The sequence below is a fragment of the Cottoperca gobio genome, chromosome 8 (genome assembly GCF_900634415.1).
Source record: "Cottoperca gobio chromosome 8, fCotGob3.1, whole genome shotgun sequence".
NCBI classification, from domain to species: domain Eukaryota; kingdom Metazoa; phylum Chordata; class Actinopteri; order Perciformes; family Bovichtidae; genus Cottoperca; species Cottoperca gobio.
In genome coordinates this window covers 6,039,843-6,167,372 of record NC_041362.1, presented here as the reverse complement: position 1 = coordinate 6,167,372, position 127,530 = coordinate 6,039,843, and the positions used below count along the sequence as shown (strand labels likewise).

At 41.3% G+C, this 127,530-nt stretch overlaps 7 protein-coding genes across 9 annotated transcripts; 2 read left to right on the top strand and 5 right to left on the bottom strand.

Annotated features, from left to right (window-relative positions):
- Window positions 1–13,217: 13,217 nt before the first annotated feature.
- On the bottom strand, window positions 13,218–18,841 carry LOC115012838 (nucleobindin-2-like). Its single transcript, XM_029438668.1, has 13 exons — window positions 18,720–18,841; window positions 17,294–17,417; window positions 17,099–17,206; window positions 16,865–16,997; window positions 16,198–16,301; window positions 15,717–15,902; window positions 15,515–15,605; window positions 15,376–15,434; window positions 15,072–15,164; window positions 14,888–14,977; window positions 14,010–14,180; window positions 13,712–13,829; window positions 13,218–13,610 (listed from the first exon to the last, which is right to left on the bottom strand). Exons 1-13 carry the CDS (start codon window positions 18,737–18,739, stop codon window positions 13,525–13,527), a joined length of 1,383 nt encoding a protein of 460 aa, XP_029294528.1. The 5' UTR covers window positions 18,740–18,841; the 3' UTR covers window positions 13,218–13,524.
- Window positions 18,842–19,560: 719 nt separating this feature from the next.
- On the bottom strand, window positions 19,561–23,088 carry ccndx (cyclin Dx). Its single transcript, XM_029436981.1, has 5 exons — window positions 23,056–23,088; window positions 21,361–21,639; window positions 21,043–21,258; window positions 19,933–20,262; window positions 19,561–19,710 (listed from the first exon to the last, which is right to left on the bottom strand). The coding sequence occupies exons 1-5, from the start codon at window positions 23,086–23,088 to the stop codon at window positions 19,561–19,563; spliced, it is 1,008 nt and encodes a 335-aa protein (XP_029292841.1).
- A 2,032-nt stretch (window positions 23,089–25,120) lies between these two features.
- Window positions 25,121–32,772, bottom strand: tbc1d17 (TBC1 domain family, member 17). 2 transcript variants are annotated; one of them, XM_029438723.1, is made up of 18 exons: window positions 32,653–32,772; window positions 31,660–31,755; window positions 31,503–31,580; window positions 31,319–31,430; window positions 31,049–31,232; window positions 30,763–30,871; window positions 30,467–30,637; window positions 30,213–30,338; window positions 29,991–30,094; window positions 29,582–29,676; window positions 29,357–29,473; window positions 28,799–28,899; window positions 28,542–28,641; window positions 28,142–28,239; window positions 26,963–27,079; window positions 26,753–26,839; window positions 25,746–25,915; window positions 25,121–25,348 (listed from the first exon to the last, which is right to left on the bottom strand). In XM_029438723.1, the coding sequence occupies exons 1-17, from the start codon at window positions 32,677–32,679 to the stop codon at window positions 25,754–25,756; spliced, it is 1,884 nt and encodes a 627-aa protein (XP_029294583.1). In that variant the 5' UTR covers window positions 32,680–32,772; the 3' UTR covers window positions 25,121–25,348; window positions 25,746–25,753. The 2 variants fall into 2 exon arrangements, with proteins under 2 accessions (XP_029294583.1, XP_029294582.1); XM_029438722.1 differs by having other exon boundaries at window positions 25,121–25,915.
- A 4,820-nt stretch (window positions 32,773–37,592) lies between these two features.
- On the top strand, window positions 37,593–43,754 carry akt1s1 (AKT1 substrate 1 (proline-rich)). The gene is made up of 6 exons (XM_029438374.1): window positions 37,593–37,730; window positions 38,274–39,053; window positions 39,538–39,808; window positions 39,891–39,974; window positions 40,067–40,239; window positions 41,255–43,754. The coding sequence occupies exons 2-6, from the start codon at window positions 38,661–38,663 to the stop codon at window positions 41,390–41,392; spliced, it is 1,059 nt and encodes a 352-aa protein (XP_029294234.1). The 5' UTR covers window positions 37,593–37,730; window positions 38,274–38,660; the 3' UTR covers window positions 41,393–43,754.
- A 185-nt stretch (window positions 43,755–43,939) lies between these two features.
- On the bottom strand, window positions 43,940–55,948 carry LOC115012634 (tripartite motif-containing protein 16). The gene is made up of 5 exons (XM_029438333.1): window positions 55,859–55,948; window positions 50,455–50,478; window positions 50,226–50,288; window positions 45,587–45,726; window positions 43,940–44,652 (listed from the first exon to the last, which is right to left on the bottom strand). The coding sequence occupies exons 1-5, from the start codon at window positions 55,878–55,880 to the stop codon at window positions 44,239–44,241; spliced, it is 663 nt and encodes a 220-aa protein (XP_029294193.1). The 5' UTR covers window positions 55,881–55,948; the 3' UTR covers window positions 43,940–44,238.
- Window positions 55,949–61,786: 5,838 nt separating this feature from the next.
- On the bottom strand, window positions 61,787–66,235 carry emc10 (ER membrane protein complex subunit 10). Of its 2 annotated transcripts, XM_029436755.1 has the most exons (8): window positions 66,076–66,235; window positions 65,874–65,940; window positions 65,420–65,532; window positions 65,047–65,160; window positions 64,012–64,196; window positions 63,595–63,688; window positions 62,585–62,682; window positions 61,787–62,093 (listed from the first exon to the last, which is right to left on the bottom strand). In XM_029436755.1, the coding sequence occupies exons 1-7, from the start codon at window positions 66,166–66,168 to the stop codon at window positions 62,596–62,598; spliced, it is 753 nt and encodes a 250-aa protein (XP_029292615.1). In that variant the 5' UTR covers window positions 66,169–66,235; the 3' UTR covers window positions 61,787–62,093; window positions 62,585–62,595. The 2 variants fall into 2 exon arrangements, with proteins under 2 accessions (XP_029292615.1, XP_029292614.1); XM_029436754.1 differs by lacking the exon at window positions 62,585–62,682.
- An 18,783-nt stretch (window positions 66,236–85,018) lies between these two features.
- mybpc2a (myosin binding protein Ca) lies at window positions 85,019–116,239 on the top strand. The gene is made up of 28 exons (XM_029437256.1): window positions 85,019–85,052; window positions 85,244–85,252; window positions 93,445–93,528; window positions 93,676–93,824; window positions 94,248–94,365; window positions 94,601–94,649; window positions 97,709–97,765; window positions 97,839–98,014; window positions 98,180–98,312; window positions 100,721–100,845; window positions 102,876–102,981; window positions 103,398–103,567; window positions 104,543–104,708; window positions 105,271–105,377; window positions 105,464–105,493; window positions 106,102–106,241; window positions 106,556–106,715; window positions 107,320–107,424; window positions 107,581–107,769; window positions 107,909–108,043; window positions 108,795–108,962; window positions 109,322–109,410; window positions 109,895–110,090; window positions 111,125–111,264; window positions 112,325–112,484; window positions 113,933–114,069; window positions 115,375–115,561; window positions 115,882–116,239. The coding sequence occupies exons 2-28, from the start codon at window positions 85,246–85,248 to the stop codon at window positions 115,914–115,916; spliced, it is 3,318 nt and encodes a 1,105-aa protein (XP_029293116.1). The 5' UTR covers window positions 85,019–85,052; window positions 85,244–85,245; the 3' UTR covers window positions 115,917–116,239.
- The last annotated feature ends 11,291 nt before the right edge of the window (window positions 116,240–127,530 follow it).

Sequence of the window (127,530 nt, the reverse complement as noted above, 5' to 3'; positions counted from 1 at the left end):
TGACGGTTCTTCTCCTCGCTCTGCAAGTAAAACAGGATGAGAGGCAGTGGAGGTGAAACTCCGAGCACGACATTGCAGAGTTTAGCAGACATGATTAAAACCACCGGGAGGGGAAGAAGAAACTTTGATAGCACGCTCTGTGTGCCAACATGAAACATAGCCAAGCTGCCAATCAACAGCAGAAACATGGGCACACACGGGGATGAAAGAGACTTTCCCCACCTGTCTGTACAGAGAGTCTTTGCTGCCAACTCATTCTCCAGTTTATCTTTTGTGTCGTGGAGAGACGTCGCCTCCCTCTGGGCGCTCAGGTACCTGCAAACCAGAACAAAGCGGCAGACAGACGGAGCAGTGAGCGGAGCGCGTTTTGGAGGAAGGCAAAAGAAAGTTCACGGAGAGACAACACAAACCTGCGTTCTAATGTGGTGATTCTCTCCTCCATGTCTTCCCTTTGACAGAGTGCCTGGGAGAATTATAGTGAAGAAAAGTATGTTAAGATTCTGATGCAGAAACAGAAAGCAAAGAAGACGAGAGAGAGGAAGTGGGATAGGGCAAATGTCAAGTTTAAATCATCAAAGGGAATTCACTGGGCATGAACGGCTCGTACCTGAAGAATGATAATGACTAGTTAATAGTTGTTGACAGCTTTCAGAAGCTCCCACTTATGCGGTTGCACAAGTCAGAGACAGGGGGGGAGGGCAGGGGGGAGATAAAAGAGCAGCGAGCGAGGAGAAGCAGTTAGAGGTGAAGAAGGCTCGACTGCCCCTCCTCCCGAAAAATGCCCCACACACCTTCAATCAGCTACCGGCACATCAGCCGATTACCGATGGCACTGTCACCATGGCTACAGTGTAGAGGCTCTGGTGCGTACAATAACAGGCGCTGCTGCCAAGTAGGCAAATGGCTTTGTTACCATAGCAAACTGTTACATATTTCTGTGACTGAACAAAATAGACTCTTTGTGCCAATGCGACAGACACACATGGTGGCGGTTTATTGTCTGTCAACAGCTCGGCGAGTCTCACCTCTTTCACATCCCTCTGTAGTTTCTGGTTGGCCTCCTCCGATCGAGCCAGCTCCCTCCTGGCGGACGTCAGCTGCTCCTCGATCTCTCCAACCTGACGGGAAGTGAGAGTGTGGGGATACAAGGCTGAGTGAGCACACATCATTTTCTGTCCGTTAGCATCTCCTGGCTTGTGTTTTGTTTTGGTGAAAGCATTAGACCATAAGAGCGTCTCCGAATCGAGTACCTGTCTGCACATGAGAGCCAGTCTCTCTTTCAGCTGTCCCAGTTCCGACCTCTGTCGCTCTATCTCGCCCTCTCGCTGCCGGTCGACGTCTGCGTCTTCCAAGATGGACGAAGGTCCGTTTGGAAGCCGCTGAATAAGAAAATTCACGTAATGATGTAGTGGTGTCAATACATCGCAAACATTGATCTCTTGTTATGGGTTACACTTCATGTGGTTACAGTTTTGGACCTGTTGGCATGACTGAAGACTCTCAGTCTTGTTACTTTTCAACGACTCTTATAGACGGTTGAGAAGTTCATCTTTCAGTTTGTATTTTCAGGTTCGACCGTCCCTCTGAGAGCACTATAGGTCCATCAGGGATGTCATCAGTAACAGTAGGCTATAGGTGATTCATGCTGAAACATTACATCTAACAGATCTCTGCTTTAATTAACTGGATTCATCATATTTACTGGAGGAAGTGATTTCTTGGTGTGAACCACAAGCTTCTTTATGAGGCGTCTACTTTTCTGAAATTGTTTAAGAAAGGCGTCCCATTACCTCTTTGCCGTTTTCTAGTCCTTGCTGCCGTCGCTTGATTTGTTCCCTTAAAGACAAAACCTTAAACAACACGGAGGAGAATCGTCACTCATCACTAATTCACTGAAACCTGTGAAACAGAAACAGAAACATGGACTCACCTCTTGAGACGAGGTCTGCAGCTCTTCCTCCAGGGACGCCACTCGCTCCAAAGCCACCCGTAGTCTTTCCCTCACCTTCTCATCCAGAGCTTTGTGGTGCTCGAACAGAGATTTGAGAGCTTTTAGGACCTCTACCTCGCTGGAGACCCCGGCTGGGGACTGGGCCTGCCTCTTCACCACGGTCATCCTCAGGCTTCGCTCGTGACGGGACACCAGGCACTCCAGATGTTCCAGCAGCAGCTGGAAACACATGTGGTTCACATACAATAAAACCTCAGTGCACTTCTTATCTGCTATAAACAGTCTCAGATGATTAGAGTTCATATTCCACTGTGAATTCTTTCAGAAGAATCAGACCAGAACTTTAATCAACCAAATAAATAAAGAAGATAATGTTAGTTAATGATGTTAACTAACAATAATGTTTAACAGACGTATAAGTGCACTGACTCGTGTGTTGTTCCTCTCCGCCTTCAGCTCTGCTATCTCCTCCTCTCTCTCCAACAGCTGTTCCCGGCAGAGGTTCAGCTCTTTGGTCAGCACTGCAAACTCCTGCAGGGTCACAAGAGGGAGCTGTTATTGACTGGATGCTGCTGAGGTCATGATCACAAACACTCATCAAACTGTATCCGCGCTGTACTTTCACACAATTCCCCAAACCTGCCCTGTCTGCTTTCGATTGGGGACTTCCTTAATTTCCCAGAATGCCTCCGGAGAGCGGGGGAAAACTTGGTTCAGCTGGCTGGTTTTACAGGTGGAGGGATTAGTAACAAGCTAGCAGGGGAGGGAAGGTTCCCAAGCCTTAAGTCTTCTTTTGTTTTGTTTTTACTTTTTAATTATGAGCATTTTCACATTATAAGGACAGTAAGCAAATAAGAAAATACAAAAGCAAACAAATATGAAGTCATGGGATGATCACTTGGGATTTAGAATATTGCACACGGTACACACAATTATTATGAAAGATCTGTCTCATAGGAGAAATAAATGCACCATTTCTTCAAGCGTTTTTCTCCAAATTCTTTTTGGAAGATCTGCTCTAGTGCCTTGAGATTGCTTTTAGCTTTGAAAGGCGCTTCATAAATACAATCTTTTATTATTATTATTATTATTATGTAAGTGTTCAACAACACTGACAAAGAGAAGGGCAGGGAGACTGTTGCACTTGATGCTCGCAAGATCTTTAGGAGGTTAGTATCATCTTTACTCAGCCGTCAGGGATAAGTCTAAGACAGAGGGATGTAAATGTTGAACTAATACTAACAGCCGGGTTTTTTTTGAGGTGATTGTTTCCAGAAAGTGAAGTCTTATGTCTTATGGCTGCGCTGCATTAAATCTGCACTGTCAGTAAAACATTTTTATTTCCTCCGTTGCTTCCTTAATTGATTTCTTCCCTGTTTGATTGATACGTGTTGAGTCAGAAGGTCAGTAAAAAGGCTGTTACCAAACTACATGGCACCATCTCTGCATGAGGTAGGCCATTTCTCTGAAAGGATACTAAGCACACCAGTAAACACACACAAAGACTGCAGAATGTAACTTTTGCTGCCAGTATTTTCCGCTAACCCACACAGCGCAATTACCTACAGTGATTGTATTACATTAAACAAACATGCACAGACATGCAGCTACGTTTCAACTGAAAGAGGAAATCTCTCCACACAGCAGCTACAGTACAATCTTTGCCATATCCACCAGTGTTCACACTTAACGGCCAAAGGGAGTCTTAAACTAGGCCTCGATATAAAATCTAACAACCAGGTTTATTGCACGTGCTGCACCTGAAATTGGTTTAATTGCGCAATAACCAGGACTGGCTGTGCGTTTGCCCGTCATTAAACAAACGCCTGGAGGTTAAACGAGCATGAGAGGAGCTGGAATGACGCCAGCACTAATGTCTTATATTTCCAATTGACAGCAGTCCAGTAAAATTGTTGTGATTTTGTGTAATTTAATCCAATTATGTATAATGTGACGTTAGCTACATGATCGTTATGATAAAGATCTATTGCTTTTAGTCAAATTAAATGGTGTCTATGGCAACAAATCAACAAAGAGAGGATGAGTGACATCATGGAGTACAAGTCTAACTTTGAGCAGAGATGATGTCTTTGTTTCTGTAACCGCAGCCCTCCACTGAACACGAGATCAGATGCACACATACTGTCGCACGATCGCTCGCCCATGCACTGATTGTCCTCTCTGCTCGTGTGTGATGGTGGCGTGATACACACATGACACAGTACACGACCGTCCTCCGCCACGTGTGTGCCCAATCATGTGTGTTTAAAGAAAATAAAAATAAATAACTGCTTATGCAAACGAGTCATTAAAGGGCACTGATGCACGGCGGTGCTGCTGTTATCTTTGCTCTGTGTTCAGTTTACCCACACAGGCGCTTAAACAGGCGCCTAAACCTCACACCCTCTCGCAGCCAAAATGCATTTTCAAAAGTACGGCATGTACAGTCTGTAACAAGCTTCTACACTCATGTGCTCACTGGGCTGACATAGGGGAGGATGGAGAAATACGTGAAAGGAAGAAGCTTATTTGAAAAATGGAAGTAGGGAGGATCAAGGAGGAAATTGCTGTGTACAGATGGCATGTTCTGGGCCCGGAGGATATCATAATTCTGGGATTAATTCATGTAAAAGATGGAGTGAGATGGACCTCCGGTACCAGACACTTTCTAGATTCCTCTCTCTTTCGGGCGGCGGCATTTTGGTCGATGCAAATCATTCTGTGCTGGCATTCACCTTTTTTCTACTCTCCCCCGTCTCCCCCCTTCATCCATTTCAATCTCCCCCTGTCATGATACACCACATCTAAAACAGACTCTAGAAGCCACCTTATTAGTATGCAGCAATATGCAAATAGCCTTGATTTGTTAGTCTCTGTGTGTTTCATATCACCAGGTTTTTCTCTCTCTGTGTGCCATGCTGTCGCTCTCTCCATCCCTTTCTCCTATTTTTCTCTTTTGGCAACGTCTAACACACACAGACGAACCTGGTGAACTCATCTACTGTAGAATGTATCACAGCGCTCCATGTGTTCCTCTGTCAGTGTGTGTGTTTCTGCAGATGTGTGCACCGTATTGATCTCCTCTCGGTGAGGTAATGTGGCTCTTTAATGTCCAGTCAGTCTCCGTTAGAATGTGCAGCGCTGCTACGTCTGTTATTTCATTTTTGATTTTTCAGGCGTAACGACAGAGAAAAATAGGCACTAACAATGAGGGAGGCATTATCGCCGCCCGAGGCATCCAACAATGAGTCCTGCCTGAAAATAGAGATGGGGCCCTTGTATGTTGAGTGGAATTATAAAATGATTAGTTCTCGGGCGCTGGGATGTGGGATAATATGATAATTGGCTCCTGTGCTACAGGGGCAAATGCAACATTTTTCCATCAGCTCCAGGTTTTAGATGGTGCCAGTTTTACCTTTCCATTACATTCCAATCACAGAACTAGGCGTCCAAAAAGTGTAATCATCTTTGAAAAACCAAGAAGGTTGTTTAACAACTGTTACCGCTGCTCTAAAAATATTTTGAAGAACCCTCAGACTCTTCTAAGAATCGAGAAGAAAAAATATTCTGACATCTGCACGATAAAAAAAAGAAGATTCTTAGCTCGTATCTCGAGTTGCGACTGTATTTCCTTATTCAAACAACGAGGGTAGCTTGACACTACACATCTCCTTGCTCAATTTATATATATTATAAATATATTATAAATTATAAATAAATATATTATATATATATATATATATTATATATATATATATATATAATATATATATATATACTATATATATATATATTATATATATATTAATATTTATATATATAGTTATTTATATTTATATTTATTTTATATTTATATTTATATAATATATAAATATTTATATATATTTATATTTATATATATATATTTATATATATATATTTATATATATACATATTTATATATATATATATATATATATATCTATATATATATATATATATATATATAACTGGGGATACGTTTTAGGAAAGCTTTTGTCAATATACATTACTTGCAACTCCAAAGACAACATACCAACAGCTACAAGCAGCAGTCCCTGAAGTAGCTCCTCCAGCATCATTAAATAAATCATTTGACTACAGTAAAGTACAGTTTTGAGGTATTTGTACATGAGTATTCCATTTTGGGAGACATTGCTTGTAGTTACTTAAATTCAACATGTAAAACGTTTAAATAATCTCTGTCATATCTCAGCCTTATTTTAGCTTCAAATTTGGAGCATCATCGAAAGCGTTTTAATGCGAGAAAAGAAAAGTGATGTTGATGTTGGAGATATGATGGTTTCCATCTGTGTTGCTGTACTTTAAAGTCCCCAGCAGAACAATAAAGGAGTCAGACTCAGCGCCACCTGGACCGGCTGCAACATTAAAACCCTGCTAACAGGTTAACACATCAATAATTCAACACTGTGAAAGGAACCATTTTCACTACGAGTACTTTGGATACAGAACAAGATTCTACTGATGATACTTGTTTACTTTTACTGAAGTCAGATTGAGAATACAATAGATCTATAGTTCTCTAATTTTCTTTCCATTTTGGATTTGATGCTTTTTTATACAGTAAGAAATTGATTCTAGTACTTCAGCACTAACACTGCTGCTCACAAGGATCAATCTGGAAGTGAATCTTGTGATCTGGTCTTCTTATGTTGCAGATGACAAAAAATATATATTTTGTGGGACTAGTGTGATTGTATACTTGTAAATATGATCGCTGTATATGTAGATGTGTGCAAATGAAGTACTGTAAGTAAGAGATTTCAGATAACATGCTTAGCTTCATTAGACGTGATCGTGATGCCCAGCCTGAGCCACAGTTAAGACTTTATGCACGTCCTAAAGTAGTATCTAGTGTCTGAACTTAAGCTAGCAGTTCACCTTAACTACACATCCAGGTGTCAGTCAACATATTAAACCACAAAACAAACAGAAAGTTATTACCAATACTTCCATCTCAACCTTCACCCAGACTATTAAAGCTAACAGCAAATATCTTATGGTCTTTTTCCTGCTCTAATAAAAGCATAAAATACAATCTTTCTATCAAAACAGCTTCTTAACAATACAAACGTCTCATCTCCCATATTTTAAGGAACGATAATGCTTCAGTCATGTGTGCAGTGCAACGTATCCCTGCATTATAGTGCACTCCTGAAGCCACACTTTAAGGAATACTTCACCCCCAAAAGGACCATTTGTACATGCTGCGTTTAACAACAGCACCCCTATTTAAAAAACATCCATTTGTTAAGCGCGGCCCCCCCCATTTATTTCTATTTATCAAGACTCCATTTTTGTATTCTTCGTTCACCGCAGAGGTCTGCGAGAAAGTTTTCTTCACAAATTCAAGGTAACGGAAGGTGAGTGATGTACAAATGGTCCTTTTGGGGGTGAAGTATTCCTTTAAGTATAATAATAATTCCCTCTCACAGACATAGAGGCTGGATTATAAGCAGTTGAGCTGACATTACAGTGTTAAAATATTAAAACAGCATTATGTGACATCAAAACTTCAGGTGTTTCAGGTGTTTCAGCAGCTCCTGACCCCCTCAGTCCTCGTACCTGTGGCAGGGCGATGGACAGTTGCCTCTGGAGTGACTCCTTCTCATGGCCCAAGTCTCGCAGACGTAGGTGTGCCGTCCCCAGACAGTCCTGGGTCTCCCTCAGGCTATCAATCAGCCTCTCCCTCTCCGTCAGCATGTTCACCATCAGGGACTCCAGGTTGCCCGTGCTGCCCCCCTCATCGCTGCCGCCACCGCCACTACCACTGCTGCCACTGCCGCGGGAATCCCTGCTGCCGTAGCCCCCTATGCCTCCCACCCCTCCAGTCCCTCCTCCGCTCCCCGCCGGGGAAGACGAGCCTCCTCCGCCACTGCGCCCGTCCTCCGAGATGGTGGGCATCACCTCGCACATCATCTTTAGGCCTGGGTGTGAGAGGCGTTATCTGAGAGGCTGTCTAGGACACTTGAGCGTAGCGTCTGGCGAACCACTGACTCGTCATCAAACGGCCAACAGTTACTCAGTTGGTTATAGAGTCTTTCCTGTCACGATGATTGGGTAGCAGGCAGGAGACACGTGCAGGGGGGGAGCTCTGTGAATGTGTCAGTGAGAGAAAAGTGTGGAGAAGAGGATGTGTGATAAGTTTTGGTGGATTGAGGGAAACAGTGAAGGGTCTGCTGGGGGTGGAGGGCTGGAGTGGGGGTGCAGGGGTAAGAGGGAGAAGTGCAGGTTTGGTGGATGACCTCTGACCCCCGGCCCAGGCTTCACTGAGATGTGAGACGAACCTGGAAAGAGAAAGAAAAAGAAAGAGAGAGGACGTATTTTTAGGCAAATGTGTGAATAATGGGAGTTAAATCTGACGGAACAAAATGATGGAGGGAAACAAGATTTTATATATATATATATATATATATATATATGTGATCTCTCATATCATCATACATGTGATCCATCCCTACACACACACACACACACACACACACACACACACACACACACACACACACACACACCTTTCTCAGGTGTTTCTTCAAACCTCATAGAAAGAATAACCATTGCTATTGCAGCAGAGCTCTCTCTTCCACTGACTGGCATCGCGATACTCAACGTCTGGAGTAATTCATCCATCAGTGCATGTCTCGGCTTTATGTATCCGAGTGTCCACATAGTCATAATGGGGAAAATGAATGCGGATGATGTACGGAAATGAGTCATGAATGGTAGCTTTACCTCAGCAGCCTACACAACGCTGTCAAGCAAATACAGAACAATTATCAGGCCTGTAGGTAGCAGAAAGATGCGGCGCTGTTTCATACACTCATGTGGAAAAAAAAGGGTGTCATCATGAATTGTAATTACGGGCTGTATCCAGGAGGAAATAGGCTTCTTTCTACGGCTCCGGAAACCCATCTGTAAAACCTTCTGGGTGAATCAGTAGGCTTATTATCCTCAGTGTGTCAGGGCGGGAAATTAATTGCTGTTTTGACAAATTAAATGGCTTAAATAGGGGGAAAACAGCCTATTTTTATGCATGTAGGGCTGTGCAGGATAGCCCCACACCGCTATAACATCATGGTAGGAGGTGCCAATCAAGCTGCAAATAATGAAGGCCTAATTAACACATTCAATCAGAAGATATCATGCAATTGGATTATTTTTAGTGATATGATTAACCTAAATGTCGGAAAACGGTGCGCCGCTTTGGCTTTATTCCGACTGCAAGGCGTCTATTTCCTATCAACACCCCACTGCCCCCCCCCCCCCTCCCCACACCACCCTGCCTCCCCCCACCCATAAAAACAGCTGGACGGTCTAACGCACGGCTAGATCTGTGTACAGAGCATTACAGCGGATTTCAGCCTCCACCAAACGATGTGTGTGTCTTACCCTCTCCATGACCGACAGAGAAAGGAAGTGAAGGCGCATCGTTGCCCGGTTCACTCCATCAGAGCACCTGAGAGACGGAGGCTGCAGCTTATCCCCGTTACAGCCCGGTTACCAGCCTGCCCCATCCCCTCCCTCTCTCTGCTGTGGGAGCGACGGAGCTCCTCAGCTCCTGCGTCAAGCTACACTTAGGAAACACAGGCAACATCCGGTCTAGATTTTCAGAATAAAATGTGCAAGTATGCAAACAGCTGGTCTGACCAAAATACCACAAATGTCAATGTGGCATGTATTAAGAAGACATGACGAAGCCAAGCATGTTTGAAAATGACCCAATTAACCTATATACTGTATTACACAACCCACCTATAGGCCTATATCGATTCAACATACGCATTAACATTTTAATTTCATTACATATATTTAAAATAGTATTATTATTTTTGCACTAGCTTGTTAACACAGAAAACAGAATTTAAAAAAAATCTCTAATAAATATCAGATTAGATATTTCTTATCATATTAAAGCTGTTTGAGAGTTTGCTTTGTTTATGAAATGCCAACAGGACAGCTAACAGGAACAGTTGTAATGACACGCTGGTATATCAGGTCTGTATTGAGTCCTTGTGGGCATATTAATTTAGTTGAAAATGAGTAATGTAATGTAAAATATAATAGTAATGAGACACTTCCTTAAATTACCTTAAACAAGTTGAAACCTTATTCTGAAGAGGAATAAAAGGGCTTCCGGTATCTTTCCTGATGTTTCTGTGTAACTTGACGACCTCCTATCGTTTATCTTCCCTCATCTCTCCTCCTCGGTGAAGATGCTGGGTCTTAAAGAAACAAGCTCACACCGGCGAGCCCCACTTTAACTCCTCACATCATAATTCTCACTTCTAACTGCACTTTGTAATAGTTGTATACCTTTAGACATAAAACCAAGGGTCATTATGAGAGTAAGAATTACTTCCTTATTTTGTTCTCACTGTGTGGTCCATGAAACTTCCCCAAATAATTAAACAATTGTACCCTCTGGCGGTTCAATAAGGGAAATGCAATGTACTGCCACCATAAGGTTTGAGGCCAAATGAATGTAATTTATAGATTTTAAACAACCATCATGCATCCACTATTTTTGTGTGAAACTGAACAGTATGAGGAACTTTTTAAATGTCAGCAATAAACTTAAAAATGACCAGAACTTTGACTTACTCTGAACTGTTATTTGGAGATCTATGAGGTATTCTTTATGCAAATAAAATGTTGACAATTGTCTTCCTTATGATTAAATCACCCGCTATTTGTGACAGTAAAAATGTACCAGTAACTATCACAAGTCATGAAAAGCTTGGACTGTCAGCCAATCAGATCGTAGGGGAGGCGGGTCTTAAGGTAGAGCTGGAGGGAGGGGGGAGGAGGAGGTGACGTAATGTTCTCTTCAGAGAGGGTGATGAACATCAGAGCCAGCAGTGATATTCAAAGTGCATCCAAATATAAATATTTTGGGGAGAAAAACACAAGAAACAAAGATGAAAGTCTGGGATGATAAACAGCAGATCAGATATTAATACTCATAAACTGTTTTTTGGCAGTAGGTTAATAAAGTTTGCATTTTAAAAATGTGAATATTATTGAAGAAAGCAACTTGATACGTGAATCTCTTTATGAATCCGATCCTTTATAGTTGAGAGAAAAAAAGTTAATTAATACAATGAAAACACAATAACTGAAGACATTAAGAGCATTAAAGTCTGACACTGTAGAGCTCGTCACTCATGTCATTGACAGTGTTGCTACTATAATATTGTAATGTCAGAATAAAAACATAACGAGACACAAACTCGTGGTGATTTTGCAACAGCACCTGAATGTGGACTATTACTGAAACAGCTAAACGAGGACGCAGCATTCACAGAATGACACAGTTCCTCAGTTCCTCTTTGAGAAGTTGCACAAGTCACAGACTACAGACAATGATGAAGCACTAACTCTTACCCTTTATCTTTAATAGTTCAAGTATTAACATCCCTATCATGGAATAATAGTTCAGTAAACTGAAGTGTTGCAGTAAAATCTGAAATATTCCTATTAGTGAAGTTTATTTCTTTCCACTGCATTAAGTTATTGTTTAGTGCAAGGACTTAATGGTGAACAGGGAAAACTAAAGTATAAAGCTGGATACTTTAAACTCCAACAGTGCATCAAATTGTGTGTTCATCTGCAAAATAACCAGTAATTTAAAGAATATGAACACGGGAGAAGAGGTGTAATAATTCATTCACGTATAGTCTAGTAGTAAATGTCTCATAACCCGGAAGGTCTCCAGTAAAGTATCAATATTTCTGATCAAAACTCCCCTGAGTGCACGATACTCACAAGATCACACTGCATCACGCCCTCCAGCCGCCACGTCTTCACAGAGCCGCTGACACTGTGTTGACAGCTTCAGTGCCACCTCTGGTCACAAACAGCTGGATGAAATGTCGGAGCCCCTGTTGTGGACGATGCCCTCTGCAGACACAACACAAACCTGTTAAAGTTCCCACAGGGAGCTGAACCTCAAAGAAATCACATTTTAAAGGAAGCCGGTTGAGCTCGACAGATGTAATAAAGACAATCCAGCCACACGAATAAATAGAAAGTATAGCTTTTATTTAAGTATAAGTTTAAATATATTCTTCAACTCCAACTGCATTACAGACAAACTCATTTTGTATCTTGGTTATGTGTCAACTTCAGCTATAAAACACTATTTTGGTATCTTCCTGTTTTATTGTACTGCTGACAGATACTTTCTTTATCCCCGGCATGACATGTTCATGGGACAGCAGCAGAACACGATTAAACTGATTGGAGAATGTGCACTTTGTTCATTGGGAATATGCCCATTAATACAACACGTAACTGGAAACAGTATTTTATATATATTAAATACAAAAGACTGTATTTGCTTCTATATCCACAAGATAGATTTGTCTAAACTCTGGAGATTGCATCATAATAAACACTTGATGATCCAGGAAGCTTCCTGAAGACGTCTTTGGCCGACATGACGGCGGTGATTGACAGCAGGCAGCTGCTTGGACACCAGGAGAGGAGGGGCCCTGCGGGGTCACGAGAGGTCAGCGGGTTAGAGGAATGCAGAGAGGAATGCACGGCCATCTCCTCAGCAGCACAACCAGTATCAGCGCCATGACAACAGGCCCAGTGTCTGCAGAGACACGGAGACCCGGAGGAGGCTGGAGCACAACAACACATCAGGGTGACACACAGACGTCCACCTTCCACCGTCTGGATTGATCATTGAACATATATTACAATATTATAAACTATTATTCTGTACTTTGTATGATATTTTATATATTATGCAATCAAAGGAATGTCAAACAGATATCTCAATTTTCTAATTTAATAAAGACAAGACATCATATGTACAGTATATCAGATACAATATCTCACAAACTGCTGACTCAGCGGCGACTCGGCCTGTTCGATAAGCCGACATGTTACAACTGACCCACAACATTTAGATTCTTCTCCTGTCTTTTAATTCATAGTAAGCATCCAATTCTCCAACAAGACAAATAAATAGGAGCGTAAGAATTGGCTCTTTATTTCATATTTAACATTTAAAAGATGCAGTTAATGAGAAACTTGAGTTTAACGTCGCAGCTTTCTGACTGACCTGCATGGAGGAAGATGCCGTTCTCCAGGAATACAATGTCTCTGGCATTTCTGTGGTACGAGGTAGCAGGGGGAGGAAGTTGTGTGTATACAGTTGTAGTAGCCCCCCCCCCCCCCCCCCCCCCTCAAAATAATTTGATTTCGAGAAGCTCGGTTTAGAGTTGTTTTAAATTAAGACTTTATTTGAAGATGTTTATGAGTTTACACTGAGGACCCAGCTTTAATGAAAACTTCACTGAAACTGAAGATTTCTTAAAATACATACATCGTTGTTTGGAGATCTTTAAATCTAATGTAGACCACAGAGATGAACACACAGTACAATATGTCTCACGTTTTACATACAATTCACGTATTTCAGTTGGTGGAACCCATCTGGATATCTGTGTCAGAGCAAATCGGAGTGTGTGTGTGTGTGCGTGTGCGTGTGCGTGTGTGTGTTAAGGCCGTCAGAGCGTGCATTAAGTGTGTATAGGCAGGTTCTGTGGAGGCTCTGCAGGCAGATTATTCGGGGCCTCGCCTTGGAGTTCAACTGGGACTTTTAACTCTGTGAGAGAGAAAGAGAGAAAATAAATATACTCAACGAAAACAATTACAACAGAAATCCATACCAACAATAACACACACATCAAATCACAGATCGTTTACCTTTATCTTCCACTTTTTGTGCCTCTGGTTGAAACTGTAGCTCTCCATTAGCACCCGCAGGAGGCTGCCCGTCTGCTGCCTGCTGATCCTTCTGTCTCTGGGACATCTCTAATACTGCCTGAAATTGAAACATTGCAACTGAATTATCATGTGTACATGCTTCGATGTTATTACAGGCAGAAAGCTGGTTGTTGTTGAGTTAATGTAATTCAAGTTTGACCCCGATATGCTTATGATCCACTCTTTTAATCCAGTTTGAGATGATATAAAGCCGTGACTGGCATGGCGGGACGGTCACCTGCTGGTACTCTCTCCTCTGGGCTTCCAGGGCTTTGCCTCGCTCCTTCAGCAGCTCCTGCTGCTGACGCAGATTCTCTGCTTTCCTCTTCAGCTCCTCCTCTTTGTCCCTGAGTTCAACCTCAAATCGCTGGAGCTCTTCTTCTGTGTACAGAGGGTTGGTTTCCAACGTCTACAGAGACAGCAGGGGAACCAACAAGGACATATTATGGATTTGTAAAGGCTAAACTTTCTTCATTCTCGTGCATGTGACCTCATCAGTTGGTCCTGCTTCTTTCTCCATCTTTACTTTCTGCTTTCTACCACACCCTTCAATGTGACCTGTATGAAGAGGAAGTTGCGCAAAATCTGATAAATGTCTTCACGTGTCGGTTTGGGCTGAAGACTACAAGCTTGAAATGTAAAATAATCTGGGTGTGTGCCATCAGAAAGAAGTGAGACCTCTGTAGCTGCACATCTTTGCGGCAGGCTCGAGACTACATGAGCCGTTATTAGCATGACACACTCAAATCTCTGACTAAACGGGAGCGTTGTATTGTGGGAATTGTAGGCGCCATGTTTTGAAAAGAAAGAGGAAGAGGAATGTGTGCTACGTTAATTTTGATCCTTTTTTTTTTCTAAACTGTCCTGAGTCGACTGTTATAGCCGTGCAGTGCTAAATTGCTCTTTTAACTAAATGCAACATTACACTAGATCACTTCTATTCACAGCAGCCACTTCTGGGAACAGCTCCAAGTCTGCGAGTTGATGAGGGGAAGAATAGCATTACCCATTTAACTTCACCACCCACATTTCCCCAGCTTGTCCTGAGATTTGCGCCACAGACCCTCTGATCGCCCGCCCACTTCCCCGACCTTCAGGCCACCCCGGGCTCTTTACCTCCCACTCTCTGGGATTACTGAACTCCTTCTTCTCGGTGGATTTGAGGAACTCCTCCAGGCTGACGAGGCGATCTTGATTTGCGTCCACCTTTTAACACAGAAGCGTAAGCTGCATCAGTCGAAGTCAAAGCAGCGGCGTATGATGAAAACAAGAGAGATAAAAGTAAACAATTACGACTCACATTCTTCATGACATGCTCCCTCATCCTCAGCCTTTCTTCCTCCATCTCCATCATATCATCTTCCTCATTCTTTGCGTCGTAGACCTTCTCCAGCTGGAGGAGGCAAATGAACAGATGTTACAGGACTGCTGTGAATACCACGGCTGTCAGATTCAGAGCTTTCTGCAGGATCACAGACGAAACAGCTGCATTTTCACATCGATGATCATCCATTTTTGATGTCGTGTCAAAAGGGATTTTCATTGTGAAACCAAACAAGTAAAAGCTTGATTTTAAAGCCATGGTGTGCTGTAGTGTTCCTTACCTCTTTAGTGAAGAGAGCCTCCAATTCCTGCTCATCTAAAACACCGTCTTCATTTGTATCTGAACAGAGCAGAGAAGAAATGTAATGCTTTTCATATCAGAATAAAAGGACAGGGGTCTGAAGAAGAGGGCTCACTCACCATGCAGTTTAAAAAATGTTTTGGGGTTGAACTCTTTAGGGTCCAGTCCGTCCGTCTCCTCCCAAACTTCCCGCAGCTGAGCAACACTACCCTGAGTGTGGGGGGGGGGGGGGGAGCAACAGAAAGAGAAATGCATGTAAGAGAGCTTCATTCACTTTCGCTTGTTTTCACACAAAATCAAAATGTGTCCATGTGTGTGTACCGGCGCATTGACTTTAGGGTGCTGGTGGTGTTTGTCCTTTAGCTCCTGCATTCTCTTCTCCTCTCTCTCCCTCTTTTCCTGGTCCAGGCCCTTCAGGTACTCCCGCCTCTCGTGCTCCTTCAGCATCTCGTAGCGTTTGAACTCCTCGTGTCTCTCGGCGTCGTAGTTCTCCAGGTCCTTGGTGGCCTAGACAAATAGCCAGACGGAGGATGTTATGTTGAAGTCAAAAAGTGGGGTCAGATATAATACAAACATTCTCGGAGTCTGGAACAATCAGTATCAGGTCTGCCATCTTGTTTTGACCTGTAATTGTAGCACCCTCGAGTCTGATCAGTGCACTTTGATTCTGCTGGACTGTGAGGGGATTCATCACTTCCCCACATTCCATTCAAATCTGGTCAGCACATATAAACCAGTCACTGATTTTTCAGCCTCGGGGGCAACAAACATCACATTTCTTATTATCTCTGGAGGATCTCACCGTCGAGATTAGCAGCTCGAGGTCTTTGGCCTCGAAGGTGTTTTGATTGTGAGGATCCAGATGTTCAAACTGCTTCAGCAGGGAGGCGTGGTCCATCTGCAGGCCTTCACAGCAGAGCAGACACATCAGTTAGCAAACACATGCTGGACTCTTGACACACGTGTTCCATTATGTCCTGTACACAGCGAACACATCTTTGTACCTCCTCTCTCAATACACACCGTACTAATCTGAATTCATGTGTATGTTTTACGAGTAATGGCAAACATTTGACAAGAACATTATTTTGTACATATGCTGCTTCCATCTGCTCTGCTTGGGAAATGTGTGATCAGCATCCATGCACATGAACTGATAATAACAAATAATGCACATTTGTTTGTTTTATATGATAATTGATAACAGTGAATTATCTGTTCATATCTGTTAATGAAAATGTGAATAGCTTATAGGGAACATTTGGATGTTTTCATGTATTTGAGTTGTTTATATCCTCATTTGCATACTTAAATTAAAATGAGCATTTGTGCAGTTGTAGCTATTTCTAACTGCAACTCTATCAATGAAGATTATGGATATTCATCTCTGCTTACAACCCATCTACACAGGTATATATAAGTATACAAACGCTCTCTCTCCATCACTACAGGAAAATGACTCAACTTACTCTGTGTATTGGTGCTGTCCAGTTTGGCCTTGAGCAGCATCCTGAGGCGAGAAACCTCCTGGCGCTTCAGCTCATCCAGACGAGTCCTCACATGGTGACTCACCAGGTCCAGCTCTTTACTGAGACGACCATTCTGAAGGACAACACAGGACATCCAATGGATTAAATTAAGACCTGTAAAAAGGTAAATAGGGAAGCTTTAAGAGTGAGAATGTGAAAGAAATGGACGCTGACCTTAATGTCCTCCGTGTTCGCTGTTTGCAGTTTCTCTCTGAAGTGAGGGTCTGTCTCCAAAACCTCAATCACCTCTCTGAGATACCTGTCGTAGTAAAGGCCAGTGTCCTGAAAGAGTATGTCGTACAGGACAGGTTATTCACGAGAAACTGATTCTCAAATACAGAACATGACTGAGACCACTGAGACCGTTACCGCGTTCTCCTCCGCCACTTCCTCTTTAGCTTCCTGGTTCTCTACATTGCGATCAATAGGCACTGACCAGACCCCAGCAGAGATGGATAGAAGCAGCAGCCAGCCAGGTTTTAAGTTCATCCTCCTTCAAAATAAACCACAATGAATGTTACTATATTGTCAAGGTCCAGGTCAAATTAATTTATAGAGCGCTTTAAAAAACAACAACAAGTTTGTGCCAAAGTGCTTTACAACACTCAAAAATGAGAAAACGATTATCACAAGACATAAGTACTTAAAAACATGCATAAACACACACACACACACACACACACACACACACACACACACACACACACACATTAATGCACAGAAGAATTCTAATTATGTCAAGAATCATATGGTACAATCTTAACAAAGACAGTAATAAGAGACATAGGTGTGTGAGAAATAGCCAAGATTAATGTCTTGTTGAATTAATAAATCAGGTTATTCATATCCATTATAATATTAGTTTTCTGGTCATTGCCTGTTGTCTGCACAGTCTTTTGTAACTGAATAGTTCAGTATTGTACCAAATTTGGTTTATTGTTGCTTGAACACTGCTGCATTTTAACTCAGACTTTCATTTCAGAAGGTGCAGACAGTGTTAATCCCAATATGTTCCTATTTGTCACCAACTACAAGTACAAAGCTCACCAGGGAAGGTAGTAACACCGACCGTTACATATAACAATGTCATTGAGAATTTATCATTTCATTTTAGTGTAATTGGTTGGTGATTGGTATGAACAATGCATGCCGAATTCAGAAGGAGAATTCATAGAATTGAAAAATGTCTGAAGGTTTTATTTCTTTAATATGTGTGCCTTTGCCGATAAGAGGAAACAATAATATCCGATTTCTTAAGTAGAGTTTGGCGTAACGATCCATTTTGAGCAGGAAAACCTATTTTGGAGCTGAATTAACTGCATACATTTAGTTTAAGATGCCAGAACTGTTACTCAATGGAATACATGACACAATACAAATGTGATATTAGTATGATATCGTATTCGTATATTGTTTGGTAGCTAGTTAGCTAACTAGCTTAGATCAGGACAACACGGATGCGGATGAGGGGACGTCTTAACACAAAAACGTAGTCTTTCTATAGTTGTAATTACCTGTGAGATTAAACCTATAGCATGAGTGAATTAATGTTTGGTTTGTCAACATTTTAAACATTATTTGTTGTTTAAAATTTAAATGTTACAAGTGATATAACAGGTTCTGGTTATCCATCACCGTGAGTTAGCCGTGAGCTATTAAATCGGGTCTTCTAACTGCGTTGTCCTTCTTAAATGTCACGGTTTTCTATGACTTCTTCCTTAAAACTCCGCCAATATTAAAACCACAATTTAAAAATGTTATAAAACATAACGTCTTTAAATAGCTCGTCTCTTACCGCACGTATGTTTTTAACATCTGATCCGATGCTCAAAGCACGATCTGTATTCGCGTCGGATAAAATTGACGTCATGTGTCTGAAAGGCTTGTCCAAGACGCTGCCTTCAGGTACTGTCGGAAATACTTTACAGACACGTCTATGTCGTTGTTAATGTATTTTATTTGGCAAATTAAGCCTAATATTATCTTTTAAATAGGTCAGAAACCCTAGATTTTAAAATAGAAATCAGCCACCAACACATTTGCTCTTGTCACTGTCTTTTAAGGGGGTAATTATGCCCCACCAAAAGTAGATGACTTGCATCACAAACTTACAACTGGGAAGTAATACCATATGAATAGTAAGTGAAGGCAGCATTATCACAAATATAAATAACAAAATAACACACGGATGCAAAATATGTACACACGTTTTAAACGTTTAATTGCTTTAAAAAATAGATTTGTTGTATATTTAATTCAGTACACAACCAAAAAGTCATGGCAAGTTGAAATAAATTAACATTGAAAGAGCCAACAATTGCACGTGATAATAAATAAAATGTATAAATATTAAAATATCATCAAAATAACATATAAGCCTACAATTTTAAAAAATGTAATAGAAATAGATAATAAAATATGGCACATGAAAAACACATAGTTGCAAAATGTTCACAAATAAATTAAATTAAAAAATTAAATAAATTAACAGTCACTCAATAAAATTATTTAAAATATCAAAACAAGTCAGAGCATTTCGAGGTTAAGATCAATGTCTATCAGTTTAACTGATAGACTTTGATGAATGGTTTTTGATTGATTCACACTTTCTATACAAAAGTTGATCTAGTGTTTGTTTAGAAATCAATCTCTCTCATGTCAGTAGGTGTCCCGGGTCTTTCGTTCTCCACCTCTTCATCTTTCTCCATGGGTCCCTGCTGTAGCGCGCTCCTTAGTCGCTGTCGGAGGGCATATTCGATCATGTCACTGTAGCACTGCAGCACTGCCTTGGATGCAAGACATAGAGAGAATTATTTATTTTTTTGTCATAGATGCAACCTGTATTTGGCATGACTTTAATACGAAACAGATGTCTCCAAACACAATTATTCTGAGTCAGTTTGCTTAAAAAATGTATTCTTGCAACTCTCATCCCTGCAAAAAAAAAACGAAATGAGATCCAATCAGATAAATTGGCTTATGTGCCGCCTGACTGAAGGTGTACTCACCAGGTCAGCCTGGCAGAGCTCCGCCAGGACGTAACTCATTACAGCCAGTTGAGCGGGACCCTTGTTGCCCAGACCCCGCAGAGCACAGTTCAGTGATGCCGCAGCAACAAGTGACGGCGGTGCTCCCAGAAAGCGGGAGTCACACGCACACATGGCGGCTAGCGTGTCGCTGTGCCGCCGCAGGGTGGAGAGCAGCAGCCCCTCCTCAGAGTCACCGCTGTCTCCATCTTTCCTGTCCTCCACAGAGGCAAGGAAATGTGGGAGAAAGTCCTGCGGAGTCACTGCTGCTGTGTCCCATCGGAGGGTGGCGAGGATGACACGCTCCATCTCCTGATGGAGGGAAGATAGGTGCATTTAGAAAAAGATTGTGTAATGATAAAACTTGGAGTAATATTGTTATAGGCCTAATAAGTACAATACATTTTGAATTGTTCAGGTTCCAGCTTCTCAAATGAGAAGATTTGCTGCCCTTTCTTCATCATATATCCCAGTAAACAGCAATCCTTTGGGTTTTGGACTTTTTGTCAAACTAAACAGGACACCTTGGGAGATTTATTGATGATGAAACTAGTTATTAGTCACAGACAAAGTCGTTTGATAGAGTCATCCATATGCATATTTTTGGTAACTTGTGAGGCATCTTTAATATTTTAATCTAATTTACTTTTTTTTAGTGACAGAAAACCGTTAATTACAAAAAAAAGTTAGTTGTAGCCCTATTTGACGATACATTAAAGATTTAAGTGGGTTGTGATCCAGTTGATGGATATGCTAAGGCTCACAATCATAAACTGAGAAAAAAGGTTTCCCTTTGAGATCTTATCTCTGTCCGTCTAAGTTTGATACAGTACGGCTGTTACAACTATTAGAATAACAACACCATAAAAAGGTGTAAAACTTGGTATTGTACATTAGAAATAATACAATTAAAAGTGGGATTAAAGATGGTGATGACATTAGAAAGTACCCCAACAACTCTTGATGGTAGTAACTAAAAAGAGAGGGACAGAGCAATATTTTTTAAGAATTAGCTCCTACACAGCCCTGACTGTGAGGTCTTAATCAACCACCTTTCTAAACATGTGTGTGTCTGCTGTGTGGCGGACTCACTCGCAGGTTTGAAGGCTGAAAGCTGTATTCAGCTGCAGCACAGAGAGTATCAGCGGTGACGTTGTCACACTCTGAGAGTTTGGAGGCGATGAGGATGCAGCCAGCAGCCAGGCAGTATGGTGAGACAGGCAGAGACAAAGAGGCAGACAGGAACCTATCCATCAGAGAGACAGACAGGGGGAACACTGCCTCATCACAGCCACACTCACAGCACACCTGTAGAGAAGAAAAAAGATGTGAGGCATCAGTTTCACAGCTGCCATGCTGACATAACTCATCCAGCATGAGGAGAAACTGGAGCATGAGAGAGTTTAATACCTCCAGGGCCCATTTGGCGAGCTCCTCTCTGCGCTCTGGCTCCCGCTGGATGAGGGTGATGTAGAGCATGGAGGGCATGTACCTCTCCTCCACATGAAGCAGCCTCTGGATCACACGATGCCCCGACACAGTGGGGTCCCAGGCGGCTCGCAGCTGAGACGAGCCCAGGTTGTGGCCGCCCTGGGCTTGTGCCTCAGTCTGGCTCTGGTCCTGACTCTGGTTGTCCTCTACCTCCTCACACCACAGAGACACAGACATGCCTCTGTCCATCTGCACTGCCTGCTGGGTAAAATATGTACTTGTTTACGTCCAAATGGGAACGAAGGCAGCTGCTATAGTGTCCCGCTGTCACCAGAGGAAGCTGGGTGCTCTGCAGGTAAACAAGCTGGGAAATGTTTTCCTTGTTGAAGTGGTTTTGGCTTCCTGTGGTGCTCCTCTGAATATCACTTCTCAACTATCGTTTGACTTTTATATCCAACAGGGAGAGAGAGAGGGAGTGGCACAGAGGGGAGGAAAAAGAGCGTAGAAAAAGGGCGTGAAGCCGCGTGAGTGACATACAATAATAAGAAGACAACAATATGGTCTGTGCAACAATCGCTTCAACAGGTGGGGAAAGCGAGAACGAATGAGAGCAGGGGAGAGAGGGAGGCAGGGGGGGAGGAAAGAGGAGCAGGCAAGTGAGGGAGTGGCCCGCAGGGACAGAGCAACAGCTTGTCTTCGATAGTGAAAGAGAGAAGGGAGGATAAGAAAAGGCTACGAGGGTGAGAGACAGAGAGGGGAGAGAAAAGGTCATATCCAGACTCTGACAATGGGAATGGATGACAAAAGGAGGAGAGTGTTTGTTTACAACGTAAGCACGAGAGGAAATGTGTCAAAGTCCTAATGGATGTTAAATCCTGCTGCTGTTAGATGAAGATCCTCAAGTACTGATATGTATTAAATTCCCCATTTATTCAAATCACTTCATATTTTTTCTATAAGAGATATTCACCCTTACTTTGATAATTACAATTACAATACTTATATAATTAGTATGGTCTCAGTTGGGATTTTTTAAAACAGTAATAATAAATATAAACTTTTGACATTTGAGGAATACTATGTACAATGTTGACTTTTTACTTGATTCTTTTACCTCTTTAGAGCAAATTATTATTAATTATTATTATAAGGTAAATAGGGCTGAAATAATTATTAATTTAATCAATTATTCAATCAACATAACATTATATTTCCTTTGTCATATATGAGTGTAAATTTACCATCTTTGGGTTTAAAATTCTGCAAGTAAAAGTAACGTTTTTGAAATATAAATGTGTTCATCAAAGTTTTGGCTTTGCCTCTTCTCCCCCTCGTTTCCCGGAGGTTTCTCATTGTCAAAGCAACCTGTGCCCCGCTGCCCCCCCCTCCCCTCCCGGCGCCTGGGGCAATCTGCTGCTCGTGTTTAAAGAGCAGCGAAGCCACCGGGGAGGGCTGGGCGAGGTATGTGCAACAGACAGTGGAGCCGGGCAGGTCAATGAGCCGTATTGTCTCCCTTTACAAATCAGTGTCAGACAACAGCCCCTGGCCTTCTGCCTGCTGCTGGCTCCCCTCTCTCTCTCTCACACACACACACTTTACACATTCATGGGGTAGACACACTTTTCACACACTCTCCGGGGACTCCTCTGACGGTCACAATGGGGTCGCACTCACCAGTGGAGAATACAGATTGTATTTGACAGTCATTACAGGTGGCTGTTCACACATTAAGGCTTCAATGGCAGCTCGTGTTTCAAATAGGAGTTAAATGGACGGCCACACTGACACCAGGACTTGATTTCAGCTGAGCATCAATAATTCATCCTATTCAAAGTAGTTTTCACGAACTATGAGGTGCATATACGCAGAGCAGAATGTTATTGCAACTTATTTGTGACAAAGATAAATACATTTTATTGGACATGGTATTTGAGCGGAACATGGTAAGAATTATACTAAAGTTAATAAAAGATTATCATGAATTTAATTACGTTACTTTGCTTTAAGCAGACTCATAGGACATCAGACATCTAGTGGTAGAGAAAGTATTCAGAATATAGCAATACTGAATTACAAGCAGAAGTCCTGCATTGAAAATGTCACTTTAGTAAAAGTATGCAAGTATTATTAGAAAAATAAATCAAAAGTAAAAGTTTTCATAATGCAGAAAAATGTCCCTCATGTCAGTACTATACTTATTACTTATTACATTATTGGATTATTATTTGATGCATACATTTGACTTTTTTTTCCATTCTTCATTCAGAACAGCCATCATATTAGTGTTATAGTTTTAAAAGTGCAGCATTTCCCTCTAAATTGTTGTAAAGTACAAAGAAAAAGTTGCACAAAATAGAAATATTGAAGTACAATACAAGTAGGTACTTAAACTGTGTACATAAGTACAGTACAAAACACATTTGGGTTAAGCAATATAAAAGACGGTGTGAAACGAGAGTGACAGTTAATAACGAAACCTGTAAAATCACCACACAAAAAAACACCTTGAGAAATATTGAGTGTCATACAAAAGGTTCAAATCTCAAGCTTAGAGGGCAGAGCTTGAGCCACATCATCGACTGCAGATAACGGCGTTAAACACCCGGCATAATGACAACATGAAGAGACCCTAATCCTCGAACACTTAGTCGATTGAAGCATTAGAGAGAGAATATGGGCTTTAAAGCTGTCGACAAGGCCTTCGCCTATAAAACAGGCTTTGAGAGGGGCTGAAAGCAGATTGAGTTTGAATGAAGGGCTGAGTAAGTTTGGCTCTGCCAGTCAAGTGAGGTCAGGTTGGGGTGGACGGAGGGAGGAGGGGGGGGGGGGGCAGGAGAAACAGGGTGACAGATCGTCGGCCTGTTTAAGCACCCTGTTAAATTCATACATCGCAGCTGTATTCAAAGAACACGGACAGAGGGGGAAAGAGACAGTGACGAGCTAAAAGAGGTCCTGAGAAGGGGGTGTGGTTCCCCGCCCCTCATTTTCCAGCTCATTTCCCTGGACAGTGGAGAACAGAGCTCCTATTTTCCCCTCAGCCATTCACCTCACACAGACACCTGCTGGCCAGTGGGGGGGGGGGGGGGGGGGGGGAGAGGCCATAGTTTAACCAGTTCACAAGTTAAGACACTACATGAACAAATGGTGTGTACTGTTACACTGGGGTAATTAAATTATTATTGTGTTTATCATCTAAGCAGTATACACACATATAATACATAGTTTAAAGCACATTATAATGTAGTAATAAGTTGATATAAGGACAATATCTCCTATGAAACATTTTAGATTGCAGTTGCTTATATTAAACTCACACATAAATGTCTAAATAACCACTAAAGACTTTCTCTGGATGAGCTTTTCATTGAGTTTTATGGTAATTTTCTTGTGTTATTGTTTGTGTTTTGTGTAATTTCGTATAGATTTTTGCTGTTCTGTATGTTTTCTTGGTGAGATTTATGCATTTGTATAAGATGGGTATTGCAAACTAGGTTTAACTCATTTGTTTTGCTGAAATCAAGGTGTTGATTCCACTTTATGATCCTTTTGGAGGCTGTAGTTTATGTTGCTGTTGAATTGTATTGCATTACACTGAGACGTGTTTGTAATACTTTGTTCATCCCATTCATATCAATGCAGTGCTATGTCCTTGTACATAAATAAAAGAGATCCTAGCTGTGAGTAAACTTGTTGAGAGACTAACTGTGTGACATGTAAGGAAAAAATATAAATAACATGCTTCAGATTCAACCATTTATTTGAAAATAATCAGCGGATGGACATTTTGTAGATAATTACAAGGCTTAAAATATTACCACGCCACATGTGAAAACTATAAGGCATGCAATAAGGTTTGCATAGGGCTGGAATGGCATCATACAGTACGAACAAGGTGCTGCCAGTGAGTTTATCCTTCATCTTCTTCCCTTTTAAGGAGCAGTGTCGAGGGGACGCATAACAAAATGCACTGAAAGTATCACAAGTGACAAGCAGAGATGATTATTAAATAACTTGCGGAAAGGTAAAAGAGCAGCATCCAAAGGATGGAGAGTAGAAAGGACTCTTTAGCAGAGACACAGGACATGTAAACAAAAGACACGCTGTCATGGAAAAGGGGGAGGACACCATGCACAAAGAGCACTGCACGTACAGCTATAATGTTTAAACATGAACATTCATGGGTACTTCAAAAGAAAAAAGCCTCAACAACGCCCCCTGCCTCTGACATATAGTGACAACAGTCTTCACCAGACAGTTTTCGTTCCTTCTCATTTGATCATATACAATATATTTATATAGACTTTATTTTTTTCAATATATAAAGATCAGCCATACATTTCTTGACTATCAGTCCACCAGCTGACCTGCAGATTTAAGGATAGGTGGGACCGTGTGCTGAACTAGATGAAGCAGCTCCTGCCTGGGACTCGACGAGGAGACGTTGCGTCTCACTGGCCTGGGAGTCGGGGCTGTCCTCCTCAGAGCTGGAGGCGATGTAGAGTCCCAGAACCTGCTGCACCTTCAGGGGAAGCTCCTGGGCAGGGCAGAGGAGGACAGGAGGTCAGGAACTACTTGTGTAGACTATAAGTCTCACAGCTTCTATAAAAAAGTTATTATCTAGAATTTTCTGCAATCCATTAGCCTAATATAACAGTCGACTACTGTCATAGAGGTATAGGCCACATACAGTGTTGAGTTATATCCAATTATTATTATTATTATATATATTAATATATATATATATATATATATATATATATATATATATATATATATATATATATATATATATATATATATATATATATATATATATATATATATATATATATATATATATATATATATATATATATATATATATATATATATATATATATATATAATACATACATACATACATACATACATACATACATACATACATACATATATATATATATATATATAAATATATATATATAAATATAAATAAAATAAAAATATATATAAATAAAAATATAAATAAAAAATATATATATTAATATATATATATAAATATAAATAAATATATAAATATACAATTATTTTTCCTAAAAGTATTTAATGTTTAAATAAAAAGAAGCAGCCGTATTGCATAACTGAGTCATGTTGTGGGCTACGTATTTCTTTCTTTAGGGGAGAAGAATATTTGTTCCACAGTTTTGTTTTTTAGAGGCGTATAGGATAAGCAAAGTGCATCCATATAAATCTATTATTAACAGCTTATTTGTTTAAGGGAGGGAAAAAGACGGTATACCTAGATAGACTTTGCGCTTCATTATAACCTCTGAGACTGAGATACTCTATTGACTCCATGCTGAATCTTATTGGCCCATGAAGCGTGTCTCACCTTGCATTGAGTCAGCTGGAGGTAGATAGCCTCTGCTCCTCGCAGAACAGTCTGCAGGTCCAACTGCATCGTCAGCTCATTAATATGCTGAAGAGCATACACAATGTGGACAGAGTTGCACAGATGAGTGTACAGTTATAGACAAAGTAACTCAATTCCTGTCTTGCATACACACACACACACACACACACACACACACACAGTACTCACCTTCAGAATAGTGTTAAAGTCGTGGTCTGAGCCAATCAGCTCTCCTCTCTGGGACTCCAGGATTGAACAGGCGATCAGCAGGTGGAAGTTGTCACATGGCAGACCAGACCAGAGGACCTGTGGAGGGGAGAGGAGGTTAAGAAACAATACTTGTAAATAGAGCTGCAACCATTAGTCGACTAATCGATAAATAGAAAAGTAATTACCAACTATTTTGATAATTATTTTTTTTTAATGGAAAAGATGGAGATGTCCTGCTTTTCTGTTTTATATCATATGAACTGAATATCTTTGGGTTTTGGACTGAAAAAACAAGACATATAAAGACATCAGAAGAACTGGGATGGACATTTTTCACTATTTTCTGACATTTTATAGACGTGACACATAATCTACAAAACATTTGGCAGATTAATTGATAATGAAAATAATCGTAAATTGCAGCCCTACATGTCAACAGATTGTGCTAGATAAAATACACTATTACACTATTTATTGTTTTAAATACTATGAGAATATGAGATTTGTCCTCATGTTTCACAACATAAAACAAATTCAAGCTTTCAACATGAAGTGATGTCTATCGTCACACCACCAGGAGTACGTGGTACAGCAGTACAGGAGTACGTGGTACAGGAGTACAGCAGTACGTGGTACAGGAGTATGTGGTACAGCAGTACGTGGTACAGCAGTATGTGGTACAGCAGTATGTGGTACAGCAGTACAGCAGTACGTGGTACAGGAGTACAGCAGTGCGTGGTACAGGAGTACGTGGTACAGCAGTACAGGAGTACGTGGTACAGCAGTACGTGGTACAGGAGTACAGCAGTACGTGGTACAGGTGTACGTGGTACAGGAGTACAGGAGTACGTGGTACAGGAGTACGTGGTACAGGAGTATGTGGTACAGCAGTACGTGGTACAGCAGTATGTGGTACAGCAGTATGTGGTACAGCAGTACAGCAGTACGTGGTACAGCAGTACAGCAGTACGTGGTACAGGTGTACGTGGTACAGCAGTACAGGAGTACGTGGTACAGCAGTACAGGAGTACGTGGTACAGCAGTACGTGGTACAGGAGTACAGCAGTACGTGGTACAGGTGTACGTGGTACAGCAGTACAGGTGTACGTGGTACAGGTGTACGTGGTACAGCAGTACATGCCGCTGTGGTGCACTCACCTCCCACATGGTGAGGATGTCCTCGAAGGAAAACTCTCTCTTGAACCAGATGAGCAGCCAGCGGAAACAGAAGCAAAGAGAGCCGCTGTCCTGAGAGTCTGATGGAGAGAAAACATATGTTTTTCTTTTCCTAAGTTAGTTAAGTGAACAAAAGAAAGAAAGAAATAATAAGCTCCTTGTAAGTAATAATGAGAATTAGGTCTTAAGCACATGTTACACACTCTGTATCCTTGAAATTCATTGTTCCTGTCATTTAGCAACACAACAGAGTGTGCACCACATCTGCAGAAGCTGTAAATGTATAATAATAATAATAATAATAATAATAATAATAATAATAATAATAATTTGTTTCTGTTCATGTAATCCATTCTGACTGCATGAGTATTATCTGACTAACCCAGGAAGTCACACAGCTCCGGGTCCAGAGCCTTCAGCAGGATACTGAGCTGAAGGAGCTGCTTCTTCATGGCCTCCTGAGACTCTTCAAAGTTTTGGTGCTGCAGAGGAAACAAGGAAAGACTTGTCAAGTCACTAACTGTCCACAGGAACGCAGCTGTACAGCCTGAATGACAGCACAGGAAGGAGCAACCAAAACTAAACTAGTTTCTGACTGAAGTTCAAAGGCCACAGAGAAAGAGAGATAAGTCTACTAACCACCAGCTCCATGAAGCCGGTCAGACACCAGAAGGACTCCACCTCGTTTTGGGTGACGAACAGGAGAGGAGAAAGAAGATCACTCATCCCCTGGACATAACCTGGAGAGATGGACAGAAAAGTGTCGCGGTGACACATGATCATTAGCAACTGAGATCGTGTAAAACATCACTTTAATGATCTAAAAGTCGATTGTAACGGACAAAAGAAACCAAACTAAGTTAAACTGAGTTTTACTGCAGGCGCTGCGGTGTAATAGAAAACTTTGAAACTATCCCCTGATGAAGTTCACGGGTCTTTACTTCACATATTGTGTGTGTGTGTGTGTGTGTAATGCTTTGTTCTTTATATACACATCAATAACAATCTGTGTGTAATGCTTCTCCATCTGTACTGTGTTTATAACTTGTTGCCTGTGCTGATTTCTTATTAACTATTGAGATTATTAAACACGGATAAGACAAAAAGAAAGAGAATTATTATTATTACTGTTGTTACATTAACATCTGTTTTGGTACTGATCGTTTGTATCTGTGCCAACATTTCAGAACTACATACCGAGATCAAAGTTGAACATGCAGTATGTCATCAGCACATCATTCAGCAGAGTCAGTCCTGGATTGTCGTTCCCAGAGAAGAACGTATTGTGTCTGTCTGTCCTGCTGACGTCTCGCTCTGTCACAACAGAACAAAGACAGTTCAAACATCTAATGCAGCTTCCCACGGGCAGCTGACTGATTCGATGAACAGATCTTCTGTTTCATGACAGATTGTGGGGCTGACCTATTAGGCTTCTGTATCCTCTGAGGAGGGAGTTCCTCATCTCCTGCTCTTCACTGACTGACTTCCACTGCACCTTCATTCTGAAGTACTCGTCCCTGCAGATACAGAAACGCAATAAAGAGGCGGACTACATTAAAGGAACAGTTTGACATTTTGGGAAATGCGCACAGTCGCTTTCTTGTCGAGAGTTAGATGAGAAGATTGATACCACTCTCACGTCTGTATGCTAAAAATGAAGCTACAGCCAGTTAGCTTAGCTTAGCGCAGACTGTAAACAGGGGGGAAAGCTAGCCTAGCCACCTCTAAAGCTCACTGATAAACATTTCATCTCAAAATGACAAGATGTGTTTTTATACTTCTAACCATCAAATAGAGTTAAGAGGGGATACGCAGTCATAACAACACTAACGTTTTTTGCCGCAAAATGTCGTCTCTTTCCTTGTAAGTGCTGTTCCATGGATAAAAGCCCAGGAGGAACTTCCATACCTCCTTCCTCAGGGACGGTGCGACACCCTGCCGTGGACAAGAATGGTATGAAAACATGCACATGTGGTAGAGAGAGGGTTGAAAAAGGTAAACAAGGTATGTCTTCCGTATAGGAGATATACTGTCACTGTATTTACAGTCTCACCCCTCTGAATACAAGCTCTTTGATCTTCATTGGGTTCTTCACTCGTCCCTCCGGGTCCATAAACTTGTCCCATTTGTCCAGAGGATGTCCCCTGGTAACGTTTGGTCTGGGACCAAGCTCCACCCCCTTAATGGAAAGACAGACACAAACATTAACAACTGATGGAGATCCTCATGTCTCTTAGCGTGTAATCTTTATGTATCATTAGACACGAGTGTGTGCTCTAAAATGTTCTTTTTGTTTCCTTCTCTTACACAGTTGATGAGTTCGAAGCCTGGCTCTTCATCGGACTGGGTGGGGAAACTAGGATCCTGAGCAGTACGCAAATGGGCGGGTGCCCCAGGAGGTCGAAGTGCCACCCTGAAGAAATTGGTGACTTTGGAGAATCCACCAAAAGTAGTGGCATAGGGGTCCTGGATAAATCTCTGTTCAGGTAGAGAGAGAACAGAATCACAGACAAGAAGTGAGGGTTTTTTTTACTCCGAGGAAGAAATGTAACAAGTTTGATAAAAGAGAAAATTAAAAGAAAAGAAAATTTAAGCAAAATTACAGAAACAAGATCGGAGCCATCATCAAACAGCTGCAGCTTATCGAAGGACTGAGAAAGAGCGCTTGAGTCATGAGGGTAGGCAAGGAAGAGCCGCCCGTCGACCGGTGACCTGAAGATAACAATAGAAACCATGTGATGTTTTTCATACTCATGTGATTTGTCAACAACGTTTTTCACAGCTCTGTCACAAACTGTAAATCAGCTGTTTTCACAACAGTTATGAGCTGAATGTTCACAGTTGCAGCAGGACAGAAACTGCTGCTCGACTCAGAATGATGGTACTCACTGGTCCAGGATGATGTAACGTTGCAGGGCTCTAAAGAGCTCCCTGGTTCCTCCTCTGTGGAAGTGCAGAGGAGGCAGTGGGTGGCCCCCTCTACTCGTCAGCACCAGGAAGTTTCGCCCCAAGGAGAACCGAGCCCTCCGAAGAGAGTATAACTCTGACAGAGGCAGAGAAAACGACCACTGATCTGCAGACAAAATAGGCGACATTTAGTTTCATGCACCCTTTCTTTACGCAACCGTTTGCCCAAAGTGACAGAAGCGTAAACTGCACCTGAGTCTTTGACTGGGACGTGTTCCCGATCTTTCTTCACTGTACTGATAACTGCCCAGTCTGGCTCATACCCAGGGTCATAGTTTGTTTCTTCCACACCTCCTTCTCCATCCTAATTAGTAAGAAGTGGGTTAAAAAAATACTCATTTTGTTTTTTATGTGTAGCAAACAGATGATTACTGACCTTTTTGGTGTAGAGTACAGCAGGGGCACTGCGACCCTCATCTTCCAGTGGACTCCACTCTAAAGCTGGCACACCGGCCTAAAACAAATGCATTGTTAATCATCCGGGTGCTTTGTTGATTCCCCTCTTTGTGTCTGACTAACACAGATTTGCTTACCCGCTCCACAATACGGATGAACCCTGGGATGGTGGTGTCCTGGTTACTTCGCTTGGCATTTGTGTGGAGGTACACTCCCTCCTTCTCAAATATCAGCTAAGGAGAAAGAAAAGCCCACATACATGTTAAGTAGCAAAATCGATCATAAAATGTAAGTTAAAATATAGAGATGGGTTGTGCAAAGTTGTGGCAGATTCCAGTCATGGGATGTTTGGTAAGTGTTGACTGTTTTCAGTATCTATTAATCTGTTACTTTCCAAAATATATATATGTATTTTTTAAGATGAGGTCTTTAAATCGCTTGTTTTGTCCAACCAAATATATTCAGTGTACCATTATGTGACAATGGCACTAATGTGTTATATGGCTTAACTAATATTTAAATACGCAACACCTTTAACACAGGGAAACAAGAGAATAAAAAAAAAAATGGAAATAAAAACAAGCGCAAGACTAAAGGAAGGCACAAAAACAGAAACACAAATAAAATATTAAAACAAAGGAAGAGTTCCAGTTGGCCTAGTTAAGGCAATACTGAATAAACCTGTTGTAGGCAGGTCAATGAAATCACAAAACAAAAATCTTTTAAGTGACTGAAGCATATCACATGGTCTGTCAGGTCAGTAGGTGAAGACAATCCAAACAGATACGAAAACATGGGGAGACTTTACTATGATGATCCAGCGTCGACTGTCTTATCTGGCTCATTTTAATGTCTGTATAATTATAAATACAGCTATTGGCAAGCAATACAACAGAGTCCGACATTTTATATCCAGCCAGATGACAACATGTAGCTGACAGTGTGCTGCGTTACTTTATCCAGCGTTATTGAGAACCGAGCGCTAGCTTAAAGTAATAACAATAAGCTAACACTGACAGCAAAGCTCGAGTAGTTTCACCAAAAAGGGCACAATCGAGAGGAAGGCTTTGTCAACATACACGAATATAATCACAGTCAGTAAGATATTGTAGAAAATAATTTGGGAATACCTTGTAATCCTCAATGTGTTGCTCCATTTTTCCGTCACCTCTGTCTCGACTTCGTTTTCCAAAATAAAAGTTACGTCATACTTCCTGCTTACAGAAGGCCACGCCCTCATAAGAGACGTCATCAATTGCGAGCCAATCAGTACATTGACTGCTTTTGTTTATGTCTTTCAATTTATTTTAAATAATCATACAATAATAAACACTCAAAGACGCTTTGTGTCAGATAGTAATATTAGTTCTTGGTATTTTTTGTTTGCTTGTGTTTAACCACTTTATTTTGACAACTCAGCTTTATTTATTCATACAGTGGTGGAAGACGTATTATATTTTACTGCAGTAAACCACAGTATAGAAATACTGTAATTTTTTCTGTACACAATACATCTATTGCTTGTCTGTCCGTTGTGTTAGAGGGCTCCCTACTGAGTTGCTTTTCCTCAGGTTTTCTTTCATTTTTCCATATAAAAAACGTTTCACAACATTTACATGCAAGCCTATTAGTTTTGTAATAAATTACATAGAGCAGGGATTCATATAGTTCTAAAAAAAGAGTATATAATTAAAATATACACTATTACTATTAACATGACTATTAATACTATTCTCATGTGACTTCATTTGTGAGCAGGTGGTAGGTGGGTTTAGGTGAGGAGGAGGTGGGGTGTACACGTGCACGAGAAAAAGGCGAGTACGAGCCCGCCGAGAGAGCTCGAAAACGTGTACAAGGTGCGTCTGATTGGAAGCAGAGACGGTGTCAAGTAAACAGGTGACGTCAGAACTGCATCAAGTTATACAAAGCTAACAAAACAAAACCGGATGAGAGCAGACGGCATTAGCCTTCAAATTAAAACATACTTTGTCACGTGATATTCACTGCATTTTATGATTATTTAAGTCTACTAGATGCCTGATTGTTCAAAATAAATATTTATACACAGATTGTGTTCAGTGTGAATCCTCCTTAATATATGTAATAATGTTTGGTAATTTCATTTTATGGGTCCAAATTGTTTACCTGAAACGTTCCCTGTTATTTCGTTGCAAGCTTTCTGGACGAAGATTATAATTATATGAAAAACAGATTTTTCCTAAAAACAAGTTAATTAGTTAATTAATAAGTACATTTTAAACCGAAATCTAAAAATAAAATAAAAACTTTATTGAATTGTGTGTTTATCTGTAGACAAATTTCACATTTCATGTTCAGCTGGCATGCTGTGCTATGACTAATAGACTATAGATTATGCCAGCAGCTACCTGGAATTAATTAATTGGAAGTGTACCAATTGAACACCTGTTTAAATGTATTTAGTCAATTATTACAGAATTAGTTAAAAATCTGAATCAGAATTCTTTCTAGGAAATCTTTTGCGAAATAATAAATGAACAATTACAGACCTAATACCTAATTTGTTACATATTAAAATTCTTTATTATCATATGCATAACAATAATACAATACCAGAGGGAGGGCCCGACAGCGAGCGCCTGGTGGCCGGGTTTGCCACGGAGCCCGGTCGGGCACAGCCCGAAGAAGCTACGTGGTGCCTCCCATCCATCCATCCTGTGGGCCCACCACTCATGGGAAAAACCGCTGGGGTCGGGTGCGCTGTCACATGGGTGGCAGCGATGGTCAGGGACCTCGACGGACCAGACCCGGGCAGCAGAGGCTGGCTCTGTGGGGGAAGGAGTCGGAACTAGTGCGGGAGGTGGATCGCTACCAGTTGGATCTGGTGGGGCTTACCGCCACGCACAGTCTTGGCTCTGGAACCGTACTCCTGGATAGGGGTTGGACTCTATTCTTCTCCGGAGTTGCCCAAGGTGTGAGGCGTCGGGCCGGGGTGGGGATACTCACTAGCCCCCGGCTGAGCGCCGCTACGTTGGAGTTTATCCCGGTGGACGAGAGGGTCGCCTCCCTACGCCTTCGGGTTATGGAGGGGAAAACTCTGACTGTTGTTTGTGCCTATGCCCCAAACCGCAGTTCTGAGTATTCGGCCTTCTTGGAGACCCTGAATGGAGCCCTGCAGGGGGCTCCAGTAGGGGACTCCGTAGTCTTGCTGGGAGACTTCAACGCACACGTGGGAAACGATGGAGACACCTGGAGAGGCGTGATTGGGAGGAAGGGCCTCCCTGATCTAAACCCGAACGGTCGTTTGTTGTTGGACTTCTGTGCTAGCCATGGAATGGCCATAACAAACACCATGTTCGAACATAAGGATGCTCATAAGTGCACGTGGTACCAGAGCACCCTAGGCCAAAGGTCAATGATCGATTTCGTAATCGTATCATCTGACCTGAGGCCGCATGTTTTGGACACTCGGGTGAAGAGAGGGGCGGAGCTGTCGACTGATCACCATCTGGTGGTGAGTTGGATCAAGGGGTGGGGGAAGACTCTGGACAGACCTGGTAAACCCAAACGGGTAGTGCGGGTGAACTGGGAACGTCTGGAGGAAGCCCCTGTCCTGGGGATCTTTAACTCACACCTCCGGCGGAGCTTTTCAGCCATCCCTGTGGAGGTTGGGGGCATTGAACCTGAGTGGGCGATGTTCAAAACCTCTATTGCTGAAGCTGCGGTGATGAGCTGTGGTCTCAAGGTCTTAGGTGCCTCAAGGGGCGGTAACCCTCGAACACCGTGGTGGACCCCGGTGGTTAGGGAAGCCGTCCGACTGAAGAAGGAGTCCTTCCGGGTTATGTTATCCGGGAGGACTCCAGAAACAGTTGCAGGGTATCGAAGGACTAGAAGGGCGGCAGCTTCTGCCGTGTCAGAGGCAAAGCAGTGTGGGAGAAGTTTGGAGAAGCTATGGAGAAGGACTTTCGGTCGGCACCAAGGTGCTTCTGGAAAACCATCCGGCACCTCAGGAGGGGGAAGCGAGGAACCATCCAAGCTGTGTACAGCAAGGGTGGGACCCTGCTGACTTCAACTGAGAAGGTTATCGGCCGGTGGAAGGAGCACTTTGAGGAACTCCTGAATCCGACTAACACGCCCTCTATGGTTGAGGCAGAGCTGGAAGCTGATGGGGGATCATCGTCAATTTCCCTGATGGAAGTCACTGAGGTAGTCAAACAACTCCACAGTGGCAAAGCCGCAGGGGTTGATGAGATCCGTCCAGAAATGCTGAAGGCTTTGGGTGTTGAGGGGCTGTCTTGGTTGACACGCCTCGTCAACATTGCGTGGAAGTCTGGGACAGTGCCTAGGGGTTGGCAGACCGGGGTGGTGGTTCCCCTATTTAAAAAGGGGGACCAGAGAGTGTGTGCCAACTACAGGGGTATCACACTTCTCAGCCTCCCTGGTAAAGTCTACTCCAAGGTACTGGAAAGGAGGGTTCGGCCGGTAGTCGAACCTCTGATTGAAGAGGAACAATGCGGATTCCGTCCTGGTCGTGGAACAACGGACCAACTCTTCACTCTCGCAAGGATCCTGGAGGGGGCCTGGGACTACGCCCATCCGGTCTACATGTGTTTTGTGGATCTGGAGAAGGCGTATGACCGGGTCCCCCGGGTGATACTGTGGGAGGTGCTGCGGGAGTATGGGGTGAGGGGGTCACTTTTGAGGGCCATCCAATCCCTGTACGCCCAAAGCAAGAGTTGTGTCCGGATACTCGGCAGTAAGTCGGACTCGTTTCCCGTGAATGTTGGCCTCCGCCAGGGCTGCGCTTTATCACCAATCCTGTTCGTGATTTTCATGGATAGGATATCGAGGCGTAGTCGTAGAGGAGAGGGGTTGCAGTTCGGTGACCTGAGGATCTCATCGCTGCTCTTTGCAGATGATGTGGTCCTTATGGCATCATCGGTCTGTGACCTTCAACAGTCACTGGATCGGTTCGCAGCCGAGTGTGAAGCGGTTGGGATGAGGATCAGCACCTCCAAATCTGAGGCCATGGCTCTCAGCAGGAAACCGGTGGATTGCCTACTCCGGGTAGGGAATGAGCCATTACCCCAAGTGAAGGAGTTCAAGTACCTCGGGGTCTTGTTCGCGAGTGAGGGGACAATGGAGCGAGAGATTGGCCGGAGAATCGGAGCAGCGGGGGCGGTATTACAGTCACTTTACCGCACCGTTGTGACGAAAAGAGAGCTGAGCCAGAAGGCAAAGCTCTCAATCTACCGGTCGATCTTCGTTCCTACCCTCACCTATGGTCATGAAGGCTGGGTCATGACCGAAAGAACGAGATCACGGGTACAAGCGGCCGAAATGGGTTTTCTCAGACGGGTGGCTGGCGTCTCCCTTAGAGATAGGGTGAGAAGCTCAGCCATCCGTGAGAGACTCGGAGTAGAGCCGCTGCTCCTTTACTTTGAAAGGAGCCAGTTGAGGTGGTTCGGGCATCTAGTAAGGATGCCACCTGGGCGCCTCCCTAGGGAGGTGTTCCAGGCACGTCCAGCTGGGAGGAGACCCAGGACTCGGTGGAGAGATTATATCTCCTCACTGGCCTGGGAACGCCTCAGGATCCCCCAGTCGGAGCTGGAGGATGTGGCCCGGAGAAGGGAAGATTGGGGTTCCTTACTGGAGCTGCTGCCCCCGCGACCCGATTCCGGATAAGCGGTAGACGATGGATGGATGGATAACAATAACAGAACTTAACTCAACTTTAAATATAGGGCTAAAAAATAAACATATATATTATATAAAATAAAATAGGCTAATATAACTTTGTGGTCGAGAGTATTGTGTATGTAAACACAGAAGTAAGACATATACACAGAGTGAAACTGTAAGTAACACATAAGTAAAGTATATATAGGTAAATAGATGGCTGCTGAGAGCAGAACATATCAAATTTGACTGCCACTTCTGACATAAGACAAAGATTCACTTATATTCAATTATCACATATTCCTCATATTTAATAACCTTTTCCAATCAAAACTATTTGTGCAACACAAAAACATGTGTTTATTGACACGGCTTTTATTTTGAAAATATTAGCAGGAAAAGCGGTTATTAATCCTTGCTAGCTTGCTGCTGGTGTAGAGTTTAGCTAGGGGAGAGAAACTGTGGGAGAATGTAGAAGACGTTTGACATAAAAGAAGTAAAGTTTAGGATTGATAAACATCTGACAACGTGGAAGAAAGAAACTGAACAGGTAGGTGAACGTTTTACCTCGTTTCCGTAATTTATACTTGTGCGTCTCGGCTCCTGCTAAAGCTTGAAAAATGGAGGTGAAATGTGGTTCCATCATGAGGAGGATGCACACAACACTGAATAAACAACAAGATCAACAACAACAGCTGCAGCAGCGACAGTAACCGTGCAAACAAAGTCCGTAGCATGCAATCTAAAATGAGACAGAAACGATTGCAAAAATGGCAGTAAAGTTGATCAATAGAGAGCATGATTATTATAAAGCTACAGTAGCTAACGTTACAGTAGCTACAGTAGCATTAGTTAGCATAGATTGGTGTCAAGCAGCTCACGGAGAGGGCTGCGACAATCTGAGGACAGATTACTTTGAGCAGGTTGTTTAAAAAGAAATCATCTGCATATACTTTAATGTGCAATGTCTCTAAATGCATACATATTTTCTGTAGAAGAAAGAAGAATCTCACTTTTAGAATGAGTGATATGTATTTCCATTTTCCAAAGTTTACAGCTAACCTTGATTTTTATTTTTTTTATTTCTTTACAGGTATCACCAGCAACTTGGCAACATCTCTTCTCTCCCCTGGCTCTCCAGTGTGTAAGGCGGCGCCCAATATATCATATGTTAAAGTCACCCAGTGCCTCTCTACCTGATAGATCATTATTTCCCCCTGCATGTTCATCAGTGCTAAAACTTAACACCAGCAGGACAGAAGAAACGCAAGTTAAGTGATTTCTTTCAACATTTTGAGCAAAGTCAGATACACTGCAGCTACCAAAGTTACCTATTACTACTGTATTAAGTTTTTTGCTCCCAAAATCCAAGCTTCTCATAAGTCCAAACCTCAAAACTGTCATCATTCATCAGCATTACTCAGTTCTCTCATCAGGTCAGTCCATATTAGAAAGTTGTTAAACACTACTTTGCACCATTATGGCCTCCATCACCAAGTCATCTGAGCCCGAGATCCCAGACAACCACAAAGAAAGCTGGCTGGCGCTACTTTCTGCTGCGGAAACGTATTGCCAAAAGTCTGGCTGTGACCTGGCCATACTTACAGCGTGTAAGAAGTTCCGGTCATCGGCTGGAGGCGGAGATGGGATGAGGAAACGGGAGAGCAGCAGTGCCTTTCCTAAGGAGTGTGATTTCTCCTACAATGTATGGGGTCAGGGGTTTCTGGCCGAGTCAGCGCGCCGCTACATGGACGACATTGGTGTGCTGCACTCCACGACCATGCTAACAGCCCAAAAGCACACACGCCAGGCGGGGGGAGAGGGAGGAACCAAGCTGGTGGTTGACCTGACCTCTGACCCCGGACACAGGGGGGTGAGTGGCCTGCATGTTATGCCTGTCACAATAACTACATTTGTTGGACCATGTAATGTCCCAGAGATAATTGCGATAAACGTTATTATTTTCATTTTAATACCATTTTATGCCACTCGTATATTGATAATATAATGGCATAATAATGCAAGTACACCGTTTCAAAGAACAATTAATTTTTAATTCTTCAAAAATATAATAAACTCTCGAGCTCTGTTTACAAAAATGTGCAACGTTTGCACAATGTCCAAGTCTTATGGTAGGGAATCCCTGCGCTTTATTCTGACATCATGTCGGCTAAAATATTGGTACATTCTTATGTAAACAAACGTTTATGTAAACACAATGGGCGATATTGAGTAGGTTCATGTCCATATATCGTACAATAAGTCGATAAAGTAATTATTGTGACTGGCTTACTGCACCGTGAAACTCATTCAAAATGTTCACATCCGTGACGTGGTGGTTTTGTGTGTTGTTCCAGAACTTTCCAGGAGACGGCGGGGTGGGCGGAGTCAGTCCGAACAACAGACTGTATTCCCAAAGCTATCCGTCAATCTACAGCTCAGGAGCTGTGACCGGGCAGGACGGCGGGCAGAACGACAATGGAGAGAGGGAACGGGAGAAGTGTGTGCTGGAGGCCGAGCAGGGGAGACAGAGGTCTGGGATTGTGGATTTGGAAGAAGAGTGTGAGGACGAGGAGGAAGAGGAGGAGGACATGGATGAGAGGAGACCATATGGGAATGAAAGTGCTGGTGAGGAGCCACACCGTTAATCTGTGTATCTAAATGCTTTGATGAGCATCCATTCTGAGGATTTCTCATAATTTTGCTTCAGGTGTCTTCTCCATGGACGAGGACTCTCTGTCTCGGGATTGCGAGCCGTTCTTTGAGTCCGACGGGGAAGAGGAGAGCACTGATGGTAAGAGTTTGGTATGCTGACTGAAAGCAGTCACATATGTGCACAGATCCACATTAGCGCATCATCCACAAACATTTTTCCACGTGTCCTAGGCTCTTTGAGTGAGGATGCTCCGCCTCCGACGCGCGGCATGGCTATGGGTCAGGCTGCGTACTCGTTCCGTCACGCCAACCCCATGGCTCTGGCCCGCTCACTGCCCGTATCTGTGCCTGTGTGGGGCTGCAGAGGAAACCGAGCTCAAGGAGACCACAACAGTGGAGAACGGGTGAGCACATATCATTTTACAAAAAGAGGGAGCTGATAGTTTGCATGCAGAGAGTAAAACGTTCGGGTACATTAGTAGGTTAGCAAGATAACCCACGTTTTCAGATAGCATGACGCTGGTTTACTGTTACATATTCTGTGTGGCTCATCTACTCTGGAGTTCTGTTGATCAGATCACTGGAGGAACGTTTACTTTATAACCAGTTTCCCTGATTTAAGTTCAAAAGCAGACATCCTTAAAGTGAGAAAGAAAAGAGACAACAACATGTTAAGCAAGCTGTTTTGATTTTAGGTTTTTTTGATATCAGTTGACAGATTTCTATCTGAAGACCAAGACAAAGGAACCATTCAGCGCTCAGTATTCTGATGCACCAACTAATGACCACGACAGCTCCATCAGTTCATGTGACCATAAAAGTGTGTGCCAACAGGTCCTGCTGAGAAAATATTTTAGATTGTCAACATCATTTTATAAGAAAATAAAAAAAATGATCCAACAAGAAGTAATCATAAAAACAGAGAACATTATTTATTTATTTTCACCATTTCTGTCTAGATTTCCTCCTTTTTAATCCTTGCTGGTATACTTTATGTCGTATCTCACAAGTGCTTTATTCTATGATTCCAATTTCTCATTTGTTCCTAATGACTTCATATCATTGTTTTCTGTCATAATTAGTGCTTTTAAAACATATTGATGTATTGTCTGTCAAAAGCACCCTATTCGACCTATGCAGTGTTAATAGATGGAACTATTTATTGAGTTCATGTTTGCCATGGGTCATAATTTAAAGTATCACTCTGTCAGTCATTTTGAAGCAGACGGACACAGATGCAGCAGACAGATTTCCTCACGTGCGCAGTCTATTTTCGTTTTACACAATCTGCAACTGGACTAACTATGTAGGTAGGATGAGGGTTAACCACCTTGTATATTAAAGGACTTGCCATACCAGTGGTTGTGTACGGCCTCCGGTGACATGTTAACACACAGTCCCTGTGTGTTTGTCTTTCAGGTGGGCTGTGCTGACCTGGAGCACATTGCTGCCAGTATGAAGGCCCTGCTGGCCCCCGGAGCCAATGATGGGACGGAAATGTTTGGAGCCCTGCCTCGGCCCCGTCTCAACACGGGGGACTTCTCCCTCAAGCACTAAGAGAGAGTGAATCTAGTGAGAAGAAAGAGAAAGGGGTAGATGGAGAGAATCAGAGTGATCAAGGTCGTCATGACAGGCGGAGATGGGTTGGCAGGCAGATGTGACATGCAGTATGTCAAACAATGTAAAAGCTAGTACCTCCATTTATTTCTCACTAACCAAATTCAAACGGCACATGCTTTGAGGAAAACATAAATGTTGTTTTGAACACTAATAACATTTTCAACACTATACTCCCCCCCCCCCCCCCCCCCCCCTTCCCACCTCGTCACTCCACATGTCACAATACCAGCTACTACACATCCCACAACACTACATTAGGATTGGACCTCAAGACTTGTGTGTAGTGCCCCACTGCAATGGACAACTGGGATACTGAATGTGTATGGTAGTCTAACTGGCACGGCTAATTGTTATGCACCTTGTGTGCTGATAATGGTTTTTGGGAATGTTGCCCTTTGGTTAAATTACCTGAGAAGTGATGAGAGTTTGGAGAGCAGCCATCTGTGCCTGGTTGATCGATGATGGCTACATGCTACATGCTAACACCCTAGCAGACAACATTCTGAGTTATATCTGCATTATTTTAATTAGTAGTAGCTTTAAAGCTAAATGCTATGTTACCTTAAAGCGATTGTTCAGATTGTTTTGAAGTATTGTTTTAGGTGCTCATCTGTTGTCAGTGTGTTATTTACAGCCCCCAGTTTGCAGAAACGGAGAGGAGTACCAGCACAGGAGCAAAGGCATGTCCTGCTGTGGACGGGGGCAGCAGCAAAAACTTAATCTAGCCACCTAAAAAGAAAAATCAATATCAGTTTAAGTGTCCGCTATAATTAGAACATTTGTTCCGCTTTACCTTGCTGTCAGACAGCCCTTTACTCTTCAAAGCCACCAGACTCCATTGACAAAAACAGTTTTTTTACTTTGCAGAACATGGGGGTTGCTGGTCCTCCACTGCCTTTGTGTTATTGTGTGACTATGGTTAATTCAGATTCACCAAGTCACACAAGAACACAAACAAACTAACCGATTGAGGCAACAGTAGAGCAGAGACGTCTGTGTTCTGCTAGGTAAGGTTACTGTCAAAGGAGTCTGATAGCTTTAAAGGGCTGGAAAAGGCCGTCTGACAGCAAGGTAAAGCGGTGGAAATACTTAAATTGTAGTGTACCCTTTTTTTAAGTGGTCCTTTTTTTTAGGTGGCTAAAATATGTTTAGCTGCTGCCCCCGTCCACAGCAGTACATTACTTTACTTCCGTGCTGCTACTCCTTTTTTTTACTCTCTTAAGCCTGTGGGTGAAGTTTGGAGATAGATCTGGGAGGTTGTTAACTTAGCTTAGCATAGACTGGAAGCAGAGAAAAACAGCTTGCCTGGCTCTCTCTGAAGTTCAAAAGTACACCTGCCAACAACTCTGAAGCTCACTAATTAACTTGTTGCATCATTTTTCAGTACAGAAGCAGGAATGTCACATACAAGTGACGTCCTGTAATTTTCTTGACAAACAGCAGTTTATGCATCCACCCAGCGTCTCCGGCTACATGCTGCATTCACATAATGTTGACAAACTTGCTTTTGCCAAGTTAAATACTTTGAGCAATTGAACAAGTGAAATTGGATACAAATAAACTGTATAGCTGCTCTTTGAAATTAAGTAAATTGACAGATTAGTGTCACTTTTACAAATAAACAACTTGTTAATTAGTGAGCTTTAAAAGTATTGACAGGAGTATTTCTGAGCGTCAGAGAGAGCCAGGCATCCCGTCTTTAAGCTAAGCGAAGCTAACTTTCTCCCAGCCTAGCTCTAGCTAATGGACCTGCTGCATTTAGCACAGTATACGCTGAAGTTTAGCATGAAGCACAAGAGCCAGTGATCTCCCAGGACCTCATGGATGTTTTCCCTGCATTCTGCTATCTTTATAGGGTAAGTTGACCAACTGGCGAGTTGTTGACGTTGTCCACCCCCCCCAAAAAACACCAATCTATTTCTTTTTAAAGGGGTAGAAACCAGAAAACTGGTTGTCTTTAACATGAAGCTTGTGGCTTTTCAAAATATGAGCGGAGGACACCAGCACCTCCTCATAACATGCCTATTTGTACTTTTACTTTTGCCAATGAATGACTGACTGATAGAATGATTGTAAATCATTATTGAGTTTTAGTTTTTTTTTTTTTTTTTTTTTGCTCCAGATATCTTGTTGAAATGACTGAATGAATGAGAAAGTGTGTGTGTGTGTATGTGTGTGTGTGTGAGAGAGAGATGGGTGGATTTGAAGGAACAAATGTCCATCTCTGACATTTCAAAAACAAATAAACGTTCCGTTAAGTACTTTTATGTTTCAAATAAAGGAGCAACACCAAGAGAAACAAGGCTCATCGTATATTTATTTGTAAGGATGCAATACTATTAAAGGCCCCTATAGGGCGTCAGCACTCTACTGAAGTGGAGAACATGTGATAATATCTGATTTCTGCTTAGCCCTAATATGCAGTATGACAGAAAGAATGCAATGCCAGTGTTATTACACAATAGTTGATTTTATTGACTACATTGAGCACTTAAAAAAGTACTATAGTACAGTCCTGCATGTTAGAAAAATACAAGACCTTGCCTACAATACTAAGTTAAATAAAATAAATAAAAAGATACATAATAGTAAATAAAATAAATAGCCATCTTTGGATATAATATGTGATGAATAAACTTTCTTCATGCAACCAGAGAAAGCGAACACAATCTACAAAGATGTCACAACGTGCTTTAGTTCTGCTTTACAACTCCAACACTTGTTCCCCAAACATCCCAAGCTCTCCACCCCCCCCACCCCTTCATGCTCAACCCTCTACTGTGTCACTGATCCTTTTTCCGAAGAAGGCAGAACGAATTTGTGCCAACCCAGAACCCTGGGAAAATCTTCTCCTCGATGTTGGCTTTGAACTTGTGAATCAGCCGCACCTCCTTCTTCTCGCCCTCTCCCTCCACCATGAGGAACTTGATGATGCCGGCGGGCTGGTCGACGTATATGCCCATAGTGGAGGTCAAGGGGAACTGGACTTCCACGTTCTCGTTGTTGTGCCAGATTTGGTAGCACGAGCCAGACCAACCGGCGCCCCAGGAGCTCGCGTTCTCCCCGATGCCGCTGGGTCCGCGAGCGTCCTGGCCCTTCCGGGGTGCGCTCTCAAAGACGGCCCCGATCACCACCCAGCCCTCGTAGTCCACCTCCCAGTACCCTCGATAGCCCATCAGACCCTCCTTAGTCAGCACCTAAAGAAGGGGGAGGTTCAAAGTCCCTAGTTAATTTATCAATTAAATTATCGTACGAAATCTGCAGCTATTTGGAGAATTATTTAATCGTTCCAGTTATTTTTAAAGGAAAATATTCCCCTGTTCCATCTTCTTTAATGTGAGGGTGTGTTGCTTTCCCTTGTTATATATATATGGTTGGAAACTGAACATATTTGGTTCTTAGACTTTTGGTGAGAGAAAACGACACATTACGTCATTACATACGTTTTACATTAAACTTAAAATTATGATGGCCATTTTTCTGATTTTTGTTTTTTACAGAACAAAACTTAATTGATATTAATTAATAATGCGACTGTATTCTCAAACAACCCAGAACCCTCAAAAATGAGACCAGTGGTGTAAAGTCACAAATAACATTTATAAGTACTGTAACATTATATGAGTATTTGCATTTTACTTTATATTTATACTCCAGTATTTCTACTCTAGTACATTTCAAATGGAAATATTGGACTACACTTATTATACAGGTGTAGTTAGTAGTTACTTGTAATGGAGTGTGTACATTATTGTATTGGTTCATAACTTAAGTAAAGGATGTTCTTCCACCTATGAAGGAAACTGATTTTAACATCTGACAGCCAGCGGTTCCTAATGCTTGGATAGCTTGACATGACTAAAGGAACCGAAGATGTAATACATGCAATTCAGTATATAAATACAGCAAAAAGAGCATATAAGTCTATTGTGCTTAGCTAAATTTCAAGTTAAATTAAAAGTATTGTTATAGTCTCCTCCAATAAAATCTCCAGGTAAGATGAGATGTTGCCAAAATTGCATGGGTTTGGTTGTAATTGCAAAGTGTGACCCAAAATAAACCACATACTATAAAGATAGTTTTTTTATGATTACTCCCTAAACTGTCTCCCATGACCACAGCCATGCGTACCTGTGGGGAGTGTTCATATCTCTCAGGCCTGTTTGGATATGGGCACACGGCATCTGACGTACGGGCCACCTTGGACCCGCCTTCGGAAATCCACAACAGTTTCTGTGCAGTTTTATCATCCAGAGAGAGGGGCAACCAATCTGAGAGAAACAATAAGAAGGTGAAGAAGCAGTTTACGTAAGGATGGCATCTGAAGAGTAGAACATTCAAATGTGTTATTCACAGGCACAAGTATCTGCAGCTCCAAGTGGGACTCTTTATCTTGCTGATTTGCACTAAATTCAGGCACTCACCTAAAGTACTGTACTAACAATCATGCAGGCTTTTTTTATTCTGCTTTATTGTATTTATTCTAAAAATATATATTTTTTAATTATTCCCTTCCTCTTCAGTGAAAGATATTTTGTCTACAACACATTTCTGTAGTATGTCAACTAATTATCATACTACTAATCATTGCCACACATTATTAATCAAATCAAATCAAATTTATTTGTATAGCCCAATATCACAAATTATACATTTGTCTCAGTGTGCTTTACAGACTGTACAGGTTACGACACCCTCTGTCCTTAGACCCTCGCATCGCACAAGGAAAAACTTCCTAAAAGAAACCCCATAATTATAGGGGGAAAAATGGAAGAAACCTCAGGGAGAGCAACTGAGGAGGGATCCCTCTCCCAGGGCGGACAGACGTGCAATAGATGTCGTGTGTACAGGATAAATAACATAGTACAAATACAACATTTGACAGAAATTATGTTGTGTTGAAAAAAAAGAGAAAGTATGGATGAATCCAGGAAAATGTCAATAAGGCTTCCCGGTGTCCAGCAGGACCAGGGCAGCAGGCGCACGATTCCTGATCCTGACGTAAAATGTATCAGTGGCAACCTGCCACATGAGAGACAGACACTCCGGGGATGATGCCCCGGATGATGAGTTAGTAACATACATTTACATAAATGCATACAGATAGAGAGGGAGAAGAAGAGAGGGAGGGGAGGAGAGAGCAGGGAGGTGTCCCCCGGCAGTCTAAGCCTATAGCAGCATAACTAGGGGCTGATCCAGGGCAAACCTGAGCCAGCCCTAACTATAAGCTTTATCAAAAAGGAAAGTCTTTAGCCTACTCTTAAATGTGGAGAGGGTGTCTGCCTCCCGAACACAAACTGGAAGCTGGTTCCACTGGAGAGGAGCTTGATAGCTGAAGGCTCTGGCTCCCATTGTACTCTTAGAGACTCTAGGAACTACAAGTAACCCTGCAGTCTGGGAGCGTAATGCTCTAGTTGGTTTATAAGGTACTATGAGATCTTTAAGATATGCTGGAGCCTGACCATTAATTGCTTTGTAAGTCAGGAGAAGGATTTTGAATTCTATTCTGTATTTTACCGGGAGCCAGTGCAGAGCAGCTAATACAGGAGTAATATGATCCCGTTTCCTTGTTCTTGTCAATACACGTGCCGCTGCATTTTGGATCAACTGAAGAGTCTTAAGCGACTTTTTGGGACAACCTGATAACAATGAGTTGCAGTAATCCAGCCTTGAAGTAACACATGCATTGGACTAGTTTTTCTGCATCATTTTGAGACAAGATGTGTCTTATTTTTGCAATGTTACGTAGATGAAAGAAGGCAGTCCTTGAGATTTGTTTTATGTGGGAGTTAAAAGACAGATCTTGATCAAAGATGACGCCAAGATTCCTTACGGTGGTGCTGGAGGCCAAATTAATGCCATCCAGAGCTTCTATGTCATTAGAAAATGCGTTTCGGAGGCATTTAGGGCCAAGTATAATAACTTCAGTTTTGTCTGTGTTTAACATCAAAAAGTTGCTAGACATCCAAGTTTTTATGTCCTTAAGGCATGCTTGAAGTTTAGCCAATTGATTGGTTTCATCTGGTTTAATTGATAGATATAATTGGGTATCATCCGCATAATAATGAAAGTTTATAGAGTGGTTCCTTATAATATTGCCCAAAGGAAGCATATATAAGGTAAATAGAATCGGTCCAAGTACAGAACCCTGCGGGACTCCAAGACTGACTTTGGCTGTCATGGAGGATTTATCGTTAACAAGTACAAATTGAGATCGCTCAGATAAATAGGACTTGAACCAGCTTAGTGCGGTTCCTTTTATGCCAACACAATGTTCCAGTGTCTGTAGTAGAATGTCCTGATCAACAGTGTCGAAAGCAGCACTGAGGTCTAACAAGACAAGAACAGAGACAAGTCCTTTGTCTGATGCCAATAGAAGGTCATTGGTAACTTTCACCAGTGCCGTCTCTGTGCTATGATGAACTCTAAATCCAGATTGAAAAACCTCAAATAAACTATTATTATGTAAAAAATCACATAACTGTTTTGCAACTGCTTTCTCAAGGATCTTAGCGAGAAAGGGAAGGTTAGATATCGGCCTATAGTTGGCTAAAACCTCTGGATCAAGACCAGGCTTTTTAAGAAGTGGTTTTATTACAGCTACTTTAAAGGATTGTGGTACGTAGCCAGATAATAGAGACAGGTTGATCATATTTAATAACGAGGTGTTAATTAAGGGTAAAACTTCTTTAAACAGTTTAGTTGGAATCGGGTCTAAAAGACAGGTTGATGGTTTAGACGATGAGATTGTTGAAGTAAATTGGTTAAGGTTGATTGGAGTAAAACAGTCTAGATATATTTCAGGACTTACAGATGATTTTAAAATTCCGGCAGTTGAAGTTAAGTCATTACCAATTGAGGTCAGGAGGAGATTAATTTTGTCTCTAATAATTATAATTTTATCGTTAAAGAAGCTCATGAAGTCGTCACTACTGAGAGATATAGGAACAGAAGGCTCTGTAGAGCTGTGGCTCTCTGTCAGCCTGGCTACAGTGCTGAAAAGAAACCTGGGGTTGTTCTTATTTTCTTCTATTAAGGAAGAGTAATAAGCTGCTCTGGCATTACGGAGAGCCTTCTTATACGTTTTAAGATGATCTAACCAGACTAAACGAGATTCTTTCAATTTAGTGGAACGCCATTTACTTTCAAGATTTCTCGACTTTTGTTTTAGTTTGCGGATTTGTAAATTAAGCCATGGAGCTTTCTTTTTCTGTTTTATGATCTTCTTCTTTAGAGGAGCGACAGAGTCGAGTGTTATTCGCAGTGAGGCTGCAGCGCTATCAACGAGATGATTAATTTGGGAGGGACTAAAGTTAGCATTGGAGTCCTCTGTTATATTGATATTGAGTCCTGGTATTGAATTAAGTGCTGATGGAATCACTTCCTTAAATTTAGTCACAGTACTTTCAGATAAACATCGAGCGTAGGATATTTTGCCTACCGGCTTGTAGTCCAGTAACAGGACTTCAAAAGTTATTAAGAAATGGTCTGATAAAAGAGGATTATGTGGACACACTGATAAACTTTCAATTTCAACACCATATCCCAGAACAAGGTCCAGAGTGTGGTTTAAACAATGAGATGGTTCATGTACATTCGGACTGAACCCAATTGAGTCTAATATTGAGATAAATGCATTATTAAGGCTGTCACTATCAACATCCACATGAATATTAAAGTCACCTACAATAATTACTTTATCTGTTTTAAGGACTAAACTTGATAAAAATTCTGAGAATTCAGATAGAAATTCAGAATACGGACCAGGAGGGCGGTACACAGTAACAAATAAAACTGGCTTTATTGTTTTCCATGTTGGGTTTGAGAACGTAAGAACAAGGCTTTCAAAAGAGTTATAGTTTAGTTTAGGCTTAGGATTGATCAAGAGGTTTGAGTCAAATATGGCCGCAACTCCACCTCCTCGGCCAGTACCTCGAGGAATGTGAGTATTAATATGACCAGGTGGAGTAGATTCATTCAGACAAATTCTTCATGTCTCAGCCAGGTTTCAGTGAGACAAAATAAATCAATCTTATTATCTGATATTAAATCATTTAGCAATCCAGCTTTCGTTGATAAAGATCTGATGTTTAAGAGCCCACATTTAATTTTTCGATTTAGTTGCACTTTTGCAGCGGTGGTGTTTATTTTAATTAGGTTTTCATGTATAACTCCTCTTCTGTTAACCATAGACTTGATTAGTTTCAGTGGTCGTGGGGCAGACACAGTCACTATGGGGATTTGAGTGGGTGACTGCCCGGAGAGAAGTGTGTAAGACTGCAACTCTTTGTCCTGGTCTCAACTCTGGGTTGTCATGGATTAGGTCCACTAATAAACTTTGTAATATTATTGGATAAATTCAAGCTATTAATGGAAACTAAAGTGAGGAGTCTTTAGTGTGCCAAGATAAATATCATAAGTTAAGCAAAATATAATTTATATATATATATATATATATATATATATATATATATATTTACATTTACATTTACTTTTTAAATGTATTACATTTATTGGTAAATGTCTTGATTTGTATTTAATTGTTTCAAGATTTTATTTTAATGAATTGTGGCTTTAAACCAGAATTTAAATATTTACTTTCTAAATAGTTTTAATGGATTTTCTTATGATATTTATCTTGGCACACTAAAGACTCCTCACTTTAGTGTCCATTAATAGCTTGAATTAATAATGTGTGGCAATGATTAGTGTCAAATCTGACATATAAAGACATTTAAAATGCTCCTAAACAACAAAAAACAAGCGTTACGTTTCATGAAGTCAGCCCTGGTGGTGGGTTCAGGGATATTTGGCTCATACGGCGGCAGCTTCTCTGAGGTGACAAACAGGAGAGAATTATAAGGAAATGCATTCAACTGTATCCTGAGTGGATTATCACATTCACATGACACCATCGATTTAATTTAATGAACGGTTCTCATTATCCTTTGGTGATTTACAAAGACCTTCCAACAGCTGTACACTATGTAGCTCCTTACCTTCTGCAGCAGTGCCGTTTTTTCCTGCAAAATACAAAGATAGTATTTAATTTTTACTGCATTAATAATATAGAAAACAAAGAGATACTCAAGTACAGTACTTAAGTACAATTTAGAGGTAGTTCCATTTAATACTACTTTATAATTGTACTTTACTGCATGAGGAGCTTCACTTTGGAAGCTCATAGAAGACTTTATTCAAATGATGAAAACTTGAAAATGAGAATGTAATTCCACAATAGCATTACATAATATAAACCAATAAAATGTGACCTAAATAATGCTCGCACACATTTTTTAATTTGATTTAACATTTGAATATTGTCCACTGTACAGCAGGTTGCAACTTCAAACATTAAATGTCAAACAGCTTTTCCAATCTCATTTTAATATATACGCCCGCAGCAGTATGTGAAAATTCAAATGCGAATTGGATTATTGCATTTTAATTTTAACTTAAATAACACATACATATGTCAATATTACACTTTAAAAAAAAGTATAATTCTTTTGTGGAATTACATCTTCATTTTGAAGTTTCATCATTTTAATATTGTCCCTTATGGGCTTCCATATAACTCACAGTAGTGCATAATGTATCTCACACTGGCTACATATTGACAACTTACAAGTATTATTATTCTAAATATAATGTATTAATAATAATAATATAACTATGTCAGAGTGTTTCTACATACTTTAATACTTATGCTGATAATACTTCTACATTTTTAATGGAGTATTTCCAGACTATGGTATTTTTACTTTTACTTAAGTAAAGGATCTGAGTACTTCTTCCACCACTATATAATATTATAATAATAATAATACATTTTATTTATATAGCACTTTTCTATAAACTCAAAGACACTTGACAGAGTAAGTAGAACAAACTAAAATAAATAAAAATATGTTATATGGCCTCTCCTCACAGGTTCTTCTCACGTACAAATTCACATTTACAATTAACCAAAACATTTAAATGCACAACACTTCAGGGTACCGACAAGTAAGCTGCAGTCAGCTACTTTAAAGCTTCTCATCTGTAGCCTCTCCCTCAATCAAAGCTTCTGTCTGGCTGCAACAGTAAATCAGCTGCTACTCTCAACATGCAGTAGATCACACGTAGGAGTATGCGCACTATGTCGGCTCATCACTGATTCATGAAGTTTTAAGTTTCAACATTAGGAATCCGGAGGCCAGCGCATACCTCTGAGGACACACATCATGGCCACTGACAACAGGGAGTTTCATTCTAAGAATATTTCTGTAGGATGCTGTTACCTCATACCGCCGAGGGCATGTTTACCATGTTGTGGGCCGGTGTATAATCACTGTCTGTTCTTCAACTTTGTGAGTCACTGTGTCTTCTGACATTCAGAGAAAAATGCTATCCAATACTGGCCAGTCAGGTCATCATCTTCCCCTCTTCTGTGTATGTAAGTCATCCGCGCTCAAGTTACTCTTCCTCACATTTCACACAGACAACTAATTCCTCATCATCACTCCTACTAACCTATCAGACTATCAGACTACTACATCAGCTCATTTCATGTGTCGTTTGATATTGCCAAAATTAGACAGAACGGCGTCAATTTTCCTGATTCCATATATAAGTGTAGCAAATGCATTAAGCAGCCTGAGAACAGGCTTTCTATACTTCTTGATATAAGACATGTTAACCTCCAGTGTTTCCCATACATGTTCCTGTGCAAGCGACTTTGAGGTCTCGTAAAGCGCTATATAAATTAAATGTATTATTATTATTATTATTATTTAACGTTAAGAAAAGTAGCATTTTCCCACTGACTTTGAGAATATCACATATATATATATATATATATATATATATATATATATATATATATATTCTATATCAGCTAGTTCCAACTGTCATTGAAAACAGCTAATAAAAGTGAAAACCCAAGATCGCATATTGTTATATCTACATCATACCTGCGATTGGAAACATTCTACATTATCTTGTCTTTTTATACACTTTTCTCTTTACTTCAGTTGTACATACTTGATTTATATTTTGGAACTCTATTAAATGATTAGAAAGATTTGTGGGTTTAAACAATGCTTAGGAGTGCCACATGTGTTAGGGTTGCTTGTGCAACAATAACTCTAGTTTGCTTTATCAGTGATTTGTTAACTACAGTTTGGGCAGAATGGAAGCAGATTATAATTAGGATAAAATACCATCACTTCAGCTTTTCATACAGCTTTAAAGTCAAAGATTATAAAAAGGTATGACCTGCATTAACCAATCACTACGAGAGATTATTGTGATAAAACGTATTATTTACAGTAATACTTCATCAAAGCTGTGACATGCTGCAGAAACCTGACATCCCAATAAATGTGTACAGGATTTAACAACTGGAAATGTGTGTTTGCCTACAGCGAACATAATCCTAACAGAAGGGAAATAAATAGACATAATTGAATTTACAGATCACCACAGTGGAGGGAATGGAGCGTATTTACTGCACACACCACAGTAACTTCAAATCTTTAGAAGGAATCCAAGTCTGTCGATTGGGTATGCTCACTCAATTTACCTTTAACAAAGGCCGAGCTGTGCAACTGGTTTATTTTACACACTGATGGCTATTTTAATCTATATATCCTAACTATTTTATACATTTATATCACAGCAGATCACAGCAGTGCTGGTGCTCATGTGTCCGAAGAGGAGAGCCAGTTCTTTCAGGTGGGATGGTTTATCCTAGGACAAGTCTGCGCCTTAGGAAACATAACCTCTCCAGCCTGCATGACCCTGAGCTGAGAGTGGACATTACAACCAGGATGACACATTGCGTACTGTTACAACATCTGCAGCCATTGGATGTGATTGAGGGGGTTGCATTGCGTTCTCTGAATCCAGCTGGCCTGCGGTTCCTCTAAGTGTGGCTAATGTGTTGTGAGAGGGCCAACTTTTAAACTGTCGGCTTTTAAGAGAGAGATCCGCGGCTCCTTTAAAGTCAAAAATACTATGCAGTAATTAAATATATATATATATATATATCTACATATATAGAGTATTACTGTATTGTTATGCAGAACATTGTGTCAAACACAATTACCTGACTGAAGCCATTAAGACCAGAAAATGTGATAATTAACTGGTCATGTGGAAATATTAATTGGACCCTCTTGAGGCTTAGGGTCCAATTACAGAGCAGATTTGAGTTTGGATATTGTCCACAAAGTGTCCGTACTAACTAAAGCAGCAAGCCTGCTGGAGCCCCGTCCATCTGACCAGCAGATGGACAGAGCATGAGGTGAGAGGGACAGATTTGGCAGGACAGAGTGAAAGTCAAGCAGTCGTCTTTTGAAATTGGTGGGGCAGAATGACTCTGCTGACAGATCACTTCATTCATCTTCCTTCTCTGATCTCATCCTTAAAGGAACACAGCAGGTGAGAATGGACCGGATGAAAGAAATGCCTTGTGGAATATTGCTGGGTTCATCTACGCTTTAAGAGGAATTACTAAGGAAAGATTAGACGATAGATGTATAATATATCCATCTTAAAATCTATGAAATCTTTCTGGCTTCTATCTGAGGGGAATGAGGCGACCACTTCCGGTAACCTTGGAGTGAGATATCAGGCTAGCAGAAAGTGCGTTGGGTGATTGGAGATATGGCAGCTCTCCGACTTCTCTGAGGAGGTTAAACCCCAGCGGACCCTCAGCGGGATCAACAGGAAAGCCCCACAGAGATAAACAGATATTCAAAGAGATTGATGGGTGGACATCAGAGCAACAGAGACATGAAGGAGACAGAGTGAGATGCAAGAGTGAGGTGGGAGGCATTGGAATATTCAAGGGCAGTGGGACCATAAAGCAAAGACGCCACATGAATCAAGTTGGGAATATTGGATAAATATCTGGATGAAGTTGTTGGAGTTTGAGCAAAAACTGTCAAGTAGCTGAGCTGGATTTGTCTATAACTTCAAAAGGATGACAGATGGATTTTGGTATGAATTCACGGCAACAACAAAGACAAGAAACCTGAGTTTCGTCCTCCTGAGCACATGTTTCAAAGAGTGAACAGCTCAGCAAGACCCTGCCAAAAGGTCAACTTTGGATCTTGATGAGGGCTGTTTGTTTCGGACGGCCATTATAGATTTTTTTCCCTCCCCAGATTCCCCTCACAGTGGGACAGAGCTGCATAATCTGTGCATATCAGGTTCAAAAAATCCCACTGAGGCAGCAAGATCAGAATATAGTGAGATGAGGTAGAGGGAGAGAGATGAGCATAGTTGGCATCAGGTCCGGCTCATCCCTCGTTCTTGTCAAGACTCCCTGGCTGAAAGCCCTGCACACATGTGAGGTGGAGATGGGAAGGAATTAAAACACATGGAGAGATGAAAAGGATGAATTCAAGATAAAAAAGCCTTTTAATAAAATGCTGATACAAAATCAAAAGGGACCGATGCATAAATTGTGAATCCCGAGGAGAGGGACAAGAGATGTTCGTGTGAAGAACTACCTGTAGTAGTGACAGAGCTGAGACCAGCGTGTCACGTTAGTCGGGAGAGAAATGAAGACGGACAGAAATACAAGCTTTGAAATTGAAGATGAGGTTTTGACATTAGGGGAATTCGGTAAGCGACAGCACAAGTGAAGGAGAAACCACAACCGCCCAGGGAGAGGATCGTTCATGCACTTAGTTGACATGAGTAATGGTCCAGAGAAAACTGTCAGAATCCAAGGTGAGGAAGGGTTGGATTGGTGCTGATTTACAAAGATGGTCGGCATGAGATAACTAAGCAATATGAAATAAACAGTATATGAAACATATACTAAATTGATAATAATACACTTTGACAAGCAATGAATAAGTTTGATCTGCTAACACACTTTGAATAAATGAAAAAAATGGCTTTAAAAAAACAGTTATGGTACGTCTCTGTAGTCATGGCTTGAGTTTTGATATGATCTTAAGAAGAAATTCAAACACTTACATAAAACGTTGAACAAAGAGAGAGAACATTTAAAGAACTAGATAAATAATTAGGATTTTGACAATGAAAACCCTAATGCACTAATGCTGCTTATTATAATTATTCATTAGAGTGCAGATTAGAAGGAGAAATAGCTCTGAAAGGTAACTAAATTTAGAATCAGAGATGTGAGTTCAGAGGCCACGTGGCATATCTAAAAATATCACAAATTTGACTCAGATTCAAATGATAAACACATTTTAACTTCTACATTGCTAAGAAGTATTAGTCCATCTTACCTGAACTTTAATTGCTGTAGTAGCAAAGGCTAATTGTAATATGGTTTCAATGATGAATGACAAACAGGTAAAGCTTTCACTCTCATGGCACATGGTGTAATGTCCCTCACAAGCCCCGATAGGGACTCAGGCGAGGATGGTGTCTTACCTGCTTTCCTGGGCACAGGCATGATTCCTTTGGTGCTCACGGCGTTGATTGGTATTAGATGGGGAAGTCTTGTGATAGTGTGCCTGTGCGTCTCTGGGGGGTCTCTCTTATTGACTTCTAAATGAGGGGGGGGAGGGGGTGCATAGGTTTTGGTTGGATGCAACAGTTACTCAAAGGGATGGTCTTCCTGTCACATGAAACTCCAGATCCTTTATAAGGATCAGATAGTCGGAGACGAGCAAATACCCATTATATCCCAATTATGCAAGCTCATTTGCAAACACATGGACTGAGCATGTGCGTGAGGCACACACCCCAGATCTGACAAACACATTCATGTGAAATAACATGAGCTAATTAAACTAAAGATTTTGCAGCCACGTCGGTGACAAAGATGGTGGCCACATGTAATATTTAGAGATTTTGGTGCCTGAATTCACATATGTGCACTATATGTGTGTGCTTTGTTTTGTAACCTCAGCAACATGATGACCTCTGACCCGAGCATGAATGGCCCCAGATTTTAAAACTGCAACTTAAACTGACCGTGACACCAGCTACAGGTGTTTGTGTCTGTATGGAGAGCGGAGGGGGCAGTCAGTATTTAAGATGGCAACCAGCTACTCACTGGTGAGCTGTCGTCAATCTCAGCTCACACCAATCAGCAGCTGCTGTAATTGCACTCAGGCAGAGAAGTTGGAGAGAAGTGTATTGAAGTGTTGGTGTGGTCAGAGCTGGAAAATAACAGCTTGTAACTCGCCTATGTGCGCAGATGTTGCTGACATTTTTAGTTGTGTTTCTGCACAGTGTGCTCAGGTCGGTAGGTAGACAGGCAGGCCCGAATGAAATGATTGGCTTATTAAAGTCCTGTGACAGCCACACATTTCTTTTTTGTAAGACCATGTGATTCATTTGATTCATGGATAGCTGTGCAGGATTAAGTGCAGGATTAAGTGCAGGTGCAGGTGCAGGTGCAGGTGCAGGTGCAGGTGCAGGTGCAGGTGCAGGTGCAGGTGCAGGTGCAGGTGCAGGTGCAGGTTATAGAAGCGTGAAAGCAATAGCACATGGCTAGAAAGCAACATTGAAACTTTAACCAACTGGCAAGGAATGTGTGGGAAAGGGCTGGTTATAAACTGCAGGGCTGGTGAGGAATTGAGGTATAGGTGGAGAGAATTGCGGGGAGAAGGGCGGGGAAGCTGCGGTGAGGAGAATGAGGTGATTGCAGGGTAAATGGATGTGTCGGGATCTGGGATAAAAAGGAGAAGGTCTGAGGGCATCTGGGGAACAGCTACAGATTAACGCTTGAGTTTGGATAAGTAAGAAGTTGGCTGGAGGGAGGGACAGAGTGCCAGAATGGGAAAGGAATACGCAAAACTGAGGTGGACCAAAGTATAGGCTACTACTATGAATACTACGCTGCGTTCACACTGCTATGTGGAAGTGGGAAACGTCAACGTCTGATTTAAAAGCAACAAATCAATTACTTTATTATATATGATGTGGTAGATAAATCTAAAACAACGTACTTGAATAAAGTTCTCATTCCCTTGTTATCAGCATATACATGTTGACCAAATGAAAAGCAATAAAGAATCAGATAATGTTTGGAAGGTTTCCTTTAGTGGCACATCTTAATTAATACAAGTTCATATGAAATAACTCCCTGTCACAAGATAGTGTCTTATTACTATCAGAAGAAGAATTTTAATGGAGTGTAACTACTCACTAAGCGCCGGCTCCTCTAATACCAGATACACTCCGTGTGAGGCATGGCAACAAATTTCAACACCTGCTGCTTACTGCTGTCAGTGAGAGGGCTTAAATAGTATTGTACCCTGACCTTTTGGTGTGTTTAGGGGCGCTATGTTATACAGTCATTATATAATATCCCAGTGTACATTACCTCCCAGCTTGATCATTAAATGTCCTATCGTGTTACTTCATTACATGCTACCATGGTGCTATGGTGACATGTATAACACGATTGGACATGGGGGGGGTACAATAAGTGTGAGGCTGGAATCTGCGAAGGCCCGCTGGGATGCTTTTCAGGGACTTCGTCTAGTTTTCTTGGCTCTCCTCTGATTGACACGGCAGGTGCTTCCTACTTCTCACTTCCCTCTCACTGTTTTTGTCCTCGTGTGTTCAGTGGCTCTCAGTATGAACACTGTGGAGTGTGTTTATTCTAGAGTGTCGGACACAACGGTTGCTTATTACTTACTTTTTATGAATAATGCAGCCGTGGAATAATTTGGATTCTTTACTTTAACAAAAGGGCCAATGCAACTATGTAAATATATACTATTACGATAACTCGTAATAGTATATATTTACATAGTTGCATTGGCCCTTTTGTTAAAGTAAAGAATCCAAATTATCTAAATGCTGTATTTTAAATCAAGTAAAAGTAACTATCAGCCGAATCAGCAAACAAAGTAAAAGTAAATCTTCTGCAGTAATGTCCCCAGTGATTATTATTAGATTGTTAATACTGATACATCAATGTGTAAGCAGCGTGTAATTGTTGTAGCTGCTCGAGGTGAAGCAACTACTTTATATACAGTTAGGTAGTTTAGTGGGGTTCCCAACCTAGGGGTCAGGCCCCTCCAAGTGGGTCATGAGATGATTAATGGAAGTGGAATGGAATGAAAAACTAATTATGCTCCAAAAAACTTGTTTTTGTTTTATGGACTTTTCTCTAATATTTGTTTTTGTGAAATATTTAATCATTTTAAATTGTTGCGCCTCAAACAGTCATTTAAATCAAACCATGTGTGAAGTAAAAATGTCTCTTTGGTGGAAATAAAATGGGTTAGGGGTGAGGTGGAGGAGACAAAGCATTTGAGTTATATATCATCTATAATAAAGCAAACATCGTTAAAATGTCCAGATTTACAATGTGATAACGACAGGCCAAAATCAGCTGTCCCACAACTTTAGTGCAACATAAACCTCTTAAAGTGCTTCTAAATCACGGCATGTCATGAAGGGGGGGCGGAGGTGTCATGTCATGAGGGAGGGGGAGGTGTCATGTCGATCACATGGTGTCATGCTGACATTGGTGGTCTCCATGTGACATAGAGTCATAAGATTTATCAGTAACTGCTGAGATGCAAGCGGCTGCCTGTTTCATGTGTGTAACCCTTACCCTCTTCTTCTCCCCCCGCCCCCTCCACTCTCTGCCGTAATCTGCAATATTTCTCAGTATTAAATAATATTCCTTCTATCCTCTCTCCATGTTATTAAAACCATGTGAACTCTTGGATATCTTGTCAATGAACTGTTACAGATGTAGATAACATAATAACAATAAATCATTTTGGAATGATTTACAGCCTCTACTGGCCTCTTCTGCATTTCAGTTTGTATATCACACTTTCTGCATTCCTTTATGACACAACAGGAAGTGTGCTCTAAAGACTTTGGTGTACTTACCAGTGACCTGTGGCTGGAGTAAAGGGCAAAGCATCTTTGTATGTTCATATTCTTCAGTAAAGCCAAAGATGCAATGAAAGGAAGGAGAGACAAGTAGTTTAATCCACTTTGTGAGAGGAGGAAAAAGACTTACAATAACCAGACATCGTAGAGAGGGGCGAGATGTGATAATCGTTTAAATATGTATATTTAGGGATCATCTGAGAAGACAGGCATTTCGGCTGGAGTATACCAAACATTCATCAGGCAGCCAAAACACACAGCGCCAATTGATTTGTCGATGACTCAAACTTGCTTCTGGCAAAGACCTGGAAAGATAGATGGTAGAATAGACATATCAAAAGGAGATTTCTCATGGTTTTTGAAGGCCAAGATGTTGAAGCTGTGGTTTCTCGATACCGGAGAGGTTGGGCTATGCATTTTCCTAAATTATAATAAACAACATTTAAAAAAAAAGCTGAAAAACAGCAATATTATCCAGTAGTGTGACAGTTGTTACCACTAATTGCATGTAACAGTAGTTAGTGGTAACCTTTTTCTTTAATCCATTTTGCTTGGATATATCTTTGTTCTTTTTAAGTGTATGATGATTTTAGTCTGTTACACACCTGTTAAACTTATGTGTTAACTGTATGACGCCTCCAGAAATTCCATTCCTAATGATCATCACAATCATGTGCATCAGTGTCAGTGTCAGTGTCCCGCAGCTTCGTGGTACATGAACATACATCACAGTCCCTGCTGATAGGCCACCCAAGTGTTTCTGGGGAAAGTAGGATTGCTGAGATTGTTGAGTATTTAAAGTGGAATACGGAGCTGGACTGTTTGGAAAGAAACATTTAAAAACTAGTTTAAATGCAGCTGATCAAGTTACTCTGATGATATCACATGAAAGCACACAGCTTCTCTCTCATCGGTCCCCTCCTGACACAAGCAGATCTTTTTACTAACACGATACGTTTGTCGTCCGGCTCACTTCATTCTAATTCTCCCGCTTCCTTCAGCTGTTGTTATCACCCTATTTCAAAGCAAGAGGAGGCCACTAAAGAGCAGTCACAGGGCAAGACAGTGCACTTGTGTGACATGGTGTGTCATTCTAAGAAAGGCCTGGCTGGTGATTGTACAAGGCCAGAGGGCACCGAAGTGTTGAAGCTCAATGCTGAGCCTCCTAAAATAAGAGAATATTTCTCACAGTTTGACACGGGGACTAAAAACAGCCAGACTGACTGACTGACTGACACAAGGAAGCGAATAGGCGATGTTGACACAGGGGTTTTGGGACATACTGTTTCTAAAGCCGTGCTGTTTTGAATCTGTGATCTCTTCCTGACTCATGATTATAAATACACAGATAGGTGGCAGGAGGATGGAGCCAAGACAGGGATGTTCATATGGACTCCCCACAAATGGCTGTGGTGATCCCAGGCAGACTGGTGGTTGCCCTTTCGTTTGGACTGGACAGTCACCAGCTGTGTCTGCCTTGCTTTTGTAGGATTACACATTTTTTAAGTGTTAAACGACAGTTGCTGTCTTAAAGGTATGAGGCTAAATGCTATTTTGTATTCCTTTGGTTAGGGTATGTAAGGGAAACTACAATATGTACTAAAAGTTAGTGGGTTGAGATACTCAGATGGGGTTATATTCTAATGAGCCTGCATGTGACACAGGAAATGACCCGTTGCCAAGGCAGGCACAAAAAACAGACTGGGTTTTCTTTATTAATATTCAAACTTTATTAATTTAACACCTGGGTGTCAGGTGTGCAGGAGAAAGAACCACTAAGTTAAATACTGAAAGATAAATTCCACAACACTACCTACAATTGGACACATTTGAGGTCTGTCTCAAACGGCTTTAAAGTTACCATGGTCTATCTGCATCACTCATTTATGCAGATTTTGTATATATTTGCTGAGTCAGTGAGATCTACAAAGGTCTATCTCCACATGTTCAAGCATAATTTTAGTATCACAAAGGTCTATCTGCTGACAACCAATAGCAGGGCGGGAAATGAATCACGTGATCATTTTAATTAAGCACAGGAATAACTTATTCAAAACGTTTTGCTGCCAACTGTTTTATATGTCATCCAGTAGATAGTAGTTCAAGTTAAGATCATTAGTAGTTTCATAAAAAGTCTTAAAAATTCAGATTTATTAGCAAATATAATTTTTCACTTTTAAGTTTCCTGCCACGTGGAACTTGTGTAAACATTTTTAGAGCATAAAATGAAGCTAAGTTGCTTAAAATACAGTTGAGGGTTAAATGTTCGGGTGTGGAAATGTCAGCTCGACACTTGGGACTCTGGTTTTCCAACAATTGACCCCTTTTCTGATTACTATTACTACTGCTTATTCTATTGTATGGAAATGAGGTTTTATATTACTGTACTGGGGTTACGACTAAATCCGAGCCTCAAAGAGTAAAACAGCACCTGTATCTGAGAACTAAGAGTCCAAAACTCTTCAGTGAGTCACATAGAAAAAAGGCAGGCCAAGTAATAAATACTTTATTTTCACATTAGTATTAAAACGCAGTCATCTGCAGGGCACATCTCCTCTATGTTGTACACGTTTAAGTTGTGCTACTTAAATAGCATTATGTACAGCAATTAAAATCTGCTTAAGAGAGTTATTTAGGAAATGTTTACCAAAAAAACTGACAAAAAAAAAAGAAAGAAGCTGTTGCGTGTTGATCATCGGCCACCTCCATTGGCTGCTCCGCCCCCGGCTCCGCCACCTGATTGGTCCTGAGCACCAGACATCATGAGGAAGAGAACGAGAGGCACGATGTACATCCACTGGAGAGGGCGAGAACAAAAAGGAAGTAAATACGACAACATTTGTTTTAAAGACAACACATGTAAACTGTGATCACAGATCAGTCCCTGATTGGCATCCCAAATTAGGTTCTATTTAAATTCTGAACAGAAGAAAAGTTAAAAGTGGGTGAGAAACAAGAATTAAGAAGAAATTCTCAGGATCAACTCCAAACACATGCTCAACATATTCACACTGACAACTAAGATTTAGTATTACTTTAGGATCATAGCATGGAGGCTTCCTCATGCATAGTACTTTGCAATCCTAGAAATGGGAGCTTTGTCAGTCATTTATCAGTCTAACATATATTTGACATTGAACCTGGAAAAACCATCAAACAGTGGAGAAGAGGGAAACAAGGGGGGAAAAAGGGGGTGGGTTTCAGTTAGTCGTGTTGCTTAGAAGTTAAATAGATAAGTTGACAGGGGAGGAAGGAGGACAGAACTAGCCACAAGTAAGAAAACAGTACTTCAGTGGGAATCAGCTCTGCTCACTGCCTCCCCCTGCTGGGGGCTGTGCTGAATTGCTGACCATGAGGAAGATTGCACCTCCAAGAATCAAATACCACTGGAACACAGCACAGCACCAAGTCAACACACTGTCACTAGACACAGCACAACACAGAGTCAACACAAGTCACTGAACACAGTAAGATACACACAGTGGCACACGGATCATAAAAAGAGCTCAGACGAGACAAGCGATAAGTTCTTGAACTCTGTGGGCAGAATGATCTTGGAGGTTTGCATATACAGAGCTTTAACACAATCACAAGTCTGGTTTAGGGCAAACAAACTCTGGGTTTGGGCTGTAGTGAAAGCTACAAGATGAAGAGGTGGGTTTTGGACTCTGGTGTGCTTTGTTTATGGGGTGAAAGCAAAGCAAATATGATTTTAGAATTAAGCAAATATACTATTAAATCAATCTAGTGGTCATGAACCTTAAAAAAAAAAAAAAAAAAAAAGTCTCAAAATCTGTAAAAGCAAAGTAAAGCCTGTATTCATCATTTCATAACCATGGTCACACACACACACACACACACACACACACACACACACACACACACACACACACACACACACACACACACACACACACACACACACACACACACACACACACACACACACACACACACACACACACACACACACACACGAAAGTGAAGAGGAGGAGAACAAAAGGAATGTGCAACCACTTAGAAGTTTTTGGAAACATTGCTACTTGTCACAAATTGAAAAAGAAGAACATTTGTATTTTTAACTGCAGTACTGATGTGTCCTGTATACTATATCTGAACACATGCTGCATGCATAGATAAGTTAAGGTGGGTCTGATGGAGACAAAAATAAACATGTTCATATATCTATTAACTCTATGGGCCATTACAATCATCAGAGCCCAATTACCAAATGCAGGTAATATATCTTCAGGCTCTGCCTGCTGGCCTTATCAGCAGTGCTCAGTATGAGTACTTACATATTTAGCAAAGAAAGATTTCTGCTCTTGTGGATTCTTCCCTTTCTTCTCAGTTTCCATATCCATTCGCTCAAGGAACAGAGCAGTCTCAGGTCTGGAAGAAAGATGGCAATTAGTATTCAAACAAACCCCAAAACAGAACGTGTATCTGAAAGGCAGAAGAGCGCAGAGAGACTTGTTCTACCTATGGGGAAATGATGTAAAGCTGCTACGGCATGGCAAATAGAGCTGATTCAAAAGGCATCTGAAAAAGCTACCCAGGAGGATTTCTCTAATGCACAGACAGCTACAGATATGGAGGCCAGCAATGTGCTAACAAAAGCAGACAAGCTTTATCTAGCAGTTGAGATTGAAAGGAAGAAAACCTAAAAGAGAAACTGAAAAGCAGGAAAAACAAATACATAAATTAGGACTGACCCCGGTGCATTGACAGGAGCCATGACGCCGAGTGTGGTGTTGAAAACCTCAAGATCAACTTCATCCTCAACCTCAGTGCCCCTGCAGGCTCCAGGTAACGTCACTATGGAAACACCAATGAGGTACCCAGAGACGTCAGTGTGGAGGGAGATGACGTCGCTCAGATGGGACTCAACCATGGCACACTGAGGACCAGAGCAGAAAAAAGGTTCATGTTAGTCACACCAATATTAGACAGTTAGTATCACCCACATTTCTATCACACAATGGATATTATGCCATCTAATCTAATAGAGCAATATTACACACATTTTAGAAAGCCCTTAATCTGAATTAACTCTGGATAATTCTGATTTTAGACAAATCTTAATTATCTTTTTAATTCTTAAATATCCTTACATTTATTTGGAATTTTGGGTTATCCAGCTAGACATTGCCTAAAGAATTTAATTCTAGTGGAAGAATTTAATTTAATATTTTATATATATATATATATATATATATATATATATATATATATATATATATATATATATATATATATATATATATATATATATATATATATATATATGAATAATTATGTATTCTTTTCATTAAAGTGTAAAAAAAAAGAAGGGAAATAAATAAATAATTCGCTTGTAAAATTGTAAATTAGTGGTTTTGTAATAACCAATCATTTTATTTAACCGGGAGTGCCTTTTTCTAAAAGGCAACTATAATCTTGTAAACAACAAACATTATTAATTAAATATTACTTATACAATATTTTAAGTCAAAACTAAATAAACAATACAGAAATACAGTTAACAAAACCGGCAGGTTTAAGGACTAAACATTATTTGACAGGCCAAGGCAGCCTGGAATCTGTATCTTACACAGAGCAAATAGGCTTCTCAAACACTGATGAAGCTATATCTATATCTATATCTATATATATATAATAATCCACCATAATACAGTCTTATTGTGCATTTTTAAGTTGTAAGTTTTTTTGGAAGATGATTTCCCTGTAAAGATAAATTAAATACATACGGCTCTGACAAATGCTGTGAGGTAACCTTCCATCTGCCGCTCTGTCTGTCTGTCTGCCTGCAGGAAAACTCGAGGCACTCGAATTCTGTACAGACCGTCCACCGCAGCCACTTCCTGAAGATCAAAAGAAACATAGTTGTTAGGGAGCCAGGTTCACACCATGCAATGTTAATCACACCCAAATCCTTTTGTATGACCTCTGGCTGTCTGACCAGGGGTTTTATGTCTGCTACGCAAATCTGCTTATCAATGCATCACTATAATATATATGTAGTATGTGCATAAACATACTGTGCACAAAAAGAACAACATCTCTTTGGGATTTGGGTAATCTTTATTTATGACACATCCTTTAAACCAGATCATATCTCGCCTTCAGTTTGGATCTGTCCTCCTCTGATAGCTGGCTCTGAGTTAGTGAGACGCTGGGCTCCCTTCCAGCTTTTAACACCAGTGCTCCGCGCACTCGAAACTTTGCTATATCATCTGAAACAAGGAGGACAACAGAACATAAAGCATGGATGAATGACTGAGTGTATAACGTTATGAATGTAAATAACATGTTTCAGTTTACTCTATATGCCGAGTTTCATAGTACACATAGGCAGTTCTGATAATATCTCCACTGACTTCGAAGCAGGTAAATTTATTTCTCGTTACATCAAAAAAGATTAAAATGACAGATTGTTGAATGAAGTTTGGTGTGTAGGTTTCTCCATTCGGATATGACGTTAGCGCTGGCCTCACACGGCTACTTAGTTAGCTTAACATAGCCATAACGTACCATTCAACATTATACTAATAAAATAATATTATCACTTTCTCACCAACTTCAAATGAGTGTTCAAGAGGTACAGAGAAACCACCGAATTCAGTGTCCATGACATCGCCAACCTGATAATAAAAATAGAAAATAAACCGTTAGCCTTCACCGGGTCAAAGCTAATGCTAATTCCATTGCTAACAGGCGCAGCTTCCGCTTAACCGCAGTCAAATGCTAAGGTTCAAATAAAACAATTTCACACTTACCCTCCTGCCGTTATTACAACATACAAAATTCGTGAATGACACAAACAAAACAGTGGAAACGACAGCAATGTTAAATGGTAGTGGACGAGCCATTTTGATAGAAATAGGCACCGGAAGACAGTGTACTACTACAACATTAGGACTTCCGGAGTGTTTTTTCACCACAATAAAGTCTCTGAAATCCATGACATAAAAAAATAATGTTTTTTTTTAAAATGTTCGTTATAGCAGAGTTTCTCTGTGAACTATTGCACTTTTGTAACTTTTTCAAGATGTTTGCACACCTTGCAAACAATTGTACAGCTCTCTCATTCTATATTGCACATTTCTTATAGTATTGTTAATACTATTTTTCCCCTTTTTATTGTCATTTTTTTATTCTATAATTATGTTCTTTACTTTTGCAGTACTTTGTCTTTCCCCACAATATATTTATTGTATGCACCAAACACCAAGGCAAATTCCTTGTAAGTAAAAACCTACTTGGCAATAAACCTTATTCTGTTTCTGATTTAAAATGCTAATTTAGTAGCTTTTCTAGGCCTACTCTAGCTAACTATAATCATTACATCATTACAGTTTCTTAATTTCCCTGTAAACATGTATATGTTTTCAAGTAAAAAACATTTATTTTAGTTTTTAAAATAAAAGTTGATTTCACCGCTCACATTCACACACTTCATTTGTGCCTCCTGAGCTATTTAAGGTATGTGCTGACCTACTTGCGTGCATGTTGTTTATGTATAACTCTCAATTTATCAATGTATTTTAATTTCACTGTCTGTTTCTGAACATGTCAACGTTGTCATCTGCCGTTGCCATTGCCAGTGCTGCTGCTCAGGAACAATATTTTCTCTTTGAATTTGTATTTTTAGCATTTTGGTGTTTACAGTAGTTTCCTTGTCTGTTGACAGAATGCAACTAATTAACTAGGTATGTGTGTTCTGCTGTCTTGAAACATTTCAGCAGCAATTTCTTGCGGAATTTCTTCTTCTTGACGAATTAAAGAGGTTCTGATTTCTATTTCGTCTAATTTTCAGTTTAGTGTTGCTCTATATTTTGACTGAAGCATAACATAAAGAATAACTTCCCTTAACGTTAAGTTGACTCATGTGTTCTAATCTATTTGACCTAATTTGTTTTTGAGCAGCTAGGTAACACTATTATATTTAGAGCAATATAGGATTAACAGTTTAATATCTGTGGTTAGCTCTAACACAATATGTCAAACACATCACTTTACTCTTCTTGAGATCACAAAGCAGGTGAACTGAATATAATGTAGACCTTTTGTGAATATCCGTGACCTCTTGATTCTGGATGCACTGACACATGCAGGACCAGCAGAGGCTGCTAACAGACCAGTAAAGACCCTCATCCTTCCTTCCACCCACCCGCCCCTCTCAAGGCCTCTTAAAGTGCCATTTTATCAGCTGAATAATACATATTTATGTCCTCCTGGGATGAAGAGGGTTGTTCGTGTTTTTAAATTCTTAAGTCAGCATTCCATGTTCTACCTCAGCCTGGGCTTTATTTACGTAAACATCCTTTTAAGGAGTAAATCTGTAATCACAGTCACACAGAGCAGAAAGCTGCAATTGCACTTATCTTAAGACCAAGATCAGTGTCTTATATTCATATTGTGTCTTCATCCAGCTGCGATGGACTGCCGCTACAACAATGAGCTCTTCTGATAAGATTTGAATTTCCTGCTCAAATCTTGTTTGTTATCTGTGGGGAACTGTGATCACCACTGAGCAGAGAAATACTTGTTAGTACTGGCTGTCCAACTGGAGAGGAGGATTGCAATGGCTGTTCGATCTCTTGCCTCTGACTCCAAAAACTAGTCTGAGTTGTTTAACAAGTGTGTCCGGGAAGCTTGTAATGCAAGCAGCAAGCTCCTGGTGGCCTACAGGTTTAATAATCTGACCATGCAATCACAATGCCCCTGGTTTAAATCCAGCCAGAGCCTCTTCCCTAATGCCATGTTGTTTCTCTGCTGGCACAGTGGAATAAGAGCAAAGTTACCAGAAAAATAAAAACCTATATAAGATTATATATTGATTGGTTTTCTGTTTTGTCATGGAGGAATGCAATTAAATGCACACTTACTTTGTGGAGCTTTTCTGACATCTCTGAATGAAGCATTGAGAATTGAAACCCAATGTGTTCCCAGTGGTGTTTGGGGTATTTCGATACATGATCATGGTCAAGACACATTTTATACAATCTATACAATCCGTTCTTACAATGTAAGTGTACCCGAATACTGCTTGAATGAGTATATAGCATGCACAACTCCAGATTTTACAGACATGTTTTCTCCTCATTATATGACAGCGACTGTGGGCTTGCTTTGTTTGCAGCGTTCCCTGATATCAACAGGTTCAGTGAGCATGGGTTGCAATATGTAGCACCTCCAGACAAGAATGCATGGATCGTTGTTCTACTTCTTTGGGCCTGTATGCAATGGATCCTTGCTCCAGTTTCTAAAATGCAAACTTAACCAAGTTTAACAGTCCAAGAGTCAATTCAGGGGAAGAATGTCTGTGACTCCACTTATCTGGGGTTGTGGCCAGAAGGGGCACAAAACGTAAAAAGTATCAAACCAGAGAGAAAAGAGAAGCAGCGGCTTCAAATGTGATTGATGTGATTTATTTCTCAATGCTTATTCCCGGCTGAGGAGTTCTGCTGACATGCAAGAAAACCTCTGTGAATACAAGTGAAAGGCATCCATCATTTTAAACTCCAACATTTATGCATCAAAGTGCTGAAAATAAGTTTTGAATCCAGTTTTAATCCTTTAAAGTTTAGAGGATCGAGAAGTCTTAATGTGCAAAATGACCTGGCTTGGAGGTTGTGGGATCTTCTCCACTGTAACGTCTGTCCCGACATTTGTGAGAATGATTCTGGTTCACAATAGAATCATTGACAACAATATCAAACATATTGACAATGACAGGAATGTCCTCGATGAGGTCAACAAGCATGGACACAAAAACGCCTTCTCATGTGTCCTAAAGGTCTTGCTTGACACAACAGATCTACTTTAAACTGAATAATAATAAAATATTATAAAAGTTAAACCCCCATCTCCTCTTGAGACTCTGTCAACAATAATATTAAAAACGGGAAGAAGACAACAGCTGAGGGGTTGTCGCTGATTTTATACTTTAAATTATACTTGCATCAATATCTTTTGTGATTCTAATAGTTTTTGAAGTGCTTTTGACACAGTCTGTATGAAACAGTCTGTCTCTCTCCGGGCTCCGGTTCTGTTTGAAGGTGGGGGTGCTCTGCACGGAGCATATGGCCACAGAGGCATGTGATTCCCCCGGGCGCTGCCTTTGAAACTATGCAGGCCTATACAGTATCTATTCCCCCTTACTGGGACTGCCCATTACTCTCTGTCACCGCACTAAACAACGGTGTCACCTTACTATTCTTAGTCAAATATGAAAGCGTGTCTGTATTTACGAAACGGTATCAGGACTTTCACTCTGAAGGAAGACGTTGTCGTGTCCCGTCGGCCTGTGTGCTGGTATAAATGGAGCATTATGAAAAGTGAGAAAGAAAGTCAACAAATATGTTTTGAAACATGTCCTAGAGTTTAAATAAAACGCCACAGTTTTGGATTAATCACTGAAAAACATTATCAGGCTGAATAGATAGAATAAGTTCTACATGCTGTCGTGTTGATGATCAGACGAATCAACTCATTTCAGGACTTAATCTTCCAACAATGGCTCATCTGTACAAGTGGTATTGTAACTGAGCCAGTATTGTCTTATATATCCCTTTAAAGATGTTTTACCATACTGACCCCAAACTGTCACACAGTATATACCACTTGCTACACAGACTGTAACATCTGATACCTTTTTAAAATGTTTAATAATGCTTCAATAATCCAATCGCAGTCGATATAAATCACAGATCGTTCTTCATGTTAACTATACATCAAACATGATTTCATGACATGACGGTTCATCTTGTCTAGACGATTGTGACTCCCTCTTCACCCGTCTTAACAAGAGCTGTGACACCCTTAAAACTGTCTCTGTATCTCTGCACCTCCCTATATTTACGACAGCGTGTTGCTGGTATTGTTTTCACCTTGTGAGTTTGTGTTTGTGTGTGCTCCTGGAGACACCTACTGTGGCGTGAACTTCCACAGAAGCTGTTTTTAGCATTTTGCAAAGTGTTTAAATGACTGTGGACAGATTTTGTCGCAACGGTGCCGGATGCAGTCACAAAACTTCACAGGTGTGTAGTTGAGGTCAATAAGGTTAAAGATGGGAATGGTCCGGGCAAGGGCGAGGGTAGGAAGTGCGGAAGGGTACGCTCCTGGCCCGATTTGGCCTGGGACGTAAGATCTACCACAGCCTTGTCTCAGCAGGAGGCCTCTAAGGTTGCTCCAGACTTAAGGACACTGTGCTTTCGTGGCTCCTTTGAAACTCTCTTGAACACCTTTTAAAAAGCAGCTCAAGACTCACCTGTTTAGACTTCATTTATTTTGTATTTATTACTCTTGTTGTGTCTCTGTTTTCTTTCTTTTGTCTTTTATTGAAAAGCACTGATCTAGAAAGGTGCTGCATAAATAAACTTTACTTTTGCATGGAACATGGGAGAAGTTAGCCGTCAGGGCTTTCTGCCAGAAGTAATTTAGGTTTGGGTTAAAATAGAGCCTTTCTGGCAGAAAGCCCTGAAGGCTTACTTCTCCCATGTGTGAATGCAGCTGGCGCAAATCAGGCACAACATTGATGCAGCATTATTATTTGTTCTTTCTTTTAACAGCCACAGTTTTTAAACTAGAGACCATTTTCTGATGGCCCCTTCCCCACACCCATTTCAAACTTAGCTATCATTGTGATCTCAACTACACACCTGTAAAGTTTTGTAACTGCATCTTGCACATCTATCGTGGTGACAAAATGTGTGCACAGACAGACACCATGATGACACACACACACACAGAGTTATAGGTGAAAACAATGCCAGCCACGCGCTGTTGCGGCTGGTACAAAAACAAAATCTATTTAAATCTTGGATTTAGTCTAAAAGCTGTTTTAACATATTGGATTTTGACACGAAATACTTCCTACCGACTGCTTTCATCTCTAATCGGGTGTGTATCAGTCATGGAAAAGCTGCTGTGAAGATGGAGAGGACCTGCTTCAGTTGGCTTAACGTACACTTCAGTGAGGCTTAGCTAATGCAAACGTTAAATAACTCTGGTGTCATCCTCTACAGCGGATCACTGGGTCATGTAGGACACCTATAGTTAGTCACCTATATCTGCTTTAAATCCACAATATCTACATATAAATAACCTTTTCACAGAGTTTAGTCACAGTATAAATCACCACAGACGAGCTGTGAATGTATCAAAAAGACTTATTAAAGATAAGTCAGCTTAAAAGTCATGTAATGTAAAGTTGGAATATACAGTAGGTCTAACACACTCAAGGACCTTTTATGTCCTATTCAAACAGCCCTGCATAATCTTCCTCAGGGGTATTTTGTTCTCCTTGAATCTCAAGTTGCACTTGCCTCAAATAGCAGTTCTTCAATCTCTGCCTCTCTTTCTGACTTAACTTCTCTCTCCCAAATTAAAGTCTCAAAGAATGTTTACTGTTATAGCCAAGGTTATAGCAGGCTGGGCAATTTGGGCAGCAAGAAAACAAGCGCAGAATTCATAAGAGGGGCGGCTGTATGCAGGCGAATGAATGGAAAGGGAAAAGCTTCTTAAATGCATAATTTAGCACCGATGGTTATAATACCCATTTTGGTTTGCATTGCCATCAAAGGAAGGAGGATAAATGCCACAGCCGTACTTCTCTCACTCATATGTGTACAATATTAAATACTGTTTATTTATACCACAACACATGTGATTTATATGTCAAATTCTTCGGTTAAGCATGCATGTGTGTGTATATAGTCATGTCTGTTGGTGGAGTTTATACCTCTCTAGGAATTCATAAGGTCAGTGACCTCCTCTGTCTGTCTGTGACCTTGTTCCTCACATCCCTGCAGAGAGCTTTCAGTCACATAAAATACACCCTGTTGACAGCTACGGCTACTGGAGAACAAATGGGATTGTCAGAGCCTGCAGGAACGCAAGACTGCTGCTGCTGCTTAGTTTTTATTCTCCCTCTCATCCTCTTCAGATAGGGACTGTACTAAAGTTTTCAGGGTTGGGGCTTTATTTGACTTTGACAATTAAAAAAAACCCCAGATCCCCCTCATGGTTATTAACAGTTTGTTTAAAACACAGATACATGTTGCAAAACCCTTTCTGCTAATTTCTCTATTCGACTCTGATGTCAAGCTGCATATGTTAATGGAATAATTAATTATCACTCTGCTCTGTACTTTTGAACAAAGAGCTACTAAGTGAACAGTTATCACTACTGTCACTGTAATGTTTTTTCTGCATCTATTAGAGATGCTGGGGCTGAACAAGCGTTATATTATAGCTAAACTCTATATGATACATTTAACTTTAGGTGCGTTGTAATGCATCATAAAGTGAAGGAGACTGTTGGCTAATGGAGCACTCTTTAGAGACATTATGTTCAATCTCTACTAACTATTCATTAATTCATCTACACTGTCTACAAACTTCAAACCAGAAAATAAAGCCCCTGATGCAGTGACATGATTGTTGCCTCCTTCATCTGATCCATGGTGAACACAACGTTTGTGACACAACGATCCTGATGTATCTGTTCAATCTTTCAGTCCTGCAAGACAATGAAAAATAAAAGACCCTCAAGCAGAAAAACTTACCTACAGTAACTCTGACTCCACCTTCCTCCCTGATAATGTTCGTGCACTACAGATATTTAACTACGTCAGAAGTTTTACCCAAAACCTATACGAGCAGTTTCCACGCCTGCTGCATCATATCATCAAATTGTCAGTCAGTGCTGATTAGCGTCTGTCAGTTTCTTAATGTTCTGGCTCTCGGGTCTAATGAGTTAATCAGCTGGCAGGTTTCCTCGAGGGCTGGACTTTTCTTTATGGCTCTGAATCGCTTTTACCCATCATGGTGTCTTCCTTCTGCTCCTCAAAGCTCTGCAGCTCCTGCCAAGGTTTCAAGTGACAGCCATTCTGTCACACTCTTCCCTCCTTGTTCCACTTGTTGGGGGGAGGAGGAAGGACTGTGTGTGTGTGTGTGTGTGTGTGTTGAGGGGGGGGGGGGGGGGGGGGGTGTTGAGATGATAAAAAGGGATGGAGGAAGAAATTCAGGCAGATCCACAGACAAGGAGTTAGGAAGACGCTTTTCGGAGGAATCACTATAAACTGAGAGAGACATGCCTGAGCCACAGCAGCCAGGTAAGATGGTCCAACCTGTAGGATTATGACCGAAAACTCACAAAAACAAAAGTGGGAGCTGGCGATGCAGGGACATGTTCATAGGAGTAACAAAATAAAATAAGAAAGAATCCATGAACCCATCATTTTAACCCCTTTCTTTAAGAAATGCTTGAATTTTGGACAAATGAGACTGAAAATCATTAATTAATGTGAAATGTATCATGTGGCTTGTGAATCAAAGCTGTTAAACATGAGCGTTACTCTATTGTCTGTGGTAGGAGTTTTAGCTTTCGTTAGTGAGTGACAAGCTTATGTCTATCAGCTCACCCTCCGTGTCTTTATGCTGCTTTCTCTTTTATTAACAATGTTCTGGAGTTACAGTCGGACTTTATGTCTCTGTAGAGAGTAAACATATCATGTGCTTGGTTTTAGTATTTGCTTAGTGTTTGATTAGTTTGATTAAATATTGGTCATCAAAAAGTAATTGAAAGAAAAGAAGCTTGGAAAGGGAGCAACTAATGGTAACAATAATGGATCTTTTAGGCTCTTACAGGAACAAATGTGTTGAAGGGTGAAGGTGCTACAGTAATGTCTGACGTAAGGATCAAGGTTAGATTGGAAGACATTTTTATTTTCTTTATGTAATTACTTTCTGGGATAACGTTTTGTACAGAAACCAACTAGTAATTATTTCTGCTTATATCTTATACAATAATATATAAACTCAGTGCTGCAAAATGAACCCAATGAACCATTGCAAAATGTGCACTGCTGCAAATATCACTAGTTTTACAATAAAAAACAGGGTGAGCATAAGAAAGTCAACGCCTTGTTTCATCACTGACAAGTCCTGTCATTGCACCGTTAACTACGCGTTCAAGATATGTGCCTTTGATACAACACTGTAATGTGAATGACATTAAACCATACAGGCTGCAGTGCACGTCGTAATGTCAGTGTCAGTCTGAAATATGCTCTGCTGCCTTTGTCAACAGTGACCTCAAAGCACCGTAAATCAGCTGTTCGCTTGAAACCTGAGAAACGAGTGCATGCATGAGGAGAGGAGGGAATTAAGGCAGGAGGAGAGGAGGAGGTAACAGATAAAAGCGGAGAGATGAGCGGGATGATTTGTTAGAGGGACCTCTGCCAAGTCAGGTGTAACTACCTTGCGTCGTATCTCTGCACCTCAGACACCTAATCTATCTGACCCTGATTGCCTCCCTCATTCTGTTACGCTGTCTCCCCTGCTGGCATCCATCTCCCCTCGGCAATCTGCAGGAAGTTCACCATATTGCTGTTATTGTGTGGAAAAAGTCCTTTTTTTTTCTTCTTGTGGATTGGAGTCGAGGTGTCACATTCTCCGTCATGGGCTGATAGAAATTCAGTGATCTTTTTTTGCTTATAGAGCAATTTCAAACTTCACCGGATAAAACCAAAAGTAAATTAGACTAAAAACTAAAAGGTGTCTTTCTTAGTTCACATTAGAGACACATGACAAGATAAAATACACAAACTGAAATCTTTCCCCTCCAGAGCACTTTATAATCTTTCCCTTTTTATTCTCCATCATGCAGTAATTCAATCCCAACACTTCATTATATGTTGCCAATCCATCATCCTGACCTCACACATATCATGTTCCCAACACCACATTAGTACCTTCTCTCAGGCTCTTCTTGTTCTTGTGTTTCCGCCCATCCCAAATCGTTGCCCCTCTCTTGAACTTCATCACATTTTGGGGCCCCTCTGCCCCTGTCTATCAGCTGGTTACAGCACATGTAACTCCCCCCCATGGGGTCTTGCTCTTCACGGTTAAGACTGACCCGGGACTCAAGAAGGTGTCGGGATCATGAAAAAGCATGCACCCCTATAAACAGCCACAAGAATAGTTCTTAAGTGTAAGAGCAGTGGCCTTGTGGATCTACAAAGGGAAAGACCCCTCTGGGAATAGAGGTCGGTCCTATTGACCCATTAAAAAAGAAGAAACAGTCCAGCGGGATCATTGTTTCTCACAATAGCTATGGATTATTGATCTGTTTCGTGTGATGAACCAGTGGGATCTTTGGAAGGAGCCAGTTACACAATAATTAGACCTTGTGCACCAGTGTTGATGCTGATAGTTGCAGTGTGCCAGGATGGCAGTTTGCTGGCGCTGCTCCACTGCTGAGTGTGTGTAGAAATAACAACCCGATTTTTAATTACCGGTAATTCTGCCAGAGGCCAACATCTCTACCCAAACCTCCCCCCTACCTCTCCTCTTAGGACAGGGCAGAGCAGGGGCCAGTTGCATAAAGACAGACTTTAGCTACGGTAAACAGTCCAGACTGCAAATCGACATTTCTTTTGACATAAAGGAAACAATCCCTTGCTGTTTATTTCCAACAGGTTACGGCTTTCCTTCTTATTCCTCGCTGTCATTTGGTGCCACTGGTCCGCACTGATTGTTACCATGGGAACACTGGTCAACAGGTCACTTATAACGGCTCTTAGTTCAGAGTTAGAAATTAGTTTGAAATAACGTACAACTTTTTCAAAACCAAGTATGATGTAAAAGTGAATATGTGAGTTCCAGAGTTAAGACGGGCCGGTTTCACAAAGATGTTTTAAACTGGTCAGTAGTGTTGGACGAGTCTTACTAATCTTAGATTATAAATGCAAGTTAGACCGTTTCAAGCCTGTTGCCACCTTATTCCCAAACTAACGCAGAATTTAAAGCCACGTTGCTTTGCTAACATGCTGTTGAGCAAGTAATCAGAAGGGAAAGATCTTTTTTAAAGCCACAGTAACCTGTTGGAAATATATAGTAGTGAGTATATCAGTCATTCATTCATTCAGTCATCCAGTCAGTCATTCAGACATTCAGTCATACAGACAGTCAGTCAGTCATTCAGTCATTCAGTCATACAGACAGTCATTCAGTCAGTCAATAAATCATTCAGTCACTCAGTCATTCAGTCAGTCATTCAGTCATTCAGTCATTCAGTGAGTCAGTCAGTCAATCAATCAGTTAGCTATTCAGTCATTCATTCATTAATTCAGAATCAGAATCAGAATCTTCTTTATTGCAAAGTAAGTTTTCACCTACAAGGAATTTGCTCAGACGTTCAGTCATTCAGTCAGTCATTCAGTCAGTCATTCAGTCATTCAGTCAGTCATTCAGTCATTCAGTCATTCAGTCAGTCATTCAGTCAGTCATTCAGTCAGTCATTCAGTCATTCAGTCATTCATTCAGTCATTCAGTCAGTCAGTCAGTCATTCAGTCAGTCATTCAGTCATTCAGTCATTCAGTCAGTCATTCAGTCAGTCAGTCAGTCATTCAGTCAGTCATTCAGTCATTCAGTCATTCAGTCATTCATTCAGTCATTCAGTCAGTCAGTCAGTCATTCAGTCAGTCATTCAGTCAGTCAGTCATTCAGTCATTCAGTCAGTCATTCAGTCAGTCAGTCATTCAGTCAGTCAGTCATTCAGTCAGTCATTCAGTCGTTCAGTCATTCAGTTTTTTTCAGTATTTCTTTCAGTCATTTCCTGACTTAGCAGAAGTGCTGAGTGGCCACATTACGCACCAGCAGCTCTGCTGAGATTTTAAAGTATTGGAGGTTTTTTGTATTGTTACAATCTTTGATGAGTGTCACCAGTAACATGTTCTTGTAACTCAAGTCAAGTCGGGTCAATTTAATTTATATAGCCCAATATCACACATTTACCTCCGGAGGCTTTAAAAGGCTGCAGTGAACAGAGCTGAGCGGTTTGACTCTTTGACAAAACATTCACAGAATTCATGGCAAATAAGTCCCACGCCAGATCTAGAAGAACTAGACCGTTTGCAATGGATGAATTTAGATGTCTATCTGAAGTGTAGTTAGTTTGAGGCTATCTTTGTGAAACTATAGACCCATCTAAGATATGAAACCAAGCCAGTTGGACATCTAAGAGTCTATCTTCTTGTCTTTGGAGAGTAGCAGTTGTTTAGTAGAAGGTTAAACTTCCTGTCATCCTATTGGCTACAGGCTAGAAAGAGTCTAAGATCCTACCACTCCCACAACCCCTCAACCCTCAAAACCACACGTCTCACAACCGCTCAGTGTAGCATTACCTCATACTAAAGCTATCATCAAGTTCCCACAGGTTTCCACCCGTTGCTTGATGAATTACAGACAGATGCAGAGTCAAGCGCTACGAGGTCCTGCAAAGAGAGCGTGAGGAGTGAACTGAGCCTGATATATCATTAACAAAGTCTCTCTAAACGCAGCCCAACACCCAGAATGTATTCCTTATTCTAAAAGCTTCCTCTGTGATTTGAGAGAGGCCTTGGCCTATTTGGAGCGCAGGCTGTGTTGATGCGAGCTGGAAGAAAGAGAAGGAAATGAATGGAAAGCTGAAGTGGATGACAGCTTAATATGGTATTTAAAGCCGCCTTTGTTTACCGAACACCACAGATTCCTCATCCCTAAATTAGAGTTGCATTTAGCAATTGTTTTCTCATGTTGAGACTGCTTTATTCACATAATAACAATTCATTCAAATCATCAGGAAAGTTTATAGCGGCGCCATAAAATCTAATCTTTAGTTTCGCACCCCTTTTATTCCTCTTCCAACCCTATTACCCATTCCTTTTCTTTCTCCTCTCTTGTTCATCCATAAATCTTCCTCCTCACGTGTGGCAGAGAGGGGAGAGGGGGTGTGTGTGTGTGTGGGGGGGGGGGATACAAACATCACTGGTGGAATCCAAACAAGCCATAATTCTTATCATCATCACAATAACCCAGTGTTAAATACAGCCGTGCCAGCCTTCTCATTCCCTCCACAGGCTTGTGTGTCTAATCCCTCGGTCCTCAGCCACAACAGGCTTAATACATGACCATTACAGCATGCATAGACTAAATAACACAACCGTGTCAACACCTTTAAAAGGTTTACCAACTTGTCTCAGTGGGACAATCATTTTTAATGGCCTTTTTCTTTGTATGAAGTTCTCTGCAGAGGTCAGTGCATGCTCCTGAGGTGTCGTCATGTAAATAAAGTAAAAAAGTGTACCACTTAATATGTAAGTGTTATGAAAATACAACAGAACAATCTGTGACTGAACCTCCAATCACATTTGGTGTAGTCCTTCAGTAGAGATGCTAACATATTTTCCCATTATTGATTCATTTGCTGATTATGTTCTGGATTAATTTATGTAACTTTCGTCTAAATTCTTGTTATGTCCAACCAACGGCCCAAAGTCCACACATTCTGAGTGTATTATCATAGAAGGCTAACAAATAAGACTGAAGAGAATTATGATATGAACTTGTTTGTCTCACATTTTATCTCCTCAACCCAATAAATCCTTCAAAAAATGGCGTCGGATCACAACTTTGCCCAATCGCTGCAGCTTTTTAAAATTGTCAGCTGTAAAGAAATACAATTATGATTATAGACATATAATAAATAATATTTATGTTGAGCAAACACTGTTTCAGTCCACACAGGATAGAATATGGATGAGAATATTATACTTTGGTCCTCTGAAGCTTAACTTTAATAAGTTCTCATGGAGCTCCATGTGTAAAGAAATCCATTGAAATATTTAAATTATTACTCCCTTTCCTCGCAGAAGCTAAGCATCCAAAAACAAAAAGTAGGTCATCCGAATATGCCTGTTCCATTGCTGGTCAGTGTATTTAAAACAGGGAGCTTCTACAGAATCTGCGTAGAACAACCAGTTCCCTGACACTTTCACTTGCAGTCGCTTATTATTTTTGATATTTCAGCCTTGACAGTCGCAGGAAAAATCTTTCCTCTGACGTTGGTTTTACAACAAGCATTACTAATCTGAATGTCAAGCGACCGTTTAGTCTTTACTCTGAACTTATCCCTGTACCTCCTCCTTTTACAGGGGGTGACGCTGTAAGTCAGATCATCAAGACTGTCAAATTAACTTTATGATTGAGTGATGAGAGGGCAGAGGCTTAAGTGTACCCCGATTCTGCCGACAGCATCACTCTCCATCCTCATCATAAAATGGTGAAACTCCATCAGTCATGCTCTGCCCCCAGCAAGAGTGCCAGCCAAGTTCCAATAATACCATTGATACTCATCCACACACTCAGGCTTATAAATAGATTGTTTGAATATTAATCTTTTCTCTGCTCCACTGCCAATATTCCCCATTTCGATGTATATTTGAATATTATGCAAATACGAATAAACATCTCAGTCACAGCATCGTGGGGTTTAAGTACAGTAGCAGCCGCTTGGCCGTGTGTGATCATGGGCATAATAATACAATGAGTTGCTTTTAAAGTGGGATTAAGGTGCTTTTAAGGCATTGAGGGATTCCCTGTTGAATAGCTCTGCCAAATATGCGTATACATTGGAGTGGATTGGAGTTTTAGTTGCTAAAAACATTACCCAGAAGCAGAGCGGCTCTTAAAGCAGGAGCCATCTGATTGGTTGAATTCAATCTCAGTATGGAGGCAGTTTGCAGCTCTGAGGTTGAAATTAAATTCCGTAATTATAATCAACAAATGTAACCAAATCTAACCAAAACAGTTGTGCAAAGACAGATAGACTTAAAGGGGCAGTCCAGAAATGTAGTATTGCACTTCCATGATTTTTGGAGACTCATAAGAGATATATATATATAAATAAAAATGAAAACCCATGCAGACTCAGGTAAGCTCCAGAAATGCTCGAGCCTACACTTTCTGTAACGCAACTTGATAGCAGGCTTTCATTAAAAATGTCTCCAAGTCCAAGCCAAGATAAACCTGATGACACCATTTGGTTTATTTTTACAAACGTTTGAATGCTTGCTCAAGAGAAATTGAAGATATTTTACTACCATTTTTATAGTCTGCTAATCTTGAGGGGGTGTCGTGTCCCTTTAAAAATAATCCTGTTTTACACCTTTATTTTTTCATTTGGCTTCAGTTTCCTTTTAATGTAAAAAGGAACAGCTGGATATCAATTCCAAAAAGCTGATTCTGTGTCCTCGTGGAAAACGATCTCGAAGATAACACACTTTTAAAGAATAACAACACGGACGGTTGTTAATGCGAGATGCTTTTATCTTAATACGGTCAGTTAAGATGCGCAGATGTTTATTTTCATGTGTGGTGGAAACAGATCTACACTTTTCGTGATGTACCTTGGGGCTTCCCTTCGTTCTGCTTTTCTGAGTCGCCATCTGCTGACAAATAAACTTTTAGCATCCAAAGGAAATTTAACCGGCACAAGTGATACATGGATGTGTTATGAGAGAAATATCCCGTGGTTCTTTGGCTCTGCACTTTTGCCTCCTGAGCAGATTGGACACCCACAAGTAATTTAAAACTGCAACCTACTACTTGTTGGCTATACGTTCATACGGCTACTCTCACACGTATGGTAACATGAGCTGTATAGTTTCACCGGTGAATGGCACACTTCTCCAGTGTCGAGGGGCGTTGTGTAAAAGGGCACCAGGCTTCATTAACAAAGTATGAGCCTTGGGAACATGTTACTACCAATTGACGTTAGGCGAGTAGGCCGTGCTGGCCCGGTTCTCTAGTTAACACGTCTGCTGCCCTCATAGCTTACGGTTGTAGACACCCTTAAGTGACTTGATGTATTCTGCAGTCCTTGAACATCATGCTCCAGTAGAAACAAAACCACTTAAGCGACGCTTTCCTCAGCAGCAGCAGCATTAGACGTTTCTTAAAGATACAACTGCTCAGTATCTAGCATTTAAACACACATTCAAACAAGTGCATGTGAGGAATTTGTGCCCTGTTTGGCTTCGTTCAGCGATGACAGAGAAAGATTTCAAGATTCTAATGTTTGGCTTGGCCTGACTCCTTTGGCTTAACTGACTGAACAAGCAGTAGACGTACGCAGCAAAGGAAGACAGGGGAAATGTCAAGAGAGATTAACGAAGCGCATTCCACAGAGGTTACCCTTCAAAAGCAAAACGGGGAGAGAGAAAGGGGGCGAGAGAGAGGGAGAGACTGTGTAATATATGAGCACAGAAATGCAAATGTCCTCTTTGTTTTTCAGTATGAAGTGCTGCTGATGTTTGCTTTCTGCTGTGTGATAAAAGAAAGACCATGAACAACATCATACAGGTTGTTTGTTTTCGTTTCATTAATAAATATCCATTTAGCTGTACAGTTTCAAATATGATGTGATTATAACATGTTAGGAGAGATAGAAGCCAATGAAAGTGATGGACAGGTGAACTTTGGGAAGCATAGCAATGAACACATGGCACCAATTCTGTTGGTATGGGCATGTGGTTATTTATTGTGACAGGCCACAGCTGGAACTAACTTCAATGTATTTCCATATTTTGATTAGTCTAGCATTATCATATGAAACTATTTTGGAGAATCTGATTCGTGGATTCTCATGAAAACCGCATTGTGTCTCAAATAATGAAGCATGTGTTGTTTTTCAAATGTAGAAACCATAAGGGCACTCGGAGAGCGTAGACCTCCGCCGAGGGCAATTCCATAAGTGAAAAATAATGCTTGTATCTGACCCGTGGTTCGGATCCACTCCAAAATGTAATGGGTTCTTGCTTGGCTCACGGTTCCACCAAGTTTCATGATAACGGGCCAATAGTTTTTTCGTTATCCTGCCGACAAACAAACAAACTTAACCGGAAAAATAACCTCGTTGTCGGAGGTAATAACAGCTCAGCAAATGTTAAGATAAAGCGGCTGTACTCAATATTGTTATATCTAAAATGGATCTCATGAGTATCTGAGTATGAGGATGTAAAAGGAGTCACTAGTAGTGATCAACCCAAAGAGATTTCATGCAGCGTTGTAGGGTCTTTCAGCTCATTGTTTACTGTTTTGAAGCAGTAAAATTGAGAATAAAACATGTCTAACCTTGTTATCCAGCACAATATCTATATAGAACATTCCAGGACGTTTATATATCTTAAGCACCTTGAAAATTCAAGAATGCATATATCTATTAATATCCATAGAAGGAAACAAGTCTGCAACCCAGGCAGTGTTAACGCTCTGCTCTTTATAAACTGACACACACTTACTTCACACACAAAAATCCCCCCTATGTCTCTACTTTGGTATTATTACTTAATCTTAATCAGTTTTTGGCAGGAGTCATATTGTAAGGCATTAAAGCCCTCAAGTTTAAAATGATATTAGCGATAAGCTTTTGGTAATAAAAACGGTCTATAATTACGATGCAAGTAATGTGAGTATTGAAAGGAAGCAGTGAGCGGCAGGGTCAGCGAAAACTGAGTAAATAAAATTGTCTTTCAACAAGCATCTCTCATCTCTCATGATATTTGTTAAATATAAACGCTCTCATCTCCCCCACTTAAGAACCCAATCCTCAGGCTCTTAAAGGCAAGCGTCACGCTATCCTTGACCCCCGTTGGCCTGGCTCATTCTTCTTCTCTCTCCCCGTTTTAGTTTCCACCTCATGGCTCATCATCTTGCTTCACTATTTTTTTTTTCTCTCTTTAGAAGAAAGTGGAATCTATTAAAGTAGGACAAAGAAATGGTAGGACGAAAAAGTGCTGAGAGTAGGGATTTGCATTAAGTGAAAAGGAAGAAGGAATGGAGACGGCAAGAGACGTTATCCATTTAACAGATACCTGGAAGACAGGGATACAGGCGGCGTAGAGGGAAATGATCTAGGCCAGGGAGGACTGTCGATGAAGCGTGCACGGTAATGATAACGGAGATCTGCACAGACAGCGTGTTCATCACCTGTGCATTACCTTCAGCATTAGCGCCGAGGGTTGAAGGGGCACAGTTGTCCTAGTTGTGACTTAACGGTTTGCTCTCAGCTTTTCCCACCAAGCAGGACAGACAGGCCTGTGATAGAGGAAGACAGAGAGAGGATCTTATAAAGTGGGCTGAAGGAGAAACAGGTCACTTAGGGATATGGATCTAATTTCTGCAAGCTCTTCAAGGTGTTTTTCTAGTTTATTTTATAACCGAAATGTTATTCATGTTTTTATGGGAGAGAAATAGAAACGGTTTCTGAGCATCAAAAACGTTCTTTCAAATGTCGACGCAGACGAACCAAAACTCTCATTTGAGATCTTTTATTGATGTGCTGCCGCGCAACCGACACTAACTGAGGCCCTGACTGGGTATTAAAACGGTGACAATAGGGACTTTTACATCTAAACACGCTTTATAGAACCAATTTATGACTTGATTTATTTAATGCACCATTTGTCACTCAGGGAGAGGGTTATTTCTAAAAAACAAACCCTCCTCCTGTCTTCTGCTAAGTGATGACGAGCCAGACATCAAATCTGGCTTGTAAACATTTCGACATCAAGGTAATACAGTCATGAAAAACTGCGTGCTCTGAAATGTAGTGACCGACTTTCTGATTTACAGTCGAGGGGTGGGATCCATGCCTCAGCACCAACCTAAAGAAGGCTTTTATGCCTGCTGCGTCACAGTCCTGTCTTGGATTGAAGTGCTGAGTGAAGCATTAACATATTGCTGCATGAAAAACAAACCTTAACCAAAATAGAAGTGTTGCCCCCCCCCCACTAGTATGCCATAGTGTGCCAGTCAGGAAAGCAGGGCGCCAAGGCCGGGCCTTGATATCTTAGACCCACTGTTAAGTAGGCTCACGGGACACTTGCTCTGCAGTTGTGGCTTGTTGTCGGTGGTTTGGAGAGACGATAGCTTTAGAAGATGATGTCCTCACTCATTTCTGTGGCTCTGCCCTTTAACATACGCTTTGCTGCGTCGGCAGAACTTCAACTGTAGCCCTAATGAGGGCACAGACCTACGAAATTATTGAAATAGATGGTTGAGATGTGAATGCTGGCAAAGTTGAATTATTATTGTGCAGCTGTGTGCTTTAGTTTGTCTGGCAGACAGAAACTCATGCCTAATCTGCCATCTCATTAGACACCCTTGAGCTTCTAAAGTAACCTAGATCTGGGATCCTGGAACTTTGATGTACTTATCCTATCAAAAGCATTTTTGTCTTGAGGCCGCCCCTTTCAGATTTTTTTAAGCCCAATTATTCCTCATGATCTCTGAAAAATGTACTTATATTTATCCCAGCCTCACTGTTTCTGTAAACCATGCCTCATTTGAATCATACACTATTCCCCTGCTGAAATCCAATATTCACTCTTTTGCCAGAGGCTAACCCTACAGAAATCAAGAAAAGGTGCATAAAGCAAGGTTTCCCTGAGCGGGTATTTGTGAACATGTGTTTATGTTACTGCAACAAACCTGTTCATTTAAAAGTGTATATTTGATGCAGTGTTTTATACTTATAAAGGGGCCTGATTTCTATTTTCAGAAAGGCATTGTTTATCGGCTTGTGTGCTTCCTGATTAGCATTCCTGTAAATATACATAAATATATGTATATATATATATATTTTAAGACATGATGCATAGTATTGTAGATAAATAGAATGATGAGGAAGTGCCCTCAGTTATGTATATACATGATTATTAGTTATTGTCTCCTGAGGATTCAGATAACAAGATGCGGCTCTTTAAACAGTTTACGGAGTCTCAGCTCTGGAAGCTGTGACTATCCAAACACTGTGCTGCTGGTGTTGTATGATATAAAATAATGAGGATGTACAAATTATTTTACATAATTGTTGTTTAATTGCAGCAGCCAAGGGCGATGATGCTGCAGCAGCCCCTGCTGGTAAGTGCCTTCATGACATCTAATCTGAGCCCACAAGCTGTGCTCCAGAAATCCAATTTATTTCTGAGTTACGCATACAGTAATCAGTTATTATACAGTTAAACTACCACAGCTTCTGAAAAACTAATATTTCATTAAAGCCTCTTATAAAGATTGTCTAATAAATTGGTCTTTCTTTCTTTTTTTTTCAGACATGAAGGGTAAGAGAAACATGTTGGGTTCAGTGTTTGTTTGTCTGTGTTCCATAGACGTAACTGTCTGTAGATAATCATCATCATCATCACCATCACCATCATCATCATCATCACCATCATCATCATCATCACCATCATCATCATCATCATCATCATCATTACTGTCATCATCATCCTCATTCACAAAATAATGTGTGTTTCCCCTCATTCAGAGGAGCCAGTGGAGGAGGAGGGTAAGACTTTCAGATGAAACAAACACAGAAGCAGTGAACTTCTGTGGTGATGGCACTGAGTGTGGGGATATGCATGACGCTAGACACACACACACACACACACACACACACACACACACACACACACACACACACACACGCACACACACACACACACACACACTGCTCAGTGTTTCTTCAATATTCTTTTATTAGCGCTTAAAAACATGTTATAAGAGTATTTTGAGCACCAGAGATGCTAATTAAATTGGGTGTTAGGATCAAAATAGAAGGTATTTAATTTATGGGTAAGCGTCACACTGTATGTATGCATATATGTATGCATATATGGGTGTCTGTGTGTGTGTGTGTGTGTGTGTGTATGACTTTTCTTTTCTTTATCTGTTTTAGCTTGGGTATACTGCACATATATACAGTACATGCAAATTAATCTTTCACATTCAAGTGTCTTATTAGCAGTGTTTGCATTTCTACTACAGCCAAGGGCGTTGGCCAATACAACTCTTAGTTACAACAAAGTGCAATTTAAAAAGGTTGCTCATCCCATTGAGACATCGTGTTCTGCACTGGTTGTTTAACCACTTCTTATTTATCACCCTTTCTGTTTGCTTAATAACCAACATGAAAGTGTGCATCAAAGTTAAGAGTGAAAAAGGGATTTAATTTAATTTAAAATCTTTATTTTAGAAGACGAATCACCTGTAAAATGTTGAAATCAAGACGGCAAATCTGAAAATCAACAAATTCAACTAAACTCTGAAAAAAGCTTAGCCTCATTTCCCTGTAATTACGCTGTTCCTTCCAGGAAATTGCCAGGAAATTGCGGTATTAAGGAATTACAAACCCACAGAATAAACCATCTATTTAATTTTGGATCATTTTAAAGCAGGGGTGTCAAACTCATTTAGTTCAGGGGCCACATACGGCCCAATTTGGTTTCAAGTGAGCCGGAACAGTAAATCATATCATAATAACCTATAAATAACGACAACTCCAAATCTTTCCCTTTGTTTTAGTGCAAAAAAGTACATTCTGAAAATGTTCACATACAAAATATTATGAACATTTAGTCACAGGTGTCTGGAACTGAACAATATAGTATTTTACTTTATGATCAAAACAACTTGTCAAGATCTAGAAATTATTTTAAATTTACTGACCACCTGAACGGACACCACGCCGTGCAAACTAAAGTGGGAACTATTAAGGAAGAAGATTGAGTTATCCCCCTGCCTTGTAAATGTATAAAATATATACATAAAAAATACATAAAAGTTGTGTCAGCGCACGAACAACAGGGTTCCACCAAACCAAACTCTTTTGTTCTGAAGCTGCTGACATTATATTGCACAATGTTCAACGTCTTAAATATTTAAATATAAGTATTCATTTTCACAGAACTGTATTCTTCAGGGTGTAAAAGTGTCTGAAACAGCATTTTACATTAAGTCGGCTTACTCACTGTTTCATTTGCTCTTGAAACATGGCGTCTTTTAGCGTCACAAGTGCATCAATATCAGGCATCAAATCCTGAGGAGCAGCCAACTTCAGGATGTCATTTAAGTGCTTGTGTGTGAGCTTTGAACGCAGCTTTGTTTTATTGATACTCATTTAGAGAAAAGGTAGTTAATCCCAAACATGCACAAAACCTTTGCAGCAAGTGCTGTCAATTTGGGGCACCCTGGCAAGAGATACTGATAAAAGGAACTGCAAGCCTATTATTTCAAGTTGGATGTCGACGGGCAGATCAGAAGTCCTGACTGTGAATGGAGAGCGAAAAACTGCAAATTCTGTCTCAAGTTCACCAAAGACCTGAAACCGTTGCTCAGACTACCGCAGCTATACCGTAATCTTGTCTTTTGTACCGATTCATGTCACCATTAACTCCGGTCGCCGTCTTTTAGAGGAGGAAAATGAGCAGTCACCTCTTTGACAGTTGTGTCTCCCACAAAGTCAGCTTCAACTTGAACGCGTGTATGCTGTCATAATACTGTGTGACACTTTTTTTGCAACACTTTTCCCTATGTGTGACACCTCTGTTTTAAAGCATTTAGACGCAGTGATACGTGAGACAATACAGCAGCTCCATTGTCCCTACAGTCAACACCTGACATAGAACGACATTGAAATACTGGCTAGTTTGTTACTGATTTGTTGTTCTCGGGACCTTTGTTTGAGTTTCTCTCTGCGGTCACTTCATGATCGGTTAGTCACTGAGTGTCAATGTGTTTCCCAACCTGCTGTGGGTAGCACAATGATACTGATTTGTATGTGTGAGAAAGAAGTCTGAGATAGATTCAGAATGGCAGATTGTTCCTCTCATTTCACTTCCCTGTGTGCCTGAACATCCTGACCTTTCAAGTCCGATCCATAGTTGAAGTTAATGCATTCAGCTAAATGTGTGAAATAATTGTGTGTGGGTGTAGCAGCCGACAGCAGAGTAGCTACATGATATGTGAGATACATGCATTGTATGTGTAGATCAGGTAGAATCATGTACTGTGCTGCAGAAGAGTGTATATGCATGTTTACACAGATTTCCTCTGCCGGTGGCACGTATTCAGTAATAAGTAATGAGTCCCATGAGAGAGTAAAACATACTTCGTTGTACATTTGTATGTAGGTCTATTTGTGCACAGTTTCAGTTCACCTTGTAGGATTAAATGGCAATTCATATTATGGAGCAACTGCAACATTTGGTACGAGCGAGAACGTTGTACACTTGTTTCTGTGTGTGTGTGTGTGTGTGTGTGTGTGTGTGTGTGTGTGTGTGTGTGTGTGTGTGTGTGTGTGTATTTCAGCGTGTGTGTGCAGTCGCTATCATTGGAGATTAATTATTGCCTACACTTTAAGTGGCTTGGTGAGAGTTTTTTTAAATGTGTATGTGTGTGTGCAGGTGCAATGAGGAGGTAGAGCAGTGAGTTATACTAATTCTGTGATACTGATTTTTGCTTAGTCGCTGTCTTTGAAGGGGAACACTGGCCTACCCCCCAGTTATATCCCAAAATAATCTATAATACATATAATCAAAGTTAAATGAAAAAGCCAAAATAACATTCCACCTGAAAGAACATAGTTTTATCAGCTGACCTTTTGTTTAACCTGCTTATTCACAGCTTATGTCATATTTCAATAAAGCCCGTAACAGCCATTATACTCATCTGTACCCCAAATCCTCTGTGTTTCAAGAGCCTGCTGCCAGCTCTTCCCTACTATCTAGGTAACCCTGAGACATTGGCTCAAAATGACACACAGGGTTGCAGTTTGATCCCCAGCTGCTCCTGTCCACAGGTCAAAGTGTTCTTGGGCAAGTCGCTGAACCCTGAGTCACTTTGCATTGGGGGCTTGGATATAATTTGGATGGGGCCTGACTCGGGGTCCCACATCAAGTATTGGACACTATGAACCGTACTGTAGTCAGTGCAGTCGTCTAAAGATGAGATATAAATGTCTTTATCCGGAGAGAAATTGTGACGCAGCAGTTGCAACAGTACAAAGTAGGAAAAAGTACCAGCAAATATAAAATATCAATAAACAGATATCCAAAATATAAACAAGGTTAGAATCTTAAATTGCTCATATCTCAAGAGTACAGAAACTTTGCAAGGCAGGAAGAAAACTGTAACAAAAGTACAACTTGTATAGATGTTCGATCACTTATTGAACACACTTCAAACGGGCTGCTGTTCCCCTGTTACATTATTGTCACTTTCAGTGGTGGAGATGCAGCCCTCTGTAGTGGGCATGCTCTGTCCTCGCTAAATAGTTGTGTGTGTGTGTGTGTGTGTGTGTGTGTGTGTGTGTGTGTGTGTGTGTGTGTGTGTGTGTGTGTGTATGTGTGCTTATTGTGGCTTTACTCATCTGTTAAATTAAACACATCGATTTATCTCTAAAATGACCAATATAACTCACAGAGCTGTGGCTAAGCATTATTCTGTCATACTTGTGTGTGTTTATGATCTGTCTGCATATGTGTGAAATACTTACACCACAGTATATCATCATTACCACCCATTTGGTCCAGTTCATCTGCTCAACCTCTGCTTCTTCTTCATTAACAGACGCCCAGCCTGCTCTAGGTAAGCATCAGCTTTGTCATCAGTGTGTGTGTGTGTGTGTGTGTGTGTGTGTGTGTGTGAGAGAGAGAGAGAGAGAGAGAGAGAGAGAGAGAGAGAGAGAGAGAGAGAGAGAGAGAGAGAGAGAGAGAGTGTGATCAGTTCCAGCCAGTCAGAAGATATTGAAGTTGTCTCAGTGAATGGGCTCAAAGGTTCAATCCGTCCCCAGAGAAATAAAACTCTAATGTTTATATTTTAGTTGTATTGTATTGTATTGTATTTAGTTGTAGTACTTTGGCATATTTAATGTATCTTAATGTATTCTGTGTATTACTCGTGTGTAATGCTACTCTGAGAGTCGGTCAAAAAACACTGCTAGCTTCACGTGTGTGCTAACACGTGTAGTGCCACAGTAAACACAGATGGAAGCTGTGTTTACTGTGGCACTAATGTTAAACGGGGCCTGTAGTCTGTGTCACGTTAGTTAGTATGTTTGGACCAAGTGGTATTACAAGACTGGACGGAGCGGAGCTAGTCAGTTAGCTAGTCAGTTAGCTAGTCAGTTAGCATAGTAGATATCTCTGCTGCACTATATGTAGACGTCTTTGACGTAAGGTCAACAATGTTAGTTCATTGTTTTAATGCTACAAGTTGTATTTCTGGTATATCTTACACATTGAACCTTTAAACATTGTCTTTAATCGTACACACACACACACACACACACACACACACACACACACACACACACACACACACACACACACACACACACACACACACACAACTAACTTCCATTTACCAATTGTTTCTTTTCATTCAGCGAACAATGAGCCTAGGGATGGTAAGCAAGAGACACAAAACACTATATTTCCCAGCCTGCTTGTGCTTCCAGTTTTTTGCGCTTGTTTTGTATCAACCACTGTGTGTGTTATTGGACATGTGTATCTGTTACTGAGTTTGACAGACTGACAGTGTTCCTCCCTGAAGTGTGGGACTATGGTGACGGCCGTCATTGGTGCTTAAGATCAAATGTTTTCACACAGCAGATGGATTCATTATTGCTTATGAACATGATCATTTTTTTGCAGAGATATGGCTGCAACACTTTTTTGGACACTGAGTATAATAATAATCACAATAATATATTTAGTTATCTAGCAAACAAAAGTGACAAAGTGCATCAGAGCAAATAGATAAAGGGACGTAAAAGAAAAAGATGAAAACAATGCAAAGACACAACTTAAAAGCAGCTCAAGTCACAGCAAATTCATCAGATAAACTGTCAGATAAAACAATAAAAGAAAATACAAATATACAACAGACAACAGAGAAGTTTATGACAGCAATAAAAACCAAGTGATTTAAGTAGCTATATTGCTTCCACCAAAGCATCCCAGAAAACATTTGAAAGTGTTTTGATGTGAAATGAACTGATGAGGTCTGGTTTATAAAAAGTGATATATCCTGCCTGTTCTTGTGGGTATATATCGTGTGTGTGTGTGTGTGTGTGTGTGATATTTGGATATACTACAATATGCTACTGCTGAATGATATTACAGTGTAAGACTGCTGGTAACCACACTGGTATTATGTTGTATGCACAACATAAGATTGAAGGAGTTTGAGACACGGTGTGTTTTTTATTCTGTTCTGGTGGAGCGCTGATGATTAATGGATGATATGCTGAATAAGTAATAACTGTGAAATTACACTACTATGCATTCTATGTATAGAAGGATATTTTATGGATGGAAGGGATAGATATGTTTCTATTTTAGTGTAGTAATATCCAGTCTGTGATAGAATATTTGATAACCACGTCTTATACGGGCCCATAAATTCCTAATCATTTCCTAATAATTCTCTTGGAAGGTTCCTAGAAGTAATTATTGAATGCTTTTATTCAGTGTATAGGAGGTGAAGCATGGTTAAAAGAAACCAAGGTTAGCCGTCTGTAGGAGACAGAAAACAAACAAATGTTTCCCATTTTAAAGTCTGATATCTTGTTGACCCATCCATCCACACTAACCTCCTCACAATATCTCTTTTTCACTTTAATGGACACATATGTCATTCCTATCGGGTGGACAGTCTGAAACTATACTAGTCTCCGAGTACCAAGTTCTTTCCAGGAAAGTTTCTAGAAATGATTAGGAAGTTATAAGGAAATACCGGGCCCTTAAAATTTAAGCGTTACTAAATACTTAATAAGGGTTGCTACAAATTGTCTCCATAAACCAAAATATTAATCTGCAGGACGGTTTTAGTCAATTTGTTCCTGCAGGCTTTTGTTCAAAATCCGGAAACTTCCCTTCCCAGAGCCCAAGACCGTGTGTGGAGTTTCACTACGCAACCTTCATCCCAAACACAGCAACTGTAACAGTGCAAGAGTGTAAACATTCAAAAGTGTCCCCTGGGTTGCATTCCACAATCAGCTTTACCCACTTAGCATTCTTACTGAAACCTTTTAAATCATCCTGAACATCTGAACTTGGATCTGTCCTCAGGGGCACTTTTGATTAAAAGATCAAATTAACTGAGCCCATAAAAGCAGAGAGAGAGGGAGAGAGAGGGAGAGAGAGAGAGAGAGAGAGAGAGAGAGAGAGAGAGAGAGAGAGAGAGAGAGAGAGAGAGAGGGAGAAGAAGAGAGAGAGTAGAAGATAGAGAGAGAACAGAGAGAACAGAGCAGATAACCAAAGAAGAAAGAGAGAGAGAGGGAGAGAAGCAGAGAGAGAGAGAGAGAGAGAGAGAGAGAGCAGAGAGTAGAGAGAGACAGAGAGAGAACGAGAGAGAGGGAGAGAGAGAGAGAGACAGAGAGCGAAGAGAGAGAAGAGAGAGAGAGGAGAGAGAGAGAGAGAGAGAGAACATTTATGGAGGCGCATGACCTTATTTTGACACGTGACCCTGTATCCATTCTCTCGTCCAATGGATGTCCACCCAGGGCCCTACAATGTTTCATGCAGATTGTGTACAGTAAACTTTCTTCAACTCAATTTAAGTGTTTTTTGAACTTGATTGTTGAAGACATAACTAATTAACAGTTAAAAAAACAACAGGATTTGTTAATTTAGAGTCAGAGAAAGAAAGATGTGTTTTTTGGAGTGTGAGAGCACGTTGATTTAGATTATAATTGAGCCAATTAACGCTTGTATTTACCAGCACAGCACAGATACTGTACAGACTGACGTGTTTCCCGCTCTCCCTTTCTCCCCCCCCCCCCCCCCCACGGATGCAGAGTTGCCTCCTGATGGTAAGAGAAATGAATACTTTAGAGTCTCTGTAAAGCGTATCAACTGACAAGCAAACACCTTACAGAGGTTACATCAATTCACTTGCAAAAGAAACAAGTGAACGGATAAAAGAGCAGCTCGTTTTTTATCACCTAGATAAGAGTGTACAGCCTCAGCTTATGTTCTGTCAGGGTGGCAGAAGATTGCAGAGAGTCAACCCTAATGTGAAGTCTTCAGAGGTGATCTGAGGAGCTTCTTTATTCCCTGGGGCCAGTTTGTTCCAGGGGGCTCCTTGGTTGCCTGTCATTTATCAGAGGGTCCCAAATGGTTTATGCAGTGTAACAGCAAAGGCATTACCTGCTGAATAGTTTTGCCTCACAGAAAGACTGTTGCTCAGTGTTAGTGCTTAACAACCGTACAAAAGGAATAGATCCCTGAGCTCAGTGGGTGGCATTTAGTGGTTTGAGACTAGAATTATACAAAATGATCAGCGAACAGGCGTTTCACTGTAGAAGCACCACGGTTAAGAAGACTTGCTGATTTAGTGGTTTGCTTGGTCGACTTGTCTCCTGTTGTCGTTTACAATCTGTTTGTTGTCTACGTCTTTGTGCTGCCCAGATCATGATTTCCAGCTTTAATGTGTCCTCTGTGATTGTTCTCTTCACCACCCGTCACAGAACATGTACCAGGGGAGGATTCTCAAATGTCAGAGATGAGCGGCATCTTCGTGGAGATGCCGGAGAGTGTCACAGCAACAAAAGGTCTGGCAAGATGATCGGCCATAAAAAAAAAGCCTGAATTATATCCAGAAAGAAAGGAGTGGCACTCACTTACTGCCAAGGCCTGTTGGAATGCAGACAGCTAATCTATTTGAATTAATTACTGTGTCTCATTCTTGTTCATGGCAGGCAAGGACGTCACGTTTGTGGCTAAAGTTGACTCCTCGAACCTGCTGAGGAAGCCGAACATGAAGTGGCTGAAGGGGAAGTGGCTGGATCTGAGCAGCAAAGCTGGGAAGCACCTGCAGTTCAAAGAGGTCTATGACAGGAACACCAAGGTATGTGCGTTTATACTGTATCTGTTGATATGACCTCTGCACAGTCTTTGTTACGGAGATTATATCACAGTTTGTTACACCATGTCAACGTTGGCTGATTTTGGTCTTTGTCATTGTGAGTAAAGCATTCTGATGTTAACATGCAGGGTTGTTGACTCTTTGTCTTACAAAGTAGTATGTTTTTTTATTTGTGTATAAAACATATTACTTTGTAAGACAAAGAATAATCAGGTTTTATAAACTGTTTCTCGCAAGATCTATTTTATGTCATAGCTGCAGCTTCAAATCTCTATATTCTCTTTCCAACTATTTTGTTTAGTGTGTGTGTGTGTGTGTGTGTGTGTGTGTGTGTGTGTGTGTGTGTGTGTGTGCTAATTTAATTCTGTGTGCTCCTAGTACATCACCCCCCTTTCTCTCTGTCAGATCTACACTTATGAGATGAACATCATCAAAGTCGTGGATGGAGACGCAGGTGGCTACCGCTGCGAGGTCACCTCCAAAGACAAGTGCGACATCTGCACATTCGAAGTCACCGTACAGGGTAAGTTTGGACACAGACAATCTCATTATTGTCATCTTCCATTCAGCGTATCCTCCATTACTACGTTACTGGCTTTGGCAGCCAATAACTCAGTGAGTGCGATGCACATTAGGTCCTATCATTTAGTGGCCTGGCGAGGTCATCAGTCCATTATTCCTTTGCTGATCAAGTCCGCGGTGTAATGGATGAACCTATCCAGGCGCTCACCAGTCTTTCTCCTTCTGTCTGCTTTCAGCTGTACAAGAGGAGCAGCAGGACAACATCTTGGAAGCGTTTAAGCGATCGTGAGTGTCAGTGTCGGCAAGGGTCTTCCCAACATGTCGCCCGTCACACTGTCTCCCATATGCTCCTCTGTAGATTGCTGCCTTTGGGCATCTGTCAGTCTCAACGAGTGTCTCTGCCTGTGTGTTTGTCTATCACGACTTTGTACAAGTCAGTCTGTCTGCCTTTTCTCACTTTCTGTCACGTCTCAATGCGTCTCCCGCCTTGGTGTTTTGCTTCACCTGGAGTCCCTCATGGTTTAGCATCTTATGTATTTCGTCACATGTCTCGGTGACAGTCTCAGAAGGGACTTTTTTTTATTCTTCTCTTTCCCTCACTATCTATTTCTGTCTTTGCCTCTGCTTGTGTGAAGTGTATCTGAGTGTGTATCCTGTGGCTGTGCTTTTTTTTAAATGAGTTTTTCTTTTATTTCAGCTGTTCTGTATACTGTATGTGTCCTGTGTGATCGTAAATCAGCCGACAACTTTGCACTGACACCTTGAGTCTCCCGTATTTGTAATCTGTGTTTAAAAATAAAATTTCCTTCCCTCGTTAGAGCGTGATCAGAAAGGCACAGGTAAGATGAGAAACACAACAGGCAACAAGACAGCATCATAATGTGGTTTAGACAGGATGTCAGTGTGCTTATTTGCAGAATGCTGATATGAAGGAACAAGAGGGCGCGGGTGGGGGGGGTGGGGGAGGTTGGTGTGATAAATGAAAAGTGAAAAGTTGGTTAAAACTCAAATATGTCGCTGGGGAGATAATAAATGAGTGTGTTAAACACCTTGTGTGTGGAGGTCGAGCAGCTCAACCTCTAACAGGTAAGTATGGAGAATCCTGTCTCCTATGGGATCCTCATCTGTGTGTTTCTCTTAACATGTATTACATGTGATCTGACTCTTTAGGATACTCACTCCTGTTCACTTCTTAATGTGTGCTTCATGTCTGAAGTAGCCCGAGCTCTCCATCATATGCCCCGGGCATATCAGGCTCATGTTGTTGCTTAGATGAAGCTGGAAAGTCTTCAAAGGAAAACAGTAAAATATTCTGTGGAATACATACTGTACGCTTGCATTGCAGAGGAACAGCGCTTCTTGCTTTCATATTAAGACACAGTATGTTTAACGGGGAAAAGCATGTCATGACAACGCTACACACAGATGAATGCCAAAATATTCAGCATATCAAGTGGTGATCATGTGTACGCTAAAATTCACTTAAGTTGGTTCCATGGTGGAACGTGAGTGCCCAGATTAATTGCTGCAACACAACGCAAGAAAAAAAAAGCAAAGTAAACAGCGATCACGTTACAAAGTAATGCACTAGGAATGTGTGCGTGCATGTATGGCCACCGCAGTGACTTGCAGGAGGACTTTTTTGACGGACGACCTTGTGTTGCTGGGCAGCTGGACTGATCTCACTCAAATGAATGAGGACGCAGGGCTTTGGTCTTAATGCGGCTTAGGACTAGCGGTCTCTCAGCCTCACATGACTGCACAGCGGATGAGGACATTTTTGCATGTTGACAAATGACTTTGTTATTTGCACTTTAAGGTTTGCATTCCCACACATGACAATCCTTTAGAATCACAGTGTGTTTGTCTATCACTCTCCATAAGCTTCAGTTTGTGTTAGTAACACTCGGAGGAAAAACACTGTTTGCATTTCAGCTTTTGTTTTCATGGTGAGCATCAAGTTACTGCTGCAGCAGCTTTGATGAAGTGTTCCTAATATTAGAGGCTAATGTGAGAGAGATGTGCATTTTGTGCTTTGCTCTCAATGCACATGCTCGCCTCGCACCATGAAAGAGAACTCATTATAGAAATTCCCCAGATCCCCATTTTACATGTAAACTCCAGTCCAATTTACTATACCACCTCAGGCTTGGAAAATACTTGTTTTTACATCAATGAACTGAAGTGTAGATTCTGAAAGAAATGATTTAAACAAACTTAGTGTAACAAACATCCTGCAATGCGTTTCTTCCAGCGTTAGGTATTTGATAGAATCTCTTCAAGGTACATGGCAAACATCGTTTTCATGCTCACTCGACCGTTTGGTGATCACGTGTGCCCTGAGAACGAGAGCGTTACCACCCTGAATGTACTCGCTTACGGGATGGCAAGGACAACATGGATGGATGTTATCCTTGGATAAACCGTTCATCCATAGGGCGAACATGATCACTCGGGAATAGCTTTGAATTTATTGGCATTTATCTTGCTCTCTGATGCGTTCAATGAGCCTCAACAATGCCAGGAGAACTGTTCACAGTGGAAAACAACAAGCACTCGAGCAGTAGACATTTATTGGTGTGTGCCACACACAATACTTGTCACCTTGTTGAGCACAAGAGGGTGACTGATGACTCGAGACCGAGTGAATTCTTTTCATCACTTGGAAATATGCATGTGAGGCGTAATAAAGGGTTTATGCAGTGAAACACAGCCATCGTTTCCCCCTCTGTGAAGTTCTCAACATATAATTCTGCATGAAAATGCCTTTTTTTTGTGTTGAGGGTGTACTTTCATTCCCTGATTAATATGTCTTAGACTTCCTTATAACCTTTACTCACATCTGTGCTTCAGAACTTTTGCAATCAGATCCTTCATTTTCTTGTGCTTCCTGTCATATATAGTATTCAATGTTTGAACAGGATGTATTTTGCTTATAGCTCAGTTATGAGTCTTCTGCTTACATGTGCTTGTGATTTATGTCTGTCGCTTGAATGGAGGGCATGGCGGCGGCTTGTAGTCCTCATCAAACGCTCTGCTCTATGTTCTCACTCATCCTTTGCTTACATCTCTCCGAACACAGGATGAAGAAATGGTAAGCTTTAACTACAGCCACTAATTCATTAGAACTCCACTGTGATCTGTTGTATTTGCTCATGTTGTCTTTGTTGTCTTTATAATTGTCTTGTAATGTGTGTGTGTATTTATAGCTCTGTGTAATGTGGAATAAGAGGAGATGATGTATTTCCTAATGCTCTTTTTTCGCTCCCCACTTTGTTGTAAATAGCTCAGGTTTAGAAACATACAAAGATAATCCTCAAGAAGGGCTTTTCTTTCCATTTCAGTGGAGATGCAGGTGAGGATGCTGGTGACCTAGACTTCAGTGCCCTGCTCAAGAAAAGGTAAGATCATCCACATCAGCAGTAGACATACATAATAATTCAAATAACCCTGAAATGTGGTTCTCTTCCTCAGGGAGAAGAAACACAAGGAGATTGCTCCAGAAGAAGTGGACGTATGGGACATCCTGAAGGAGGCCAAGGCCTGTGACTATGAGAAGATTGCCTTTGAGTATGGCATCACAGACCTGAGAGGCATGCTCACACGGCTGAAGAAGATGAAGAAGAAGGTGGAGCCCAAGAAGAGTGACGGTGAGGAGCGAGGGAAGATAGATTAAAGGTTCCACGAGGCACTAACAAGGGGGGGGAGAGTTATATTGCAGGGACAACAGGTGGAATGTGTGTAAGCTTATGCTTGCTGCTGGTTGGCTGTTAAAGTTGTAGTTGTAATATACTAACTGGATACTTTCTTCTCAGCTTTCCTGAAGAAGCTGGATTCAGCCTACTCAGTGGACAAGGGCAAGCGGATCCAGCTCACAGTGGAACTGGCTGACTCCAACGCTCCAATCAAGTGGCTCAAAAACGGACAGGAAATCAAACCATCAGCCAAGTGAGCAAATTACCAATATTTCGGTGTTGCACTGGACGGTTTATGTACGACATTGTCCTGATGCATTATTTAGAGGTTCAATTTGAGGTTGAAGTGAACAGTTAATCTGTAATATTTAAAATCTGGTGACTTGAGAAAAAGAAAAGCTTTCGCTATAGGCCTACTATATATTACAGATACACGGACACACATGTTTGACCTGTAGGTTGCTATGCTCATTGCTGGTGTGTTGATGTAGCACTCACTGCCATCTTGGTAGTTTGTGCAGCCAGAAAGAAAAACTAGTTTTGAGACGGAGAGATTGGGAGGAGCTGAGAGTGATGGGCTGAGACTCCCATCAATCAAGCAAAATTAAACATGCTCCCAAACCTGCCTCTTTGTAAGCCCTAATGTCCATTTACACCTAAATTAACTGATGGCCTCTTGGGGGCATCGCAACAAGCTGTAAACACAACCTTGACAACCTCATAAAGTTATTAGGGCTAACGCATTGGCAAGCAGTTTCCAATTTCAGACCTGTTAGCTGCTACAATGCACCATTATGTTCACCAGCTAATACATGAGACAATGAAACCTTTCATAGAACTGATTGGAACCTGCAGAGTTGGTTGAGCCCCTTTTCCCGACACACTTCAGAGGTGGTAACATTAATTACGTGGGTTAAACGTAGTTTCATTCACCTCATTGCAGGAGGAGTTTTTCTTGGTAACATCGATCCAATACACATATTTCAAGTGTGTTTCATACCAAGCTGTATTGGTGACTTAACATGGTTACTGAGTGTTGGGTTGTTAGCGATGTAATGTTACTTAAGGACTGTCCAAAGCGACGTTAAGCGCAACTTTAATTAGCAGCTTGTAATTAGCTAGACTTGATTATACAGTTTAGTAGCTGTTTAGGAAACGTATTACACCTTGGCATTGCTCATGGTCTGGAAAACCACTGTGGTGAGTCACAACCGTTGTTTTGATTAAAACATCTTTAGGAAAAACTTTGACTTTATGACTAACAGTAGATATAAATGTAAGTGTTGAGTCTCTTCAGCCTGCTGAGCTCTCCTCAATGTCTCTCGCTCTCCTCTTTGCTCTTTTCTCCTCCTTCAAAGCTTCTTTTGGTGTTTTATTAAAGAGGCTACAGCTGTTGCGAGTGTTTTTTTTTCAATGGCTCCACCATCTGCCATTTTGTGTAGCTTTGTGCTTTTCATTGACAGTATGGATGTCCTCTTCCTGTTTAGATGAAGACAGTCACTATGGGTGAGGGGACTGTCCTCCAGGCTGTGCACTGTGACCATCGAGAGGAATAAAACGTTTTAGGTTAAAGAGCCAATGGGATGACCCAGATCTTTTTTGTTTCATTTCAAACAAACCACTGTTGTGGTTGAGATATAACGCCAAAGCTAAAGCAACTGCTTACATTTAGGTTGATAAAATATGAATATGGTAAAGTTATATATAATTTATCTAAAAGGCAAAGAGCTCTGCTGTTGTATCACTCAATGTTGCAACTAGACAGCATGTCAGATATAATCTCAATCATATAAAGAACGAGTTTAACTGCGAAACATGGATTACTACTAATAAGATAAGAACAGAAGTTGTCTGTTCATATACAAATCCTTTAAGTCACTCAGAGGTTTTCTTTCTTCTGCTATTTGGTGAACAAATGATCTTAAATTGTACACATAAATGTCCAGAAGGAGCTGCATGATACATGAAAATGAAAGAATTGTGTGGATGTGAAGTTAGACAGACCTCTAGTTCTGCTTTAAAAACAACGAACTGTCCACGTCAAGTCCAACGATGTCATAGGAGTGCAATGCTTAATTAGTGAAGTATTCTTCTCTTCTGAAGACCTACGTGTGTCTGAAAGGTACGCACGGCTGCTCCACAGCAGCTAACGGCATTCATTTACTTTAGAAATTCTAATTTAATGCTATTTTCATCATAAACACTGCTTGTCTGCCTCACACGTCTCATCTTTTGCTCAGCCCACAAGTAGATAACCATTAATTCAGTGTTCATATTCGACTTACTGTGAATGGCAGTCGCTACCGTGAGTTATGTGAACACTTCACTACCTTCCATCGCATGTGATGATAAGACCGTTGCATTACTGTAGCCCTTTGATGTGTGTCACCTTGTTTGTAAAGCAACCCAAATGTGTGTGTGTGTGTGTGTGTGTGGGAGCATATACGCTCTGAAGGTCTGTACAAGAATGTGTGTGTTCTTTGTCTCGCTCTAGAACTGTGAGTCACTCTTGTTGTCTTCATCTGCCTCTCTGCATCTGATTGTTGCTGGATCTGCTCAAAGCAGTTATTCATTATTCTCTCTCTCTTTCTTTGTCTCTCTCCCCTCGTTTGTTCTTTATCCTCCTCGTATAATCTTCCCCCATCATCCCTGTGCGTCCAGGTATGTGTTTGAGAGCGTGGGCAACAAGCGGACACTCACTATCAACAAGTGCAACCTGTCTGATGACGCAGCGTATGAGTGCGTGGTCGGGGAGGAGAAGTGCTTCACGGAGGTTTTTGTCAAAGGTACATGAGTCACTGTCTTTGGAGGAATCCTTCTCTCAGCAGGGAGAGGGTTTTTTCTGCTCGGTTTAGCAAATGCTGTCATTTGAGTGTTGAGCGGCTTGACAGCTCTGTTCCCTTCTCGTGTCTGTGTTTGTCATCTGTTTATTTCAATGCTTTTATGCCACACAGTAGCATGCTGCGCTCTGTTGTCTGCTCACTCATTTTTAATGGGTACATGGCGAGTGAAATTCTTATGTTTTGTTTATTGTCATGTATCACTGTTGTCGTGCTCTACATATTAATGTGCTATCATATTTATTGGAGTTTGAGGCACTTTAATTGCTGTTCAATTAAAATATTAAAATGTTATCGTAATATTCTATATAATCAAATGTTATATTTTATACCAAGTGTTTTTTTTATTATTGTCATTATTAATATTAATACGAATAAGAATAAAATCAATGTACTAATATCACTCATTTTCAATAGACAAGCATTATATTATATTTTATTATATTAAAGATGGCATAGTCAGTCTAAATCTGGTGCTTCTATCTCAATGGTCTCTTCTGTGTCCTTTGTGTGTATGTGTGTGTGTGTGTGTGTGTGTGTGTGTGTGTGTGTGTGTGTGTGTGTGTGTGTGTGTGTGTGTGTGTGTGTGCGCATGTGTGTGTGTATGAGAGGATTTAATAGATGTAATTGGGTCTGCTGCTTCTATATTAATCCCATACTTTACTTTATGTGCTCACTGCTGCCCATTCTGCTTTTACATTATCAGAAGCCAAACGAGAGGGTAAGATCTTTACCACAGACACTGCTTCCATGCAGCTCCAGTTTGTGTGTCTGTGTGTGTGTGCACATATTTTTATGGACAAAAACACTCTTTGGGTCCATAAAAACGTCATTCATGTTGCTGTTTGTGAACATCTACATCAGTATCTGTTGTTGCTGATTCATCTTGACATTATTGAAGGCAGTGAGGAATTCAGCAGATGACACCCAGTCAAAACTAGCTGTCACAGTACTTTACAAAATACATAAAGTACTTAGGCAAAAGCTTTGACTTTTGCTGTGTTGTGGTATGAAGTGAATGGCATCAAATGCAACACTCACAAAGCTGTAGAAGCAACAAGGTGTAGATTAATGTAAGAATTGTGTTCTTACATTAACTATTTACTTGATTTTGTCACTTTAAGTAGTGGCTTTGCTTCTAAACGGTAAGTAGTGACTAAGTCTTAATATCCACATTATTTGCATAGATTTGTTTGCCGGGTCGTTTGTAAATTCCGCTTTTATTCTTATTTTTTCTAGTTATGTTTCCTCATAACATTTACCTCCCAGTTGTTTTACGCAAAGAAACCACAAATTACCCTGAAAACATTAAGCTAATTTCTTCAGACTTTCGTGAGGCCCGCAGTCACATTGCACATGTTTCTGTGGTGCTGTGACTGTTCAGACAGTTCACAGAGTTTCCGGGCTCCCCAGCTGAGGTGGAAGAGAATTGAGACGTCCGGAGGGGGACTGGATGCTGACGATGACAAATAGCTGAGGCTAACAGAGCGTCAAGCATCACACCATGTGGTTACACAATGTGACTCCCACCTCAGGAGACTTGAGCTACCTTCCACCTTTACGAGACGCGTGTGTTTGGTGGCATTGATAAGGAGTTCAGGAGTATTGTGTGCTAAAAACAAAAGGGAATTGTCCTGATACAATCCCGTTGATAGACAATAAACAATGATGCTTGATTTGGACTGTATAGGCAGCCTATACTTTAGTGGAAATCAAACTTTGCATGTGATAGAATTTAGCTGGGCTGCAACAAATACCATATTTGTTGTTTTGACATGCCCTGCACAACAACACAAACACTTACTCACTCTACTCAAGTAGTGATACCTTCCAGCTCTGTTTATCCACCACACTTCTTTTCATCCTCCGCTCATGTTCCTGGTCAGTATTACTCTGGTGATTTAGATACAGCGTGTTAATGACTCAGTATCACTCTGCTGTTTCGACGTTTGACTCAAAGCCTTGTTTGTCTTCAGAGCCTCCAATCACCATCACCAAGCTGCTGGATGACGTTCACACCGTGGTGGGTGAGAAGGTGGAGTTTGAGGTGGAAGTATCCGAGGAAGGAGCCAACGTCAAATGGTCAGCCAGCGAATCAACTCATTAGGGAATGCATTATCGTTTAATAATCTGTGGTCGGAATATTACCCAGATTAACTGGAAAAGTGTCTTCACTAAATAAGCATTTTTTTCTGAGCAGGACTTGATAATAAAAAACTAAATATTATCAATATGATGAACTTACTTTGTACATTACTTATAACTTTTTATTGTAATACTCCATCAGAAGTTATTCTACAGTTGCTGTGCAGTTGCAGCACCTTAAACCCAAAAGTATTATATATCTGACGAAATATGTTTCTTTCAAAATGTGCTAAAGCCTTGTGATCTTGTCATGTAGAACATTGTAGACAAGTCAATCAGCTCTTCCTCCCTCTGCGTGTTGAAGTTTCACTGAAGCATGTGTGTGTGTGTGTGTGTGTGTTTCTTCTTCTCAGGATGAGAGATGGAGTCGAGCTGAACAGAGAAACTGCAGGTTCAAAGTACAGGTTTAAAAAGGACGGGAAGAAGCACATTTTGATCATAAATGAAGCAACTCAGGAGGATATTGGAATGTATTACGTGTACACCAACGGCGGAGAGTCGAAGGCAGAACTGGAGGTTGAAGGTACAGTTTCCTCTGTTGAAGTCATTACAAAAACAATACAGTCCTCTTATACATCTACAGCTGGGCAATATATGGACAGTATATCGATATGGTGATATGAGACGAGACATCGTCTTAGATATTACATATTGTAACATGATGTTGTATTTTCCAGGTTTTAAAGGCTCCATTACAGTAAAGTGATATCATTTTATAAATGTACCAGACTGTACTAGTTGTTCTACTATTTGCTTTACCCACTTAGTCATTATATTCACATTATTGATCAAAAATCTCATTGTGTAAATATGGTCAAGCCTACTATATCGTCACAATATCAATATTTAGGTGTGTGATGTTTGATTTTCTCCATATTGCCTCAGTCCTTACTTCAGTAGGACTGTAGGACTGCAGGACTGCAGTACTTAAGTATTTCAGACTTGGTCGCTCAATTAGGAACTTAAAGAACATTTACACATCAGCACATGTTGATGTTTTCCATCCTGACAAGCATGAAAAGCAGTAAATTAGTCATTACTCATGTCGTAATTAATATTTTAATCTCTTGTATCAGTTCATGTAGTTCATCACATTATTCGTCATGCTAATTTTCTTTAAACATCCAAAATTGATGGTTGGGTACCGTCTTACCCCTCACACACAAGGCTGTCGCAGTCGCTGCATACTCGCAAGCCAGACGAGTCTAAATCTAAATGGTCTAAATGGATTAGAGTGTGAGAAGATGTCTGTCCTTCATCCTCATTGGACACTAAATAGACTTAAGGTGCTCCCCAAGATGAAGAAAAACGTCATTATTGTTGTGTCCCGCAAAAAGTTCTCAAATGAAGGACCTGCTATCCACCAGTATGAGACAATTATACCTTTTCAATTTGTTGTATTAAAGTAATACTCTCGAAGATTTCAGTATATATCAGTATACAGGTATATATTTAATAGATATATATATACTCATCTATGTTGGTGCCTTTGTTTCAGATAAGGAGCTGGAGGTTCTGCAGAACATAGCTGACCTGACGGTGAAGGCTTCTGAACAGGCTGTGTTCAAGTGTGAAGTGTCCGATGAAAAGGCGACGGGGAAATGGTTCAAGGACGGCGTTGAAGTCCAGTCCAGTGATCGCATCAAAATAACACACATCGGAAGGTATTATATCCGACTGCTTCAGGTCCACGTGTGATGTCATGAAGCTGTTTCTGTTTATGTGGAGCTCTCTGTATCTCTCACACACACACACACACACACACACACACACACACACACACACACACACACACACACACACACACACACACACACACACACACACACACACACACACACACAGCTATCACAATAAGCACTGTCTGCCACATGGCTTGGCAAACTATTACCAACGGGTTTTTCTTAGTTATTTGGCCCATTTTTGGATAGGCTGCAATCTGTAAAGCTCTAAACACACACACACTCACGTGCACACACACAGACACACACTCGCGCACATCACACACCCCTAGGGTCTGGGGTTTCTCTCAGTAATCCCTCCATCAGAGCCGCCTATAGCAGGAGATATGCCAAGGCAACAGCGGTCACACAAGGTGAAAGCCATTTAGTTTCTCACTCTGCAAAATTGCCTCATGGAGTATGTTGCTAGGGCAACTGTCTTATGCATAATTGCGGGTCACAACGAGTGTTGTCTCCTTGGTAACATCTGGTAACATGTCCCTAGGATCCACAAGCTGGCGATTGATGACGTGAAGCCTTCGGACGCTGGAGATTATACATTTGTTCCTGATGGCTACGCACTTTCTCTCTCTGCAAAACTCAACTTCCTGGGTGAGAACGACACGCAAACCGAAATATGAAGCGTTTCATGAGCTAACCATATTTGAATAAAACTGATTCATGTATTTTCCCCTCAGAAATCAAGATTGACTATGTTCCCAGACAAGGTAAGTGTGGCGTAAAAGATGTTTATTCAAATCTTACTCATCATCTTGCATGAGAGTATATGCTACATCTATTTGAGGGTGCAGATAAATAGGTCCAATATGATGGAGTTACTTTTCTTTCTTTCTTTCTACTCTACAGCTTTAAGCTTTAACTCTGTAAAACCTGTAGGAAGGCTGCTTCACCAGGCTTATGTTTTATAGAATAAGGTAACATCATATTTTCAGAGGCTGTTAAGTTGTTCTTTAAACTTCTTCTTCCTCAAAATTGAGAGGTCTGCTCAGGAAATACAGCAGTGATGTGTGTTGCCCCTCTTTGAAAAGATAAAGACAAAATATTGAATTGAAGTGCTTGAAGGTCACGACACACGCACACGCACATGCGCACACACACACACACACACACAAACACACACACACACACACACACACACACACACACACACACACACACACACGCAACAAGATTCTAAAATAGAACTGATCAACTGCAACATGCTGACTAGCAGCACAGACTGCTTCAGAGCAAAAGGACCCATATTGGTGTCTTCCCTCGAAACATGTCATGCTTCTCACCTGAACTACCTCTCTCTCCCCTCTCACAATGAAAGATCCTCCCAAAATTCACCTGGACACCAGTGCCACCGGCAATAAGAACACCATAACCGTGGTGGCTGGTAACAAACTTCGCTTTGACGTCGAGATCACAGGAGAGCCGGCGCCCACTGTGTGCTGGATGAAAGGAGCAGAAGTGAGGAAGAATAGAGAGGATTCTCACCATTCACCTCACACACACACACACACACACACACACACACACACACACACACACACACACACACACACACACACACACACACACACACACACGTCAGACACTCTCTTCCTTTGTGCGTCAATCAGAGTATCCAGCCGTTAGTCACTGAACAGCACAAAATGAAGAATGAAACATGAACTAGAGTGGGAAGGTTGAATCACCTGGCACCTGCTGTGCCTTCGTCATGCGACACCATCCTCTTCAACTATCTTTTGTGTTCTGTCCGTCTGTGCCGCCCTGCGTTATAGTTGGTGTCTGAGGGCGAGGGAAGGGTCCGCGTGGAGTTTAATAAAACCGTGAGCAGCTTTGTGATTGAGGGGGCGGAGAAAGGAGATGAGGGCTGCTACTCCATCACCGTGACTAACCCTGCTGGAGAAGACAAGGTCGAACTCTTTGTCAAGATCGTGGGTCAGTGGCTTTTTCTCACTTTTGCTTTCCCCCCCCTCTCATTTCACTTTCTTTTGTTGTTCCTATTCTATTTTCTCCTGATTTCTCCGGCCTTTCTTTGGAACTGAGATTGGTAACAGTCAGAAGAAATCATTGTTGATGCCACCTTTTAAAACCCTATCACATCTGACCTTCATTTTGGCACCACATCAGCAGACAGATAGATATTCACTGAATAGTACCAAATGGCTGGAATGTTATAAACACATATTCAAATATTTACAACACTGCAGCATGTTTTGAGAAACGTGTACTACAGTATACGGTTGACAGTAATGTGAAAGGATGCATGATTTGTCGTAATTGGCCAAATCTCAGCTGCTGCAAATGTACTTATACGACACCTTAATGACAAAGTTACTTGGCAGGGAAGTGGATATGACCAGTGTTATGAAAGACAAATCTAAATAATTTAATCTCATAATCTAATTTAAAATAGAGGCTCGAAGCAAAGCTAAGAATATAAGAGTTGAATACTGTTTGAGTACATTACTCACTGTACTGTACTCATGCCTTCTCCCTTCTCTCCCTTTTTTCCATTTCCAACTGTAACCTGCCTCTGCAGATGTGCCCAACTCTCCTGAGAATGTCAAATGCACATCAGTTGGCGAGGACTATGGCACGATCACATGGGACCCTCCTGCATATGACGGCGGAGTTCCCATTAAAGGTACCCCTAAAACACATGGCAGCTCACATCTGATGTCTCCCTCCCTGAAACAACAGCTGTTTAGAATCCACTCTGTTTATCACATTGCAATGTTTTTGAACTCTTTCCTAAAGAACACTGATTTTTTAATGACTTCACCGTGTTTTGTTCCTCCAGGGTACCTGCTGGAGAGGAAGAAGGTTGGCTCAGACAGATGGACCAAGCTCAACTTTGATGTTTATGAGTCCACCACATATGAGGCTAAGAAGATGATTGAAGGTGTACTTTATGAGATGAGAGTGTTTGCAGTCAACGGCATTGGCATCTCTCAGGCCAGTGAAAACTCCAAGCCCTTCATGCCCATTGGTGCGTTGCCATTGATCATTAGTAGAATGGTTAATTAACAGGGGCTTTTCACACAATGCTCATTTTGAGGCAGCTTAACCTACCTCCCATCCCATTTACACTGGGTATTAACGTATTAATTAGCTCCTGTCTCTCTCAGCCCCCACCAGCGAGCCCATTCGTCTCAGCGTGGATGATGTGACAGACACTACCTGCGCACTCAAGTGGCGTCCTCCGGAGAGAGTCGGAGCGGGTGGCATCGACGGCTACATCATTGAATACTGCACAGAAGGAAGTAAATACATGCAAAATGTGTTGCACCTTTATTATTCAGTTTAACTTTTGGGTTTCCAAGTTGTAAAAAACGCTTACTCATAATCACTAGTGATGGCGAGTGACCTTACGATAGAGTTAAGAGAAAAACGTGGGAGCTCAAATAATCTACTGTAGAAAATATATTTAACACCAACACATTTAATAATTTAAATTTGCCTTAAAATAATGCTGGAGTGGAAGAAGTAATGTTGATGTACATTTGTGATAAACAATTTTCATTCAGCTGTAGTAACGTTGTGATCCATAGTCATGTCATGCAAAGAAGACATGTTGCGTGAGTTTATTTATTGTAAACAGTCTGCTGGTTATGGCATACTTAATCATTCATTTAGTAAGCAGTATGCAGTGCATACAGATTGACTATGTAGTATGCAGTACCTTAGTATGCATTTTAGAACACAGTCTTTGTCTTGTTAGATAGCTAACATCTAGCCATTTAGCTAGCAAGTATGTGGCTGACTAGAATAAAGTCTACTTTACATCTGAGAGGAAGGACCCACTGTTTCCAAACTGACTTTGAATTCTGAACGGTAAATCAGTTATCATTCATGGTAAAGCTTGACAGGCGTAGAAACAGTAACTAAGCAGGGAGGAACTTAACAAATGGTCACCTGATTCCTGATTCTCAACATCCTGAGATCTGTGGATCTAGTTTTCTGATCTGTTCCTTGATGGCTCATTTTCTTCTTCTGCTCCGACTCCTTCCTCAGGTGATCTGTGGGTGCAAGCTAATGAGGAACCATTGGGGAATAACCAGTACAGGGTGAAAGGTCTACAAGTGGGCGAGAAGATGCTGTTCAGAGTGGTGGCTCTCAACATCGCTGGGCGCAGCCCCCCCGCAACTCTCACCCAGGCCGTCACTATCCGAGAGATCATGGGTGAGAGAAGTCTTTTGTTAAAATATCTAATAAATCCACACGATAAAGCTCTAGCCCGGGATTGGTACTCGTCAGTAACTTTGTTCAGCCACTGTTCAAGTACTGCTTGGTGAAAACATGTAATTATCCATCTTACCATCGGGTCTTAGATGTTATAGTATTCATGTAAACCTCATGGATTATTTCTTAACCACATACAGCATCCAAGAAGGAATAATTCCACTGTGTTTGATCATATCTAAATAATACATACGTAAAAGCTGTTCACACTGTATCTCTTACATATGTACAGTCCCCCACAACAGCAACTCAAACTCTACTTATCTTTTCCTTCTTCATCTCTCGTGTCCATCACCCAGAGCAACCAAAGATCCGCCTTCCTCGCCATCTGAGGACCAAACTGATCACCTTAGTGGGTGAGAAGGTGAACATCGTCATCCCCTTCCAGGTTAGTCCGAGTGTAGCCAAGCTCTGGCTTTTCTTTATTTTAGAGTATATACACTAGATCTGCACCAGCCGACAACACAATACAAGGTGCTTAAAGATGACTAGGTTGGTTCCACTTTGACCTTTTACTAAATGGCTATTTATATGGCTATATATATATATATATATATTAAAAGCCTGTTCTGAGAAAGAGGAGGTGGCTACATGATGTTCTCCTGGGAGAAAAGATCCCTCTCAACGCTCTGTGGTTTACCTAGAATAAATACAAATATTTATAATGACAAAGAAAAAGCCCACATTTGAAAACCTTTAGGAGAATGTTTTCCAAGATTGACTTGCATGTTCCCTTGATAAGCCAACGGACAGTTATACAGTGTCGCAGCAGGTTATTCTGCTATTTCACAGATTATTTTACTTTCTTTAATCCCCAAGAAATATATCTAACAGTACTTTATTTCGATTCCCTTTCATTACTCTAACTGCAGGGTAAACCTCGCCCTGTCGTGACCTGGTACAAAGATGGCGTTCTCCTGGAGGACAACACAGTAGGAACTCGTACCAGTGACGTGGACTCCATCCTCTTCATCCGCTCATCTGAGAGAGCCCACTCCGGAAAGTACACACTGTCCGTTCAAGTTGAGAACATGTCGGACAGCGGGGACATAGACATCCAGGTTGTAGGTCAGTACCGTCATGGCGCCAACATTTCTAAATCGCAAACTCCTGTTGCGTGTACTCCCATTAACATTAACACACCATGCGCGGCTCATACTTCACAAGGTACACGGTTAATAACCTGTTTGAAAGAGGATGATGGCTTGAGCCCAAATCTGTGACCTGTCAAAACTTTTTTCAAATTTGATGGTAATTCCTAATTTCATACTCCCAGGGATCTGTGACTCAAAGTAGCGAATCATCAAAGAACTGATTCCTCTCTCTCGTATAATCCTGGCTCCTGCACTGCCACTGTGGCCGCCAGCTCATTCCTCATTTTACAGCTCGTCTCCCCGGGTCAGGGTGTTGGGTGGATTATTTTGTGGGGCTCCGCTGGGATTATTTGCGTGTAGACTGGGATTATGCTTGGATTTTGAGGGCTACTCTGTCACTTCCTCTGATGAGAAGGTTGAGCTAATGAGAGGCTGCATCTCCTCTGATCAGCACCCCCCCCTCAGCTGATCAGTCAGCAGGAGACAGTACACGAAGGATTAACAGGGCAAAAATAGTAGCGCTGCTTGCTGTTTGTACTGTACTCCACAGATGAGAACACGCAGAGCAAGATTAATGACAAATACATTACTATGTTGTACAGTATTTCTGTACTGCGCTTCTGTGTATAGTGCAGGCCACACAGGAAGATCGATGATAAACACACTGCATTCTTCTGCTCTGTAATCCAGGCAGGCAAAGCATACTATTTTTCAGTTTGTCAGTTCTATGTCAACACAGTTTTTCTAGTAATGTATGCATCTCCACCTTGCCTTGAACCTTTTGTCTTTTGCTTTGCTAATCTGTCAATCTTTGCCAAATCTCTACTGCTGCAAATGTTGATTTCGTTCTCTCTGTGGGACTTTCCTGCTCCAGTTTATCTCCCTCTCTCTCTACGCCTAATAGTTTGCTTACATGTCTACCCAGGCAGGGAAGAGAGTTAGTTATCTCAACCAGATATATAACAAAATCCTCCAACTCCATCTCTGTCTCTCTCACAAACCCACCAGAAAAGCCAGGTCCTCCCATTGATGTGCATGTCACAGACGTCTGGGGTTTCAATGCTGGGCTGGATTGGAAGCCGCCCAAAGACGACGGCAACTGCGAGATTATCGGCTACACTATTCAGAAGGCTGACATGAAGACTAAGGTATGCATGGTGGGAGGGAAGTGTATAGGAGAGTACAGAGAGGTTTATATTGGAGGTCTGCAGCTCTTGAGCAACATTGGTAAACAGTAAATGAATTTAAGGTAAAGATCTGCTTGATTAGCACTGACCAATTACAAGGTCAGTCCAAACATCCAACATGTGAACAAATAGATCATTTGTTCAAAGGATTTTGAAGCAGTCCATATAAAGTAATCCTTAACTCTGTGTAGAATTAACATTGATATGTATGTATGTAGATAACGTTATAGAAAGGCACTTAAGTTTTACATTTGAGCCAGAAAACAGCTTTACCTTTATCCAGGACTTTTCTATCTTTAGAGTCAAATCCAAAACGCCCCCTTACATTACTTTTCTGATGTTTTGGTGTCATGATTATCAGCTCAGCACGGCTTGATAGTTTTCTCCATTTTACACTAACAAGAGAACCACAGTAGTCCAGGTGACTGATCGGGAAACAGGCCATGCACAAGGTCTTTTCTTTGCTTACCTAAATTAGCGTGAAGCGGCCTATTGAGATAACAATGAAAAGACAAAAACAGGTTTAAGTTAAAGCTACAATCTGTAACGTAACACATTCATACTATACCAAGTATACCATGTACGCTATGTTGATTTTGCCCCTGAGTGTTAGTGGTATGCAGGGGAGACACGTCTGGCAGGTCCCACCATGTTTTTCTGTTTTGTTGCACAGATTGGCGTTTGAGTAAAAAGCAAAACCAGACTTGTTAACAGGCGCCACCTCCATCATTTCTATTTTCCAGCATCCATAAGCATCCGGTGGTTGTGCCGCTAAGAGATTTGTCACGTAAATGTTAAGCATCACCGTGCTGTCATGGTCATCATGTTGTATGGCTCGACAGGAAGGTGGACCACAAGAACATGGATGCTGGGGATGGGAGTTTCTTCAGCTTATAAAGCTCTCATCCTCGACTATAAGCCTCTTTGAACCTCTGCTTCTCCGCTCTCTGTTTCACTCCCTCTCTCTCTCTCTCTCTCTCTCTCTCTCTCTCTCTCTCTCTCTCTCTGTCTCTCACGTCAGGATTGGTTCACGGTCTATGAGCACAACCGCAGGCCCAACTGCACTGTGTCCGACCTGGTCATGGGGAACGAGTATTCCTTCCGAGTGTTCAGCGAAAACATCTGTGGCCACAGTGACGATCCTGGCATCAGCAAGAACACCGCCACTGTTACCAAAACAGGTAATGCAATCCCTGCAGAGCGCGGCAAGAAACATCTAATGCATACTGAGCTGTTGGCTACACTGTGTTTAGTTAAATCATAATGTCAGCATTATGGTATGTAGGTCACAATACAAAAAGGAGGAAGGCATCTGGAACTGTGATTAATATTACACATGGAGCTATAGGACACCGCAATAACGTTCAGATTCAGTTTTGGCGGCGATTAAAGTTCCAGTCTCGAAGACGTCAGTTTTATTCTCTTTGGCGGCACCTATGGCGCTAAGTGGCAATTACAGATGTGTTTCTGTTTCTCACTTCCCAGAGAGGTCTGCTCGTGGTGTTCCCCGGGGATGTGGCCACTAACATCCAGTTCGTAATTCATCAGTGGGCCATACACTCGTCACCATTATGTAACCTCATAAGTTATATAGATAGTGACTTAACAGACATTTATTTAAATCTTCAACATTATTACTTCAACATATTTCAGAGTAAAATTAATTCACACTGATTATGTTAAACAGAAAGATTATTTAAATATAAAGTGTTAAATAAGATTTAATACTGGCCGCAGATTGTGAAAGCAAAGAGGCTGGGAAATGAACACCCGCCACCAGCCAAATGCTGCTACTGTTGTCGTGTTGTTGCCTTTGCAAACTCTACCAGAACATTTGGCAGCCGACCAGCCAATCTCTGTTGTGTTCCAAGCTCTACTCTGGCCTATAAAACTGTGAGGATTGTTGATTATAGTACCGACCTGACATCATGATGAAACAAAAGTCAGTTTCCTGTCTCGATGATTCAAATGGTAATCTGCAAATTGAAACAATTTGCTAGTTTAGCAGCATGTGGTAATGGATATGAAAGGGAAAACAATCCAGAAGTGGCAGAAAGACACAACAGTTGGCAACTAATGAAGCATTTCAGTCAATGTTTTACACAATCCTTGAACAGATTTGTCTTTAAAGGTGTGACACAAACGAACCAAATTGATTGCTATGGCTTAAATTGAGACGTGACCATCAAAACACGCCACAAATGCTTTCTTCAGTACGCCGTGATTTATTCACTACATTCATCAGGGTGGTGCCTGAGGCTCTTTAGGTGTCCTTCTACAGTATATTGTCCATTGATCCAGTGATGTGACGGATACTCATCAAACATAACAAGTAAACAAAACACCTTTATCGTCAATGTTTTCTTGAAAAAAAAACTATTTAGCATTGGTTACGATAATTTAAGAATATTCTCAATCTTTCATCTTGACCCATCAATGGGTGAAAAGGTTGAATTTCAATTTGTAACACCAGGGAACAAATTCTGCATTCTTCCAACGTCACATACGTCATATAAGGAAACCAGAAACAGCCTCAGACAAATCCCTAATGAAGGCAACACAACTGAAAACGTTTGGTGAATACAGTGCATTCTTCCCCTCGACATGTAACACTTCTCAACCTCTCCAGGTTTGGCCTATAACCGCCCCCCCTTCAAAGACAAGGATGTGAACCATTCCCCAAAGTTTACAGCGCCCCTGGTCAGCAGAAGTGTGGTCGCAGGTTACAGGACAGCCATCAGCTGTGCTGTCCGTGGCTACCCCAAGGTATTTACATCCTAACAGTAAAACTTTTGTTTTTATTTTTCATATATTATTAATCAGCTTGGAAAGCTGCTTCCCTACAGCAATTATTGAATTATTCATCTTCTTCTCCATCTACAGTTAATCTTTCTGTTTCAATATTATAAATGTTGTTAACCTGTATCCACCCCTACCTTCCCGTCTGTGTGTCATTCCTGTGTCCTTGTTGTTGCAAATACTTAGCCCTTAGCTACCAACAACAATGTTGCTCTATATATATATATATATATATATATATATATATATATATATATAACGCCAGTTTCCAGCCTGTGCATCCGGTTTTAGGGTTTTCAAACGCAGAAGATGCAAATATACTCCTATACATCATTGTCCCGTCCCAATGAGAGAATCATTTAGTCCAACAATCTTTTTCCAGTGTTTGTCAATTAAATCTTTGTGTTGAACATACCTGGTCATTATAGCATACATACTTCCTGACTCCTATAGGACAGTCTATACTCAAGACACCTTATCACTTTCACTTTTATGAATAGAAAGCCTGTCTATCAATATGTGGATTTTAATGTGATTATCAAAAATAAAGAAGAAAAAATATATATAAAAGATCAATCTGAAAAAAAAAAAGAATCTGAAACATGTGGGTGTTTTCTAGTTTATAAATATTATCATGTAACCAATGGGTAAAGTAAGAGTAAAATAAAGATTCAAAAAGAGTCTTTCTGTTCAAATACAGGCAATGGGTGGGATACAACATACTGCATATTTGCATATTAGCATAGAAACCTGTGAATTATGTCCCTACTGTATTTTGCAAATGAGCAAACCTTACATTACAACACTGCAGCACCAACCATCCATCATATACTTTACCTGCGTCGCCTCCTGATAGCTTTGCTGCAAAGGTTTGCCACAGATTTCATGCTTTGTGTTTTTAGAGGGAGCGTACAAGTTTTGAGTGTCAAACTGTGAGTGTAGAACAGTCAGAGAGGATTTTGATACCTTTGCAGCAGGAGTGTATTTTTATGTCTGAAGCTAGAACAAGAGGTGGAGCAGGAAGATCTTTGAACACACATTTTTTTTTATCCCTCGGAATCGGCAAAGATTTGTCAATCTGAAATGTTGACCTAATTTCACCTCTCGCTCTCTTCCCTCCTCCCCTTCCAACATTCCTTGCTCTTTTTATACGCTCCCTCCTCCTCCTCCTCCTCCTCCTCCTCCTCCTCTCCTCTCCTCTCCTCTCCTCTCCTCTCCTCTCCTCTCCATCCCGCCCAAATTTGCCTTATCCTCCAACACACTGTTCGTCAGCCAAAGATAGTTTGGATGAAGAACAATATGATCATCGGTGAAGACCCCAAGTTCCTGATGCAGAACAACCAGGGCGTGCTGACTCTGAATATCCGCAGGCCAAGCATGTTTGATGGGGGCAAATACTCCTGCAGGGCCATCAATGATCTCGGGCAAGACGAGGTGGAGTGCAAGCTGGAGATTCGAGGTATGTTGAACTTCACTTCCCATAATACCGTAGTTTCAAATGAGTGAGTGAGAGCTTGGCCTGGGTCAGAACAAGTCTCTCTCTGACAGTCTTCAATAAAGCTCAGCATGACAAATCTCCATCTTCTCAAGCCTTTGACTGATCTCTCCTTGTGAAACTTCAGATGAAATTCTAGCCGCTTGCGCTAAAAATAAATCACCTCATTGTATTTGTCAGTTAAAGTTTCAGAGCCACCAGATGACTCTGAGTTCTGTAGTTTCTTTAAACAGAATGATCTACTGGCCTCTCATGCTGATTTAAATTTCTCTTTTTCTCCCCAGTTGTACAAGAGAAAGGAATGGAGGCGAAGATATGAGCGACAGCACGAAACAGCAGAGGACACAGTCGAACAGGAATAGTAATGGATTATGTATAACGGGATAGTCATGAAAAAATATGATTAGAATAGATCACTGGCGAGGCTCTAAAGCCAATCCCGCGGCCCCCTCCCCCTCCTATCACGGCAGCTATGACGAATGCAACATCAGTAATATGCCATACATTTTTACAGCAAGCTGCCACCTTGTCACATCCTGACTGAGAAGCCACCGAGCAGTGTAGTAGCACTACCCCTCTGTGACCACACACAGATGGATCCTTCTTATCTGTGAAGTGGACCTGTCACTGAACACACTTATAAAACAGCCTTTCATCCATTACGGCTCCCTGTGTGTGTCTGTTTTGTGTCCGAGACGTTTTTATTGGTTGGGATGAATTTATGATTGTGATGCAGCTGTAGCACTGAAACCCCTGCAGTGTGACCGAGTGGCTGCACGCCTCTTCGCTGTAGAGCTAGGAGTGTGATGTGTGAACCGGGGCCCGTCGGCCCTGTGATGGTTGAGTGGAGGGATCACTATTCAGCCAGGCATGGCCGACATCATGGAGCCACCAGGATTAAAGGGGTTCTTATACACAGATATAGACCTGCTGCGTCCTTCAAGCACACACACTCAGAGGGCGCACATGTTGACTCAGAGAATCACTCTTCCTGTCTTCACCCATTCCCTCATTCTCTCATACTACATTCCTCATGGCATGACCTATAGTGGTAGGCCTTTACAGATACATGGCTTACACTCATGTACATGCAAACACAAACACACACTCCGAATCAGGGTCTCATTAGCATCACACACTAGAGACTAATTAATGCACCCATCAACACTGCCCTAATTAGCTCTCCCACGTCATTACTGAGCAAACGAATTACCGCTAATTTACACACCCGCAAAACAAACACAGCACCGTCTCTGCTGGGAGAGTCCACCGCGGCTCGCCTCGCACACCAAATTAAAGCCTCACCGATGTAATGCAACCCAGACAGCCACCGTCCCAAGTGACCTCGTCCTCCTTTACACACACACACCCCTAACTCCACCATCTGACAGAGGAAGACTTGAAATAAGATCAACTTGGAGACGAAAAGCAGAAGTTTAGATTTAACACATAAGATAGTGTGTTTATGGAGTTGCCTGGCTGCAGAATAAATACATCACCCTCCTCTGGAGACGTGAGGGTACTTTACTCTCCAGGCCTGTCCCACCACTGACTGATTTAGGTCCTGGTCTCCTGTCTCTCCAGCAGAGGGGGTAAGAGCACAGTGACAAAGACCACAACTGACCATCATTAGGGTCTGTGGTGTAATGGTGAGTGGCAGGTTATTAAGAACTATCACATTACCAATGCATCTCTGACTCAAGCTCCAAACCTGAGGCTTCCAACTCTTCCGACTCTCAACTCACTTTAAAACATTCTCCACTTCAATAATAAATTGCATTTGCTCTTTTACGTTGCCGCATGTTGATACAAATGAGTTGAAATAGGGTGAGGGCGTAAATGCCCAGATAAAGCAGGGAAAATCTTCCAGATACCTGAAAGTAGGCCACGATTGGTTGCACAGTAGACCTGCAGTGCAGCACAAAGCCTAAATTTTGAACCCTGTCGAGCAGTAAATGACTCTGCAAGTGTGTGTGTGCGTGCGTGCGTGCGTGCGTGCGTGCGTGCGTGCATGTGTGTGGATTATGTGAGGTGTTGATTTAATCGTATTGTCAGTTAACCTGAGACACAGTGTGGTGTGTTACTCTGCTGATTGACACATGAAAGCGCCGCTGAAGATACACCGCATGCTACTTTGCATGGAAGTTTTGGGAAAAAGAGATTCTTTAGAAAAACAGCGTGCAACCTCGATACTCCACCTGAGCTTTACCTTCTGTTCCCTCTCTCAAAAGTGATGTTCAGTTGCTAAGCAATCAAACTAATTGTATCTACTGGCATCATCCGTGAGCCTTACTAAAGTTTCAAAACATGAGAATGTGCAGGTTTGCAATGCTGCGTGTGCCTGACACAGAAAGCTTAAAGTAGTAAGCAGAAAAAAAATAGAGCATTTTGTTTTCCCCTTGTTCCCTGTGACACACCTTACGGCTCTTTAAGTTTGTGATGTCTGAATAAATAATTAATGAGAAAGCATGGCAGCCCAGGAGTAAACTGTGGGCTTCTTACTGCACACTGTATCTGCTTTGCTGTCTTTCCAATATTAGAACAGGCTTGCCTCAGACGAAGACGAGACAAAAGAGACACACAAGACAAACACCGGGCGAGAGGGAGGCAGAATCGGTGGGGTGCAAGCACTGTTATGTCTGTGCGTGTGTGTGTGTGTTCAAGAAAAAGAAAGACAAGAGATAGCACAGACAGAAACAGACCTCCTGAAACAGTAGGATGGAGGGAACTATAATTATGCAACTAATTATACATGAAATCACAGACTTGGAGTGAGAGAGGAAGAGATAGAGAGAGAGAGAGAGAGAGAGGAAGAGCACTGGAGGGAAAGAGCCTGGCAGTGAGTCCCATCCATGTAATTACAGTATAAGAACTAAATGAAACCGAGGGACAACACACACATATCATACAGGACCATCCACCTGTTTCTCTGCACCGAACACAATGTCCATCCACCTCCTTTTAAGCAACATCCTGACTATGTACTGTACCTTTCACCACACTTATGCGCACGTGGACCTTTTGTCTTCATCTTCTGTTGCCATGGCATGCTCTATTGAACATCAGTGTGACTTATACCCTGTGTCATTGTGTTCATTGATTAAAGAGCCCAAACCCTCCCTGAGCTCACAACCCATATAATGAGCACAATGTATCTGGGGGGTGGAGGCGTTAAAGGAGAGCACTGCCCTCACATTTCACAATAATGACAACTTCATGACTGCATGTGGCTGACAGAAACAGACAGCCTTATCTACACTCTGCGATGTTGAGCTTCTGTATGTATGAAGGGAAATCCTCCAAAGTGAGGACATGTTGGCTGGTCACAGGGATTAGTAGATTAGATAAGTACCAGGGACAAAGTCAATGATGCACAGCTCAAGTTCCAAATTAAGTATAGTTGTAAATAATTAATTTAAATACAAAGTGTGTTTTTTTAGATTCCATAGACACTTATAGGTGTACAACAAAAAGCAGAAGCTGTAGCCAAATTAAAAATCACATGAGATGTAAATATTTTCAAGTTAGAACCAAACTGATTTGCAATTTAATAAAAATCTGCTACAAAGAAATTCAATCAGAGTTGTTATAAAAAATTGAATTAGGAATCCATCATTTCTTTTAGTATATCATCCATTTTCCCTCCACTTAACACAGTCCAGGTCACAAGGGAAGCAGGCTAAGTAATTTAGCCTCAATGTCCGTCTCCCCAGCCACGTCCTCCATCTCCTGGTGTTCCCGATGTTTCCCAAGGCATTTCTCTGGCCACATGGGACACATAATCCCTTTAGTGTGTCCTCTATATTATCTGGAGTCTCCACCCATTTGGACATGTCCAGGAAACCTTCCACAGCGAGGCATCCGGACCAGATGTCTGCACCACAGTCAGCTCCTTTAGCAGAGTGGAGGTTCTTTAAGTTTTGATTTATCTGAACTTCTCATGATGTCCCTAAGGCTGTGCCAAGATCCCAAAACAAGGCAACTCATTTAAACCACAATCTTCTTGTTTTCATAACTACTTCTGACCAAAGGTGAGAGTTTGACTGTATCCGTATCAGTTCCCTCTTTATTATGACAGGTGCAATGCCATCCCTACTGATACCACAGCAGCCTCCTGTCATTCCAATTCTCCATCTTACAATCCCTCTCTATCAACACAACCCTGAGACACTAGAACTGCTTTACTCCATCGTTTTGTTTTGGCAGATACTGAAAAAATACCATATTCTTTAGAACATTTCCATTAAACCTGGAGGTGCAATACTAGTATGCCCTTATGGATATTAAAATGGTTATTGGGTGCTGTAGTCATTTAAAGATATCTGCAAAAGATGGGGGACAAAGTCTACAGTCCGCTTTCTAAACAAAAATTAATTCCAGAAATCAGCCAAAGATACTGGGATGCTTCAGCAGGTGCAATGCTGAGGTACCCAAACTGGATGCTGCATGGAAACTAAGACATATTAGTGACAAATCACAACCTTCCCAGCATAAGACCTGCTGGTAACATGTCTGACTATTCTTAGCAAAGTGGGTTTGAGATAAAGCTCCTTCTTCCTCACTGCTCCCCACTCTTTACAGACTGTTCTCAAAGCCATGTCTTATTCAGTATATTGATTGCTCTCATTGTAATGAACATGTCTGCTGAATCAGAAATTGTGTTCAGAATAGATTCATTTCACAAAAAAAGGGTGGAGAAGACTGTGTAAAAGTAAGTGTAACCCTTTGTAGTCTTAGGGTTGCTACGTAGTGGTGAGAAGACGGGTTTAGGGAATAAATATAGCCACAGAAGTGTCTCATAAGTAACGTGTGGGTGCACACATACATGCATATGTGTGTAGGTGTTTAATGTGTTGGCACACAAAAATGAGCCACATATTGTGTATGTAAATCCATCTGCATAGTGTGAAAGGAAAGTGTCTGAAAACAAATCATAAAAACATATGCAACACACTGACAAACTGCACTAAAGAAAAAAGAGCGGTCAAGACAGACACTTAAAAGGATGGCTGCTGCATGGTACAACTACAGCCTAAAAAAGACTCCATATTTAACTCCTGAATGACAGCAAAGTCTCAGTGAAACGATATATTGTGCTTTACAAATCCCCCAGAATAGAAAAGAACGATGGCTAACATAATATAATAAACAACATCTAAGAAAAAGATGTTGCTTGGATGTCATTTCCCTTTCTCTTAAGATATGAGAAAGCCAACGAATGCCTTCAGCCCAGTATCGGTTGTCAACTGTGAGACATGATGCTGGATCTGTAACAGCGACTACGCACTGGCACTATGTCTAATGATTGATCTGCATGGTCATGTAACAGACAAGGACTACAAGGCCATTTGAAATGGCAGATGCAGCCTCGGGTACAAACACTGCTTCATCATGATGTCTACACACACACACACACACACACACACACACACACACACACACACACACACACACACACTCACACACACACACAGCTACATGAGGTAATAGCGTGGTGAGACTTTGTAAATATACTGTGACCCAAGCTGTCTTGATATATAATCACACACTTTGACCCAATCCGTATATCATAGAGTCTTTGTTTTCTGCAATCCAACGTTATCAAGTTGACAGAAAGTAGAAACAATTTAGAAGTAATGGCTGAACAGTTGAAATAAACGGCTGAGAGTATTGGACAATTAAAATACTGTATGAAATAAACAAAAGCGCCTTAATATTGGGTCAAAAGACGGTACCCTCCCTTCACAATGTGCAACGGCAACATTAATTCAGCACCTGTCATCAACGGATAGCAACAAGTAGCAAACAGACTGCCCTCCTAATCTGTAAAAGAATATGAAACTCTTCCAGTGCTGTAGTTCGAAGCTTCATTCATAACGTTGACATTCAAATTCTAAATCGACATTTGAATGTTGCACAGCTTCTTTTCTGTTTAAACCCGGTATTTCTGCAGATAAAGAGCAGGCTACACTAGTGATCCAAACATTTCTAATAACTCCTGAATTCTGAAAATGTTGTCATCGAATGAAACATTCTGCATCAACCCTTGTTTGTTGACGTCAGGCCTTTCAAAAACCAGATTTTCACTGCCGTCAAAAAAATAGTTTTCACTCACAAAAGGAGGCACCACCTGTATTAGCGGGATGGTCCAGCAGCAATCTAACAGCATCATAAATAACATTTATATAACCACAATAACAACACAATGGGGTTCATGTTAAGACTACGTCTCATGAGGCCCGTTACTCACCTATATATTGAATTGTGTTTAACATCATCCAGTTAAAATCAATTCAAATGAACACATTTGGATCGTGACTGGTGGTGTTGATCAAGGGGTATGCTACTTGGTCATATGACAGGGCTGTGGGAGCACATCAGATAAAGAAAGTTGGGAACCACTGCTGTATAACGATTGCACTTAAAAGAAAGGCAAGAAATACTGAGCTTCATGGCACGTTGTCTCACTGTAAACGTTAGAAGGCTTGATGGCCCGTTGGAGCACACTGCAGGACACTTGTGAAACATTTTTCATTTGTTCTTTTCTAGAAAAATAAATGAGCCTTGGACATTTTTGTTATGGGAACGACAGCATTGTCTCCACCGGAAACATCATTTAACTTTCATCATAAGATTTCTCCTTCCCTCGTCCTTTACTTCCCCTTTTGAAGGCAGCTCCAAGACACCACCACACGCATGCAGTCCAAGAAACCGCATGAAAGCTTCACAGTGAGTACTGGAGCTGCTCTGAAGGCAGCAAAGAACTCGTCCTCCTTATTAGCTGCTTGATATTCACATGTTGTTAGGGTGCCTCTGTTATTTTGTCAACCCCCCGAATGTGTTCATTTTGTTCTCTCTGCGTGTGTTTGATCATAATGTCCTCACCTCTGCTGGCTCCTCATCATTAACTCCCAGGAATCCTGCAACTGTTGAAGTTTGCCTTCTCACAGACCGGATCGGTCTGCGCTACGATCCCATTCCCCCAGACAAACACACACTCGCACAAGACTCCCCAGAGAAGAAGAAACTGCCAGTACTACCAACTAATCTCTGCATTTTGGGATTTTTTTTTCTCATAGGCTCCTCTGCAACGGAAAACCCTCGCTGTTGAATTAGATTTGCTTATACGTCCTCACCCATCTTCAAAGGACTCAGATAACTGAATATACCTTTTATTCATTTCATGCCACTATAATTGTTTTTCCCCCCACTGAGCAAATCCTGAGCAAGTCTTTGGGGAATAGACTTGTATATATAGCTGTACTTTCATCTGCATTATGTTTAGTAATAGTATTATTATTTTAGGGTATTGTTTTCGGTATTTTCTTTCGTTCTATTTGTTCTATTCTTTCTGCTGTTTCCGTGGTTTTTGTTTTCTGCTTCCTCTCTGATTTTGGGGACAGCCTTGCGCTTTAGGTGAGAGGGACTCATCTGCTCTCACAGGGTGGAGAAAGAAATGCCTTGAGGTCTTTTCATTAAAACAATTACGCTAATTTCACTTTACTTGCTAAAGAAAAGAAATGGAAATGTTTTATTTTAAGGGATCCAGGGCTGGAAAAATGCAAGCAGAGAAAAAAAAAAAAATTCAAAGGAGAGGTGAGAAAGAAGACAACCTGAACACAACTCGTAGATTGTCCTGATTCAAGCAGAATAGTGAGTAATGCTTTATGTTTCATCGCTTTCTTTGATGAAGACAATAAGGGCAGTTCAACATTAATGAGATGCAGACATTTCTCTCCACTTCCTTCTTTAACATTAAGGATGGAAATGATTTTATCTGTCGGGTGTCGTGTTGAGAGTGATGTTATTAGTTTCACTATGCTTGTATGACCACAGCCTCACAATTAGATCTTTCAGATAAAATCAAAGCCTGCTGTCCCATCAGAGCTGTGGTGAGATATCAATTATTACAGACCGAGCTAAAATAGGATTCAATTTCACAGTTATGGCACTTTTCTTTCCCTTTTTGGCTCACAAGAGAAACAGAAAGCGTTGCTGGGTGGATTTCTGTGTAAATGTTTTCCTCACATCTCTTGTCTTAGTCAACATTGTCACATTCAAAGTCTGCTGTGTTAAAGAAACTACTCTGATATGTATCTCAAAAAATTAAAATAAACAACTTTTAATAGCTCTTGGATGATAAGTCAGACGCAGCTCACTGTTCTCATGGAGTCTAGTCAAGCTGGGACTTCTTATGGTCAAATATTTACTTTTGGAAAAGCTCTAGTGCATTATCCCACACACTGAACCTCAAGCTTTATGGCGTCTTTATTTCTGGCCATGCTCTCCCTGTTTCATCTGAAGAGGGATCTATCAGAGTTGGTAAATGAGGCGGTGAATACTGCATGTTTGACTAGCCAGTCAGTGGTGAAAGCAATTTTAACCCAAAATGGATGTGCTTCATATGCTCCGCTATCGTAAAGTGAGCATTGCCTTTCCCTGGAAAAACATGTTCAGGCTCTCAAACTAATTGGGTGCAGGTTTAGCTTTTAAGATGCTTTTGGCGTATGCATAGATCCAAATGGAAACCAGAGGTAGGTTTTGATCCGTTTCATCTACCCAGAAATGACGTGTCATGATGCATAAGTTCACTTATCACTGTCATGTTTACCTAATTGGTCCACTTTCTGCTAAATGTGGATATATCTGGGACACAGGCTTCTGTCTTCTGTCTTTAAATATGAGATCTTTGCTATCCTACCTATCTTAAACTAATGCAGTCTAATACAACAGACCAGCAGTAAATCCTTCCTTGATGAAAGCTATAATGCTCGGTTACATATCAGTGATGGTTGGCTAAATGACAGAAACACCTCTCTCTATAATGTAATACAGTTCAACAGCACCTTTGGCTACATCCTCCAAACTGAGTGTATATTGTCATCATGAATGTACATTTTGTATTGTCTCACTCACTTGTTTTCTGTGTTCTAGTTAAAAATACAATGAAAACAGCGTCGCACAAATAGGGAACATCTAAGGTGTCTCACTTGATTTAGGCACTAACCTACTGCAGCGTTAAAATCAAAGCAAAATTGTAATTTTTAGTGGAGTCCTTCGTCTGGCTGGATGTGTGTGGAGTCCACCTCAGTAACTGCAGTATTGCCAGGACTAGTCGTGAGAGGGCTGCTGTGACTTGACTCCCAGGCAGCCAGTCAGTTCAGTCTTACTCCGCTTCACATCATCAGGCTGCATCCCGGGGGAGGAGTCAGAAGTTTGACAGACAGGCATGCTGCTGAAACACTTGAAAGGACAAGCTCAAGGTAAGTAGTGGAAGAGGAGAGGAGGCTTAGGCATTAGGCAGAAGGCCATAATCATGTTTGGTTCCTGCAGAGAGTGCACAAGGAGAGGATGCACCATGCATGGACATGCACACACGTGTGTTAAAGTCAATCGGCTGACACAGCAATCAGAGTTCAAATCCATGCATGTGGACGAGGGCACAGAAATGCAGTGATGGCATGCTGGGTTGCAAGTTGACAATGTACTGAATCACACACACACACACACACACACACACACACACACATACTCGTGCAGGTTGACTGCGACAACAATATTGTCCATGCTGAAAAGGAGAAAAGGGAGAAGGTAAAGATAACACGAGGGAGAGAGGGAGAAAAGAGGGAGAGTGAGCGAGCGAGTGCAGCAGTTCTGAAAGCGTTTGGCTCCGTTCAAATAGTTGCCATGGTTTCGAGATGTTTCCATGGAAATGCTAGCTGCCAATAAAATAAATTTGAGGAGGATCTTTGCAGCAGGTTGGCAGGAAGGTGCGCGTGAAGCAGGAAAAGGGGACAACAGAGCGGCAACAGAGGTGGGGGGGAGGGAAGGGGGGAAGGACACCTCACTAGCTTTGCTCACTTACATGGGCGGACGACATAGGGGGGGGGGGGGTCAGGGGGAGAATTTAAGGTAAACAAGGTGAGGTAAGCAAGGTGAGGTAAACACGCAGTGAAAAGCAAAAGAGAATTTCATTCTAAATGGGTTGTCATCGTTAGCATGGCTTCACGGCCACTGATTGACATGTGTGCGAGATGTTTGGTAGATAAAACGAAAGAGAAGAAGAGTGTGTCAGAGAGCGTGTGTGTGAGAATGTGTGTGTCACAAACTCAAACTCAAAACACTTTCCACTAACTCTCTTTCATGGAAGTGGAGCTAGCGAAGTGAGCTGAATGCATTAGCGGGGCGCCGACTCTGACGCACATTTGTTTATGTGTGTACACAAGTATTTAAGATCACAATGTTTCATACTTTAGCTGCTCCTTCAAGGGCTAAACAACGTTCTTAATGTGCGCTCAGCCGGTGAGCAACGTCTGCTCCCCCACCCCCGAGCTCCCCTGCATCTTCTGTCCCCTTTCTTCCTTCCTTCCTTCCTTCCTTGCACCCTTTGTCTCATCCCATCTCTTCCTTCTCTCTCTTGTACTCTGTCTCGCTCTCTCTCTCTCTCTCTCTCTCTCTCTCTCTCTCTCTCTCTCTGAAGGACAGAGGTATTCCCACATTTCTCGGTCGCCATAGCAACGCTGCAGCAAGAAAGAAAGAGAGGCCGCAAGAGGAAGGGGGGGGGTGGTGTGGAGCTGGGGGTGGTTGGGTGTGGGGGGGGGCGAAGCTGGGGATATGTGAACAATGCTAATGCTACTTCACTGATCATCGATTGTGTGTTTCCCCCCTCTCTCTGCACCCCAGCCCCCCAGCACCCAACCCAAACTCCTAACACAACACCCCCCCCCCCCCCCACACCACCACAACCACCACCCTCCTCCATCCCACATTTAGTTCCCTCATTTCATTTGTATCGCCCTCTTTCCATCCTCATTACTCTTGGCTCAGGCCGGCGTCCTTCTCCCTGTGGTTTTAAAACTCAATCTCCAGATAGTGCTGTCATTGTTATCATTATTATTATTGGGTCATTTAGCAGACAACGTTGGTATCCACAGCAACCCGGAGAAGTGGCACCAGTTCCTTGGTGAATACCAATATAGACAAGCATCCATCAATATCCCAGTGACTCATTATCAGTCTAATGGTGAGGCCGCTGCTGTCATGGCGGACTATAAATAATGTCGTCTCATTAGGCATCACTGCTGCCGCCACTGGTCCATGCGTAAACAGGTCCAGTGAGTGCGGTGCGGGTGTAGAGGTTGTGTGCCGCTGCATGGTCAACGACGCTTGCATGTGTATAAGAAAGTGCACTCAACTGCAGTTTGGCACAAACATTTCTAAAGTCTGGTGCCTTAGCACACAGTTGTGGCGAAGGCAGGCGGCTGCATCAGAGCCTGACTGAGGGGGTTGACTCAATAAACCAGGTAGTGGAGTAAATAAGGCTCTCGCACTCCCTCGCATAGGTGTGCACGACTGCAGGCTCTGCCCCCGTGTCTGCTGTCTGTATCCCTATCTGTTGTTCACACTCGCAATCCGACACACACACACAAACACACATACCCACACACACACAAACGCACACAGGCAACCCTGCAGGACCGCAGTGGCTGCTGCCTGTCAGTACTCCTCTGTAGCTAATCGATGGATTGAAGACGCTGATGAGACTGAGAGAGAGAGAGAAAGAGAGAGAGAGAGAGAGAGAGAGAGAGAGAGAGAGATTCACCTCAACCATTGCCTCCTTGCCTCAAGTCATTACCGCAACTACTTGAATCGTTTAGCGCTGCAGCATAGGGGTGGAAGGGAGTGGTGGCAGCAGTGACCATGTGCACGAGCGAAGGTTGCACGCCGCATAGTACACGGATCCTAAAAGGTACTACAAGTGCTCGGTGTGCACCATCAAGCCAGTCAATTCACCTTGGGGAAACATACACAGCATCTTTATGTTAGCAGGAGACACAGAGGGAAGAGTAAAAGCAAGTTGCGGTTGAGAGTGGGAGGGGTGAGCTGACTCTATTCTATACAAGCAGCTTCTGTTTGCATGTCAATCATCTCCG

Excerpts from the sequence above, each read along its gene's own strand:
- mybpc2a (XM_029437256.1), top strand. Across the intron at positions 100,846-102,875 it reads CACGGAGGTTTTTGTCAAAG|AGCCTCCAATCACCATCACC; the intron begins GTACATGAGTCA and ends GTTTGTCTTCAG. Across the intron at positions 111,265-112,324 it reads AGGCTGACATGAAGACTAAG|GATTGGTTCACGGTCTATGA; the intron begins GTATGCATGGTG and ends CTCTCACGTCAG.
- ccndx (XM_029436981.1), bottom strand. The coding sequence starts at position 23,088 with ATGACTGTCAAATACAATCTGTATTCTCCACTG. Across the intron at positions 21,640-23,055 it reads ACAATCTGTATTCTCCACTG|GCAGTGCAGATGGACAGAGG; the intron begins GTGAGTGCGACC and ends TTTACCCAGCAG. Across the intron at positions 20,263-21,042 it reads TTCAGCCTTCAAACCTGCGA|GAGATGGAGCGTGTCATCCT; the intron begins GTGAGTCCGCCA and ends TCCCTCCATCAG.
- LOC115012634 (XM_029438333.1), bottom strand. The coding sequence starts at position 55,880 with ATGCCTGTGCCCAGGAAAGCAG. Across the intron at positions 50,289-50,454 it reads AAACGGCACTGCTGCAGAAG|AGAAGCTGCCGCCGTATGAG; the intron begins GTAAGGAGCTAC and ends TTGTCACCTCAG. Across the intron at positions 44,653-45,586 it reads GATATGAACACTCCCCACAG|GTGCTGACTAAGGAGGGTCT; the intron begins GTACGCATGGCT and ends CCCCTTCTTTAG.
- LOC115012838 (XM_029438668.1), bottom strand. The coding sequence starts at position 18,739 with ATGTTAAAAACATACGTGCG. Across the intron at positions 17,418-18,719 it reads ATGTTAAAAACATACGTGCG|GAGGATGAACTTAAAACCTG; the intron begins GTAAGAGACGAG and ends TTTATTTTGAAG. Across the intron at positions 15,165-15,375 it reads AGGCTCTCTTCACTAAAGAG|CTGGAGAAGGTCTACGACGC; the intron begins GTAAGGAACACT and ends TGCCTCCTCCAG.
- tbc1d17 (XM_029438722.1), bottom strand. The coding sequence starts at position 32,679 with ATGGAGCAACACATTGAGGATTACAAG. Across the intron at positions 30,872-31,048 it reads CGTTACATCATCCTGGACCA|GTCACCGGTCGACGGGCGGC; the intron begins GTGAGTACCATC and ends TGTTATCTTCAG. Across the intron at positions 28,642-28,798 it reads CCGGCTTCATGGAGCTGGTG|CACCAAAACTTTGAAGAGTC; the intron begins GTTAGTAGACTT and ends TTTCCTCTGCAG.
- emc10 (XM_029436754.1), bottom strand. The coding sequence starts at position 66,168 with ATGGCTCGTCCACTACCATTTAACATTGCTGTCGTTTCCACTGTTTTG. Across the intron at positions 64,197-65,046 it reads TCACAGCATTTGTCAGAGCC|TGTGCCATGGTTGAGTCCCA; the intron begins GTATGTATTTAA and ends TCTGGTCCTCAG. Across the intron at positions 63,689-64,011 it reads GCTCCTGTCAATGCACCGGG|ACCTGAGACTGCTCTGTTCC; the intron begins GTCAGTCCTAAT and ends TCTTTCTTCCAG.
- akt1s1 (XM_029438374.1), top strand. The coding sequence starts at position 38,661 with ATGGCCTCCATCACCAAGTCATCTGAGCCCGAGATCCCAGACAACCAC. Across the intron at positions 39,054-39,537 it reads CTGACCCCGGACACAGGGGG|AACTTTCCAGGAGACGGCGG; the intron begins GTGAGTGGCCTG and ends GTGTTGTTCCAG. Across the intron at positions 39,975-40,066 it reads GGAAGAGGAGAGCACTGATG|GCTCTTTGAGTGAGGATGCT; the intron begins GTAAGAGTTTGG and ends CACGTGTCCTAG.